Source organism: Heptranchias perlo, chromosome 35 (genome assembly GCF_035084215.1).
Source record: "Heptranchias perlo isolate sHepPer1 chromosome 35, sHepPer1.hap1, whole genome shotgun sequence".
NCBI lineage: Eukaryota > Metazoa > Chordata > Chondrichthyes > Hexanchiformes > Hexanchidae > Heptranchias > Heptranchias perlo.
This window is the reverse complement of record NC_090359.1, coordinates 9,425,676-9,569,854: the sequence shown is the minus strand read 5'-3', so window position 1 is coordinate 9,569,854 and position 144,179 is coordinate 9,425,676. Positions and strand designations below refer to the sequence as shown.

The following is a 144,179-nucleotide window of genomic DNA, read 5'->3' as shown; positions in this document are numbered from 1 at the left end:
AATAATTTAATTAAATAAGAGACAGAAGGGAAAAGTAAAAAAAATAACGTTTTTTTTTTAGTGACCAAAAACTATTAAAATAAGGACTAATGAGACTCCACATTTTTAAAAGTTAATTTTTAGTTGTTTGGCAGTCATTAAGACTTACTGCACTGTTAAAACTTAGTTTAGACCTGGTATTTTTAAGCGTACCTGTTTTGTAGCGATATTAGTTTATTTCCAGCTGGGCAGATAATCAAGATGGCGCATTTTCAATGATTTCTCTGAATGCAGCGGGCGATATACCTTTAATTCGAAGCTGTCTTATCGCCGGCGAACCAGTAGGAGTAAGTTCTGGATTTTCACGCTTCACTGTGCATCTGTGAACACTGAAACTTGCTCCTCCATTTCACCACCAACAACGGAGAGTGCGACTGAGCTCACAATAATTTTACAAGCAATTTCTGCCCCAATATATCACCAAGCTTGTTTTATAGTTTATCATATGTTCCTTGTTTATTTCACGTTAATTGTGAGTTATTTTTGACATTGTAAAGAGTTTCTCATTATTTTAAGGATATTTCGTCCAGAAGGAACTTGAGAAAGTGAACGGCAATTTTATACACCTCCAGGAAAAATACATGCAACTTTGGATGAGGTTTTGTGATCAGAATCGTGCTCCAGGTATGTATAATAATTATTCATATTTTAGGAATCTATTCATCCATCCACCTATTGACGTAACCAGCCACTCATCCATGTCCCCACCGATTCATTCCCTTATCCATACATATACACCCATTTGGTTATTAACTTGTTTTTTTGTCTGTGTGGCTGTCTATCTATTATCCATCTATGTATCTATCAATCTATGTATGTATGTATGTATATATGGTCCTGCTAAGAGAATGTCAGAAGTTGGGAACTAAATTAAAAAGCAGGACCTCAAGGATGGTTACCCCGGGATTACTACCCGAGCCATGAGTTAATTGGCATAGAGATAGACAGATCAGGAAGGTGAATGTGTGGCTGAAAGACTGGGGTGGGAAGGAGGGGTTCCATTTCATGGGACACTGGCACCAGTACTGGGACAGGAAGAAGCTGTACCGTTGGGATGGGCTCCACCTGAACCGGAATGAGACAGTGTCCGAGCGGAAAGGATAAATAGGGCTGTCAATAGGACTTTAAACTCGTAGGACGGGAGGAGGGATCTAGGGAAGAGAACATAAGTCTGAAGGAAAAAGAAATAGGAAATGAGAGAAAAGGTCAGACCAAGTTAAGGAATATGAGTAACAAACGGTCAGGGAACAAATACAGTTACAGAACATGAGTGCAAAATTACTTAGAAACAAAGGGATGGGAACAATTACTGAAAACAAATTAAATTGCCTGTACAGCAATGTGTACAGCGTTCGAAATAAAACGGGGGAATTGGAGGCAATAATTCATAGCGAGGAGCCAGATGTGATAGGGATAACTCAAACATGTTACAAAAGGAACAGGACTGGCAGTTAAATATTGCAGGGTATAATGTATTTAGAAAGGATAGAGAAGGAAGGTGGGAGGGTTTGGGGCAGCCGTACTAATTAGAGACAACATAATGGAAATAGAAAAAAGGGACATAAGTGACTTTAGGATAAAACGGGATCCTTATGGATTGAGACAAAGGATAAGAAGGGATCGATCACGTTAATAGGGGTATTCTACAGACCACCTAATAGTGGAAGGGAAGTGGAGGAAGAAATATGTACGCAAATCTATGAAATGAATAAAAAGCATCGAATAATAATGATGGGAGATTTCAACTACCCCTAAATAAACTGGCAAGAAGAGAGGTAGGGAAAGGAGAAAGGGGAATGGAGTTTTTACAGTGTGTACAGGACTCCTTTCTTATCCAGTATGTGAGAAGCCCAACAAGAGAGGAATCACTGCTGGATCTACTAATGGGAAATGAACTAGAACAGATAAGGAAAGTAAGCATTGGGGAACATCTTACAATGTTCACAACACACAAATGTTACACCCTCGTTCAAAAAAGGGTGTAAATATATACCCGGCTAAGACAGGCCAGTTATTTTAACTTCGGTGGTAGGGAACATTTAGAGACGATAATCCGGGACAAAATTGATAGTCACTTGGACAAGTGTGGATTAATTAAGGAAAGCCAACACGGATTTGCTAATAGGCAAATCTGTTTAACCAACTTGATTTGAGTTTTTGATGAGGTAACAGAGAGGGTTGATGAGGGCAATGCGATTGATGTTGTGTATATGGACTTTCAAAAGGCATTTGATAAAGTGTCAGATAATAGGCTTGTCAGCAAACTTGATGCCCATGGAATAAAAGAGGCAGTGGCAGCATGGATACGAAATTGGCTAAGTGACAGGAAATGGAGAATAATGGTGAACAGTTTTCGGACTGGAGGAAGATATACAGTGTTGTTCCCCAGGGGTCGGTTCTAGGACCACTGCTTTTGTTGATATATTAATGACCTGGACTTGGGTGTACAGGACACAATTTCAAAATTTACGCTTGGCACAAAACTTGTAAGTGTAGTAAACAGTGAGGAGGAGAGTAATAGACTTCAAGAGGACATAGACAGGCTGGTGGGATGGACGGAAACAAGACAGGTGAAATTTAATGCAGTGAAGTGCGAAGTGATACATTTTGTCAGGAAGAACAAGGAGAGGCAATATAAACTAAATGGTACAATTCTAAAGGGGGTGCATGAACAGGGATACTTGGGGGTATATGTGAACAAATCTTTGAAGGTGGCAGGACAGGTTGAGAAAGCAGTTAAAAATGCATACGGGATCCTGAGCTTATGAACAGAGGCAAAGAGTATAAAAGCAACGGAGTTAAGTTGAAACTTTATTAAATACTGGTTCGGCCACAACTGAAGTATTGTGTACAATTCTGGGCACCGCCCTTTAGGAACGATGTGAAGGCCTTAGAGAGGGTGCAGAAAAGATTTACCAGAATGGTTCCAGGGATGAGGGACTTCAGTTACGTGGATAGACTGGAGAAGCTGGGGTTGTTCTCCTGAGAACAGAGGCGGTTGAGAGGAGATTTGATAGAAGTGTTCAAAATCATGAAGTGTTTAGATAAAGTAAATAGAGAGAAACTGTTCCCATTGGCAGAAGGGTCAAGAGCCAGAGCCAGAGATTTAAGGTGATTGGCAAAAGAACCAAAGGCGACATGAGGAATTTTTTTTTTACTCAGCGAATAGTTAAGATCCGGAATGCACTGCCTGAAAGGGTAGTGGAAGCAGATTCAACTGTGGTTTTCAAAAAGGAATTGGACAAATACTTGAAGGGAAATAATTTGCAGGGCTGCGGGGAAAGAGCGGGGGAATCGGACTAACTGGATTGCTCTTACAAAGATCCAGCACTGGCTCGATGGGCCAAATGGCCTCCTTTTGTGCTGTAATGATTCTATGGTTCTATCTTGGCAATAATGATCATAACATAATAAAATTTAAAGTAATGATTGAGAAAGACATAATAAGACAAAGACCAAAGTAATTGACTGGAAAAAAGCGAATTTTGAGGGGATGGGAGTGGAACTACGGAAGGTAAACTGGAAAAAAATTAGACAGACAAAGAAATGGGACAGCAGTGGGTAATAATCAAAACGGTGATCAATAGAGTTCAGGAGAAATATATACCTCTGAAAAGCAAGAACAAACTAGCCAGTAATGAAACACCATGGATGAATAAAGAAATAAGGGTAAAATTGAAACTAAAGAAACATGCATACACAAATGACATAGACAATGAAGGAGAGGATGACAAAAGGGAATACGAAGAGGTTAGGAAAGAAGTAAAACAAAACAATTAGGAAAGCAAAGAGGAACTGCGAGATTAATTTATCAAAAAATATAAAAACAAATAGTAAAGTATTCTACAGGCACATAAATAACAAAAGGAAAAATAGAATAGTGATAGGGCCACTAAGGGATGCACAAGATCAACTCACAGGTAATGACAGCAAAATGACAGAAATATTGAGTAGTCACATTGCCTCCATATTTACCAGGGAAACTAACAAGGTGGACAGGACATTAGAAGAAGTCGAAAAAGATATTTAAACACTTCAGATAGAAAGGGGTGAGTTAATTGATAAACTAATTGAACTTAGGGAGGATAAGACCCCTGGTCTGGATGGATTGCATCGGCGAATATTAAAAGATGTTAGGGATGAGATAGCAGAGGCACTGTTACACATACATATACATACACATATATATACATACACATATATATACATACACATATATATACATACACATTATATATATATATATATATATATATATATATAAATTCACTAGAAAAGGAGTAGTGCCAGAGGACTGGGAGACAGTTAATGTTATTCCTATATTTAAAAAGGTAAATGGAATAAGTCCAGGCAACTATAGACCAGTTAGCTTAACGCTGGTGGTAGGAAAGATAATGGAATCTTTACTTGAAGACGTAATAGAAAGACATGCTTGACCAACTTTATTGAATTCTTCGAAGAAGTAACAGAAAGAGTAGACAAGGGTAATTTAGTGGATGTAATATATTTGGATTTCCAAAAGGCCTTCGATAAGGTGCCACATTGTAGACTCATAGGTAAGGTCAGAGCATGTACAGCCACGGGACAGGTAGCAGAATGAATAGCAAGTTGGTACGAAACAGAAAACAGAGCAGCAGTTAAGGGTAGCTACTCAGACTGGCAAAAGGTTGGAAGTGGTGTTCCACAGGGATTCGGGAATTGGAAGTACAATCTCAAAATTTGCGGATGTACAAAATTGGGGGGTGTAGTTAATACAAAGGAAAAATGCATCAAAATGTAAGAGAACATTCATAAACGTGCAGAATTGGCATGTAATTAGCAAATGAATTTCAATATTGGTCAGTATGAGGTGATGCATTTTGGTAGGAAGAATAAGGAGGCCACATACTGCTTGCATAATAAGAGTCTAAATGGGATAGAGGAGCAAAGGGATCACGGGGTACAGATACACAAATCATTAAAAGTAACAGCGCAGGTTAATAAGGCTATAAAAAAGGCAAATCAAGCACTAGGGTTCATTTCTATCTGCCCATCTATTTCTCTCTCTATCTATCGCTCTATATAATCCAATTGTTTCTCTATCTCCAGTGAAATATGCCAACAAAACCTGTTTTCTTACAGAGTGTGATGAGATATTTTGTCCAAAGGAATGGAAGTTTTTTAACGGAAGTTGTTACTTTTTTTCAACTGAACGACGAAATTGGACTGCAAGTGCGAAGTATTGCAGTGGGAACAAATCCCATCTTGTGGTGATCACTAGTCAAGAGGAACAGGTGAGAGTTCATCGTACCGTGAGAATATAATATCACTTTAATTAGACCAATGATTATGGGGTAGACATTTCGATCCTGTACTCGTCAGCCTGCGATGTTTGATTTCATTAAATAAATGGATGAAGAACTGTGTGCACAAGAGCAAAGAAGTGGAATTTCCCCGCTGGGTAGATTTTGTCTTCACCATCTGAGTGGTATCGGGCGGTGTCCATAACGGGTGCTCGGGACTGGCGGCAGGTCAAATATCATCCCGTAGACTCCCTCGGCATGGTGAGGAATAAATTCGGCTTAGCAGTAGTGTTTTCATTTCCATCGTCTTCAATGGCAGGGCGTGAAACGGGCGTGGCGTGAAACGGGCGGCCGACTCACCATCACTCGGTTTGTGCCACCGCGCAAGAGGAATTTATCCCCCGGTATTTTCACACTGCCAATGATTTTGCGCTCTCACTTCCTGTAGGGTCGTACAAAACAAAGTTAAGAGTTCCAGTGTTACACACGGTTGATTCTCACACTCACACTTATGCACTCTCACACACACACACTCACACTCAAGCAGTCTCACTCACACACTCAAGCACTCAGTCACACACACACGCTCATACACTCAGACAGACATTGGTACGCTCTCTCACACACGTGCTCACACACAAACTTATTTTCTAACAAACTAATAAGAGGATCCTATCAGGAGCCTATTGCCTTATAAAGAGAAGACCATTCTGTTGTGTAGTCTATCTGCCACTGTCTCTATTTCTACCTCCTTCTCTATCTCTGTCTCTCTGCGTTGTAGCCTTTCTTTTGTCTTCTATTGTGTCAATATATTTACAGTTATTCATCTCTTCTTCCTCTTACCTTGATGACCCGTACATTCTTCTTCCCTCCGCTCTATCAATCTGCACTGGGTTTAAATCAAGGGTCATCATCTCCTTGTGGTCATGCTCATTATCCGCAAGATCTAAAACCGTGGACTCCTCAGGTCTCTCCGAATTTTCGGTTCCAGCCTTAGCTCAGAGTTAGCACTATCGCCTCGAAGTTGAAAGTTCATTGGTTTAAGTCCCACTCTAGAGACGTGAACACGGAATCCAGTCTGATACTCCTGTACAGTACTGAGGGATTGCTGCACTGTCAGAGGTAACGTCTTTCAGATGAAATGTTAAACCAGAGGAGAACATTAGAGGGGCAAAGAGAGTGTATGAGAATAGATTAGCGGACAACATAAAATGGAACCCAAAAGTCTTTTATAAACATATAAATACTAAAAGGGCAGTCAAAGGAAAGGTAGGGCCGATTAGGGTACAAAAAGTTGATCATCTTTTGGAGGCAGAGGGTATGGCTGAGGTACTAAATGAGTACTTTCCGTCTGTCTTCACTAAAGAGGAGGATGCTGCCAATGTCACAGTAAAGAAGGAGATAGTAGGGAAATTGGATAGGATAAAAATAGATAAAGAGGAGATGCTAAAAAGGTTGGCAGCACTGAAAGTAGAAAAGTCACCTGGTTTGGATGGGATGCATCCTCGGATGCTGAGGGATGTAAGGGTGGAAATAGCCTAGGCTCTAGCCACAATCTTTCAATCCTCCTTGGATAGGGGAGTGGTGCTGGAGGATTGCAAATGTTACACGCCTGTTCAAAAAAGGGGAGAGGGATAAACCCGGTAACTGCAGGCCTGTCAGCCTAATGACGGTGGTGGGGAAACCTTTAGAGACAATAATCTGAGACAAAATTAATTGTCACTTGGAAAAATATGGGTTAATAAATGACAGACTGCCCGGATTTATTAAACTCCAATACTGTTTGACTAACTCGATTGAGTTCTTTGATGAAGTACCGGAGAGGGTTGATGAGGGTCGTGCGGTTGATGTGGTGTATCTGGACTTTCAAAAGGTGTTTGATAAAGTACCGCATAATAGACTTGTTAGCAAAATTGAAGTCCATGGGATTAAAGGGGCAGTGGCAGCTTGGATGCAAAATTGGCTAAGAGACAAAAGTAGAGATTATTGGTGAATGGTTGTTTTCCAGACTGGAGTGAAGTACACAGCCATGTCCCCCAGGGGTCGTTATCAGAACCACTGCTCTTTTTGATCTATATTAATGACCTGGACTCGTGTATACAGGATATAATTTCGACGTTTGCAGATGACATGAAACTCGAAAATGTAGTAAATAGTGAGGATGATAGTAAAAGGCTTCAGGAGGACAGAGAGAGACTGGTGAAATGGGTGGACACATGGCAGAGACAATTTAACGCAGAGAAGTGTGAAGTGATACATTTTGGTGGGAAGAATGAGAAGAGACCATATAAACTAAATGGTACAATTTTGGAGGGGATGCAGGAACAGAGAGACCTGGGGATCTTTTGAAGATGGCAGGACAAGTTAAGAAGGCTGTTAAAAAAGCATATGTGTTCCTGGATTTTATAAACAGAGGCATAGAATACAAAAGCATGGAAGTTCTGTTAAACCTTTATAAATCACTAGTTAGGTCCCAGCTGGCGTATTCTGTTCAATTCTGAGTACCACACTTTCGAAAGGATATCAAGGCCTTAGAGAGGGTGAAGAGGATATTTACTAGAATGGTACCAGGAATGCGGGAATTCAGTTGCATGGAGAGACTAGAAAACATCGGAACAGGTGTAGGCCATTCAACCACTGGAGCCTGTTCCGCCATTCAATGAGATCATGGCTGATCTGTATCCTAACTCCATCCACCCGCCTTGGCTCCATAATCCCTTAATACTCTTGGCTCGCAAAAATCTATCGATCTCAGATTTAAAATTATTAATTGAACTAGCATCTACTGCTTTCTGTGGGAGAGAGTTCCTCACTTCTCCAACCTTTCTGTGAAGAAGTGTTTCCTAAAGTCTCCTGAATGGCCTGGCTCTGATTTTAATGTTATGCCCCTTTGTCCTAGACTCCCCTACAAGCAAAAAAGGTTTCTCTCCATCGACCCTATCGATTCCTTTCATTTCCTAAAAACCTCAATCACATCACCCTTTAACCTTCTATACAAGCTAATACAAGCCTCGTGTCTGTAATCTCTCCTCATAATTTAACCCTTGGAGCCCTGGTAACATTCTGGTGAATCTGCGCTGCACTCCTTCCAAGGCCAATATTTCCTTTCTAAGGTGCGGTGCCCAGAACCGTACACAGTGCTCCAGATGTGGTCCAACCAGGGCTTTTATAGCTGTAACGTAACTTCCTCCCCTTTATATTCCAGCCCTCCAGCTTTCAAGGCTGACATTCCATTAGCCTTTATGATTATATTTTGTACCTGACCACTACATTTTAGTGATCTGTGTACATGGGCCCCCAAATCTATTTGAACCTCCACTGTTCCTGGATTTTCACCATTTAAAAAATACTCAGATCGATGCTTTCTTGTTCCGAAATGGATGACCTCACATTTTCCTGCATTGAAATCCATCTGCTGCAGTTATGCCCATTCACTTAATCAATCAATGTCTCTGTAATTTTAAGCTCCCGTCTACACTACTTACTATGCCACCCATCTTTGTTTCATTGGCAAACTTGGATATATGGCTCTCTAACTTGTATTCTAAGTTATTAATAAATGTAGTGAATAGTTAAGACCCCAGCAGAGATCCCTGGGATACCACTCGTCATTTTCTTCCAATTCGAGTACACATTACAAGACTCTCTGGGGGACAAATTGGACAGTGGCCGTTTTTAGGCGAGGTTAGCATGATGTGCTGTTACCCCGCGCCCAATGGTCCCTGCGCAGGCAGGACGCAAGTTTCCTGGGGCGGTGGACTCAATTGCAATCAGTGTTCCATTCCGGGCCTTGCTCATGGAATCAGTGCAATTCACACTTTCCACCACCGGGGGAGCTCAATCTCTTAAAGGCAGACTGTCTGTTCGAAAGCTCTTTCATGCAGCTGGTACCTCTTATTTGCTGAAAATAACGTCTGCACGGAGTCTGAACGGAGATCAGGCATCGCACACGTAAAGCACAGATGCAGGTCCCGTCCCTATGTTTACACACTGAGTTATGTTAACACATTGAATAAAGGATGTGCACCACTAAATCCCACATCCTCCAATCTGCATGCCAGACCTCACCAATCTGCTGATCTGAGTTTGTACCAGGCCTGCGAGATGGTGTGCACCAAGGTTCTCTGCTGATGCACCAAGGGCGTTGGTGCAAGAGCTGGACAAAAAGAGGGGCATCCTATATCTGCAGTGGGGGGAGGGAGGGGGGCAATAGTCCCTCTAAACATACACCCAAACGGCAGTGGGAGGCAGTAGGGGACGAAGTCAGTGCCAGGCGCACAGCATCATGAACATGGATGCAGTGCAGGAAGACGTTCAATGCTTTGACATGATTGGTCAAGGTGAGTGAGGTCAACTTTAAGTAGTGTCTCCTACCAACTGCACAATGTACCACACACCCATCACCCACACACCAACAAACTCTTTCCATCAGTACTCAACTCTTCCAATCAGAGGCTTCCTCTCACCACATTACCACTGTTTCAAGCCGCCCACCCACAACTCACAAGCCACAAGCTGGCAGCTATTCAACCATAACAGGCACATCACCCAGACACACGCATTCTTGCAGGAGAAGGTGGCGCATATCAAGAGGCAGCAAGTGGCAGTGGCATTTAGCCCCTCGAGCCTGTTCCACCATTCAATGAGATCATGGTGGACCTGTGATCTAACTCCATATACCCGCCTTAGCTCCATCCCTTAATACCCTTGGTTCACAGAAATCTATCAATTTCAGATTTAACTTTCACTCGTGAGCTAGCATCACCATCTGCAGAAGAATGTTCCAAACGTCTCTCATCCTTTGTGTGTAGAAGCATTTTCTAACTTCACTCCTGCACGTCCTGGCTCTAAATGTTAGGCTATGTCCCCGCGTCCTAGTATTCAAGTCAAGGAGACCTCTAAAAACAGTTAAAAATGTCTCGGCAGCCAGAAGCAAAAATCTAGCCACTAACCTGTAAATCCTGCAAGGTCTCTTTTAAATAGAGCTGATGGGGGGTCCTCCAGGAACTCTACGATACGTTTAGATGGTCGGGGTTAAGACTGTGCGTTGAGTTGAGCGTTAAGTTCCAAAATGGTGTCTATCACTTTAAATCAGCGTTGCACACTGATTTTATCCATTTTCTCCCTACTTTACATGATTTCAGTGTTCGCCATCTGCGCCTGTGCAAACTCCTATACCAAGATGACATCTGGCGCATGTCATGCTGGAAACGTGCGTGCGCATCCAAGACGCCATCTTGGATGTCGGAGAGGCCGTGTTGCGCTGAAACAATGGGCGCTACACGACCCAATTTAGCGCCCTCTCTCTTCTACCGCCGAACCAATCCCCGAACCAGGTCAATAATTCGCCTTCAATTCCATGAGCTTTACTTTTTGCTACCAGTCTCTTATGAGGAACTTCATCAAATGCCTTCTGGAAGTCCATATAACCCACATCCATAGATATTCCTCAAAAAATTTAATTAGGTTCATTAGACATGACCCATCCTTTACAAAGCCATGTTGCCTCTCTCTGATCAGCTCAAATTTCTCTCAGTGTTCACTCAATCTGTCCTTAATTATAGATTCCAATAGCCTCCCCACAACAGGTGTTAGACTGTCAGGCCTATTCTGGTTTCTCTCTCTCACTTTTCTTAAATAATAGAGTTATGTTTGCAATGTTCCAATCCAATTCCTGAATGGAGAGAACTTTAGAAGATTATGGCTTAAGCATCTGCAATTTCCTCACCTTCTTCCTTTAAAACCATGGGGATTTGTCAATCTTTCGTGCAGTGTTGTGTGGACGGGAGCTTTATTTACTGATACTATTTTCTTGCTTATGTTAACTTTAGTAAGTTCCAGACTTTGACTTATTATTAGTTTCCCTGGAATGTCAGATATATTATCCTCTTCCTCTACTGTGAAGACTGATACAAAGGGCAGGATATTAAGTGGGAAAAACGGGTGGGCTGGGGGCGGGGGGGCATTGAAAATTGTAACAATTTCAGACCCGCCTCCAACTCGCCCATTTCTGGTTTTCACGGGGCCAGGACGAGGGGCGGGACGAGGGGCGGGACACCAACCCATTCCCAGGAGGCGGGTTGGTCACTAAAACCTTCCAAGGAGGCTGCGGGCCTCCATTTTGAAAGGTTCTGCGATTTCAACCTCTGGGGCCAGGATTCCCAGGCCTTCTCCTTCAGGCCATGTGAGAGGAGGAGGAGAACACCCGAAACTGCAGGTAAGTTCCTTTATAGCACAGTTTGTGTGCACGGAGAAGCAGGAGTGCTTCCCCCAGACCCAACAAGCCTACCTACTGCGACCCCCTCCTCCCGACGATCGCGACTCCCCCACCATGCTGCCCCCCCATCCAAACAATCTAAGATTTATCTGTTCACTTACCTCTTCCTTGCTCTTCTCCCGTCCGATTGAGTCCAGCCTGTCAATCAGTCCAGTCTGAGAGACGGGAAAAGGACAAAAAAAAATGTCCTGACGTCAAAATCGTACGGACATCTTGGAAACCCGTATTTCCGGGTTTCCCGTTCGCAATTCGACCAACCCCGCGCCTCCACCGACCTTCCCGGCTCGGAGCTAAAATTATGCCTGAAGTAATTATTCAACAATTCTGCCTTTTCTATTTTTTCATTTGCAACATTACCCACATCTGTTTCGGAAGGACCCACGTTACCATTGACGACCCCTTTTCTTCCAATATAATTGTGAAAACTTTTTGTGTTAATCTTGATATCCCTTCCAAGTTTCTTTTATTATTCTTTTTTTGCAGCTCTCACTATCTTTTTTTGTCTTCCTTTGCTGTTCTTTCTCTCTCTCCCAGTCCCCTGGATCTACGATATTCTTTGCACTTTTATATGCTCCTTCCGTTAGTTTTATGTTATCTCTCACTTCTTTTGTCCACCATGGCTGTTTTATTTGGGAAGTAGAGCTCTTGCCCTTTAGGCTTTTCCACTGGTCCTGTATTAAGCGAAATTATTTTTTGATCATCTCCCACTGTTCATCAGTAGTTTTACCCGATAACAATTTTGACCAGTTTGCCGTCGTCAGTCTCTGTCTCATCCCGTTAACATTCCCAAAATCTAGAATCTAAGTAACTGTGTGACGTTTCTCCTTTTCAAATCTAACATGGAACTCGATGATATTGTGATCACTGTCAGATAAATGTTCCCTTCCTGTTGGATTATTAACTAAGTCTGGCTCTTTACTCATTACTAAATCTAGTAGGGCCTGCCCTCCTCTTCTTGTCCTGCTCAACTGGTTCTAGAACACATTGTTCCAGAAAGCTATCTTGAATGCACTCAAGAAATTCACTACCTTTCTGACTTGAGCTAGTCTGCTCTTCTCAATCTATTTGAAAATTAAAGTCTCCCATTAAAATAACTCAGTTTTTGCTACAAGCCTCTCTAATCTCTGAATTAATACATTATACCACTTCATTGTCGCATCAGGAGGTCTGTAGACAACTCCCATTTATAGTTTTAAGTCCTCTCTTATTCCTCAATTCTTTTTGAGACTGGGACTGTTCTCCTCAGAGCAGAGAAGGTTAAGGGGAGATTTATTAGAGGTGTTGAAAACCATGAAGGGTTTTACTAAATGAGTGAGAAACTGTTTCCAGTGGCAGAAGTGTTGGTAACCAGAGGACACAGATTTAAGGTAATTGGCAAAAGAGCCAGAGGGGAGATGAGGAGAAATTGTTTTAAACAGCAAGTTGTTATGATCTGGAATGCACTGCCTGAAAGGATGGTGGATGCAGATTCAATAATAACTTTCAAAAAGGAATTGGATAAATTGTTGAAGGGGAAAAATTTGCAGGGCGATGGGGAAAGGGCAGGGGAATGGGACGAATCGGATAGCTCTTTCAAAGGCACAATGGGCCGAATGGCCTCATTCTGTGTTGCATCATTCTATGATTCTATGAAGCAATGAAACCCAGGGCTCGATTTTCGCACTCGCAATCGGGTGCGTTGGTGGCGGGGAGGGGGCTGCGAAAATCGGGGATTCCCGGGGCGGGTCTGGAGCCCGGCTCCAACCCGCCCACTTCCGGGTTCCCCACTGACGCGCTCACATGCACGCACAGCCCCCGCATGTGGGACTCCCGCCAGCAATTAAAGCTGGCGGGGTGCCACTTAAAGTAATTGAACAGGTACTTCAGCTCGTTTACAGTCCTGATTGACCTGTTATTTTAGCAGGGATGGGATTTTGCAACTGACTGGGACTGTTTCCCGTACTGGGGGAAACACTCCCAGTTCAAATGGACGTGTTGCAGCCATCAGCCTGTGGCAGCTGCAAAGGTCTATTTGACAGGTCGGGGGCGGGGGGAGTCCCTCACTCATTGCAGGAGGCCACTCTGTCACTTTGGACAAAGTTTGGCCTCCACCACCACTCTCCTAACAATAAAATTCACCAACTTGCACACTTACCCCGGTGTCCAGACACATGTACCTACCTTGCGGACCCCTCAGATGTACATCTTCCGGATGGGGGCCGCCGTAGCTGCAGTCATGACTTCCTCGGAGGACGAACAGCATCACCAGCCTCGCCGTCCACCTCTGACACGTGGAGCTCCACAACACAGTGCTGTGACACAGCCACCTGCACAGCAGGAGGGATGGCAACCGCAGAGAGAGATGTGTCGCAGAGGGCACTACCCTCACCACAGGGTCCACAGACAGAGGCTCAGCTTCCTGGACCTCTCTGAGCAGCAGTGCACACGGAGGCTCAGAGTCACTGGACATGTAGTCGTGGACATCTGCAGCCTCCTTCATGCCGAGCTGCTCCTGGCTGGCCCGAGCACCATCTTCTTACCTGTCGCTGTCAAAGTCACCACTGCCCTCAACAACTTCTCCTCCGCATCCTTCCAGGGTGCCACCGGGGACATCGCCGACGACTCTCAGTCGTCTGCACAAAAGAGCCCTGCAAATACACCTACACCCACTCTGCAGTGACACGATGGATGGCATCAGTTGTGGGTCTTAGTGATCCTCAGGAAAGGGCATTATTGCACAAACCAGACAAGATTCGCAAAGACATGGCACTGGTGGTGCCAATATAATATTTGATGTGAGTTGATCAGAAATTAAATATAAGTAAAAACCATGACAAACCCTCAAACACCATTGTACATCCCCTTCATGCTCACGACACGTTTGCCTTACGCTTCCTACTGCACATATGTGATGCATGCCCTGTGGTTGCAGCACAGGTAGTGGCAGGTTGAGTGAGGCTGACTGTGAAAGAGATGCATGAGAGGGTAAGTCTGAGATAGAGCCATGAGATTGTATGAGGATTGGGTTGAGTGGTAGTGGCGGGATGAGTACTGGCGAGGTGAGTAAGTGCAGGTAAGATGAGGATGAGGTTTGAGTGGGTGTGAGGGGTGATGTGACAGAGTAGTGTTGGCAGTGCAGAAGGAGATGTGGGGTGGGGGCAGTGATGTGGCAGATGGAGTGTAGGGGAATGAGTAAGTGTACTCACTTTAGCTGACCTACTGAGGTCATTGCAACGCCTCCTGCACTGTATGCAGGTGGGCGATATGTTGGTGGTGCTGGTGACCTCCTCTGCTACCTTGAGCCAGGCCTTCTTGGTGGCAGAGGCAGGTCACTTCCTCCCGCCCGCCGGGGGGATGATCTCTGTCCTCCCCTTCCTCCTCACCCCATCTAATGATACCTGGAGTGAGGCATCATTAAACTGGGAGCAGCCTTCCCCCTGGGCTGCTCCATGCTGTAATTATTCCGATTTCTTGCAGCATCAGTCAGTGGAGGACTGCCCCTTCAAACAGAGCTCCTCCAGCTGACAGACCTTACTGCGCATGCGCAGTCCGCCGATGTGGAGAACAGGTGAGTGGATCCAATCAGGCTGCGATTGCGCGCGGAGCAGACTGATTTCACCGGGTGCGTTCCCCACGCGTCCAATCGACCCCCCGCCGCCATGGTAATATCGGGCCCCAAGTCTCCATCTGCCCTCTCAGGTGGGTGTAAAGGATCCCATGGCACTATTCGAAGAAGAGCAGGGGAGATCTTCCAGCATCCTGACGATTACTTATTCTCAACCAACATCACTAAACCAGTTGATCTGGTCGTTATCTAATTACTGTGGTGACCTGCTGTGCTCAAACTGGCTGCTGAGTTTCCCCTCATTTCAAAAGTCACTGACCTTCAAATATATTAATTGGCTGTGAAACGCTTTGGTGCGTCCTGAGGTCGTGAAAGGCGCTGTATAAATGCAAGGTCGTTCTGTGGTTTCTTTTTTTCTCTTCCTCCCACAATCAACATACTTTAAAACACGAGTTAAACGTCACACACTCACTGTTATTTAATTGCCTTGTCTCCTTCCTTACTGTCTACAACCATTGAGCAGTGTTACACAATAAGCATTGGCCCTGCTCCTAGTTTTTCAATTAAAAATAGTAATAATAATCTTACAAGCTGTGTAATATTTTCACATTCCCTGAAGGATTTTGTTAAGGGCGGAGATGATCCACACTGGATTGGATTGACGGACGAGGAAAAGGAAGGCACCTGGCAATGGGTGGATGGTGCAGGCCCGCTCTCTGAACCTGAGTGAGTACTGAGAGGTGTGAGTGAATGGAGGGGACGCAGAACAATATTCCCGGGAAACTGGGTGGAGAGACCTCGGCTCAGTGATCTTCGGAGCTTGACCTCAAATCCAATCAGATTCCCGGAATAAAATCCCGTGTGTTTGTCGGTTCCAGTGTTCACTGTGTGATTAGTCTGCACAGTCTGACTGTACAAGGAACAGTCTGGGCTTCATTTTAACTTCAGGCGATAGTGTAAAACGGGCGATATCGGATCGGCCGCCCGTTCTACACCTCCCACCATTTTCCTTTCCAATTGTCTTTGTGAAAATGTTAAAATTCGCCCCTGGGCCGGGGGTGGGGCCTGAAAAACCATTCTGGGCTGAATGTTCACTTTTACCGTCGGGATAAAACGGGCGGGAGCGAATCGGCCGGTGGTTTTACATTCTGTACGATTTTAATCTCCACTCACTTCGATGGGAACGACTATCGAGCGGAATGTCAGCCGGGCGGCCGATCTCCTGTCACCCGTTTACCGTCGGGCGGGAAGAATGAAAATGAACCGCACGGCGTGTAGTTCCCGACTGAATTACCAACTGCAGTAGGAAATGATAAAAGGATATTTAAAATAAATGATTCAATCTGGGGATGTGGGCGTTGCTGGCGAGGTGGGTATTTATTGCCCGCCCCAGTTACCCTGAGAAGGTGGTGGTCATTATACTTCGAATGGTCGCGGTTTGATACAACTGAGTAACTTGCGAGGCCACTTCAGAGTCAAGCAGGACGGTGTGGGACTGGAGTCACATATAGGCCGGACCGGGTAAGGGCGGCAGGTTTCCTTCCCTAAAGGACATTAGTGAACCAGTTGTGTTGTTACCACAATCCGACAGCTTCACGGTCACTTTCACCAATACCAGCCTTTCATTAACACACCTTTTTTCACTGAAATCAAATTCTCAAACTGCCATGGTGGGATTTGAACTCACGTTCTCTGGATTATTAGTCTGGGATTCGGGATTATTAGTCCGGGATTCGGGATTATTAGTCCAGTTACATAACCTTTACGCTACAAGCACTCCACCAACGTCACCTATAACCCCTACATAACCGTACCCCATAACCGCTACACCACAGTACCCCATAACCCCGACACTACCACCAATCCACTGCCGGCCCTCCAACACCCCCACCGCTGTCCCCTATAACCCCTACACTACTGTAACCTATATCCTAGAACTCCAACACGACCACACCCTGTAACCTGTAATCCCTGCATTACCTTAACCTATAACCCCTACACTACCGTTCCCTATAACCTATAACCCCTGCACTACCATAGTCTATTACATATAACCCCTACACTACCGTTCCCTATAACCCTTGTTACAGGGCACTACCACCTCGGAGCCTTTTTGTCCCACAAACAGTCGTCCTAGAATAAGCCGCACTTAAAGCACTTTTTATAGTTAACAGAACACTAAACAAAACTACACAGTACATTCGATTTGTAGGACCGAGAAAACTCTCCAATTCCCAGCCTCGACCAGTTCCCCTGCTTCTGTTGAACCTCGCCCTTCGATGCTCACCTGGCTGGGGGGAGGTCTCCAACCACTGCAGTAGCAATTAGCTCTTACATAGAATGTAAATCACAGAAGCAGGCCATTCGGCCCAACAGATCCATGCCTGTGTTTATGCTCCACACGAGCCTCCTCCCTACTTCATCGAACCCTATCAGCATATCCTTCTATTCCTTTATCCCTCATGTGTTTCTCTAGCTTCCCCTTAAATGCATCGATGCTATTCACCTCAACTACTCCTTGTGGCAGCAAGATCCACATTCTACAACTCTCTGGGTAAAGAAGTTTCTCCTGAATTCCCTATTGGACCTTATATTAATGGCCCCTAATTTGGTCTTCCCCACAAGGATGAGGGACCCTCCCCAGGGATGAGGGACTTAAATTACGTGGATAGACTGGAGAAGCTGGGATTGCTCTCCGTGGAACAGAGAAGGTTGAGAGGAGATTTGATAGAGGTATTCAAAATCATGAAGGGTCCAGATAGAGAGAAACTGCTCCCATTGGTGGAAGGGTCAAGAACCAGAGGGGTTAGATTTAAGGTGATTGGCAAAAGAACGAAAGGTGACATGAGGAAAAACTTTTCTACACAGCGAAAGGTTAGGATCTGGTTTGCACCCGAGGGGGTGGTGGAGGCAGATTCAATCATGGCCTTCGAAAAGGAACTGGATAAGTACTCGAAAGGAAAAAAAAAATAGGGCTACGGGGAAAGGGCGGGGGAGTGGGACTACCTAGATTGCTCATGCATAGAGCTGGCACGGCCTCGATGGGCTGAATGACCTCCTTCCGTGCTGTAATCTTTCTATGATTCTAAGTGGAAACATTTTCTCTTTGTCTAACCTATCAAATCCTTCCATTATCTTAAAGACCTCTATCGGGTCACCCCCTGCCCCCCCACCGCCAGTCTTCTCTTTTTTAGAGAAAAGAGCCCCAGTCTGCCCAGTTTTTCCTGATAGGTATAACCTCACAGTTGTGGTATTATCCTAGTAAATCTTTTTTGCACTTTCTCCAGTGCCTCTATCTTCCTAAAGGTGCGGTTCTTAAAGGGGAATACCCTTCCCCTTAAATGCGAGATATTAAAAGGGCAATACCTTTCCTCTGGTGTCAGGGCCCTCATTTGCCTGCAGCTGAAATACTGGCCCTCAATCACCTTGTTACATCCCCCTCCAGCCACCCCTCTCCCCAGCATAGACCCACCTGCTCCAGCAACCTGCACCACGAGGCCGTACATCGGGAGAGGGCAGCGGCATTCCCATGAACCACTCCTGCCCGGTGTTCCACCTCAACCAGTAGGGCTGGAGCGACAAAAACCACCGAGAAACACAGGAATTCTTCTCCTTGTTAGTCCGCATCCACCTGAGGGCCGCGTGATCGGTCACCAGGAGAATCTGGCGCCTCAGCAGGTGGTACCTTCGAGTTTCCACCGCCCATTTAATTGACAGGCACTCCTTCTCTACCGTCGCCCATCGTTGCTCCCTCGGCAACAGTTTTCTGCTCCGGTAAAGCATGGGATGTTCCTCTCCCTCAATTATTTGAGAAAGTACAACTCCGAAACCCACCTCTGAAGCATCGGTCTACAGAATGAACTTTAGGCTAAAGTCTGGGACCATGAGCACAGGATCATTACACAGGGCTTGGCTCAGGTCCCTGAAAGCTCTAGGGTTCCTCTGTACCTTTTGCTTTGGTCCGGTTGGTAAGGGGGCGACTCGGGAGCAAAGCCAGGAATAAATCGTCGGAAATAACCGCGATACCCAGAAAGGCTCCGACTTGATTCCCATTCACTGTCGGGGCCAGGCTTTTATAGCTTCAACTTTGCTCACCTGAGGCTTCACCTCACCCCTTACAGTGGAACTTAAGTACTTGGTCTCTGACAACCCAATGTGGCACTTCTCTGGGTTTGCTGTGATCCCAAATATCCTTATTCTGCCTCTACTTTACGTAAATGGGAACCCCAGTCTGTATTATAGATGATTTCTTCATCCACGTGTGTTGCCGCATACCGGGTATGAGTCCTCAATACTTGCTCCATGACTCTTTGGAACCAAACAATGGGGCTACTCCATTCACCATGTGATTCTTCAATCATACCTCGCTCCAACATCCTCTTCATCTCCGGACTAACTTCCCTCTGTTTGGCTGCTGGGACTCTGTACGGTCTTACCTTTATTGTCAACCCAGGGGCGTCACCAGTTCACGGCAGATCACCCTCGTCCTCCTGGGTTGAGAGGTGAATACATCGTGGTTCTGATCTACTCTGTGCAGAGCCTGTCTACTGAACTGTCTGAAGATCAGTATAGAGAGGTGAACTGTTCATTGTACCTTGGGGTCATAGAAACATAGAAAATAGGAGCAAGAGTCGGCCATTCGGCCCTTCGTGCCTGCTCTGCCATTCAAAATGATCATGGCTGATCGTCTAACTCAGTACCCTGCTCCCGCTTTTTCCCCATATCCCTTGATCCCTTTCGCATTAAGAAATATATCTCTCTTCTTGAATACATCTAATGACTTGGCCTCCACTGCTTTCTGTGGTAGAGAATTCCACAGGTTCACCACCCTCTGAGTGAAGAAATTTCTCCTCATCTCAGTTCTAAATGGCAATCCCAGTATCCTGAGACTGTGACCCCTGGTTCTGGACTCCCCAGCCATCGGGAACATCCTCCCTGCATCTTACCTGGCTAGTCCTGTTAGAATTTTATATGTTTCGATGAGATCACCTCTCATTCTTCTAAACTCGAGTGAATATAGGCCTAGTCGACCCAATCTCAACTCATACGTCAGTCCTGATCCAGGAATCAGTCTGGTAAACCTTTGTTGCACTCCCTCCATGGCAAGGACATCCTTCCTCAGATAAGGAGACCAAAACTGCACACAATACTCCAGATGTGGTCTCACCAAGGCCCTGTATAACTGCAGTAAGACATCCCTGCTCCTGTACTCAAATCCTCTTGCAATGAAGGCGAACATACCATTCGTCTTCCTAACTGCTTGCTGCACCTGAATGCTCGCTTTCAGCGACTGGTGTACAAGGACACCCAGGTCTCGTTGCACCTCCCCTTTTCCCAATCTCTCACCATTCAGATAATAATCTGCCTTTCTGTCTTAACAACCAAAGTGAATAACCTCACATTTATCCACATTATAATGCATCTGTCATGTTCTTGCCCACTCACCCAACTTGTCTAAATCACATTGGAGCCTCTTTGCATCCTCCTCGCAGCTCACATTCCACCCCAGCTTTGTGTCGTCTGCAAACTTGGAAATGTTACATTTCGTTCCCTCATTCGAATCATTGATATATATTGTGAATAGCTGGGGCCCAAGCACTGATCCCTGCAGTACCCCACTAGTCATTGCCTGCCACCCGGAAAAAGACCCGTTAATCCCTACTCTCTGTTTCCTGTCTGTCAACCAATTCTCAATCCATGCCAGTATATTCCCCCAATCCCATGTGCTTTAATTTTGCACACTAACTTCTTGTGTGGGACCTTATCAAAAGCCTTCTGAAAATCCAAGTACATCACATCCACTGGTTCTCCCCTATCTATTCTACTAGTTACATCCTCAAAAAACTCCAGTAGATTTGTCAAGCATGATTTCCCTTTCATAAACCCATGCTGACTTTGTCCAATCCCGTTAATGCCTTCCAAGTGTTCTATTATCCCATCTTTTATAATAGACTCTAGCATTTTCCCCACTACTGATGTTAGGCTAACTGGTCTCAAATTCCCTGTTTTTCTCTCCCTCCTTTTTTAAATAGTGGGGTTACATTTGCCACCCTCCAATCTGTAGGAACTGTTCCAGAGCCTGTAGAATTTTGGAAGATGATCACCAATGCATCCACTATTTCCAGGGCCACTTCTTTTAGTACTCTGGGATGTAAATTATCAGGCCCTGGGGATTTGTTGGCCTTTAGCCCCATTAATTTCCCTGGCACTATTTTTTTTACTAACACTGGTTTCCTTCAGTTCCTCCCTCTCACTAGACCCTTCGTTCCCTAACATTTCTGGGAGGTTATTTGTGTCCTCCTTTGTGAAGACAGAACCAAAGTGTGTGTTTAATTGTTCTGCCATTTCTTTGTTCCCCATTATAATTTCCCATTTCTGACTTTAAGGGACCTACATTTGTCTTCACTAATCTTTTTCTCTTGACATATTTATAGAAGCTTTTACAGTCAGTTTTTATCTCTTTGTCCTCCTTTGTTGAATTCTAAACTGCTCCCAATCCTCAGGCTTGCCGCTTTTTCTGGCAATTTTATATGTCTCCTCTTTGGATCTAATACTGTCCCTAATTTCTTTTGTAAGCCACGGTTGAGCCACTTTTCCCGTTTTATTTTTGTGCCAGACAGGAATGAATAATTGTTGTAATTCCTGCACATGTTCTTTAAATATTAGCCATTGCCTATCCACCATCATCCCTTTTAGTAAAGTTCCCCAATCTATCATAGCCAACTCGCACCTCATACTTTTGTAATTTCCTTTATTCAGGACCCTAGTTGCGGATTCAACGACTTCACTCTCCATTTTAATGAGGAATTCTATCATGTTATGGTCGCTCTTCCCTAAGGGACCCCGCACATCAAGATTGTTAATTAATCCTTTCTCATTGCACAATACCCAGTCTCGGATCGCCTGTTCTCTCGTTGGTTCCTCAACGTATTGGTCTAGAAAACCATCACGTACACACTCCAGGAATTCATCCCCACAGTATTATTGCTAATTTGGTTTGACCAATCTACATGTAAATTAAAGTCACCCATGATTATAGTTGTACCCTTCTTGCATGCGTCTCTAATTTCCTGTTTAATGCCTTCCCTACATCTCCACTATTGTTTGGGGGCTTACAGACAACCCCCACCAACGTTTTCTGCCCCTTGGTGTTTCTTAGCTCCACCCATACAGATTCCACATCATGAATTTCCGAGCCAATATCCTTCCGCACTATTGCATTGATTTCCTCCTTTACTAACAGCACTACCCCACCTCATTTCCCTTTTTGCCTGTCCTTCCTAAATATTGAATACCCCTTGATGTTGAGTCCCCATCCTTGGTCACCCTGCAGCCATGTCTCCGTAATCGCAACTAATATCTATCTGCACTGCTAATTCATCTACCTTGTTGCGAATGCTCCACCCATTAAGACACGATGCCTTTAGACTTGTCTTTTTAAGATTGCTAGTCATCTTAGTTTTATTTTGCACTATGACCCAATTTGTTTCTCGCCCTTGTTTTCTCTGTCTTCCACTATTGCTTCTTCCCTTTCTGTCTTTTGTTTCTATCCTTGTTTCCCCCTCCTCTGTCTCACTGCTCAGGTTCCCATCCCCCTGCCATTCTAGTTTAAACCTTCCCCAACAGCACTAGCAAACACCCCCACGCGGACATCGGTCCCGTTCCTGCTCGGGTGTAACCCGTCCCACTTGTACAGGTCCCAATGTCCCAGGAATCTAAATCCCTCCCTCCTACACCATCCCTGCAGCCACGTATTCATCTAGTCTATTCTCCTGTTCCTATACTCACTAGCACGTGGCACTGGTAGTAATCCTGAGATCACTACCTTTGAGATCCTGCTTTTTAATTTATCTCCGAACTCCTTAAGTTCACCTTGCAGGACCTCATCCCTTTTTTTACCTATGTCGTTGGTACCGATATGGACCACGACTAATGGCTGTTCACCCTCCCCTCCAGAATGCCCTGCAGCTGCTCCGTGACATCCTTGACCCTCGCACCAGGAAGGCAAAATACCATCCTGGAGTCACGTTTGCGGCCGCAGAAGCACCAAGCTGTTCCCCTTACAATTGAATCCCCTATCACTATAGCCCTGCCACTCTTATTCCTCCCCTCATGTGCAGCAGAGCCACCCGTGGTGCCACGAACTTGGCTCTTGCTGCTTTCTCCTGATAAGCCATCTCCCCCAACAGTATCCAAAGCGGCATATCTGTTTGAGAGGGGAGATGGCCCCAGGGGACTCCTGCTCTAACTGCCTAGTCCTTTTACTCTGCCTGGCAGTCACCCATTTCCTTTCTGACTGTGTAATCTTTACCTGTGGTCTGACCACCTCACTGAACGTGCTATCCACGATAATCTCAGCATCGCAGATGCTCCACAGTGAGTCCACCCGCAGCTCCAGCTCCGAAATGCGGTTAGCCGGTAGCTGCAGCTGGACACACTTCCTGCACACATGGTCGCCAGGGACACCGGTAGTGTCCATGAATTCCCACATAGTGCAGGAGGAGCATATCACAGGTGCCAGCTCTGCTGCCATGACTTGACTTAGAGTTACTCTGCGTTAACCTCTCGGACTCTCATCCCGCTCTCGGGACTTTCCTTTTACACTGCGCTCACCTCTCGGACTCCCATCCCGCCCTTGGACTCCCCTCCCGCCCTCGGACTCCCCGCGTTTCCTCCACTACCTCTTCACATGACGGACTGGATCAGTTAACTGCTGCCATTGAAAGTCTGAATTACACACATCCAGTCCCTCAAAATTTATCCCTTCCTCTGCTGGGAGGTTGGCCTGAGGGGCTTCTCTCTCCCCACTCGTACCAGGCCCTGGTTCCCCTCTGGGGCCAGAGAAGCCGAGGCGTCGGGGTCTTTGAAACATAGAAAATAGGAGCAGGAGTAGGCCATTCGCCCCTTCGAGCCTGCTCCGCCATTCAATATGATCATGGCTGATCCTCTATCTCAATACCATATTAAAGCTCTCTCCCCAGATCCCTTGATGCCTTTTGTGTCTCGAAATCTATCTAGCTGCTTCTTAAATATATTCAGTGACACAGTCTTCTGTAGTCGACAATTCCACAGGTTCACCACCCTCTGACTGAAGAAAGTTCTCCTCATCTCAGTCCTAAATGTCCTACCCCGTATCCTGAGACTGTGACCCCTTGTTCTAGACCCTCCAGCCAGGGGAGTCATCCACCCAGTCTGTCTAGCCCTGTCAGAATTTAATATGTTTCAATGAGATCCCCTCTCATTCTTCTAAACTCGAGTGAATACAGGCCTAGTCGACCCAATCTCTCCTCATACGACAGTCTTGCCGTCCCAGGAATCAATCTGGTGAACCTTCGCTGCGGTCCCTCTATGGCAAGTATATCCTTTTTTAGGTAAGGAGGCCAAAATTGCACACAATACTCCAGGTGTCGTCTCACCAAGGCCCTGTATAACTGCAGTAAGACATCCTTGCTCCTGTACTCAAATCATCTTGCAATGAAGGCCAACATACCATTTGCTTTCCGAACTGCTTGCTGCAGCTGCATGTTTGCTTTGAGTGACTGGTGTACAAGGACACCCAGGTTCCTTTGTACATTAACATTTCCCAATCTATCACCATTTAAATAATACTCTGCCTTTCTGTTTTTCCTTCCGAAGTGGATAACTTCACATTTATCCACATTATACTGCATCTGCCATGTACTTGCCCACTCTCTCAACTTGTCTCAATCGCCTTGAAGCCTCTTTGCATCCACCTCACAACTAACAATTCCACCTTGTTTTGTGTCATCGGCAAACTTGGAAATATTACATTTGGTTCCCTCATCCAAATCATTGATGTATGTTGTGAACAGCCGGGGCCCAAGCACTGATCCCTGCGGTACCCCACTTGTCACTGCCTGCCACCCTGAAAAAGACCCATTTATTCCTACTCTCCGTTTCCTGTCTGTTAACCAATTTTCAATCCACGTCTGCACATTACCCCAAATCCCATGTGCTTTAATTTTGCACACTAACCTCTTATGTGGGACTTTAACAAAGGCCATCTGAAAATCCAAATACACCACATCCACTGGTTCTCCCTTATCTATTCTACCAGTTACATCCTCAAAAAACTCCAGTAGGTTTGTCAAACACGATTTCCCTTTCATAAATTCATGTTGACTTTGTCTAATCCCGTTGATATTTTCGAAGTGTCCTGTTATCACATCCTTTATAATAGACCCTCGCATTTTCCCTACTACTGATGTTCGGCAAACCAGTCTGTAGTTCCCTGTTTTCTCTCTCCTTTTTTAAATAGCCTTGGTCCCCGACTAAAACTCTAGGATTCTCTGCCCTACTCCCCTGTGCTTCATCTCTCTTCTGTTCCCTTTTCGATTTTGTGGGTTTCTCGGATGCCTGATACAACTCCGGATCGGAGAAGGGAAGACTCGGGAGAGGCTCCCAACCTGCCCCCTTTCCTGTCGGCCGTCTATATCACCTCCCGTCCTTCGTATCAGGGTATCCTGGTTCGGGCAGCGTGTCGCTTCACGGCCCCACTCCCCCCGCCGGTATCGCGCGGCCCCGCTCCCCCCCCCCCGGTATCGCGCGGCCCCGCTCCCCCCCCCCCCCCCCCGCCTGTATCGCGCGGCCCCGCTCCCCCCAGAGTTTTATCCGCCCGTGATCCAGTCCCATTCTTTGGACTCAGGGGGTCGCCCAGGGTTTTGTGGCCTGGAGAACGTCGGGGATTTGACCAGTTCCTCTGCTGCGAATTGTCTTTCAACCAACGCGATCAAATCTTGGGCATTGGCCGGGTCCCCTTGACCCACCCACTTCCTGATCTGGGGTGAAGAGCCCGTGGGTTGTGGTCCATCATCAAACAACTCCACCATCCTGGCAGGCGAGTCGCTGTCAGGTTGAAGCCACCGTCTGACCATATGAATCAAGTGATACATGTGAGAGTGGGGGGGCCTTGCCCTCCTGGTAGGAACAGGCCTTGAACCTCTGAGTCACACAGTTAAGGTGACGCCAGCCCTCCCGAGGATCTCCGACTTCAGCTCTGGGTATTGGCCTCCACCTGCGGCTCCAGGTCAAAGTTGGCCCTCGGAGCACCACCCACTAAGAAGGGGGCCACATGCCAACCCATTGGTCTTGGGCCGACCTCTCCCACTCGGCACACCTTTCAAAGGCCAAGAGGTTCATCGTCGGGAGTCAGTTTCTGCAGCATGAGACTGGCTCTAGTAGGTTGGATGGGGAACTCCTGACCCTCCATCTGGCCCCGCTGCTGCCTCAATTCAGCGAGCTCTACCCCACTCTGGGCAGCCTGGTTCAATAATAGTTGGGTGATCTCCTGCTGGGCCTCAAGGATCTGAGTGGTCCTCTCATTTATGTCTCGGTCGGCTCTTCCAGACCTCGTGTGGCCCGCACCAGCTCTCTAAACATTTCCTCCATTATGATTTGGTCTCTTTATTTCTCTATTGGAGACACCGATCCCACTTCTGACACCACATGTTACACGGCACTATCGTCTCAGAGCTTCCTTTGTCCTACAAACAGTGGTCCAAGAACAATCCGTACTTTAAACACTTCTCATAGTTTACAGAACACAAAACTACACAGTACAATCAATTCAGCAGGACCGAGAAAACTCTCCAACTCCCAGCCTCGTCCAGTTCCCCTGCTTCTGTTGAACCTCACCCTTTGATGCTCACCTGTCTGGGGCGAGGTCTCTACTCACTCCAGGAGAAATTACCTCTTAAAGGCGAGGTTCTTAAAGGGGACAATACCCTTCCTGCTAAAGGTGAGGTTCTTAAAGGGGCAATACCCTTCCTCAGGTATCAGGGCCCTCATCATCCTGCAGCTGATATATCGGCCCTTAATCACCTTGTTACATGTTTGCATTACCGCGCCCGACGGCCCCGACCCGACCCGCGCTATGGCCCCGCGCCCGACCACGCCCGATGGCCCCGCACCCTACGGCCCCACGTCTTACCCATGCCCGATGGCCCCGAGCCCTGCGGCCCCACACCCTACCGCAGCCTACGGCCCCGCACCCTACCGCGCCCTACAAATCATATACTCCATAGCCTATAACCTTTAACCACTGAACTATCCTATAACCACTGTACTAGTGGACTCTATAACTCCAATACTCCGTAACCTATAATCCCTACACTAATGTACCAGAAAACCCTTAACTACCGAATCCCATCTCCTTTAATTACTAAACCACCATATCTTACCACCACTGAACTACTCTTTAACAATTACAGTACTGTAGAATATAATCCCGACACTACCGTACCCGATGAACACTACAGTACCGTACCCAATAACATTGCATTACCGTACTCTAAAACCCCATTATCGCACCATACAACCTTTAACCAATAAACTACCGCACCCTATAGTCCCTGAACTACCATACCGAATAACCTTCAATCACTTAACTACTGTATCTTATAAACGCTACACGACCGAACCCTATAACCCCTGCACTCCGTACCCTATAACCCCTGCACTCCGTACCCTAAACACCTACACTCGGTACCCTATAACCCCTGCACTCCGTACCCTATAACCCCTGCACTCCGTACACTATAACCCCTGCACTCCGTACACTATAACCCATACACCACCGTACCCTATAACCACTAAACTACCGAACCCTATAACTCCTAAACTGCAGGACCTTTTCACCCCACACTACTGCACCCTATTCTACCTACACTGACACACCCTCGACGTCATACACTACCGTTCACTATAATTCCGACACTCCATAACCTATAACCTATAACCCCGACACTACTGTACTCTATAACCCCTACACTACTGTACCCGATAAGCCCGATACTTCTGCCGGTAATTCCCTCCGTGGCTCTCCTGATTGGCCGCCAGCAACATCGGTAGAAGATCAGCAGAAACTCACAGATATTCGGTAATTTCTCGGACCTGCTCCCAATTCACTACCGCCCGTTTTGTGCCACTGTCGATGGTGAATTCACCTCCCAATGAGCTTTGACAGGCTCTGCCCGTAGGACCCAGCAGAGCAGATCCTTCCCTCTCCTGCACAGATGGCCCTCAGATATGTGGGGCTGAATTTCCTCCGGACTCTCCCACTCTGCTGCTGTAACTTTGCCTGATGTCCATTTGGACACGTGAATGGGGTTTCCGCCGAAATCCCACCAAAGTTACGGCAGCGCAGTCGGAGAACCTCAAACATTCACCTCATTGGTTTGCAGCCGAGGCCACTGGGCAGCGATTGGGATTGGGTCAGGGGTCTGAATCCACCCTGTGCTCAGGGATGACTGTGGATAAATCCATCACCCACCACCAACCTTTCCAATCAGCTGACTCCAGACAAGCCAGCACTGGAACCCAGGGCCTTCTGTTCCTGTGCAGCACATTAGACCCTGGAAAGGGGACTGAGCCCCTGAGACACCTATAGTGCCGAGTGATTGAGGTTATGAGGAGGTCAATTTCTATAACTGAGGAACTGGATTACAATCAGAGAAACAAAATATTCACTTCCATTTAACTAAAAGGAACATTTCCCTCATAGTTATTTGTGTGGATTTTTGATTGGTCTGTACAGATTTTGGCGCAGCCATCAACCAAATAACTACAAGAGCGCACACTGTAAGGATGAGAACTGCGCCATCACCTCTTCCACGGGCTGGAACGACGATTGCTGCGCCAAGCGTTGGAAATGGATTTGTGAACGAAAATCAACCGCTCTTGTGCAGCGTTAGTTTTGCGGACGTTGCTGTGAAGATCAGACAAATAGAAGAACAGCGGAAGTGCCCGACTCGCCTGATGATTTCTGTCCTTTTTTGCATTAAAACCCGAGAATGCCGGAAATGTACAGCAGTTCAATCAGGGAGCTGAATGTTCCGGGAGAGCCCCTTCCACAATATCCTGAGTCAGGCACTTTCTCCTGCAGGCACTGACTGATCAGCTCCACATTCCCATGACTTTCTATTAAAGATTGCACAATTTAAAAACGTTCCTTTTGATCAGTTATTTTAGTCGCTAAACACTTTTGGGTTTATTGAACCAGAATGGCCGAAAGCAGAGACCCTGACTCTCCCTCCGTTTGCAGGTCCCTCTGTTTCACTCACGATACTCAGTTATCCCCTCTCCACCTCCCTCTGGTGGTGTCTTTCTGCAACATTCACTGCATCACCGACACACATTCACGATCGGCAGCATTAATAAAACAGCTTCTGGATTAAATATTCTCTCGTAATTTCGATCGATAAAGAAGACACCAGCAGGGAGATAGAGAGAAGTGTGTCTGAGTACAGTGAGTGAAACGGAGAGACACCGCACAGGAGTTCCAAATCCACCCTCTCACCACCATAAGATCACAAGACCATAAGAGATAGGAGCAGGAGTCGGTCATTTGGCCCTTCGAGCCTGCTCCACCATTTAATGAGATCATTGCTGATCTGATTTTTACCTCAACTCCACTTTTCCGCCTTTTCCACATATCATTTGACTCCCTCGCCACTCTGCAATCACATTAACTGAACTTTGCTCTGGCCCAGTGTCACCGCGCTGAAATCACGTCTTTCTCCGGCAGATGATTTTAACATCAGGGTTGCTGGTTTACGAGTGAAAAGTGATCCCGCTTCACTCTAGGGGCATTGGACAAATGTGTAGATGCCGTGTAGTCGGTGCTGGGACCACTGCTTTTCTTGATATATATTAATGACTTGGACTTGGGGGTACAGGGTATAATTTCAAAATTTGCAGATGACACAAAACCTGGAAGGGTAGTAACCAGTGAGGAGGATAGTGATAGACTTCAAGAGGATATAGACAGGCTGGTGGCATGGGCGGACACGTGGCAGATGAAATTTAACGCAGAAAAATGCGACGTGATTCATTTCGGTAGGAAGAACGAGGAGAGGCAAAATAAACACAAGGGCACAACTCTAAAAGGGGTACAGGAACGGAGAGATCTGGGGGTATATGTGCACAAATCGTTAAAGGTGACAAGGCAGGTTGAGAAAGCCGATAAAAAAGCATACTGGATCCTAGGCTTTATAAATAGAGGCATAGAGTAAAAAATTTTGGAAGTTATGATGAACCTTTATAAAACACTGGTTTGGCCACAACTGGAGCATTGTGTCCAGTTCTGGGCACCGCACTTTAGGAAAGATCTGATGGCCTGAGAGAGGGTGCAGAAGAGATTTCCGACAATGATTCCAGGGATGAGGGACTTTAGTTACGTGGACAGACTGGAGAAGCTGGTGCTGTTCTCCTTGGAACAGAGACGGTTGCGAGGAGATTTGACGGAGTTATTCAAAATCATGAATGGTTTAAACAGAGTAGATACAGAGAAACTGTTCCCATTGGCAGAAGGGTCAAGCACCAGAAGACATAGATTTAAGGTGATTGGCAAAAGAACCAATGGTGACATGAGGAAAAACTTTCTTACACAGCGAGTGGTTAGGATCTGGAATGCACTGCCCGAGGGGGTGGTGGAGGCAGATTCAATCATGGCCTTCAAAAAGGAACTGGATAAGGACTTGAAAGGAAAAGAATTGCAGGGCTACCGGAATAGGGCGGGTGAGTGGGACCAGCTGGATTGCTGTTGCATGGAGCCGGCGCGGACTCGATGGGCCGAATGGTCTCCTTCCGTGTTGTAGCCTTTCTATGATTCTAGGATTCTAGAGGGCCAAGTAAAGGATCAGGACAGATAATACCGAGAACAAATTAAAAAGAAGCACAAGTTGATGAAACCAGCGCTGGTGAAATTGCTGGGTGGATATTTAAAGGATGGGCCGTGGGAGGGGCTGGCCCGCTATTCTGACACAGTTTTGAGGCGCTGCCTATTTTGACCTCTTCTCCAAAAATCCTTCGTCACAAAGCAGTCAGGCGTTGCCTATTGTTGCGGTTCGGGACCAGTAACTATGGCTGAGGTGTGGCGCCGTAATCGTATCGTGGTTAATGCTCTGCGTTGTAATCGCAGCAACCTCGGTTCATATCCGAATCACGGCATAACTTTCTCGCCTCTTTTATTCTCTGCCACACATACCAATAAAATGCAGCAATATATCAATCTTAAATATATATAAGAAATATTTTTTATTGGTGGCGAAAATCTATCCATTCCGTCAAATCCCAGCAATCTCACATGCCTGTACTTGATGTTCCACAGTTCAAACCCGCCTCTTCTCCCAGCATTTTCTTCCTTCCACAGTCAATAGGCCGCCTTTACTTTCCTCCTTCCATTTCACGGACACTTTCCTGCTCCATTGCCGACTCTAACATTCACTTTCACGATCTCACGCCTTTAAGTTTGTTCTGCTCCGACCGCTGTTTCTATTGGGCACATGTCCCATTCGCACCAATATTCATTTGTGCCTTGAAATCAGTCGATACATTTCGATCTGCGTGACCGCTCGACAGACAAACAGGTCTGGCCGCCCGATTGCTCACGAACTTTACTTGGGGAATCTTGTGATCCAGGGGATGGTAACTGAAGAACTGGTTTTTGTTTTGATGCTTGTTGGCTCTTTTCTCTCAGCAGTTGAGTTGCGTGAGTGACGGGCAGCGCTGCAGAGCTGCGAATGGCGGTTGAAAGAAAAAAAAGGAGCGATTACAGGCCATGAGCGGAAGGTCTTTCAAATTCTCGTGGCGCAGGACGCTGTGTGCGGAAACGGCAGATTTTAAAGCGCGTGTGCAGGAAAGTAAAGTGCGATCTTGTGTGTGAGAAGAGCACAAGAAAGTTGTGCTTGAAGCTGCGCCCTTGAGGAAAGTTGCAGGTTGTCAGGAAAACTGCGATAGTGAAAACTCAAAAATAAACCCAGAAACTGCTGGCAACACTCAGCAGGTCAGGTAGTATCTGTGGAGAGATACTCAAGTATTTATCCAATTCTCCTTTTAAAGTTACGATTGAATCGAGCTCCATCATCCTTTGAGGCAGTGCGTTCCAGATCATAAAAATTCGCTGTGTAAAATAAAATCTCCTTATTTTCCTTCTAGTTCTTTTGCCAATTATCTTAAATCTGCGTCCGTTGGTTGCCGACCCTCCCGCCAGTGGGTGAGGTTTCTCCTTATTTACTCGATCAAAACCCCTCTTAATTTTGAACACGTGGGTTACTTCTACCCTTAACCTTCATTGCTCGAAGCAGAACAATCCCAGGTTCTCGAGTCTCTCCACACAACTAAACCCCATCCCTGGTATAATTGTGGGAAATCTCCTCTCCATCCTCTCCAAGACCTTGACATCCTTAATAAATTATAGTGCCCAGAATTGGACACAATACTTCAGATGAGGCCTGAACAATGATTTATAAACGTTTAACATAACTTCCTTGTTTTTGTACTCTATTTCTCCATTATTAAGCCAAGGAACCGGATGCTGTTTTAACGGCTTCACCAACTTGTGCTGCCACATTCAAAGATGTTGATGAAAATTACCAGGAACACGTTGAGTCAGCTCACTCGGCTCAGGCCTTGGACTGAGCCTCGGCTTTTCTTGCTCCGTGTCTCAGGAGCACACCTCATGAGATCAGCTCACTCAGTACAGGCTGGAGATTGAACATGTGCCCACCCTGCTCCGTGTGGGACTCAGTACCACACCAGTTGAGATCAGCTCACTCCACACAGGCCGGGATGGCGGAGAGAGACAGAGACACGTGTTGTGATCTGTAACTTTTTATAAACACTTCAGCTTATTTCACTCCGTGTCCAACACCGTGCGATCTCCCCTGGTGTGTCAGCTTTCTGTGTTTATACAGACTGTAATGCATTGAATTGTCTCTTGGATCACACGGGGTGGTAGACGGGGTTCTGTGTGCGGAGGGTTCGGGGGGTGAGCTCTGATTCCCGCCCTCTTCTGGATTGAAGGGAGAAAAGAATGAATGAGAGAGAGAAGCGATGTGGGAGAAGGGATGACGGAAGAATTTGTCCATGAACCTGCTTAAAATGGCCCAAAAACAAGATAATATTAAGATATCATCAGCATAACATTAATACAAGCTGTAAAACAAAAGCAAAATACTGCAGATGCTGGAAATCTGAAGTGAAAACAGAAAATGCTGGAAATACTCAGCAGGTCAGGCAGCATCTGTGGAGAGAGTTCTGATGAAAGGTCATCGACCTGAAAGGATGTTTCTCTCTCCACAGATGCTGCCTGACCTGCTGAGTGTTTCCCGCATTTTCTGTTTTTATTATTAATATAACCTGAGCTCTGTCGAGCGTTTGTTGTTCGATTCACTGATAAAGCTGGGAATTGAGGGGAAGCTGGTTCATGGCGAACCCCAGCTCTGAATCCCCCCGGCAGAGAGTTCAAGGAATGTTTAATATAAATGAGATTCAACGACAGTCTCAGAAAATCTCTCCTTGATGGTCGGTCTCATTCTCCCGGTGAGGAATGAGCGGGAGGGGCAATTCCACCCGGGGTTATATTTTATTCCAAGAGGCTGAGGCAAAACTTAGGTTTCCAGTCGGGCCGAAGTCGCTTCGTTGGGAGAGCGTTCGACTGAAGATCTGAAATGGTTCCTGGTTCGATCCCGGGTCTCGGCAGTTTTTGGTTATTTTGTTTCTTCTTTGGGCCGATTCTCCGACATTTATTTGCACTGACATTTTTACCCGACACTGAACGGTTGGGGATGGAATAGAGAGACATCAAGGATGTCTGTATTTAGCTTTTATTTCTCTATTTCCTTCTGCCTTTCTCTCTGGTTTTTGTCTCTCTCGGTGCTCGATAAACATTTGGTTTGATGCATTTGTCCTAAACTGATGCCTTTTGCACATCTCAGGGCGGTCAGACACGCTCTGTCTGTCTGTTACTGATTGTGACCATTAACGGGAACAGGCCGCGAGTTAAACATTTATCAGCAAATCGCCAGAGAGATAACACAGCGGGAATAAAACACATTGCCTCACATTGTTAGACACCGAGTGACACAGATTGTAATGTGTGTCAGTGAACAGACCCGGAAAACAGAGCCCGAGAAAGGAAAGAAATAGAGAGATAGAAAAGAGTGATAAAAAGAAAGAAAACCCTTTCTCCACCCCAACAACAACAACTTGCATTTATATCGCGCCTTTAACGGAGTAAAACGTCCCAAGGCGCTTCACAGGAGCGATTATCAAACAAAATGTGACACGGAGCCACAAAAGGAGATATTGGGACAGGTGAGGTAGGTTTTAAGCGTCTGAAGGGAGGAGAGAGAGGTCGAGAGGCGGGAGGTTTCGGGAGGGAAATCCAGAGCTTTGGGCCCAGTCCGTTGAAGGCACGGCCGCCACGGTAGCGTAGTGGTTATGTTACTGGGCGAGGAATCCAGAGGCCTGGACTAAAATCCAGAGTCACGAGTTCAAATCCCACCACGGCGGCTGTCGAATTTAAATTCAATTAATTAAATAAAAATCTGGAATTAAAATCCTCGCATCAGTAATGATAGCCATGAAACTACCGGATTGTCGTAAAAACCCATCTGGTTCACTAATGTCCGTTCGGGAAGGAAACCTGCCGTCCTTACCCGGTCTGGCCGAGATGTGACTCCAGACCCAATGTGGTTGATTCTTAATTGCCCTCTGAGTGATGGGCAATAAATACCAGCCTTGCCAGCAACACCCACATCCCGTGAACAAATTAAAAAAAAATGGTGGAGCAATGAAAATTGTGGATGCGCAAGAGGCCTGAATTGGAGGAGCTCAGAGATCTCGGAGGGTTGTCGGGGTGGAGGAGGTTACAGAGATAGGGAGGGGCGAGGTCATGGAGGGAATTGAACACGAGGATGAGAATTTCAAATTTGAGATGTTGGTGGACTGGGAGCCAATGTCGGTCAGCGAGCAGAGGGGTTCTCCTCCTGAACGGTGGTTTGAATGTTTGGGGGGCGGGGCTGTGATAAATATCGAGATTTAATATAATGATCCCACTTTTCAACTACCCCGAATTATTGCAATGCTGACCTGGAACAATCTCGAACATACCGCAAAACAAGACATTCAGTTCAATGGTTACTTGTGCGAGGAGTTTAAAAGATTCTTCGACGAAGGAGAAGGCTCAAGAAACGGACTGTGACCATTTCATGATGGTCTATTTATTTGTGGCCAGAGAGAGGGATGGAGTCGGTGACTGGGGAACGGAGTTTGTGCCAATATTTAGTTGGAGGAATGTTTTTCTCATCCATTACTGGATGTTGAAAAAGCAGTGTGAGAAATCAGAGACAGTGGAGGGGTCGAGACAGGTGGTGAGGTCGAGGTGGGTGTTGTCAGCGTACATGTAGAACCTGAAATTATGCTTTCGGATGATATCGCAAGAGGCAGCATGTGGATGAGAAATAGGTGGGGGTCAAGGATAGATCCTTAGGGAACGCCAGAGGTAATGGTGCAGGAACAGGAAGAGAAGCCATTCCATTTGATTCCCTGGCTACGATTGGAGAGATAGGAATGGAACCAGACGAGCTCAGTTCCACCCAGCTGGAAGACGGAGGAGACACACTGGAGGAGGATGGTGTGGTCAACCATGTCAAAGGCTGCAGACAGGTCGAGAAGGATGAGGAGGGATAGTTCACCACGGTCACAGTCACAGAGGATGTAAATTGTGACTTTGATAAGGGCCGTTTCAGTATTGTGGCAGGGGCGGAAAACTGATTGGAGGGATTCAAACATGCAATTGCGGTTGAAATGGGCACGGGTTTGGGAGGCGACAACACGTTCAAGGACTTTGGAGAGGAAAGGGAGGTTGGAGATGGGCATTATCGACCTGGATCTGCACTTTCATGGAATATATATTTGAAACGCGAGGTCTCTCTGTTCATTCACAGGGTCTGTGCCGTTCTATTGAGTGTGCACTTCCAGTCCTGGTTTTTCCTCCTAAAATATATTATCTCATAATTTCCACATTAAATTAAATTTATCAACTGTCTGCACCTTCTATTAACTTGTCTATCGTAGAATTACATAGAATTTACAGCACAGAAACGGTCCATTCTGCCTAAATGTTCCATGACTGTGTTCATGCTCCACATTCCCACCCTTCTTCACCGCACCCTATCAACATATCCTCTATTCCTTTCTCCCTCATGTGTTTGTCTAGCTTTCCCTAAATGCATCTATGCTAGTATCATCAACTATTCCTTGTGGTACCGAGTTCCACATTTTAAGAACATAAGAAATAGGAACAGGAGGAGGCCATGCGGCCCCTCGAGCCTGCTCCACCATTCACTCAGATCATGGCTGATCTTCGATCTCAACTCCACTTTCCCGCCCGATCCACATGTCCCTTGATTCCCTTACAGTCCAAAAATCTATCGATCTCAGACTTGAATACACTCAATATCCACAGCCCTCTGGGATAGAGAATTCCAAAGATTCACAACCCTCTGAATGAAGAAAGTCGTCCTCACCTCAGTCCTAAATGGTTGACCCTTTACCCTGAGACTAAGAACCCTAGTTGTGGATTCCACAGCCGGGGGAAACAGCCTCTCATCATCTACCCTGTCGATCCGTCTCGGAATTTTTCATGTTTCAATGAGATCACCTCTCATTCTTCTGAACTCCAGCGAGTATAGGCCCATTCTACGCAATCTCCACTCATAGGACAACCCTCTCATCCCAGGAATTAATCTAGTGAACCTTCATTGCACCGCAACTAAGGCATGTATGTCCTTTCTTAGATAAGGAAACCAAAGCTGCACACAATGCCCCAGGTGTGGTCTCACCAAAGCCCTGTATAATTGCAACAAGACTTCCTTACTCTTGTACTCCAACCCCCTTGCAATAAAGGCCAACATACCATTTGCCTTCCTAATTGCTTGCTGTACCTGCATGTTAACTTCTTGTATTTCATGTACAAGACAGCAAAATGAACATCAACATGGAAACATGGATAATTTATGGCACAGATGGAGGCCATTCAGGCCATCATGTCTCTACAGGTCGTAAAAGAGCCACCCCGCCTAATCCCACTTTCCAGCAATTGGTCCGTAGCCCTTTAGGTTACGGCAATTCAAGTGCATATCCAAGTCCTTTTTAAATGTGATGATGGTTTCTGCCTCTACCACCCTTTCAGGAAGTGAGTTCCAGAACCCCACCACCCTCTGAGTGAATTTTGTTTTCCTCAGCTCATCTCTAATCCTCCGACCAATCCCCTGCTAAATGGGCCCTCTGCTAAGGGAAATAGGTCCTTCCTGTCCATTCTATCCAGGCCCCTCATAATTTTATACACCTCAATTAAACCACACCTCAGGCTCCTCTGTTCCAAAGAAAACAACCCCAGCCTGTCCAAACTTTCCCCATAGCTAAAATTCTCCAGTCCTGACAACATCCTCATAAATCTCCTTTGTACCCTCTCAAGTGCAATCACATCTTTGCTGTAATGTGGTGACCACAACTGTGCACAGCACTCAAGCTGTGGCCTAACTAGTGTTTTATACAGTTCTAGCATAACTTCCCTGCTCTAATATTGTATGCCTCGGCTAATAAAGGAAAGTATTCCGTATGACTCCTTAACCAACTTATCTACCTGTCCTGCTACCTTCAGGGATCAGTGGACACGCACTCCAAGGTCTCTCTCTCCCTCTACACCTCTCAGTATTCTCCCATTTATTGTGTATTCCCTTGCCTTGTTTGACCTCCCCAAATGCATTACCTCACACGTTTCTGGATTGAATTCCATTTGCCACTTGTCTGCCCACCTGACCAGTCCACTGATATCTTTCTGCATTCTACTGCTTTCGTCCTCACTATTAACCACACGTCCAATGTTTGTATCATCTGCCAACTTCTTAATCATGCCCGCTACATTTAAGTCTAAATCATTAATATATACCACAAAAAGCAAGGGACCTAGTACTGAGCCCCGTGAACCCCAATGGAAACAGCCTTCCAGTCACAATCCGTCAACCATGACCCTTTGCTTCCTGCCACTCAGCGAATTTTGAATCCAATTTGTCACTTTCCCCTGGATCCCATGGGCTTTTATTTTTTTGACCAGTCTGCCATGTGGGACCTTGTCAAAAGCCTTGCTAAAATCCATGTACACTACATCAAACGCATGACCCTCATCAACCCTCCTTGTCACCTCCACAAAAAATTCAATTAAGTCAGTCAGACAAAACCTTCGCTTAACAAATCCATGTTGACTGTCCTTGATTAATCCGTGCCTTTCTAAATGAAGGTTCATGCTGTCCCTCAGAATTGATTCCAATAATTTGCCCACCACCGAGGTTAGACTGACTGGCCTGTATTTACTGGGTCTGTCCTTTTCTCCATTTTTAAAGAACGGCCAACTTTAGCAGTCCTCCAATCCTCCGACACCATGCCTGTAGCCAGGGACGATTGGAAAATGATGGTCAGAACCTCCCTTATTTCCTCCCTTGCTTCTTTTAACAGCCTGGTACATTTCATCCGAGCCTGGCAATTTATCTACTTTCAAAGATGCTAAACCCCTTAATACTTCCTCTCTCATTATGTTTATCCCATCCAATATTTCACATTCCTCCTCCTTAACTACAATCTCTGCATCGTCCCCCTCTTTTGCGATGACAGACGCAAATTATTCATTGCGAACCATTCCCACGTCTTCCACCTCCACGAATAGGTTATCTTTTTGGCCTCTAATAGGCCCTACTCTTTCCTTAGTTATCCTCTTGCTCTTTATGTATTTATAAAATATTTTGGGTTTTCCTCAATTTTACTTGCCATTATTTTTAATGCCCTCTCTTTGCTTTCCTAATTTCCTTTTTAATTTCACCAACATTTAATTATTTCTCACCATTTAAAACATATTCTGTTCTTTTATTCTTCCCATCAAAGTGAATAACCTCACATTTCCACACATTATACTCCATCTGCCGCCTTCTTGCCCACTCACTTAACCTGTCTATATCCCTTTGCAGACACGTTGTGTCCTCCTCACAGTTTACTTTCCCATCTTGCTTTGTATCGTCAGCAAACTTGGACACATTGCACTCGGTCCCTCCATCTAAGTCGTTAATACAGATTGAAAATAGCTGACACCCAAAAACGGCCGGCATTGCTCTCTGTTCAGTTAAGAGGAACTTCCCTGCTTGGAAATTCGTCCCAGCCTTGTTGAGGTGCAACACGTCCATCTTGTGCAGGTCTTTAATATTAATCAATACACAATGAGGCCCTGGGAAAGCGAATATCTCTCCACAGATGTTGCCTGATCTGTTGAGTGTTGCCAGTAGTTTCTGGGCTTATTTTCGAGCTTTCACTATAGCAGTTTTCCTGACAATCTGCAACTTGCCTCAAGGGCGCAGCTTCAAGAACAACTTTCTTGGGCTCTTCTCACACACAAGATCGCACTTTACTTTCCGACACACGCGCTTTAAAATCTGCCGTTTCCACACACAGCGTCCTGCGCCACGAGAATTTGAAAGACCTTTCGCTCATGACCTGTAATCGCTCCTTTTTCCCCACAGGCGCTCTTTACATTTATCCTCTACTCGATTCAATCACAAATTTCAACAGAACTATTAAGATCAAGGCGGAACACTTCCGATCTCACTGCACCGCCCCAACTTGCCAAATGTGCACCTTTCAACCGCCATTCGCAGCTCTGCAGCGCTGCCCGTCACTCACGCAACTCAACTGCTGAGAGAAAAGAGCCAACAAGCATCAAAACAAAAACCAGTTCTTCAGTTACCATCCCCTGGATCACAAGATTCCACAAGTAAATTTCGTGAACATTCGGGCGGCTGTCTTTCCAGAGACCAGCCCTGCTTTCGTCGTGTTTGTCTGTCGAGCGGTCACGCAGATCGAAACGTATCGACTGGTTTCAAGGCACAAATGAACATTGGTGTGAATGGGACATGTGCCCAATAGAAACAGCGGACGGAGCAGAACAAACTTAAAGGCGTGAGATCGTGAAAGTGAATGTTAGAGTCGGCAATGGAGCAGGAAAGTGTCCATGAAATGGGAGGAGGAAAGTAAAGGCGGCCTATTGAGTGTGGAAGGAAGAAAAAGCTGGGAGAAGAGGCGGGTTTGAACTGTGGAACATCAAGTACAGGCATGTGAGAGTGCGGGGATTTGATGGAATATGAGATTTGCTTTCACGGATCAAAGATGACTGCATTCTATTCGCATGAGAGGCAGAAGACAAAAGAAGCAGCGCACAACACAGAGTACGAACCACTATCCGATCACGGCACCACATCCCACCTGTGCTAACGTTGTCTGTACTATTTACCTTTAACGCAGCAAAACGTCCCAAGGCGCTTCACAGGAGCGTTTTGAAACAAAATCTGACACCGAGCCACAGAAGGAGATATTAGAAGCAAAATACTGCAGATGCTGGAAATCTGAAATAAAACCAGAAAATGCTGCAAATAATCAACAAGTCAGGCAGTGTCTGTGGAGAGAGAAACAGAGTTAACGTTTCAGGTCGATGACCCTTCGTCAGAAATGGAAAAGGTTGAAGATTAAACAGTTTTTAAGCAAGTCCAGCGTCAGGAAAAGAGATGGGGGAGGAAGGGGAGGGGAGGAAAGAACAAAAGGGAAGGTCTCTGATAGGGTGGAGGGCAGGAGTGATTAAATAACAAAAGGGATGATGGTGCAAGGAGGGTGGTAATGGGACAAGTAAAGAAACAAAAGATGGGTCTCGAGGAGCTGTAAATGGCAAAATTTGAACCACAATCAGCACTTGCTGTCCGAAAAAATGTGATCAGTGTTTATGATCTGAAGTTATTGAAATCAATGTTGAGTTCAGAAGGTTGTAAAGAGCCTGATCGAAAGATGAGGTACTGTTTCTCGAGCTTATGTTGAGCTTCATTGGAACGGAGTAAGAGGCCGAGGACAGAGAGGTCAGAGTGGGAGTGGGACGGGGAATTAAAATGGCAAGCGACCGGAAGCTCAGGGTCACGCTTGTGGACTGAGCGGAGGTGTTCAGCAAAGCAATTACAAATAAATCACTGTTTCACCTGGAAGGAATGTTTGGGACCCTGGAAGGTGGGAAGGGAGGAGGTGAAAGGTCAGGTTTTGCATCTCCTGCACTCGCATGGGAAGGTACCGTGGGGAGCAGAGCGGGTGTTTGGGGTGATGGAAGAGTGGACCAGGGTGTTGTGGAGGGAGCGGTCCATTATGAAGGCTGAAAAGGGAGGGGAGGGGAAGATGTTTTTGGTGGTGGCATCGCGCTTGTACGTGGAGGAAATGGCGGAGGATCATACATTGAATGTGGAGGCTGGTGAGGTTGAAGCCAAGGACAATGGGGACCCGGTCATGGTTCTGGGAGGGAGGGAGGGGAAGGGGTAAGGGCAGAAGTGGAGTCAATATGACCGACACAGTCGAGGGCCCAGTCAACTGCAGTGGAGGGGAATCCTCGATTGAGGAAAAAGGAAGACATATCGGAAGCATTTGTGTGGATGGTGGCATCATCAGAACAGACACGACGGAGATGGAGAAACTGGGAGAACAGAATAGAGTCCTTACAGGAAGCGGGGTGGGATGAAGTGTAATCAAGGTAGCTGTTGGGGTCGGTGGCCTTATAACAGATATTGGTTGACAGACCATCCCCGGAAATGGAGATAGAGAAGTCGAGGAAGGGAATGGAAGGTTCAGAGATGGACCATGTGAAGGCGAGGGAAGGGTGGAAATTGGAAGCGAACTTGATTGGGGCGAGAGCAGGAAGTGACATCGATGTACCAGAAAAAGAGGCGAGGGGAACAGAGTAGTACTGGAACAAAGAATCTTCCACGTATCCCCCAGAAAAAGTCAGGCATAGCTCGGACCCACATGAGTTCCCATAGTGACATCTTTCATTTGGAGAAAGTGAGTGGAGTCAAAGGAGAAGTTGTCCAAAGTAAGAACAAGTTCAGCCAGACGGAGGAGAGTGGTGGAGGATGGGGATAGGTTGGGCCTTCGTTCATGGAATAGGCGGAGGGCCCGCAGGCCGTCCTGTTGTGGGGGGTGGGGGGGGGGGTGGTGGTGGAGGTGTAGACGGACTGGAAGTCCATGGTGAAAAGGAGACAGTTAGGGCCGGGGAACTGGAAATTGTTCAAGTGGCGCATGGAGTTGTAAGATTCGTGGATATAGGTCGGAATAGACTGGACGAGGGGAGAGAAAGTAGAGTCAAACTAGGAAGAAATAATTATCCGGGGGCACGAACAGGCTGAGACGATGGATCTCCTGGGTCAGTTCTGCATGTGGATCTTGGAAGGAGTTAGAAGCGGGGTTGGGGGACAATGAGGTGGAGGCCTTGTGGAGGAAGATCTCCAGAGGAGATAAGGTCATTGAAGGTCTGGGAAACTATGGCTTGATGTTCGGTGGTGGGATCACGCTCCAAGGGGAGGTAGGAGGAGGTATCGGAGAGTTGGCGTTCAGCCGCCGCTCGGTAGAGGTCTGTTCGCCTCACAACAACAAGAGCGCCGCCATTGTCAGCAGGTTTAATGACAATGTCAGGGTTGGACCTGAGAGAACGGAGTGCTGCGAGTTCAGATGGAGGGAGGTTAGAGTGAGTGAGGGGAGTAAAGAAATTGAGACGGCCGATGTCACGCCGGCAGTTCCCAATAGAAAGATCAAGAGAGGGTAAGAGGATAGAGGGAGGGGTCCAGGTTGAATGAGAAATCTGAAGATGGGAGACAGGGTCCGCTGTGCGGGGGGAAGACTCCTGGCCAAAGAAATGGGCGCGGAGGTGAAGGCGACGGAGGAAGAGCTCAGCATCGTGTCGAGCTCGAAACCCATTGAGGTGGGGGCGTAAGGGGATGAAACTGAAGCCTTTGCTGAGGACTGACTTTCGGGGTCAGAGAGGGGATGGTCAGAGGGAATGGTGAAAACACGACAAAGAGATTGGAGGGAGGGGTGGGGTCAGAGGAAAGTGAAGGGGAAGAAGGATCGGGAGGGGTGTTGGTATCTAAGAGTTGTTGAAACTTGCGGTCCTTGACACCTGAAAGGAAGGAAAAAAGTTTTTTGTTGAAGCGCCGGATGAGGCGAAGGATGAAATGGAACTGCGGACCAGGACAGCTCTGAAGGAGAGAGATTCGGTGCTGCTGAAGAGAGAGTGTTTGATCAGGTTTCTACTAAAACTCACTTTCACAGACACATCTCCTTCCTCAGCAACTGTGTCCGGCTCCGACTTATTCCACGTGGATTCCAACTTAAATTCCACCCTTCAAGTTTCGGATCCACCCATGATTCCAGATATCTCCATGATATTCAGCGTTCCTCCAACCACTGCTCCCGCCGCTTCCTGAGATCCACGCTCAACGCCACGCACCGCCACATGCTCACTCTCGACCTCTCTCTCCACGCATGGTTTTTATCCCATCCGCGCCATTATTGCATTTACCGTTTGATGTGTTGGTTCCTTCCTGATATTCATCCAGAAGTCCAGGGTCTCGGTCCAATCCGAAGCCACGGTGGATGAATTTTGCATTGCTCGCTGAACTCTGCTCAAATCAACAAAGTCCTGATTGGCGGCCGGAGGTGCTGCGAGTGTAAGATGTGAATAACGTGAAGTATCAATCAAAGTTCACAATTTCTGTTTAATCTTCAACCTTTTCCAGTTCTGATGACCGATCATCGACCTGAAACGTTAACTCTGTTTCTCTCTCCACAGATGCTGCCTGACTTGCTGATTATTTACAACATTTTCTGGGTTTTTTTTCAAATTTCCAGCATCGGCAGTATTTTGCTTCTAATATCTCCTTCAGTGTCAAATTTTGTTTGAAAACGTGACTGTGAAGCCCCTTGGGATCTTTTGCTACTTTCAAGGAGCTTTATAAATCCTACAGGTAGAGCAGTTCCAGTTGTGGTGTGGTGCCGTGATCGTATAGTGGTTAGTACTCTGCGTTGTGGCCGCAGCAACCTCGGTTCGAATCCGAGTCATGGCATAGTTTTTGTCTTCTGCCTCTCTTGCTCATCGAATGCAGTAATGCATCAATCTTTAATGCATGAAGTAAAACTAAATATTCCATCAAATCACAGCACTCTCACATGCCTGTACTTCATGTGCCGCAGTTCAAACCCGCCTGTTCTCCCAGCTTTTTCTTCCTTCCACAGTCAATAGGCCGCCTTTACTTTCCTCCTTCCATTTCATGAACATTGCCGACTCTAACATTCACTTTCACGATCTTATGCCTTTAAGTTTGTTCTGCTCCGACCGCTGTTTCTATTGGGCACATGTCCCTTTCACACCAATGTTCATTTGTGCCTTGAAATCAGTCGACACATTTCGATCTGCGTGAACGCTCGACAGACAAACACGACGAAAGCAGGGCTGGTCTCTGGAAAGACAGCCGCCCGATTGTTCACGAAATTCACTTGGGTGATCTTATGATCCAGGGGATGGTAACTGAAGAACTGGTTTTTGTTTTGATGCTTGTTGGCTCTTTTCTCTAAACAGTTGAGTTGCGTGAGCGACGGGCAGCGCGACAGAGCTGCGAATGGCGGTTGAAAGGTGCACATTTGGCAAGTTGGGGCGGTGCAGTCAGATCGGAAGTGTTCCTCCTTGATCTTAATAGTTCTGTTGAAGCGTGAGATTGAATCGAGTCGAGGATAAATGTAAAGAGCGCCTGTGGGGAAAAAGGAGCGATTACAGGCCATGAGCGAAAGGTCTTTCAAATTCTCATGGCGCAGGACGCTGTGTGCGGAAACGGCAGATTTTAAAGCGCGTGTGTCGGAAAGTAAAGTGTGATCTTGTGTGTGAAAAGAGCACAGGAAAGTTGTTCTTGAAGCTGCGTCCTTGAGGCAAATTGCAGGTTGTCAGGAAAACTGCAATAGTGAAAGCTCAAAAATAAACCCTGAAACTGCTGGCAACACTCAGCAGGTCAGACAGTATCTGTGGAGAGATACTCACTTTACCGGGGCCTCATTGTGCATTGATTAATATTAAAGACCTGCACAAGATGGACGTGTTGCACCTCAACAAGGCTGGGACCAATTTCCAGGCAGGGAAGTTCCTCTTGACTGAACAGAGAGCAATGCCGGCCGTTTTTGGGCGTCAGCTATTTTCAATCTGTATTAACGACTTAAATGAAGGGACCGAGTGCAATGTGTCCAAGTTTGCTGACGATACAAAGATAGATAGGAAAGGAAGCTGTGAGGAGGACACAAAGTGTCTGCAAAGGGATATAGACAGGTTAAGTGAGTGGGCAAGAAGGTGGCAGATGGAGTATAATGTGTGGAAATGTGAGGTTATTCACTTTGATGGGAAGAATAAAAGAACAGAATATGTTTTAAATGGTGAGAAATCATTAAACGTTGGTGAAATTAAAAAGGAAAATAGGAAAGCAAAGAGAGGGCATGAAAAAATAGGCCTCTTGCGCATCCACGATTTTCATCGCTCCACCATTGGCGGCCGTGCCTTCAACCGACTGGGCCCAAAGCTCTGGATTTCCCTCCCGAAACCTCTCCGCCTCTCGACCTCTCTCTCCTCCCTTAAGACACTTAAAACCTACCTCACCTGTCCCAATATCTCCTTATGTGGCTCCGTGTCACATTTTGTTTGATAATCGCTCCTGTGAAGCGCCTTGGGACGTTTTACTCCGTTAAAGGCGCGATATAAATGCAAGTTGTTGTTGTTGTTGGGGTGGAGAAAGGGTTTTCTTTCTTTTTATGACTCTTTTCTATCTCTCTATTTCTTTCCTTTCTCGGACTCTGTTTTCCGGGTCTGTTTACTGACACACATTACAATCTGTGTCACTCGGTGTCTAACAATGTGAGGCAATGTGTTTTATTCCCGCTGTGTTATCTCTCTGGCGGTTTGCTGATAAATGTTTAACTCGCGGCCTGTTCCCGTTAATGGTCACAAGCAGTAACAGACAGACAGAGCGTGTCTGACCGCCCTGAGATGTGGAAAAGGCATCAGTTTAGGACAAATGCATCAAATCAAATGTTCATCGGGCACCGAGAGAGACAAAAACCAGAGAGAAAGGCAGAAGGAAATAGAGAAATAAAAGCTAAATACAGATATCCTTGATGTCTCTCTATTCCATCCCCAACCGTTCAGTGTTGGGTCAAAATGTCAGTGTAAATAAATGTTCGAGAATCGACCCAAAGAAGAAGAAACAAAATAACCCGAAAACGGCCGAAACCCGGGATCGAACCAGGGACCTTTAGATCTAACGCTCTCCCAACTGAGCTATTTCGGCCCCACATCAAACTAGTTTTTGGGTCATCCTCTTGTAATAAAATATAACCCCGGGTGGAATTGCCCCTCCCGCTCATTCCTCACTTCGGGAGAATGAGACCGACCATCAAGGAGAGATTTTCTGATCCTGTCGTTGAATCTCATTTATATTAAACATTCCTTGAACTCTCTGCCGGGGGGATTCAGAGCTGGGGTTCGCCATGAACCAGCTTCCCCTCAATTCCCAGCTTTATCAGTGAATCGACCAACAAACGCTCGACAGAGCTCAGGTTATATTAATAATAAAAACAGAAAATGCGGGAAACACTCAGCAGGTCAGGCAGCATCTGTGGAGAGAGAAACATCCTTTCAGGTCGATGACCTTTCATCAGAACTCTCCCCACAGATGCTGCCTGACCTGCTGAGTATTTCCAGCATTTTCTGTTTTTACTTCAGATTCCCAGCATCTGCAGTATTTTGCTTTGCTTTTGTTTTACAGCTTGTATTAATGTTCTGCTGATGATATCTTAATATTATCTTATTTTTGGCCACATTAATCCGGTTCATGGACAAATTCTTCCATCATCCCTTCTCCCACATCGCTTCTCTCTCTCATTCATTCTTTTCTCCTTTCAATCCAGAAGAGGGCGGGAATCAGAGCTCACCCCCCAAACCCTCCGCACACAGACCCCCGTCTACCACCCCGTGTGATCCAAGAGACAATTCAATACATTACACTGTATGAACACAGAAAGCTGACACACCAGGGGAGATCGCACGGTGTTGGACACGGAGTGAAATAAACTGAAGTGTTTATAAAAAGTTACAGATCACAACACGTGTCTCTGTCTCTCTCCGCCATCCCGGCCTGTGCTGTGTTATCCGTTCTCACCCAATGTGTTACTGGTAATTTTGTGGAAGTGCATGACGGGATACTTGACCATATTAACTCTTTATTAACTCACATGATAGGATTAGCCACAAACACAAAGTAAGCACAATTGTGTAATTGCGTTTGAGCCTTGGTATGTTGATAATTAGGCCTAGCACAGCCAGGCCTTCCTTGAGATAAGGACAGAATATATTAATAATAGAGCTGATGAATGGCCATGATGCCTTGAGACTGGCTCCAGCCTTACTGATAACAAGGAACAGGAATGCAGAGAGAAAGAAAAGAGCTGACATCTGCTCAGGCCTCCGTGATGGCTCTGGATGTTCGGGGGCTGGCTCACTACTTGATTGACCAACTACCTGAGCCAATAAAGAATGTACGTGTACGCCCATATTCTGTAACAGGTGGGCGTTGCCGAATGAATTGTATAAACATGAGCTGTTTCATTCACTCGGCGAAGTTGCACCCTCAACCATTGTATGAGGTGCACATCCACTTGTATACAAGTTGGGGTTCAATAAAGTTTCTCATTCTACTTCTTGTTTGGGTGTTAATGCATTTGTATAGTGTGAAGTTTCGACAGTTTTCAGCAACATCATTGAATGTGGCAGCACAAGTTGGTGAAGCCGTTAAAACAGCATCCGGTTTCTTGGCTTAATAATAGAGAAATAGAGCACAAAAGCAAGGAAGTTATGTTAAACGTTTATAAATCATTGTTCAGGCCTCATCTGAAGTATTGTGTCCAATTCTGGGCACTATAATTTATTAAGGAGGTCAAGGTCTTGGAGAGGATGGAGAGGAGATTTCCCAGAATTATACCAGGGGTGGGGTTTAGTTGTGTGGAGAGACTCGAGAACCTGGGATTGTTCTGCTTCGAGCAATGAAGGTTAAGGGTAGAAGTAATCCACGTGTTCAAAATTAAGAGGGGTTTTGATCGAGTAAATAAGGAGAAACTTCACCCACTGGCGGGAGGGTCGGCAACCAACGGACGCAGATTTAAGATAATTGGCAAAAGAACGTGAAGGGAAATAAGGAGATTTTTTTTACACAGCGAATTGTTATGATCTGGAACGCACTGCCTTAAAGGATGGTGGAGCTCGATTCAATCGTAACTTGAAAAGGAGAATTGGATAAATACTTGAGTATCTCCCCACAGATACTACCTGACCTGCTGAGTGTTGCCAGCAGTTTCTGGGTTTATTTTTGAGCTTTCACTATAGCAGTTTTCCTGACAACCTGCAACTTGCCTCAAGGGCGCAGCTTCAAGCACAACTTTCTTGTGCTCTTCTCACACACAAGATCGCACTTTACTTTCCTGCACACGCGCTTTAAAATCTGCCGTTTCCACACACAGCGTCCTGCGCCACGAGAATTTGAAAGACCTTTCGCTCATGGCCTGTAATCGTTCCTTTTTCCCCACAGGCGCTCTTTACATTTATCCTCTACTCGATTCAATCGCATGTTTCAACAGAACTATTAAGATCAAGGCGGAACACTTCCGATCTTACTGCACCGCCCCAACTTGCCAAATGTGAACCTTTCAACCTCCATTCGCAGCTCTGCAGCGCTGCCCGTCGCTCACGCAACTCAACTGCTGAGAGAAAAGAGCCAACAAGCATCAAAACAAAAACAAGTTCTTCAGTTACCATCCCCTGGATCACAAGATTCCCCAAGTAAATTTCGTGCACATTCGGGCGGCTGTCTTTCCAGAGGCCAGCCCTGCTTTTTTTGTGTTTTTCTGTCGAGCGGTCACGCAGATTGAAATGTATCGACTGGTTTCAAGGCACAAATGAACATTGGTGTGAATGGGACATGTGCCCAATAGAAACAGCGGTCGGAGCAGAACAAACTTAAAGGCGTGAGATCGTGAAAGTGAATGTTAGAGTCGGCAATGGAGCAGGAAAGTGTCCATGAAATGGAAGGAGGAAAGGAAAGGCGGCCGATTGACTGTGGAAGGAAGAAAAAGCTGGGAGAAGAGGTGGGTTTGAACTGTGGAACATCAAGTACAGGCATGTGAGAGTGCTGGGATTTGATGGTTTTTCGCTACCAAAAAAAAATTTTTTTTTCACGTATTAAGGATTGATAGATTGTTGCATTATATTCGCAAGCGCGGGAGAGAATAAAAGGAGCAGCGCACACTACGCCGTGACTCGGATTCGAACCGAGGTTGCTGCGGCCACAACGCAGAGTACTAACCACGATACGATCACGGCGCCACATGTCAGTGGTAAGCGATCTGCCCGAACTTTTTAAATAGCGCCTTTCAGGTAGCAAAACGTCCCATGGCGCTTCACAGGAGCTTTTTGAAACAATATTTGACCCCGAGCCACAGAAGGAGATATTAGAAGCAAAATACTGCAGATGCTGGAAAGCTGAAATAAAACCAGAAAATGCTGTAAATAATCAGCAAGTCAGGCAGCGTCTGTGGAGAGAGAAACAGAGTTAACGTTTCAGGTCGATGACCCTTTGTCAGAACTGGAAAAGGTTGAAGATTAAACAGTTTTTAAGCAAGTAGAGAGCGTTTAAGGAGCATCTTAAGGGAGGAGAGAGAGGTCGAGAGGCGGGAGGTTTCGGGAGGGAAATCCAGAGCTTTGGGCCCAGTCGGTTGAAGGCACGGCCGCCAATGGTGGAGCGATGAAAATCGTGGATGCGCAAGAGGCCTGAATTGGAGGAGCTCAGAGATCTCGGAGGGTTGTCGGGGTGGAGGAGGTTTCAGAGATAGGGAGGGGCGAGGTCATGGAGGGATTTGAACACGAGGATGAGAATTTAAAATTTGAGATGTTGGTGGACTGGGAGCCAATGTAGGTCAGTGAGCAGAGGGGTTCTCCTCCTGAACGGTGGTTTGAATATTTGGAGGGGGAGGTGATAAGTCTCTCGATTTGATATAATGATCCCACTTTTCAACTAGGTTGGAGATGGAGGCGGTAGTTTGCAAGGACCGAGGGGTCAAGGGTGAGTTTTTTGAGGAGGGTGTGATGACGCCAGATTTGAAGGGGAGGGGGACAGTACCTGAGGAGAGGGAACCGTTAACAATATTGGGCTAACATGGTGGCCAGGAAGGGAAGTTGGGTGGTCAGTAGTTTGGTGTGAATAGGGTCGAAGGAGTAGGGGGTGGGTCTCATGGTCAAGATGAGCTCAGAGAGGGCAAGAGGGGAGATAGGAGAGAAACTAGAGAAAGATGCGAGTTCAGGGCTGGGGCAGGGGGAACCTGAGGGGAAGTTTAGCTTGTGGGCTGGGGGAAGGGAGAGAAACGGAAGAGGCAGCTGAACGGATGGTCCCAGTCTTAGTGACAAAGAAGTCCATGAGCTCCTCGCACTTGTTGTTGGAGGTGAGGGTGGAGGGAGGAGGGGAGAGGGGTTTAAGAAGATGGTTCATAGTGAAGAGAAGCCGGGGTTATCTTTACATTCCAGGATGATCCTGGAATAGTGAGCAGATTTGGCAGAGAGCAGGACCTGATGGTGCTTTCAGTGTTCCCGCCAGATCTGGCGATGAATGGCTGAACCAGTTGTCCGCCATAAATTTTCAAGTCTGCGACCTTGGACTTAAAGGATGGGAGATGAGGCTGCACATCACATCCCTTAAACATTGTTACCCGTTTCTGTCTGAAACTGATGAGTGTGTAAATAGTAAGTAACAGAAAAAAAAAGTATTTTAAGCATCAAACTTAATTCTGATCATTATTATCGCATAAAACCTGAACAGCCCATCCCTCAAACACTGATATAAAACCAGTCCCAGGACCCTGAGCCACTGTGAAAATGCTGTGATCCCGACCTGATTCGAACTCGCAGCTTTCTGATCGGGAATCAGACGCTGTCAGTTGCGGCACGAGGTGGATCCGGATCCAGAGGAGGGAGATCGGTACCGACCGCCGCCGGGACTCTCGGAGGGCGAGAGACGGAAGCAGCAGCAGCCAGACCGCCTCAACAACAGCTCAGGATCCCGCTCTCTAATCCAGCCGCTGCCAGCCGAGAGCTGCCGTTCCCGGCCTGAGCCGTGTCTGGGAGCCGCCTGCCGGTCTCTCTTTACTGAACGGGACCGATCCAGGTGCAGCTCACACACAGGCCCAGGAATCCCACTCCGGACAGATTCACTTCTTTAAACCTTGTTTAGATTCAGTGAATTGGGATTTAATTCAATCCTCATCTGCCCTCCGCTCTGTCAGTTCAGGACTTTATTTAAACCGATACTTGGAGCTCTGTTTTACAGGGTGTCGGCTGTTTAAGTATTTCTCAGTCCCACTACTCCCATTAATAACACTTTTTGCTGCTAACTGCTGCTTGATACAAAGTGCCCAGGAATCGGGGAATTTCTCCCGGGGACCGGGGAACTGACTCGGATTCGGCTCAACCCTCAAATCCACAAAGTTTTTGTCACTGCTGCTGTCCAGGATTAAAGGAAGGGACCGAACCAGAAGCGGTTTTAAATTATTACTGACAAATCAGGGTCAAAGGCAAAGGATACAGTCTGCTTATCTACAAGGCTGAGTCCCTGCCCGCTTCACTGTCTGTCTGTCTGTCTCCCGGTTTATCCGTCTGATTGAGTCTCTGCTTTATTCTCTGGCTCTTTGTTTGCTGTCTGCAGGCCTCCCGACCCGACTGACTGACTAACTACCGGACCGTGTGTCGGAATGAATGACTGGGACTGAGTGTCTGCCTATTTATGGACCTGAATGGCCACATTTCTCAGTTCCTGCCTTCGCTCTGTGTCACGGGCCTGTCGCTGTCTCTCAGGATGACAACACACCCACACCCTTCACACACCGCCTTTGACGACTGAACGCAGGTTTGCTCAGTCTGTCCCCGCAGCTCCTTCGGGAGTTTAATGATTTGGAAATGAAGACGTTTTCCTGTGTGACTTGTGAAGTTTTGATCAGTGAAATGTTTGTGAAAGGGAAGGATTGAGAGCTTTTAGTGTGGGACAGAAGTGATGTTGTTTAATGGAGAAGTCACGCGATGAAATGAACATGAGCAGCGGTTTCCAGAGTGTGGCGGTTATCACATTCGTTTCGCACACGAAAGATCTCTGGTTCGACCCCAGGCGGGAATGTTATTTGAGAATTTGCTCTTGTGAAAAGTGGGAGATAATTGGCTTTTCCTGTTGAATTTAACAACGGCTGCACCACATTCCTGTTTTCATAAACACTGAACATTTTAACCAGACTCTTAAAAAACAGTCTTTAAAATGAGAACGGATAAAAGTTGATCACATGCAAAACACAATAACTTCCCCACGTGTCACTGGGTAACCAGGTTAGTATTTCCGTCAGTCAGTCTGCAGAAAGTTATCGCTTCATTAATGGCGATTACAACAATTTTTCATCTTTCATGTGTTCATTTAATAAAGTTCACAATTGTTTTGTGACAATTGTTTCATTGACCGGGAATCGAACCCACACCGCGGCGGTGAGAGCCCCGAATCCAAACCACCAGATGCCGCGCAGTGGGTCGAGTCACGGATCGGCACAGTTGATACAAAGAACAAATTAAAAAGTAGAAACAGAAAATGTTGCGAACTCTCAGCAGGTCAGACAGCCTCTGTGGAGAGAGAAACAGAGGGAATGTTTCAGGTCGGTGACCTTTCATCAGAACTCGCTCCACAGATGCTGCCTGACCGGCTGAGTGTATCCAGCATTTTCTGTTTATAGTTCAGATTTCCAGAATCCGCAGCACTTTGCTTGTGAAATTAAAAAGTAGCCCAAGTTGATGAAAGTTGCACCAGTGAAAATCCTGGGTGGAGATTTAGAGGATGCGACAGTGGGAAGGGCTGGACTGCGATTCGAACAGTCCTCCAAGCAAATTTCGGGGAAGTCATCGAAATTTAAAAGAGGACTTGGAACGGGAATAGAACGACAGGCTCACGTGACAGGGCATTGGTATTCGGAATGTACAAAATGCAGTCCCCACTGCTCTGATGACCTGAATCAGACAAATAGTAATTCACAACACAGGACAAATCCATTTGATTTGAGTTTTGGAAACCCATTCACGACAGCAGCTGTCTCCCATCAGTTTACTTTTCCAAACTAAAGGGTGCGAAGCTTGCACGAGTGATGATCTGTGCTGTATTATTTCTGAGCAGCAGACTCACTTTGCCCCATCAATGCCTATTTGTTGGAAGGCGCAGTCCCCATTGGTCGAGGGGATCGGTTTCTCGAGCTGTGATTCACCATCCTCTATTTCAGGAATATTCCGGTTTGCTGAAAATGAGATGAGATGAAACGAGCAGGTCCAACGAGCCGGTCTGTAACACGACACGGCATCTACAAAGTTGTCTCTTGCACTTCCAGTGAAGCGGAGGGCAGTTTTCACCCTTAAACCAACAAGTTAGGTGGCGCAGTAAATAGTGTAGATGGGAGCAGGAAGTAGTGAAGGAACATTGATGATTAAATGAGAGGGTAAAACTGTGGCAGATGGAGTTCAATGTGGGGAAGTGAGATATAATCCACTTAGAACATTAAAAAGATAAATCAGAGTATTTTCTATATGACGCGAAACTAGGAACTATGGAGGAGCAGAGAGGTTCAGGGGTCCATCTCCAGAAATCACTAAAAACTAGTGGACAGGTACAAAAAATAATTAATGGAATGTGAGCCTTCATCTCAAGGGGCTGGAATACAAAGGGTGGAAGTTATGATACCGATGCATAAAGCTCTGGTTAGACCACATCTGGAGAACTGCGTTCAGTTCTGGGCACCGTACCCCAGGAGGGACATATTGGCTTTGACTGGGTGTGGAACAGATTCACCAGAATGATACCGGGGATAAAAGGGTTAAATTGTGAGGACAGGTCTTGCAGACGAGACTTTTATTCCCTTGAGTATAGGAGGTTAAGGGGTGATCTAATTGAGATGTTTCAGAAGATGGGGGGAGGGGAGTGTAAGAAGATGGTCTGCAGTGGTGAAGAGAAGCCGGGGGTTATCTTTACATTCCAGGATGATCCTGGAACAGTGAGCAGTTTTGTCAGAGGAGAGCAGGACCCGATAGTGCTTTATGTGGTCCAGCCAGATCTGGTGATGAATGGTTAACCAGTTGTCCACCATAAATGTTCAAGTCTGCGTCCCTTGGGCTCACAGGAGTGGAAATGAGGGCAGTACCAGGGGGATCGACCGGGTTGAGAGAAGAGTAATGGTTTTAATGGGGAGAAGGGCATCAAAGATGGAGGTGAGGGTCTGATCGAGCAGATGGGTATCTGCAGAAATGTCGTGGTGAATGGAGGGCCAAAGTCCAGACAGTTAGGAATTTGAAAGTGCTGTTGTAAGTGACCTGGGGGAGAGTTTTTTCCAGGGATGAACACAGAAGGAAGTGGGTTAGTCCCACTCCCCTGCTCTTTCCCCATATCTCTCCAAATTTTTTCATGTCAACTATTCACTCAATTCCGTTTTGAAAGTTACGATTGAACCCACTTCCACCGCCCTTTCAGGCAGTGCATTCCCGATCACAAACACTCGCTGCGTTAAAAAATCTCTCCTCATTCCCCCGCCCGTGGCTTTTTTGCCCATTGATCTTAAATCTGTGTCCTCTGGTTATTAACCCTTCCATCACTGGAAACAGTTTCTCCTTATTTACTGTATCAAAACCTGTCATAATCGTCAACCTCCATTAAACCTTCTGGGTGTAGTCTCAGTGCCCTTCCTGCTGACCATCCCTTCAGTTCTCATGTGGTCTAGCGGTTAGGATTCCTGGTTTTCACCCAGGCGGCCCGGGTTCGACTCCCGCTGTGGGCGTAACAGCTTTTCAGTCCCAGCCTCGCAATTTGCCTGCAGTCCGGGCTGTGGCTGCTGCTTCCTCCCTCGCTTCTGTGTCAGACCCACAATCACACTGAGAAATGAGGCAGACCACAGCTCTTAAAGGGACAGTGCACTAAAAGCAACAATGTCCAGACAGGTCACTCAGCACCTCATGGCCAAGTGTTTGACTACAATCCTTTTATCATTCACTGTAAAACCCGAGGCTCAGTGAAACACTCACAGAATATTCTGGAAAAACTCAGCGAATCTGTGGAGAGAACAGACCAATTAACTGAGAGTCTCAATGAGACAAGGAACGAGACACGGCTCTTCACAAATTGTCACGGGATCTTTTACACCTCGGAGCAGAAAGAAGGGACCCCCATGAAACACCTCATTCAAAGGGCAGCACCTCTCACGATGCAGCTGCCTCTCAGAACGACACAGTCAGCCTGGATCATGTGTCCCAGTCCTGGAATGGGAGCTGGAACCCACACCCTTCTAAACACCATCCTGACTCCCTGGTGTTACTCTCACCCCCGGCTCGTCATGAACCAGACTGTGCCACTCCCAGAGTAACTGATGACCACAGCCCTGGGTCCCGGTCTGCACCATAACCGCTCATAGAAAGTGGGATTCCTGTGTTCATTCTGTGATGTGCATTGGGGGAGTGGGACTACATGGATTGATCTTGCATCGAGCTGGTATGGACTCAATGAGCCGAATGGCCTCCTTCCGTGCTGTAACCTTTCTATGATTCTATGATTCCATGTGGGTGGAGAGGAATACAAGGAAGTGATCAGAGATGGCCTTATCCATGATTGACACGATCGGGAGTAGAGAGGCCACGTGATTGCAAGGTCGAGGGGGTGGCCATGAATATGGGTCGGGGAGTTTCTATGCAGGGAGAGATTAAGGGAGGATAAAGTATCACACAATAGACTTGTTAGCAAAATTGAAGCCCATGGGATTAAACGGACAATGGCAGCGTGGATACAAAACTGGCTAAGGGGCAGAAAACAGAAAGTCGTGGTGAGCGGTTGTTTTTCAGACTGGAGGCAAGTATACAGTGGTGTCCCCCAGGGCTCAGTATTAGGACCACTGCTCGTTTTGATATATACTAATGACCGGGACTTGGGTGTACAGGGTATAATTTCAAAGTTTGCAGATGACACGAAACTCAGAAATGTAATAAACAATGTTGAGGATAGTAACAGACTTCAGGAGGACAGAGACAGACTGGTGAAATGGGCAGAAACATGGCAGATGAAATTTAATACAGAGAATTGTGAAGTGATACATTTTGGTAGGAAGAATGAGGAGAGGTAATATAAACTAAATGGAACAATTTTAAATGGAGTGGAGGAATCGAGAGACCTGGGGGTGTAATTACACAAATCTTTGAAGGTGGCAGGACAAGTTGAGAAGGCTGTTAAGAAAGCAAATGGGGCCCTTGGCTTCATTAATTGAGGCATTGAATACAAAAGCAAGGAGTTGATACTGAACCTTGATAAAACACTGGTTAGACCTCAGCTAGAGTATTGTGTTCAATTCTGGACACCAAACTTTAGGAAGGATGTCAAGGCCTTTGAGAGGATGCAGAAGAGATTTACGAGAATGGTGCCAGGAATGAGGGACTTCAGTTATGTGGAGAGACTGGAGAAACTGGGGCTGTTCTCCTGAGAGCACAGAACGTAAAGGGGAGATTTGATAGAGGTGTTCAAAATTGTGAAGGGTTTTCATAGAGTCAAGAAGGAGAAACATTCCAGTTGTGGAAGGGCAGTTAGAACACGGGTTAGATAGAGAGCAAAGCTCCCTCGACACTGTCAAATCAAACACTCCCAGGAAAGGCACAACACGGGTTAGATACACAGTAATGCTTCCTCTACTGTGCAGTTTAGATCCCGCCTCAGATTTCAGATAAAAGGTTGGTTTCCTGGACACTCTGCTGGTGTCTCTCTGCATCTCTGCACCTCGTTACACAGCTCTCTACCTCCCTCTGCTGGTGTCTCTCTGTATCTCTGTGCTCAGTTACACCGCTATCGACCTCCCTCTGCTGGTGTCTCTCTGTATCTCTGTACACAGTTACACCGCTCTCTACCTCCCTCTGCTGGTGTCTCTCTGTATCTCTGTACTCAGTTACACCGCTCTCTACCTCCCTCTGCTGGTGTCTCTCTGTATCTCTGAACTCAGTTACACCGCTCACTATCTCCATCTTTTTTTCTTTCCTTTTTTTTCCTTTCTTTCGAATGAAACTTATGAAACAGGACAGTGGAAGTGATTGAATGAAAGGAGGATTCTAAAGACATTGAGTTTTTTTCTGAAACACATCCAATCGTATCACAACAGCGAATCATTGAATTGGAGTCAGGTGACTGCAGGTTTTGTATAAAAGGTGCTGGTTGGTGGGTAAAGTGATAGTTGAGTTGTTTGGTATCATGGGGGATTTAGTGGTGAGAGGTTTGTTCCCGGTGCTGGTGTTAGTTGGAGCCGTTTGTTGCTCTGATATTTGGCAACAGTTTCGAGGGCAGAGATTTCCATGGAGAAGAGTAAAACCCACCCCTGTCCCTCCCTTTGGTTCCCATTTCAGTGTGTCTGAGGGGAGAAGTCTGTCCCCACTGCAGACTGTGATGGTGCATTGTGGAGAGCAGAACCTGCTGGTGAGGGTGGACATGGATTTATTTAGAACCAGGCACCTGATTAAAGCTGCTGACCTGACCCTGGGGACAGCCGGTTGTCGGCCAACTGGGATCTACTCTCAGAACCACACTGTCCTCTTTGACTATGGGCTCCATGAATGTGGCAGCAGATTGCAGGTAATGTGATTCCTCAACTCTTGCTCCAATTTCACTGTGTAGATTACTGCCCACTCTGAACTCATTAACATCAGGTGAAACTCCAGCCACTGAGGAGATCCCTGAATGAAATCTGTGTATAAATTCTTGCCCACTGTTAAATATCACCCTGTGTGAAACTACTTTCTTTATTTTGACATGTTAATCTTAGCTTTATATTTAAAAAGAACTTCAACTTGTCACTGAGGGACTGCATCTTTCTTGAATTGATCATTACTACTCTCTAACTCTGAGGTTCAATTCTATTGACCTTGAACCTTCACCTACATTTCTCCAAACCACTCTGTTCTTTTGTGCCTCAATTGATTTATCTTTTCTGTGCCTTCCTGTGGATATTCTGGCCTGTTGCCTCAACTTGTGGTCAATGAATGTTCAGTGTGGAAGTTCCTGTTGAGACTTTTCTTTAATGATGAAACAAGTGGAATAATAATTGTATCCCAATGTATTAAAGGGGAACTCCACTTTTGGTTGTTACACCTGCCAAACCCCTTGATTCTGCAGACACATGAGGTTTAAAAGTGATGTTGTGTTTTGTGCTCCATATCAGGGGTAACTTGAAGCCCCTTAAGGTGAAAAGCTCTATTCTATATGGGAAAGAATGCTCATCAAATCTGGCAGTTCCAATCATTTCAGGGTTTGTGACTGCAGGCCTGAAGTCCCCTGTAATAGAAGGTGGACTGAGCAGAGTAACAGAGGCTGCTCCAGGCAACTTCAACCAATGGTGGAGCTGCTTCAAACATGTGTCATTGAGGAACAACTGAAACCCCTCAAACTGCTGCTTAACAGGGCAGGAAAATGAACAGAAATAGCTTTTGTCCAATGAGACCAGCTCTTCATTCCTTAAGCTGATGTCTTTCAGATGGCTGGAGATTTCCTGGTCTACACTACCCACCTGAACCACACCCCAAATGCTCGTGGATCTGTCATTGTGAGAACGAATGGAGCAATCATTCCCATTGAGTGCCACTATTTTCGTTAAGAATCTTTACTCTGTGGCAAATAAGGTCTATAGCAGGTGCAGTTCTCTAAAGTTGTCCTGAAATTACACTCCTGTCCTTCCAGGAAGGGCAATGTGAGCAGTGACCCTATCAAGCCCACCTGGATCCCATTCAGCTCGACCAAGTCTGGAGAAGGGCTTCTGTCATTCTCACTGCGTCTTATGAACGGTATGTGATGGGTGGATGGGGAATGCTTTTCTGTCGTCACCCACTTGGAGTTACACCCACTGTCTCCAACCCTTGTCCTCTTGTACTTCAGATGACTGGCTCACAGAACGCACCTCGACTGTCTACTACCTGGGTGACCTCATTCACATTGAGGCCTCTGTTTCAATGACCAACCACATGCCCTTGAAGCTCTACATTGACAGCTGTGCAGCTACATTGAGCCCAGACAAGGATTCCACCCCAAGATACAACATCATTGACTACCATGGGTAAGGAGCTCTCTGCTTTCTCCAGCTCGTTGTGTCTCAATAGGTTCACTTAATTCACTTTGTCCTTTTTTTAAATCTTTCTTCAGTTGCCTCCTGGACAGCAAAGCTGAGGGCTCCTTTTCAACCTTTGTGTTGCCAAGAGGTGAACGTGAGCTGGACAAACTCCAGTTTGATCTGGATGCGTTCCGCTTCTTTGGAGATGACCGTTCCCTGGTAAGAGGAAGCCAAACATTGGGTTCCCCATGTTGGGAGGAGGTCACTAAATAACAACTTGTATTGAATGTGTCCCTCAGATTTTCATCACTTGTCACTTGAAAGTTGCTGCAGTGGATCGGAGAGATTCCATGAACAAAGCTTGTACTTTCCAGAATATGTAAGTTCCCTCTCTCGCTCAGGGATGTGTTGATTAAAGGGTGATGGACAACATGGTTGATAAACTGATTCTCTGGTTTAGCTGGACCCCATTGGAAGAATCGACCAATGATGTGTGTGCCTGTTGTCATCTGGGCAGCTGCAGTGCCACGAGGGATTTCCGACCTGATTCCAGAGGAAGGAGGGATCTTGTATCTGGACCTGGTAGGACATTGATCCTCTCTGTGTTGGTGGTCACCCTTTACCCTCTCTAACTGGAATGTTTGATATTGCAGAGAGTGAAGCTGAATTGAAGTGGGAGGGTGAGGCCTCACTTGGACCCCTGGTCATTCTGGATCCTGATGTGACAGAGCTGGCAACTGAGTCCCTTAATGAGGTTGAGCAAAGGATGCAGGAGAGGTCTCCAGGTGGTGAGTTGGCCGACTGCGAGTTTCCATTTTCCCCTCAGTATTTCCTTCACTGACCATTGGTTTCTTGTTGCTTTTTAGGTGTGGAGTCTGAGGTGGTCCTGATCCTGGTCCTGACTGTGACCGCTGTCTCTCTGATCTCTGCTTCTTTGATCGCCTTGTTCCTGTACAGGAAACACAAGCAAACCCAGTTCAACTAGTTATCAAATGACCAATAAAGCAGTGACTGCTTGTATCTTCTCATGGCTGGTTGCTCATTTTTCATTATCTGGCTCCAATCAGCATGCAACGAGTGCTCAATTCTGTTAGTAACACTCCGCACTCCTCCACAGTTCCTCCTGTTAGTGAAATGGGTTTTAATGGGTCCATGTAAGTAGTGGCAGAATGGCTGGTAATAGTGTATCCAGGCCCTGTCCAGGGATGGCTGCAGCAATGGGTGAAGGCTTGCCAGGCCCTCATTGTGCAGGTCAATGAACTCTGAAGGGACAGTGGGACTGGCCTGAGGTACTGGTGGCAGCTGGTTGACGGCCCAATCATTCCCTTGGTGTCCCGTGGCCATTGATCACTCGAATCCCACACGGGCTCCAAACTCCAGTTAAACTTTCCCTTTTGGAGCTAATTGTCCAAACACCAATAGGGTTGAAAGTTGGTGGACTTGGAACTCTCCTCCAAGATTGAAGATCTCTGCCCCTGGTGGAACGATTCTTGTTTAGTGGGGGTGGGGCTCCAGGTAGATTTCAAATGTTCAGTGTAATGGTTAATGTACACGGGGGGCAATGATGTGCCCATTGGGTACAGGCACAGTGAGAATGTGAGGGACGGGGAACCCAGCGGTTGTGATTTAACTCTGTTGGATTTGAATTTCACCTGTCATCTTGTGAGCACAGATTGAAGTTTCTTTATCCTCAGCTTCCCCTCACGACAGGCCCTCAGGATTGTATTGTAAGTCGTTAGTCCTATTTTCAAAATACATTGTTTATCATTCACTGTATTTGAAGGGTGGTCATCGGAACAGGAGTAGGCCATTTAGCCCCTCGAGCCTGGTCCACCATTCAATGAAATTATGGTTGATCTGTGACATAACTCCATATACCTGCCTTAGTCATATCACTTACCTTTTTTTTTGCTTAACAACATTTTAAGCTGAGATAATAGATTTAACAATTGAGCTTGCATCAACTGCCATTTGTGGCAGAGTGTTCCTAACTTCTCCCACTCTTTGCGTGTAGAAGTGTCTCTTCACTTCACTCCTGAAAGTCCTGATTCTAATTTTTAGGTGATGTCCCCTGGTCGCTAAACTGGCTGTTTTTATAACTTTACAGTGAATTGGGTACAATCCATGTCTGGGACACCCTTGCCTTGTGAAATACTGAAATTTGTTCATAAAATATTCAGATTAATAAGAGAATGTTTAACTTTACTGAGCTGGGTTTTTCTTTTTGGTTAATCAGACATTCAGGGGGTCTATTAAACAGGATGGGAGCTGTTAGCAGTAAACACCCTCGCTTCAGACAACATTCTTTGGCGGGTGGAAACCACTTCTCCATTTAAATCAAATCATAGTAATATTTTACTTGAGCTATAATCACTGAAGTTTAGTGTTTAAACATAGCAGGCGATCCAGGCTCGTTCTGTTAAAGTAGAATAACAATAAGTTAGTGGGAACTTTTAACAATAGCAATTCATTTCTGCTCACTGTACACACTGAAGGTGATTTTTCTTCCAGTGGAAACTGCAGTCAGACGGCCCCTCCTCACTTTCACTCTCAGCTTCCTCACACTATTGATAAATAGTGTTTGGAAACTTTAAACCCAATAGATGACAATACATTCAAGTGCAATGTAGGTCCATCCTACCCTCTTCTGACTGTTGTCTGATTTACATGTAAACATTTCAGGGAGACTTTACAAAGTGGCCAGGTCACCAGGAGAACTACTTTGCGATATTTTTACAATGTTGCAAAAAATACCATGTAGAAATGCTTCAAGAATTCATTCTCAATGAAGCTTAGGATCTTGCAGTACAGAAACAGGTGACTTTCCTCTCCCCTCATCCAATTTAATGTTCCTCTGTTCCAAGGTCCCTATACCACTCCCATTTAAAATAATTCATGGAGTCTGTCTGAACAACACTTTCAGGCAGAGCTCTACATTGTTTCTTTCCTCTCTGTAAAGATTTTTTTGAATCATGAACAAGTATCTTTTGCCATGTCACATTTGACACTAGGAGTTATAGAATCATAGAAATTTACAGCACAGAAGGAGGCTATTCGGCCCATTGTGTCTATGCCAGCCGAAAAAGAGCTATCCAGCCTGATCGCACTCTTGGTCTTGGTCCGCAGCCTTGTCGGTGACGGCACTTCAAGTGCACATCGAAGTACTTTTTAAAAAGCGATGTGGGTTTCTGCCTCGACCACCCTTTCAGCCAGTAAGGTCCATACCCACACCACCCTCTGGGTGAAAAAAATTATCCACACATCCCCTCCAATCCTTCTACCAATTACTTGAAATATATGCCCCCTGGTTATTCGCCTCTCTGCTGAGGGAAATAGGACCTTAATATCCTTTTTTTATTTGTTCATGGGATGTGGGCGTCGCTGGCAATGGCAGAATTTATTAACCATCCCTAATTGTCCTTGGGAAGGGGGTGATGAGCTGCCTTCTTGAAGTGATGCAGTCCGTGTGGCCCCCAATAATTTTATACACTTCAATTAAATCCCCCCTCAGCCTCCTCTGTTCCAATGAAAACAACTCCAGCCGATCCAATCCTTCCTCATTGCTAAAATTCTCCAGTCCTGGACCATCCTTGTAAATCTCCTCTGGACCCTCTCTGGTCCAATCCCATCTTTCCTGTAATGTGGTGACCTGAACTGGACACGGGTTAAATTTATTAGTCCGCCTGTTCCCACAGGTCCCAGTCGAGTTTCTTCATTCCTTTCCTTGGTTCAATCCGTCATTCACCGATTGGGTTTATGACCGGTCACCACCTCCTGTGATTTCCCCAATTGGCTGCCCCTCTTCTCAGAGATTCTCTCGCTCCACAGACCACCTGCACTCTGTCGGTTCCACCAATCCGGGAAGCTTCACCTGTGATTGGATGAACTCGGTGACCCGGGCCTGTCATGGCGGCCGAATCTCCCACAATGCAGAGCGGCGGAGAAAAGGCCGCATCTGTGAGACGGGCCGCGCTGCACTCTGGGAGAATGTTCGCACATGCGCACATCACCCGCCGGATCAGTGACCGCTTCCTGTTGTGTCGCGAGACAAACTTTCCGTTTTTTCGGTTGAGAACGAGCGGTTTTTATTGTGACGGAAACTGACGTCACTTTTCCTTTGAATCGCGCGGTTTGATTTAAATAAACGGCGCACATGCGCAGTGTGGCGCGTCCCTCTTAAAGGGCCCTGGACCGGCCGAGAGTCCCCGAGCCCGGGGACAGGACCGAGAGACGGGCAATGGGATTAGAGCGGAGGGCGGCCCCGGGGAGGGGGAACTTGCATTTCTCCAGCGCCTGTCACATCCTCAGGACGACCCAAAGCCTCGCAGCCAATGGGGGGCTTTGGAAATGAGGTCACTGTTGTCATGTGGGCAGCCATTTTGTGCACAGCAAGATCCCACAAACAGCAATGTGATAAATGACCAGATAATCTGTTTATAGGTGTTGGTGGAGGATTAAATATTGGCCAGGACACCGGGGAGAACTCCCCTGCTCTTCTTCGAATAGTGTCACGGGATCTTTTACATCCACCTGAGGGGCCGGACAGGTTTAACGGCTCGTACAAAAGACGGCCCCTCCGACAGTGCAGCACTCCCTCAGTACTGCACTGGAGTGTGAGCTGAGATTTTGTGCTCAGGTCTCTGGAGGGGAGCTTTAATCCACAATCTTTATGATTGTAGAGGTGAGAGAGTGCTACAAATGAGCCAAGGCCGACACCGAGTACTTCAGAAGGGTCGTTAATTCTTCCGTCCCGTAACACGATGTGACTTTCTTGCACAGGAGAATTCGTGCCTGAACTTCCAGGAGTTTTGAGGAAAACTGCACCGGATTTGAATCAATCTGCTGGAAAATACTTGAGGCTGACTGGAAATCTCTTTCGATGTTCACACGGCCGGGAGGCACCAAGACAATTCGATGAGACTGTGAAGGATGTCAAGTGAAATCAGGGACATGGCGAGCAACGGTGTGAAGGTAACTGGGGGATCCCCAGGGTAATGTCCAGTCTGTTCAGGTGGGCTGTTTAAAAGGAAATGGAACAGTGCGGGGAGAAAGTTGTCTGGGGACCGGAAACAGAGGGTCCGGGTAATGGGAGTTGCTGAGATTGGAGAAGGGTTGGAAGTGGTTACCCCAGGGGTCAGTGCTGGGCCTACTTTTATTCGGCTCAACTGGTCTGTGCTGGTGTTTATGCTCCACACGAGCCCCTCTCACACCTCTCTTCATCTGTCCCTATCCGTATATCCTTCTGTTCCTTTCTCTCTCATGTACTTATCTAGCTTCCCCTTAAATACATCTATGCTATTTGCCTCAACTACTCCATGTGTTAGCAAGTTCCACATTCTAACCACTCCCTGGGTAAATAAGTTCCTCCTGAATTCCTTACTGGATTTATTAGTGACTATCTTCCATTCATGGTCCATAGTTCTGGTCTCCCCCACAAGTGGAAACATCTCGATGTCTCATCTATCAAACACCTTCATAATTTTAAAGATCTCCACCAGGTCACCCCTCAGCCTTCTCCTTTCCAGAGAAAAGAGCCCCAGCCTGTTCAGTCTATCCTGATAGTTATAACCTCTCAGTTCTTGTATCATCCTTGTCAATCTTTTTTGCACCTTCTCCAGTGGCTCTATATCCTTTTTGTAACATGGAGACCAGAACTGTGCACAGTACTCAGTGTGGTCTAACCAAGGTTTTTACAAGTTTAACATAACTTCCCTGCTTTTCAATTCTATTCCTCTGGAAATGAACCCCAGTGCTTTGTTTGCTTTTTTATGGCCTTATGAACCTGAGTCACGACATCTAATGATTTGTGTATCTACCCCGAGACCCCTCTTTGCTCCTCTATCCTATTTGGACTCTTATTATACAGGAAGTATGTGGCCTCCTTGTTCTTCCTACTAAATTTGTACCACCTCACACTTGTCTATATTGAAATTCATTTGCCAATTACACGCCCATTCTGCAAGGTTATTAATGTCTTCCTGTATTTTATCGCAGTCCTCTTCAGTATTAACGATATCCCTCAATTTGTCTGCAAATTTTGAAATTGTTCTTCCGATTCCCAAGTCCAAACCGTTGATGCAAATGGTGAACAACAGTGTTCCCAGCACCGATCCCTGTGGAACACCACTTCCCACCTTTTGTCAGTCTGAGTGACTCTCATTAACCCCTGCTCTCTGTTTTCTGTTTTGTTATCAGCTTGCTATCCATTCTGCTACCTGTCCCCTGACTCCACAAGCTCTGACCTTGGTCATGAGTCTGCAATGCGGTACCTTATCGAAGGCCTTTCAAGATCTTTCAAGATTTTCTTCTTCAGATATTGATTCACTTCCCTTTTAAATTCTGCTTCCCTCATTGTTTCTGGTCGGACATTCCATTGTCCTAACAACCCTCTGCATCAAAAAGAAAACCAACCTCTCTTAATTTGATGCCCTCCAGTTACCGACTCACGAACTGGGATGTGGGCGTCGCTGGCAAGGCCAGCATTTATTACCCTTCCCAGTTGCCCTTGAGAAGGTGGTGGTGTGCCACCTATCTTGAACAATTGAGTGACTTGCTGGGCCATTTCAGAGGGCGATTAAGAATCAGCCACATTGCTGTGGGTCTGGAGTCACACTTCGGCCAGACCGGGTAAGGACGGCAGGTTTCCTTCCCTAAAGGACATCAGTGAACCAGATGGGTTTTTACGACAATCCGGTAGTTTCATGGCCACCATTACTGATACTAGTTTTTTTTCTATTCCAAATTTTATTTAATTAATTGAATTTAAATTTCCCAGCTGCTATGGATTTGATCTCATGACTCCGGAATATTAGTCCAAGCCTCTAGGATTACTAGTCCAGTAACATAACCACTGTGCTCTCGTACCCGTACTAGTGGAAATAGATTGCCCTCATTTACTTTATCAAAACCCCCTCATAATTTTGATCCCCTCTCTCTGATCTTATTTAAACTTCTCTGCTGTCATGAAAAGTTATGTGAAGACTCTCATCCTTGGGATCATCTTAGTGAATCTCTTCTGCCCCTCTCCATGGCCGTGACATTCTTACTGAAGTAATGCACCAAAAACTGGACACAATATTCTGACTGTGGCCTAACCCATGATTTGTCCAGGTGTAGCATTAACTCTTTCCTTTTATACTCTATGCTCCTATTTATAAATCCTAGGATCCCATGGGGGTTTTTGTAAAACAGCTTTATCAACTTGTCCTCCCACTTTTAAAGATTTGTGTATCTGAATCCCTAAATCTCTCTGCTCCTCTACTCCTTTTATAGTTTTACAGTATAGTGTCTATTTCCTCTCCTTGTTCTCCTCACCTCACATCTCTCCCCATTAAATTCCATCTCACATCTACCTGCCCAAACTGCTCACCTGTCTGCCTCCTCCTGAAGTTGCTGACAATCATCTTCATGGTTAATCTCACTCCTTATCTTTGTGGCAGCTGCAAATTTTGACATTGTGCCTCCTACACCCAGGTCCAGATCATTTCTATCCACAGATATTGAGAAAAGCAATGGTGCCAACACTGACCCCGGGGATCACCAATGTTTAAATCCTTCCAATGCAAGAAACATCTGTTAATCACAACTCCCAGTTTTCTGTCCTTTACCCTTTCTCTCTCATTTCTCTCCAACTTCTCATTTCTATCCCTTACTTCTCATGCACAAACAGACTCTCTTCCCCTTTCCTCTCTGTCTTACACACAGACTGTTTCTCTTCCCTGTCTCCCATATTCTCTTTCCCCTTCTGACAAACCCTCTCTCCCATATTCTCTTTCCCCTTCTTACAAACCCTCTCTCCCTCTCTCTCCCTCCAACCCGACCGCTCAAACTCTCCCACGCGGGCTCTCCGAGACTCCCTCCCTCTCTCCCACGCGGGCTCTCCGAGACTCCCTCCCTCTCTCCCACGCGGGCTCTCCGAGACTCCCTCCCTCTCTCCCACGCGGGCTGTCCGAGACTCCCTCCCTCTCTCCCACGCGGGCTGTCCGAGACTCCCTCCCTCTCTCCCACGCGGGCTGTCCGAGACTCCCTCCCTCTCTCCCACGCGGGCTGTCCGAGACTCCCTCCCTCTCTCCCACGCGGGCTCTCCGAGACTCCCTCCCTCTCTCCCACGCGGGCTGTCCGAGACTCCCTCCCTCTCTCCCACGCGGGCTCTCCGAGACTCCCTCCCTCTCTCCCACGCGGGCTCTCCGAGACTCCCTCCCTCTCTCCCACGCGGGCTCTCCGAGACTCCCTCCCTCTCTCCCACGCGGGCTGTCCGAGACTCCCTCCCTCTCTCCCACGCGGGCTCTCCGAGACTCCCTCCCTCTCTCCCACGCGGGCTCTCCGAGACTCCCTCCCTCTCTCCCACGCGGGCTCTCCGAGACTCCCTCCCTCTCTCCCACGCGGGCTCTCCGAGACTCCCTCCCTCTCTCCCACGCGGGCTCTCCGAGACTCCCTCCCTCTCTCCCACGCGGGCTCTCCGAGACTCCCTCCCTCTCTCCCACGCGGGCTCTCCGAGACTCCCTCCCTCTCTCCCACGCGGGCTCTCCGAGACTCCCTCCCTCTCTCCCACGCGGGCTCTCCGAGACTCCCTCCCTCTCTCCCACGCGGGCTCTCCGAGACTCCCTCCCTCTCTCCCACGCGGGCTCTCCGAGACTCCCTCCCTCTCTCCCACGCGGGCTGTCCGAGACTCCCTCCCTCTCTCCCACGCGGGCTCTCCGAGACTCCCTCCCTCTCTCCCACGCGGGCTCTCCGAGACTCCCTCACAGTATTTTACTCACTTTTCATAGAAACTTACAGCACAGAAGGAGGCCATTCGGCCCATCGTGCCTGTGTCAGCTCTTTGAAAGAGCTATCCAATTTAGTCCCACACTCCAGCTCTTTCCCCATAACCCTGCATATTCGTCCTCTTCAAGTACATGTCTAATTGCCCTTCAAAATTCCCATGGAATCTGATTCCACCACCCTTTCAGGGAGTGCGTTTCACATCTTAACAACTCTCTGTATGAAAAAAAAACTTCTCCTCATTTCCCCTCTCGATCTTTTGCCAATTATTTTAAATCTATGACCTCTGGTTACCGACCCACTTGCCAGAGGAAACAGTTTCTCCCTACTCGCTATCAAAACCCCTCTTGATTTTAACACCTCCATTAAATCTCCCCTTAACCCCTGCTCCAAGGAGAACAATCCCAGCTTCTCCAACCTCTCCACATAACTGATGTCCCTCATCCCTTGTACCATCCTGGTAAACCTCCTCTGTACCCTCTCCATGATCTTGACATCCTTCCTGAATTGAGGTGCCCAGAATTATACACAATACTCCAGCTGAGGCCTAACCAGTGATTTGTAAAGGTTCAGCATGACTTCCTTGTTTTTATATTCAATGTCCCTATTTACAAACCCAGGTATCCCATACCCTTTCTTAACCATCTTATCAACTTGCCCTGCCACCTTCAAAGATTTGTGACTATGTCCCCCAGGTCCCTCTGCTCTTGCACTCCCCTCAAAATAGTCCCATTTAGATTATACTGCCTCTCTGTGTTGTTCCTCCCAAAGTGCATCACTTCACACTTCTCCGTCTTAAATTGCATCTGCCCTGTGTCTGCCCATTTTACCAGTCTGTCTATGTCCTCCTGAAATCTGCTACTATCCTCCTCACTATTTACTACGTTGCTAAGTCCTGCATCGGTCGCAAACTTTGAAATTGTGGTCCCGAAACCCAAATCCAGGTCATTTTGATATAACAAGAAAAATAATGGTCCTAATACCGACCCCTGGGGGACCCCACTGCATACTTCTCTCCAGTCAGAAAAACATCCGTTCACCACGACTCTCTGCCTCCTATCCCCTAGCCAATTATGTACCCAAGTTACCGCCGTCCCTTTAATCCCATGTGCTTCTGTTTTCCAAATAAGTCTATTATGTGGCACTTTATCAAATGCCTTTTGAAAGTCCATATATACAACATCTACTGCACTACCTTCATCAACCCTCTCTGTTACTTCATCAAAGAATTCAATCAGGTTAGTCAGATGTGATTTGCCTTTAAGAAATCCGTGCTGGCTGTTCCTTATTAACCCATGCCTCTCCAAGTGAGAATTAATTTTGTCCTTGACAATGGTCTCTAGTAGTTTTCCCACCACTGATATTAGACTGACTGGCCTGTAGTTACCAGTTTTATCCCTCTCTCCTTTTTTGAACAGGGTTGTAACATTTGCAATCCTCCAGTCCTCTGGCACCACTCCCATATCCAAGGAGGATTGATAGATTGTGGACAGAGCTTCTGCTATCACCACCCTTGCTTCCCTCAGCAGCCTGGGATGCATCCCACCTGGACCGGGGGACTTGTTCACTTTGAGTGATGCCAACCTATTTAGCACCTCCTTTCTATCTATTTTGATCCTATCCAATATCTCTACTCCCTCCTCCTCTACTGTGACATTAACTTCATCCTCTTCTTTTGTGAAGACAGGTGCAAAGTCCTCATTCAGTACCTCAGTCATGTCCTCTGCCTCCACAAGCAGATTTCCTATTTTGTCCCTAACCGGCCCCACCATTCCTTTTATCCTTTTACTTTTTATATTTTTATAAAAGATTTTTGGGTTCCCATTTATGTTACCCGCTAATCTTTTCTCATATTCTCTCTTTGCCCTTCTTATATCCTTTTCAATTTCCCCCTGCACACTCTCCTGGTTTTGTGCTGTATTCTGTACTTGACAGTGGTCATAAACCTTTTTCTGTTTTATTTTAAGCTCTATTTCCTTTGTCATCCAGGGAGCTCGAGCTTTGGATGCCGTATCTTTCCTCCTTATGGGAAAATCCTTGGTTTATACCCGAACTATCTCCACCTTGAAGACCTGTCATTGCTCATTTACTGTTTTTTTTTGTCCAATCTTTCTTTCCAGTCCACCTGTGCTCGATCCCTTCTCAAATCACTGAAATTGGCTCCCTTTCAGTTGGATATTTTCACCTTGGATTTTTCTTTGTCCCTTTCTGTAACTACTTCAAACCAAATTATATTATGATCACTATTACCCAGATGTTCCCCCACTGAAATACACTCCACTTGCCTTACATCATTCCCTAAAACTAGATCCAGCACTGCTTCCTCCCTCGTTGGGCTAGAAATATACTAATTAAGAAAGTTCTCCTGTACAAATTTTTCAAATTCTTCACCCTCTCTCCCTTTCAATTACTATAATCCCCTGCGTCTGTCTTTAAGGGGCCACATTACTCTGAGTCACCTTCTTTTTCTTAATATACTTGGAAAAACCTTTAGTGTTGTCCTTGATATCCCTCACAAACTGGAGTTGGCAGCTGATATTGTGAGTGAATTTAATCCATGTAAAGAGTGGAAAGAAAAGAACAATTTAATGTTAAAGTAAATCAATCAAATGCCATTAATGACAAATATATTCAAATTAAATATAATCATCGGCTCAAAAATAGTCCTATTGTATTCCAGTGACAGATTCTCGAATCTAATCAGCCGCTCGGAGTTGTCGGACAGCTGCCCAGTGAGACTCGGCCTGTGATGGTTCCTCCCTTCCTCGGGGGAAGCACCTTGGCCAATATCACCTTTAATGTAGTAAAACATCCTAAGGTGCTTCACAGGAGTGATTATCAAACAGAATTTTTCACCGAGCCACAGAAGGAGATATTAGTACGGGTGACCAAAAGCTTGGCCAAAGAGTTAGGCTGAAGGAGCGTCTTAAAGGAAGAGAGGTGGAGAGGTGAAGAAGTTTAGGGAAGGAATTCCAGAGCTTAGGATCTAGGCAGCCGAAGGCACGGCCGCCAATGGTGGAACGATTAAAATCGGGGATGCACAAGAGGCCAGAATTGGAGAGCGCAGAGTTCTCGGAGGGTTGTAGGGCTGGAGGAGGTTACAGAGATAGGCAGGGGCGAGGGCCATGGAGAGTTTTGAAATGAAGGATGAGAATTTTAAAATCGAGGTGTTGCTGGACCGGGAACGAATGTCGGTCAGCGAGCACAGGAGTGATGGGTGAACGGGACTTGCTGCGAGATAAAATACGGGAGTTTTGGACAAGCTCAAGTCTATGGAGGATGGAAGATGGGAGGCCGGCCAGGAGAGTATTGGAATAGTCAAGTCTAGAGATAACAAAGGCATGGATAAGGGTTTCAGCAGCAGATGAGCTGAGGCAGGGACGGAGACGGGTGATGTTATGGAGGAGGAAGTAGATGGACTTCGTGATAGAGCAGATATGTGGTCGGAAACTCATCCCAGGGTCAAATAGGACACCAAGGTTATGAATGGTCTGGTTCAGCCTCAGACAGTGACCGGGGAGAGGGATGGAGTCGGTGGCTCGGGAACGGTGTTTGTGGTGGGGAACGAAGACAATGGCTTCGATCTTTGCAATATTTAGTTGGAGGAAATTGCTGCTCATCCAGTACTGAATGTTGGACAAGCAATGTGAAAAATCAGAGACAGTGGAGGGGTCGAGGCAGGTAGTGGTGAGGTAGACCTGGGCATCGTCAGCGTACATGTGGAACCTGACATTGTGTTTTCGGACGATGTCGCCAAGGGGCAGCATGTAGATGAGACATAGGGGGCCAAGGATAAATCCTTGGGTGCTCCAGAATTGACGGTCTGGGAGTTGGAAAAGAAGCCATTGCAGGAGATTCTCTGGCTACGACTGGATAGATAAGATTTGAACCAGGCGAGCGCAGTCCCACCCAGCTGGACGACGGACGAGAGGAGTTGGCGTCTCAGCAACGGAAGATATAGTTGAGATACTGGATGGGCTAAAAATTGATAAAGAAGAGGTACTAGAAAGGCTAGCTGTACTTAAAATAGATAAGTCACCCGGTCCAGACGGGATGCATCCTCGGTTGCTGAGGGAAGTAAGAGTGGAAATTGTGGCGGTACTGGCCATAATCTTCCAAACATCCTTAGATACGGGGGTGATGCTGGAGAATTGCAAATTTTACTCCCTTGTTCAAGAAAGGGTGTCAGGATAAACCCAGCAACTATAGGCCAGTCAGTTTCACCTCAGTGGTGGGGTAACTTTTAGAAATGATAATCTGGGACAGAATTAGCAGACATTTGGATGAGTGTGGATTGATTTGGGAAAGCCAGCACGGATTTGTTCAAGGCAAATCGTGTTTAACTAACCTGATAGAGTTTTTTGATGACGTATGGGAGAGGGTAGTTGGGGGCAATGCAGTTGGACTTTCAGTAGGCGTTTGATAAAGTGCTGCATGGTAGGTTTATCAAGATTGCGGCCCATGGAAAAAAGGGGGCAGTAGCAACATGGATACAGAATTGGCTAAGGAACAGGAAACAGAGTAGTGGTGAACAGTTGTTTTTTGGACTGGAGGGAGGTGTACAGTGGTGTTCCCCAGGAATCAGTGCTGGGACCATTGCTTTTCTTGATATATATTAATGACTTGGACTTGGATGTACAGAGCACAATTTCCAAATTTGCAGAAGACGCAACACTTGGAAAGGAAGTAAACAGTGAGACGGATAGTGATAAACTTCAAGAGGATACAGTCAGGCTGGTAGCATGGTGAACAAGTGGCAGATGAAATTTTTCGCAGAAAAATGCGAAGTGATATATTTCGGTAGGAAGAACAAGGAGAGGCAATATAATCTGGAGGGCACAACTCTAAAAGGGGTACAGGAACTGAGAGATCTGGGGGTATATGTGCACAAATCGTTGAAGGTGACTTTACCAGTAAGGGGTTGGAATGTGTCAGAAATCTCCATGTACTGTGTTAATAAAACTCTGCTCCTGCTGTCACTGGGGACCTGCTCTCTCTTTACTGTAATAAATCTCTAGATGCTGACACACCCCGTACTGGGTTAATGAAACTCTCCATCTCGCTCCAACTGGGGCTCGCTCACTATTGTTTTCAAAATGTTTTACAAAAGTGTACACAGAATGAAACTCCACCCCAGACCCTGTAAACTACATTCCATGTACTAGAAGCAAAATTGTAGATCCTCCCAACTCAATCCCAGATCCTGTCACCCTACCGATTGAGCCAAGTGTTACTCTGCACACTGCACATGATCTGCTGCAGAAAATGGATCAACTGATTTAGCAAATGAGATCCCCTGCCATTCAATAATAAATGACCTGTCGCTCAATAAAATGAATAATCTGTGAATCAAAATAGCTGAGATAATCTTAAAGAATGGCTGACCTGCAACATGCTGTCTGTATGCCTCTCTGTCTGTATGCCGCTCTCGCTCTCTCTTGCGCTCTCTCTCTCTCTCTCTTGCGCTCTCTCTCTCTCTCTTGCGCTCTCTCTCTCTCTCTCTCTCTCTCGCTCTCTCTCGCTCTCTCTCGCTCTCTCTCGCTCGTTCTCGCTCGTTCTCGCTCGTTCTCGCTCGTTCTCGCTCGTTCTCTCTCGCTCTCTCTCGCTCTCTCTCTCTCTCATGGACTGTACCTGTCTCCGTCTCTCCCTGACTCTCTCACTATTCCTGTTTCCCCTGCTTCTTTTGCCTCCCATTACCTGCATGCTGGTTTCTCTCACTTCCTCCCTGTCCCATTTCATCTCCTATTCTCTCCCAACCGAGTTCTCATCTCTGTGTCCACCTCATTCTGTTTCCTTACCCCTCCCTCTCTCCATTTCTTTTCGTCCCTCTCGTTCCCATCAATCGCTTTTTCTCTGTGCCTGACCCTGCTCTCTCTTTTTAATTTCTCGAACACATTTTCTATGCAATCCCCACGTTTTGCCCTGTCCCTAGATCACTCTGTCTGCAGCCCATCCCTTTCTGGAGGAGGGCCTATTTCAGTGGGATGAGAACAGATCTGGCTCAGGTAAATTGGAATCATAGATTGGCAGGCAAAACTGTAATTGAACAGTGGGCAGCCTTTAAAGAGGAGATGATTCAGGTACAGACAAGGTACATTCCAATGAGGGAGAAAGGTAGGGCAACTAAAGCCAGAGCTCCCTGGATGACAAAGGAGATAGAGAATAAGATGAAGCGGAAAAAAGTGGTGTATGACAGGTGTCAGGTCGATAACACAAGTGAGAACCAGGCAGAATATAGAAAGTTCAGAGGGGAAGTGAAAAAGGAAATAAGAGGGGAAAAGAGAGAGTATGAGAATAGACTAGCAACCAATATAAAAGGGAATCCAAAAGTCTTCGACAGACATGTTAACAGTAAACAGGTAGTAAGAGGAGGGGTGGAGCCGATTAGGGACCATAAAGGCGATCTACTCCTGGAGGCAGTGGGCATGGCTGAGGTATTAAATGAGCACTTTGCATCTGTCTTTACCAAGGAAGAAGATGCTGCCAGAGTCTCGGTATAGGAAGATATAGTTAAGATACTGATGGGCTAAAAATTGATAAAGAAGAGGTACTAGAAAGGCTAGCTGTACTTAAAGTAGATAAGTCACCTGGTCTGGATGGGATACACCCGAGGATGCTGAAGGAAGTAAGGGGGGAAATTGCAGAGGTACTGGCCATAATCTTCCAGACATCCTTGGACATGGGAGTGGTGCCAGAGGATTGGAGATTTGCAAATGTTACACCCTTGTTCAAAAAAGGGTGTAAGGATAAACCCAGCAACAATAGGCCAGTCAGTTTAACCTCGGTGGTGGTGAAACTTCTGGAAACGATAATACTGGACAGAATTAACAGTCACTTGGACGAATGTGGATTGATGAGGGAAAGCCAGCATGGATTTGTTACAGGCAAATCGTGTTTAACTAACCTGATGGAGTTTTTTGATGAGGTAACAGAGAGTGTAGATGAGGGCAATGCGGTTGACTTTGTGTATACGGACGTTCCAAAGTCGTTTAATAAAGTGCCACGTGGTAGGCTTGTCATCGAGGTTGCGGCCCATGGAATAAAGGGGGCAATAACAACATGGATACAGAATTGGCGAAATGACAGGAAACAGAGAGTAGTGGTGATCGGTTGTTTTTCGGACTGGAGGGAGATGCACAGTGGTGTTCCCCAGGGGTCGGTGCTGGGACCACTGCTTTTCTTGATATATATTAAGGACTTGGACTTGGGTGTACAGGGCACAATTTCAAATTTGCAGATGACACGAGACTTGGAAGGGGAGTGTGCAGTGAGGAGGATAGTGACAGACTTCAAGAGGATATAGACAGGCTGATGGCATGGGCGGACACGTGGCAGGTGAAATTTAACCCAGATAAATGTGAAGTGATACATTTCGGTAGGAAGAAAGTGGAGAGGCAATATAAACTATCGAGGGCACAATTCTAAAAGGGGTGCAGGAACAGTGAGATCTGGGGGTATATGTGCACAAATCGTTGAAGGTGGCAGGGCAGGTTGAGAAAGCGGTTAAAAAAGTGGTCGGGATCCTGGGCTTTATAAATAGAGGCATAGAGTACAAAAGTAAGGAAATCATAATAAACCTTTATAAAACACTGGTTTGGCCACAACTGGAATATTGTGTGCAGTTCTGGGCACCGCACTTTCGGAAAGATGTGAAGGCCATAGAGAGGGTGCAGAAGAGATTTACCAGAATGATTCCAGGGATAATGGACTTTTCTTACATGGATAGACTGGAGAAGCTCGGGTTGTTCTCTTTGGAACAGAAAAGGTTGAGAGCATATTTGATAGAGGTGTTCAAAATCATGAAGGGTCTAGACAGAGTAGATGGAGAGAAACTGTTCCCATTGGCGGAAGGGTCAAGAACCAGAGGGCATCGACTTAAGGTGATTGGCAAAAGAACCGAAGGTGATATGATGTAAAACTTTTTTACACAGCGAGTGGTTATGATCTGGAATGTGCTGCCTGAGGGGGTGGTGGAGGCAGATTCAATCATGGCCTTTAAAAGGAGACTGGATAAGTACTTGAAAGTAAAAAATTTTCAGGGCGATGGGGATAGGGCGGGGGAATGGGACTAGTTGGATTGCTCTTGGATGGAGCTGGCGTGGACTCGATGGGCCGAATGGCCTCCTTCCGTGCTGTAATCTTTCTTTGATTCTACGATTCGAAGATTAAAAAGTATGACTCTGCCTAATCATATTATGATTTTCAAGGTGCCCTTTTACTACGTCCTTAATAATACATTCTAACATTTTCCCTACTATTGATGTCAAGCTAACTAGCCTACAGTTCCCTCTTTTCTCTCTCACTCCTTTCTTAAATGGCGGGGTTACATTTGCTGCCTTGCAATCCACGGGGACCATTCCAGAATCTGGGGAATTCTGTAAGATCACAACCAATGCATCCACTATCTCTGCAGTCACCTCTTTTAAAATCCGAGGATGTCGGCCATCAGGTCCAGGGGGTTTCTCGGCTTTTCGTCCCATTAATTTCTCCAGCAGTTTTTCTTTACTAATATTAATTACTTTAAGTTCCTCACTCTCATTAGGCCCTTGGTTCCCCACTGTTTCCGGTATGTTTTTTGTGTCATCTGCTGTGAAGACAGATATCAAATATTTGTTTAACATCTCTGCCATTTCCTTACTCCCCATTATAATTTCTTCTGTCTCTGCCTCTAAGGGACCCATGATTACTTTCACTCATCTCTTCCTTTTCAACAAACTTGTGGAAGCTCTTACAATCTGTTTTTATATTTCCTGTTGGTTTACTGTCAGATTCAACTTTCTCCCTCTTTCTGAATTTTTGATCATCCTTTGCTGATTTCTAAAACCCTCCCAATCCTCAGGCGAACTACGCTTTTTGACTACATTGTAAGCCTCTTCTTTTAATCTAATTTAATCCTTAAATTCTCTAATTAGCCACAATTGTACCACTTTTCCCGTGGAGTTTTATTCCTCAAGGGAATGTATATTAGTTGAGAATTATGAATTATTTCTTTAAATATTTGCCATTGTTTGTCTACCGTTATATCTTTTAATCTAATTTCCCAATCTACCTCAGCCAACTCGCCCCTCATACCTACATAATTGGCTTTATTTATATTTAAGACCCTAGTTTCGGACTTAACCACATCACTCTCAAACTGAATATGAAATTCTATCATATTATGTTCACTCTCCTCCAGAGGATCCTTTACTATAAGTTTACTAATTAACCCTGTCTCATTACACAATACGAGATCTAAAATAACCTGTTCCCTAGGTGGTTCCTCTACCAATTAAGTACTTTTGAAGTGCAGTTGCTGCTTTACTGTAGGAAACACGGCAGTACATTGCACACAGCAAGGTCCCACAAACAGCAATGTGATAATGACCAGATCATCTGTTTTAGTGATGTTGGTTGAGGGATAAAAATTATAATTGAATTTAAAAGACCGGTCCAGCAGTAAGATACAGGTTTTCACCCACCTGCCATGTTTCTAAACCCGACCTTACCACTGGGGAAGATACCAAGCAAAGGCTGGGCCAGGGAGGCAGGGACTCTCCACAGGTGGTGGGGGGAGATCAAGGGAGAATTGCCCAGGTTGCTCTTACACCCTCTTCTAGTGGCTGGATTCAGACCAGAAATGGTGGAGGTCTAAGACCCAGAGAAGGGGAGAAACGGCCTCAGATATAGAAATGACCGAGGCTCAGTGTTAATCACTGTGGAATAGTTTACAATTCAGCAAATATATTGTCCACACGGAGAAAATTGTCCACCGCAGCCAACGTATCAGGCGGGTAGAAGTGGGCTCTTCGAGGAGTCGCGTTTCCCTTAAAAACTCTCCAGCCAAATGGTAAAGTCCCTTTAAATTTACAATCCTGCCACACCAGTCATCGCCAGCTTTAATGTGTTGTGTCAGATCCTCTATCCAAGCAGTTTTCTGCTCCTGTCACTGTGACTCATTTCTATTATACACCAGAGAGAGAGAGAGAGAATGTACTGCAAGTCTATTTATAAATCTCAGCCCATCTCCCCATCACTCACTGAAACATTGTTGGTGCAGAGGGGTGATTAAGCAACACATATTTCTCTCTGTACCTTTCTGCCAGCTGAAATGTGTCCATTATAATGAGAACGGATAATGTGCCACATAAGTACAGTGCCTGGCATGTGATCCTTGGCACATTTATACACAGAGGCACCCTCAGAAAAGGTGGCAAATACCGTGGCATTATTTTGGATGGAGAGGGCCTGAGGCTTAATTGCGACAGGCCTTTCCCCACAATATATGTGTGAGTGACAGGAGACACAGACGGCGACACGGGAGAGACAGACGGGGAGAGAGAGAGAGAGAGAGAGACAGACATGGGAGAGACAGACGCAGATATTAAAACGTACCCTTGTTTTAGATGGAGTATGACTTAAAAGCAAAGTAATGCATTGTTTCATTGACTGGTAATGTGGTGAATAGTTACTAATAGACCCCGAACTCATTCATAACACCTGCAAGAATAACTTGCAGTTATAGCTTTCCCTCCAGTGACACATGTGGACGATCATGCAATGTGAAACAGGGTGATTTTAACTCTCCCTGATCACAGGAGCAGTTAAAATGGAGCAGCTCCATTTCCTGCTCCATTCCCGTCAATCAGCCGCTTTAACGCCACTCATCTTGGCTTTTAACGAGTCTCCCGCTGGACTCCTCGATCACATCATAACCCCTGAAATTTAACCCACTTCTGAGCAGGGAGGCCACCCCACAGGGGGAACCTGTCGAGAAGCCTGCAAGGCACACTGAGGTAAGTTTAAAAAATAAACTGACCTTTGAGTAAATAAGGAGAAACTGTTTCCACTAACAGGAGGGTTGATAACCAGAAAAAAACAGATTGAAGATAATTGCCATCTAATCCAAATACATTATATACAAGATGGGTAAAAAGAGTTAAGATACAGATTAGCCATGATCTAAATGAACGGCAGAACAGAATCGAGGGAATGAATGATCTACTCCTGAGGGTGTGAGAGTGCAGTTCAATGGGCCTTTACTCTCACTTGATTCAGTTCTATGGGCGCCTGCATTCACAGGGGTACAGTTCCATGGACCCTGACTCTCACTGGGCTACAGTTCTATGCACCCTGACTCTCACTGGGCTACAGTTCTATGCACCCTGACTCTCACTGGGCTACAGTTCTATGCACCCTGACTCTCACTGGGGTACAGTTCTATGCACCCTGACTCTCACTGGGCTACAGTTCTGTATACCCTGACTCTCACTGGGGAACAGTTCCACGAGGACCTACTCTCACAGTTCCATGGACATTGTCTGTCACTCGAATACTATTCCGTTGATCCTGACACACTCTGCGAACAGTTCCGTGGACACTGACACTGGGATACAGTTCCACGGACACTGTCACTCACTGGGGTACAGTTCCACGGACACTGTCACTCACTGGGGTACAGTTCCACGGACACTGTCACTCACTGGGGTACAGTTCCACGGACACTGTCACTCACTGGGGTACAGTTCCACGGACACTGTCACTCACTGGGGTACAGTTCCACGGACACTGTCACTCACTGGAGTACAGTTCCACGGACACTGTCACTCACTGGGGTACAGTTCCACGGACACTGTCACTCACTGGGGTACAGTTCCACGGACACTGTCACTCACTGGGGTACAGTTCCACGGACACTGTCACTCACTGGGGTACAGTTCCACGGACACTGTCACTCACTGGGGTACAGTTCCACGGACACTGTCACTCACTGGGGTACAGTTCCACGGACACTGTCACTCACTGGGGTACAGTTCCACGGACACTGTCACTCACTGGGGTACAGTTCCACGGACACTGTCACTCACTGGGGTACAGTTCCACGGACACTGTCACTCACTGGGGTACAGTTCCACGGACACTGTCTCTCACTGGGGTACAGTTCCACGGACACTGTCTCTCACTGGGGTACAGTTCCACGGACACTGTCTCTCACTGTGGTACAGTTCCACGGACCCTGACACTCACTGGGATACAGTTCCACGGACCCTGACACTCACTGGGATACAGTTCCACGGGCGCTGACACTCACTGGGATACAGTTCCACGGGCACTGACACTCACTGGGATACAGTTCCACGGACACTGACACTCACTGGGATACAGTTCCACGGACACTGACACTCACTGGGATACAGTTCCACGGACGCTGACACTCACTAGATACAGTTCCACGGACGCTGTCACTCACTGGGGTACAGTTCCACGGACGCTGTCACTCACTGGGATACAGTTCCACGGACGCTGACACTCACTGGGATACAGTTCCACGGACACTGACACTCACTGGGATACAGTTCCACGGACACTGACACTCACTGGGATACAGTTCCACGGACACTGACACTCACTGGGATACAGTTCCACGGACACTGACACTCACTGGGATACAATTCCACGGACACTGACACTCACTGGGATACAGTTCCACTGACACTGACACTCACTGGGATACAGTTCCACGGACACTGACACTCACTGGGATACAGTTCCACGGAAGCTGTCACTCACTGGGATACTGTTCCACGGACGCTGACACTAATAATGAAATACCATGGATGAATAAAGAGATAAGATCAGAATTGAAACTAAAGAAAAAGGCATACACTCAGCACCTGGACAATAAAGAGGATGACAAAAGGGAATACGAAGAGGTTAGGAAATAAGTTAAAAAAACCTATTCGGAAGGCAAAGAGGAATTACAAAATTAAATTATCAAAAAATACTTTTTAAAAAGTAAAGTATTCTACAGACACATAAATAACAAAAGGAAAATCATGACAGGGGTCGGGCCACTAAGGGATGCATAAGGTGAACTCACAGGTAACGGCAGAAATGTTGAATCGTTACTTTGCCTCAATATTGACACTAACAAGATGGATGAGACATTAGAAGCAGAAATCAAAAAAGTTATAAAGACATTTATGATAGAAAAGGGGAGATAATTGATAAACGAGTCAAACGTAGAAAAGATAAAACCTCTGTCCAGGTAGATTGCGTCCATGCATATTAATAGAAGTTAGGGGAGAAATAGCAGAGGCACTATTACATACATATATATCAATTCATTAGAGAAGGGAATGCTGCCAGAGGATTGGCGAACAGCTGATGTTATTCCTATGTTTAAAATAGACGATAGAACGGCGATAAAGAACTATAGACCAGTGAGCTTAAATTCGGTGGTGGGAAAGATAATGGAATCTTTCCTCACAGATGTAATAGAAATACATCTGGCAACCGAAAATATAATCAAGAATAGTCAGCACAGATTTCAAAAGGGAAGGTCATGCTTGACCAACCTTATTGAATTCTTTGAAGAAGGAACAGAAAGAGTAGATAAGGGATTTTCAAAAGGCCTTTGATAAGGTACCACATAGTAGAATTATGACTGTGGTTAGAGCAGGTCGAGTCAGGGAACAAGTAGCAGAATGGATAGCAAACTGGCTACAAAACAGAGAACAGAGAGTAGTGGTTAAAGGTGTTTACTCAGACTGACAGAAGGTGGGAAACGGTGTTCCACAGGGATCGGTGCTGGGACCACTGTTGTTTATCATTTACATAAACGATTTGGACTCGGGAATCAGAAGTACAATTTCAAAATTTGTGATTGACACTAAATTTGGGGGCTTCATTAATACTGAAGAAAACTGATAAAATTCAAGAAGACGTTAATAAACATGCAGAATAGGCGTGTAAATGGTTAATGAATTTCAATGTTGGGTCCAGTAGCATAGTGGTTGTCATTGGACTAGTAATCCAGAAGGCCTGGACTAATATTCCAGTCATGAGTTCAAATCCTGCCACGGCAGCTGGGGAATTTAAATTCAATTAATTAAATAAAATCTGGAATAAAAAAAACTAGCATCAGTAATGGTTACCATGAAACTACTGGAATGTCGTAAAAACCCATCGGGTTCATTAATGTCCTTCAGGGAAGGAAACCTGCCGTCCTTACCTGGCCTGGTCTATATGTGACTCCAGACCCACAGCAACGTGGTTGATTCTTAATCGCCCTCTGAAATGGCCTCGCAAGCCACTCAGTTGTTCACGAAGGCAGCTCACCACCACCTTCTCAAGGGCAATTAGGATGGGCAATAAATGCTTGCCAGTGATGCCCACATTCTATTAACGAATAAAATAAAAGTGTGAGGTGGTGCATTTTGGTAGGAGGAATAAGGAGGCCACATAATCCTCGGGAAATAAGAGTCGAAATGGGTGGAGGAGCAAAGGGATCGAGGCATACAGATTCACAAATCATTCAAAGTAATAACGCAGGTTAACAAGATCGTACAAATGTAAACAAAGCAGTGGGTTCATTTCTTGAGGAATAGAATTGAAAAGCCGAGCAGTTATATTAAACTTGTACAGAACCTTGGATAGAGCACACTTAGAGTACCGTGCACATTTCTGGTCGACATATTACCAGAAGGATATAGAGGCACTGGGGAAGGTGCAAACAAGATTTCCAAGAATAATATGAGAACTGAGATTTTAACTATGGGGAAAGACTGAACAGGATCGCTGTATTTTGTCTAGAAAAGAGAAGGCAGAGGGTGATCTAATAGAGATCTTTAAAATTATGAAGGGGTTTGATAGGGTAGACGTAGAGAAGATGTGACCACTTTTGAAGAGTCCAAAACTAGGTGACATAAATATAAGTTAGTCACTAATAAAATCAAAAAAGAAATCAGGAGAAACTTCTTTACCCAGAGAGTGGTTAGAATGTAGAACGTACTATTATATGCAGTAGTTGAGGCGAATAACATAGATGCATTTAAAAGGAAGCTAGATAAATACATAAGGAAGAAAAGAATAGAAGGATATGCTGATAGGGTTAGATGAAGTACCTGAACTATCTCCTCCTTGAAGGCCTCCCTTTGCTCTTTAACTGTTTTACCTGATAATCTTTGTTCCCATTCCACAAGGGCCAGATCCCTTTTCAGCTCACTGAAATTAACCCTCTTCCGGTTAAGTATCTTCAACTTTCATTGTCTTTGTACTTTTCCATAATTACTCTAAACCTAATCATATTGTGTTCACTGTTTCCAAAACACTCTCCCATTGAAACTTGCCCCACTTCATTCCCCAGAACTAGATCCAGCACTGCTTCCTTCCTCGTTGGGCTGGAAACATACTGATCAAGAACCTCAGACATTTACAAAAGCTTAAACTATCCCAGCAGCTCAATCTAATACAGCACCTCCAACTAACCCAGTAACTTAAGCTAAAACTGCACTTGCAGTAAATTGATTACCTCAAACTAAAGCTGCCGCCCTAAGTAATCCAGCACCTCAACATAATCTAATACCTCAAGCAAAAACAGCACCTCAGACCAGCCCTGAACCTCTAAATAACCTAATACTTCAAAATAATACAGCCTCCAAACTAATCCAACACCTCAAGCTAACCTAGCACCTCAAGTTAGTCCAGCACCTTAACCTAACCTCGCTCTTCAAGTAGTACAGTACCTCCAACTGGCCCAGCACCTCAAGCTAATACAGCACCTCAAGCTAATACCATGTATCTCTGAAACTGACCACAGCACCCTGAAACTGACTCTGGTACTGCAAACTGTGTTCAGGGACCATAACTGAGGCAGTGTTCAATGACTGACTATCCCATCTCCCCAAATGAGTCAGCATCCTAAAGCTGTCCACAATACGCCCCAAACCGATCACATCATCCGCAAAAAAACACAATACCCAGAAACTGACCCAGTCCCCACACACTTACCTCACCATCCACACATTGATCAAACACCCAAAGCTAACGATGGCATCACACGTTGGGCTTCTGCCTCCTGTAAAATGATAACTGCACTGTCACAGCAAACCACAGCATCTGTAAATGGACCTTAAACAGTGCACATTACCGCAATACTGAGCAGAGAAACCCCAAACCACAACACCCACAAACTGACACAGAACAACAAACATAGACAACGATCTCTGATGACTCAACACGCCCAGACTGATGCCAACACTGAGGGATTGTAGAAATCCCTGACGCTCAGCCTTCGGTGTCAGCCTCGTCATGTGGGTTCATTCTGGGTTCGAGATATGTTTCATGCATTGAATATTTTTAGGCTGATGAATCAGTGTAAGACTTTGGTTCAATCTTGGATTCTGGGCTTGTTTTCAGTTTCAACACAAATTTGGGTTCTTGGCTTTTCTTTATGTTTATAATTCATTTTACATGAGTTGGTCACTTTAGAATTGGGATTGGTTCAGGGTCCCAGTTCAGTTTTATATTCTGGGTTAGTTTGGTCAATTTGAGATTCTGTGTTGTTTTGAGTTTCTGGCTCAGTATCTGGTTGTAACATACTCCACACAAACTGACCACAAGAGCTCCAATTAACTCAGGACCCTCAAGACTAACATTCTCCACACATCCAAAAACACCCAGCACTGCAAAATATTCCACAGGACCCCGGCAAAGACTGATCCTCACAGACTGATCTCAATGACCCCTAACATTACATCATACCTAAAAACAGCAGAAGAGCCTTAAACAAACTACAGAACTAACAAGTGAACCAGTGGAGTCAGCTAGGGTTCTGGGCCAGGTCGGGTTTCCAGGTCTGCTTGGTGTTTCAGGTCTGTTTAGGATTTGCCGTATTTTAATATTCTGAGTCCGTTTAGGATAATGGATCAGTTTAGGGTTCAGATCAGCTTGTGGACGGAGCAAGCCCCGATTCCATCTCCCTGTTCCAAAAATCAAATTAATATAGGGTCCCCAGATAGGGGACGTATCAGATATTAAACTGATAAGAACAGATTTTTTTTTCAAAAAATATACTTATTCATAAAATTTGTAACAATACATACAATACAGTTGTCATCACATTTCAAACATACACAATACAGAATATACTTTTTGCAAGATACATAAAGTACAGTTCAATTATGATTCCAACAATACAGTTACACATTGTTCATAATTACAGTTCATGACACTCGAGGGTGCCTTATTGCATTACAATCAATAAGCTTATTGATTACAGATTCATTACAGGTAGTAATGAATCTGTAATGAATTATACAGCTCCTGTAATGAATCATTACAGGAGCTGTATAAAACACTGGTTCGGCCACAGCTGGAGTACTGTGTGCAGTTCTGGTCGCCACACTACAGGAAGGATGTGATCGTTTTGGAGAGGGTGCAGAGGAGATTCACCAGGATGTTACCAGGGCTGGAGCGCTTCAGCTATGAAGAGAGACTGGGAAGATTGGGTTTGTTTTCCTTGGAGCAGAGGAGGCTGAGGGGGGACATGATTGAGGTGTACAAAATTATGAGGGGCACAGATAGGATGCTTTTTCCCTTCGTTGAGGGTTCGAAAACAAGGGGACATAGATTCAAGGTAAAAGGCGGGAGGTTTAGAGGGGATTTGAGAAAGAACTTTTTCACCCAGAGGGTGGTTGGAGTCTGGAACTCACTGCCTGAAAGGGTTGTGGAGGCAGGAACCCTCACAACATTCAAGAAGCATTTGGATGAGCACTTGAAATGCCATAGCATACAAGGCTACGGACCAAATGCTGGAATATGGGATTAGAGTAGACAGGGCTGATGGCCGGCGCGGACACGATGGGCCGAAGGGCCTCTATCCGTGCTGTATGACTCTATGACTCTATGACATTACATTTCATTACATAAATTTGTATTTTACATTCTGCCCGAGGTGGGTTTTCCCTGATTGCAGCCCCTCGGTTTACAATTGTGGGAGAGCTCGAAACAATAGCCTTTCCCCACAGAGCCTTTGCGGCGGCCGCACCCAGCTTCAGTGCATCCCTGAGCACGTGGACCTGGACCTTGGAATGTGCCAGTCTGCAACACTCGGTCGAGGACAGCTCCTTGCGCTGGAAGACCAGCAAATTTCGGGCAGACCAAAAGGCATATTTCACCGAGTTGATGGTCTTCCAGTAGCAGTTGATATCTGTCTCGGAGTGCTTCCCTGGTAACAGCCCATAAAGCACAGAATCATGTGTCACAGAACTGCTCCCTTGTGGGAGAAACTAGAACCAGTTTAAAAATAAGGGGTCTCCCATTTAAGATGGAGATGAGGAGAAATTTTTCTCTCAGAGGGTCGTGAGTCTGTGGAACTCCCTTCTCCAGAGAGCAGCGGAGGCAGGGTCATTGAATATTTTTATGGCTAAGTTATATAGATTCCTGATTAACAAGGGAGTCAAAGGTTATCGTAGGTACACGGGAAAGTAGGGTTGTGGTCACAATCAGATCAGCCATCATCTTATCAAATGGCAGAGCAGGCTCGAGGGGCTGAATGGCCTACTCCTGCTCTTAATTCGTATGTATGAACCTGGACAGATACCACTGCATCTCTCTCCAGATCTTCTTTGCAAAGGGACATTCCAGGAGGAGATGGGTGACGGTCTCGTCCCCATCGCAACTTCCTTGGGGACAGCGCACGGTGGCACTGAGAGGTCGGGAGTGCATGAAGGATCTGGTGGGAAGGGCCCTTCTCACCACCAGCTAAGCTACGTCTTGGTGCTTGTTTGAAAGCTCTGGCGATGAGGTGTTCTGTCAAATGACTTTGGCAGAAAGCCTCATCGCTGCACAATGGGGGAATCCTTCCAATCGAACACGAAGGATTGTTAATGTTGTGTCCACATCACATACTTCTGTGCCCCAATAGTTTGTTGTGACACACAATCCATTTCTCTTGTTGTATTTTATACGATTACCGTGCACGTTTCTGTTCTTATGGAGGTGTCTGTGGGTTCCTGTGGGCTTGATGTTGGTAATTTCAGCCTCCAATGCCTGTGTTTGAATACAGCCCACACTGACAGGAGGTAAATCTGTTTCACCTGCTGCTTGTAAGGATCCCACATAAAATCAGTCTGGGCAGCATCAATCCATTACTTACTGGGAATGGGCCCACCGCAAATATTGTATTTAATTAATGATCTCACTCAGATAAGATCAGAGCATGTGGAGTCAGGACGAAGAGCAGAATTATTCGCAAGCTGGGTACAAAACAGAAAACAGAGAGTAAGTGTTAAAGGTAGTTACTCAGACTGGCAAAAGTTCTGAGTGGTGAATCACAGGGATTGGTGCTGGGACCACTGTCTTCACCATTTATATAAACGATTTGGACTTGGGAATTGGAAGTATAATTTCAAAATTTGCGGACAACACCAAACTGGTGGGTATAGTTAATACTGAGGAGGAGTGTGACATAATACAGGAAGATATAAATAAATTTGCACAATGGGCGTGTAACTGGCAAATGAATCTCAATATAGATAAGTGTGAGGTTTTAAATTATGATGGGAAGAATAAGTGGGCCACTGCTTCAATAATGGGGTAAAGGAGCAGAGGCGTCGAGGGGTACAGATACACAAATCACTAAAAGTAACAACACAGGTTAATAAGGCCATTAAAAAAGCAAACCAACACTGGGGTTCATTTCTAGAGGGATAGAATTGAAAAGCAGAGAAGTTATGTTAAACTTATATAGAACCTTGGTTAGACCACACTTGGAGTACTGTGAACAGTTCTGGTCTCCATATTATAAAAATAATATAGAGGCACTCTATAGAGTAGGTGAAAAAAAGATTTACGAGGATGATCCCAAAACCGAGAGGTTATCCCTAACAGGAAAGATTGAACAGGCTGGGGCTCTTTTCTTGAGAAAAGAGAAGACTGAGAGCTGACCTGATGGAGATCTTTAAGATCATGAGAGGGTTTGATAGAGGAGTCGTAGAGAAGATATTTCCACTTGCGGGGGAGACCAGAACTGGGGGCCATAAATATAAGATAGTCACTAATAAATCCAATAGGGAATTCAGGAGAAACCTATTTACCCAGAGAGTGATTCGAATGTGGAACTTGCTGCCACAAGGAGTAGTTGAGGCGAATAGCAGAGATGCATTTAAGGAGAAGCTCGATCAGCAGATGAGGGAGAGAAGAATAGAAGAATATGCTGATAGGGTTAGATGAAGCAGGGAGGGAGGGGGCTTGTGTGGAGCATAAACACCGGCATAGACCTGTTGTGGGGAATGGCCTATTTCTGTGCCATACATTCTATGTAAGATAGGCTGCAGCATGGCTGGTGTTAAAAGTGAATCAGTGTCAAACTGGTGAAAATGTCGGTGCTATTGGGGTGTTGGGGCCGCATCACCTTCCTTAGAATTAATAATAATAGTAACAAAACTTCACTCATTTAATCTTCTAATATGCAGAGCATATCTTTGCTTAGTTCGTGAATAATGAACCTAGGCCCTGTGAGTACAATTGCAACTGACTGTCCACAAAGTTTAATGGAAACTGAGCAACTTGTGTTGATGTATCACCAGCCTGAAAATATAGGGCTCGATTTTAAAAGTAAAGAACGGGTGGGTTGGGGGCGGGGGTGCATTGAAAATTGCCACCATTTCAGACCTGTCTCCAACCCGCCCATTTCCCGTTTTCACGGGGGCGGGCGACCAACCCACTCCCAGGGGGCGGGTCGGGCCTCATAACCTTTCAAGGAGGCTTCACGCATCCATTTTTTACTAATTCCCGATTTCAACCCCGGGGGGGCCGGATTCCTGGGCCTTCTGTTTTACTCCTCGTGAAAGGAGGTGAGAAGGCCCGAGAGTCACAGGTAGGTGCCTAGAAAGGCACAGCTTGTGGGCCCTGAGGAGCAGGAGTGCTTCCCCCAGGCCCAACAAGCCTACCTGCACCGACACCCCTCCCCCGATCCCAGACCCCCGACCCCGATCGTCCCCCTCCGACCCCCGACATTCCCCTCAATGATTGCTGACCCCTGCAATGACCCCCGATCCCATCCCACATGACTTGCGACCCCCGTGCCCACCTATGCCCATCCATGCCCCGTGCCCCCCATCCATGCAAACAAAGACTTACCTGAAGACGTCCTCTCCCTGGCTGGTTTCCCGTCCCACTGAGACCAGCCTGTCAATCAACCGGTCAGTCAGACGGGAAACAAAAAAAATAAAAGATGTCCTTTCGTCAAAATCTTAAGGATGTCACGGAAACCCGTACTCATGGGTTTCCTGACCTCAAATTGACCCGCCCCTTTCCCGGCTCCGTTTTAAAATCACCCTCATAATCTCTGAACATCAACCATGGAGTGGAGTGAACAAATAGGTGGCAGCTGCAGTTAAAGGCAGAGAAATGGAATATATAGAGAGAGACGGGTAGGGAGAGGGAGGGATGTGGAGAGACAGAGAAATGGAATATATGGAGAGAGGGAGGGTGGATAAAGAAAGGGAGCAACTTAAACAGAGAGGGGTGGACGGCAGACAGAGAGATCCAGGAACGGGGCAAAATGAGGGGATTGTGTAGAAAACGGGTCAGCAAAATTGCAGACAACAGGGCCAGGCACAGAGAGAAAGTGGATCGGGACAGAGTGGGAGGGACCGAAATAATAAAATTTAAATTTGACACTTATTTTGGGTTGTTTGGTTTTTCTGCACATGAACACACCCTAAACCCCGCTTCTTGTAAAAGGGGGGCCAAAAAACACAAAAAAACTCAAAAAAAATCAAGCGTCATTCTGACTGCACTTCCAGTAAACACTTCAGAACCGAGCTGAGTGGAGGTCTGAGCAGAGCAAAACGACAGCCCTTGCCTGCCTCCTGAATCCGGGAGAAGGCAGAAAAAAAAACCATCAGTGATTCCCAGACTATTGAGGACCAACGGCTGTTAAAATATCACAGACACGGAGTTACAGGAATGTTTTAAGGGGGCCCAGAAATAGTTAAAAGAGAGAATTAACCCCACAGATGCTGTAGGCGGGGCTCGATTATTAGTCCGGTCCGGTGGAAACTAATATCCAGTCGCTAATTCACAGCCCTTCCTCCGGACAATTACATTTCGGGTCAGACTCCCTGAGGATGTGTTTAAAAAATGATCTGAATACAGGAACATGTTTTGATAATGTTACTGTCTGTTGCTTTTGCTCATTTTTTGTCGGCTGCTGTAAAATTAAATTTTGATCTAACTTTTGAGAAGAAATGTGTTGAAAGGAGATATCGATGGCCCTGATGCTGAGTCCCTTTGGTAAATTGAGGTGATAATTGTGATCTGGAATTGAGTTGTGATGTTGGGAAGTCAGTTCCAGCTTCACTTCAGCCGTTTTCCTCATTTGACCAATTTACCAATTAGAGTAAACGGATATTTAATCACATTGAGCAGCTCCTCTCTGAACTTACTCTGGGTCACTGTGTAAATGGCCGTGTTCGTGCAGGAACTCAGAAGCTGAAGCAGAATTCCCGCTTGTTCGAAGGTTGCAAAAGGGTTAAACAAAGATCGGCGGTGAAAGACACCTGAAATTCGATAATATAAAAAATATACGACCGTTGTCATCCAGAGCAGGAGAAAACTGCCGGATATGGCAAAAAGTAAAACGATGGACCTTCTGCGGTTCTTCATCTCAGGGTCCTTGTCATTCTCACCATTGCTGAGGTCCCGGAGGCTCCTTCGGGCCCGACTGGCCACTAAAATGCGTCTGACGGTGAGAGCATTAAACAATAAAATCAAACAGAATGGAAGCAACGGGGTTAACAGCTGTTCAATCCAAGAAAATGCGATCCATGTGGGTAGAATATAAAACTGTGATGATACAAGGCAACCCCACGGTATATTGTTAATTGTTACATACGGATACGGAACATACACGAAGGGCCGGGGAATGTTCTTTAAACCGAACAGCGCGCTCAAAGTCACGATAATCACAAGTGAAGTTTTCTCGGTGCAATATTTTGTTTTCAGCTTCTGACAACTAATGGCTACAAAACGATCAAAGGTAAAAGCGACCGTTAACCAAACAGAACTGTCTGTGGCAGTCGGAGCCAGGAAGAGAATGAATCTGCAAACAGGAGTGTAGAGCAGGAAAGTGTCCCCCCAAAAAAGATGAGCAATCCGATATAAGATCACATTACAGACAATCACCAGGAGATCCGCCGTCGCCATGGCCACCAGGTAGCGAGTGATACATTTGGAGAGGCCGCACTTTCCACGGGACAGGATCACAATCGCCAGCAAGTTCACTGAGAGAAAGAGAGAGACAGAAACAGTGAAATCACCAACCGGGCTGATCAATGAGCTCTCAGTTTAACCGATGTACATGGGCTATGATTGTGTTTATTTATTGGTTTTGCCCCTTGGCTTCTGCCTCCTGTTCCGAAGGGGCAGCTCATTCTGGGAGGTTCCTTTCGGGTGACGGTGGCCCCGGGATCCCTCACCCGACAGCTGAGTCCTCACTTGTGACCCTTGAGATTAAGTTTATTCAGTCGATTCCGACACTGGGAGGTCCACGGGGCAGGACGTCACCAACTATGAAAGTGAAAGGCGACAAGATAATTTCCCGTAAATTAGGCAGACAGGCTGGTGGAATGGGCGGGACATGGCAGATGAAATTTAATGCAGAGAATTGCGAAGTGATACATTTTGACAGGAAGCATAAGGAGAGGAAATATAAGCTAAATGGTACAATTCTAAAGGAGGTGCAGGAACGGAGAGATCTGGGGATATATGTGCACAATTCTTTCAAAAAGGAATTGGATAAATACTTGAAAGGAAAGAAAATTGCAGGGCTGCGGGGAAATGGGACAAACTGGATTGCTCTTACAAAGAGCCGGCACCGGCTTGATGGGCTGAATGGCCTCCTCTGTGCTGTAACTACTCTATGATTCTAAGAGATGGATCCCAGAAGCCGCACTATGTAAGAACAAATCACCACCAACTCTCATTCATGTTCTCCAGCTAAACCCCTCTCGAACTAATGCCAAGTCTGGTTTCCCCCACTCTCCACAATAACATACATGGGCAGCAGCATGCAGTCATTAGTACATAAGTACATAAGAACATAAGCAATAGAAGCAGGAGTAGGCCATCCAGCCCCTCGATCCTGCTCCGACATTCAATAAGATCATGGCTGATCTTCGACCTCAACTCCACTTTCCCGCCCGGTTCATTTTCTTGGAATCTAAAAATCTATCGATCTCAGTTTTGAATATATTCAATGACTCAGCATCCACAGCCTACTGGGGTAGAGAATTCCAAAGATTCACAACCCTTGGAGTGAAGAAATTCCTCCTCATCTCAGTCTTAAATATCTGACTCCTTATCCTGAGACAATGCTCTCTAGTTCTAGACTCTTCAGCCTGGGGAAACAGCCTCTCAGCCTCGACCCTGTCAAGCCCTCTCAGAATCTTACATATTTCAATGAGATCACTTCTCAATCTCCCAAACTCCAGAGATTATAGGTCCATTCTACTCAATCGCTCCTCACAACCCTCTCATCCCAGGAATTAATCGAGCGAACCTTCTATTTATAAGCTGTAATTCAGTTGGTAGCACTCTCGCCTCTGAGTCAAATGGTGGTGGGTTCAAAGCCCCACTCCACGAAAGTTGCACCAACAATCTCGGCCGATCTTCCAGTGTCAGACTGAGGGTGTTGCTCTGTCAGTAGATACTGCCTTTCAACCAACATCACTAAAAAATCAAATCATTTGGTGATTATCACATGGCTATTTGTGGGACTGTGCTATGAGCAAATTAGCTGCTGTGTTTCCTACATTACAACAGCAACCACACTTCAAAAGTACTTTATTGGTTGTAAAGCGCTTTGGCAGGTCGGGAAAGGCGTTAGGTAAATGCAAGACTTTCTTTCTTTTCTTCATTGCATCCCCTCGAAGACAAGTATATCCTTCCTTCGGTAAGGAGACCAAAACTGTACACAGTATCCAGGTGTGGTCTCACCAAAGCCCTGCACAATTGCAGCAAGACTTCCTTACTCTTGTACTCCAACCCCTTGCAATAAAGACCAACATTCCATTTGCCTTCCCAATTGCTTGCTGTAACTGCATGTTAACTTTCTGTGTTTTGTGTACAAGGACACACAAATCCCTCCGAACATCTACATTTAATAGTTTTTTATCATTTAAAAAAAAATCTGTTTTTCTATTCTTCCTACCAAAGTGAATAACCTCACATTTCCCCACATTATACTCCATCTGCCACCTTCTTGCCCACTCACTTAACCTATCCATCTCCCTTTGCTCACTCTTTGTGTCCTCCTCACAGCTTACTTTCCCACCGAGCTTTGTATCGACAGCAAACTTGGATACATTACACTCGGTCCCTTATCTAAGTCATTCATATAGATTGAAAATAGCTGTGGCCCAAGCACTGATCCTTGTGACACCCTACAAGTTACAGCCTGCTAACCTGAGAATGATCCGTTTATTCCTACAGTCACCTTTTTTCAACTAGCCCTTACAATACTTTAAACATCAAATGCATAAAAATCCTGTAAAGTCATTGCAGGAATATAATTACGATCTGAGAGGAACATTTGATGGGAATACAAGATTGTACCTTCAACTCAGGAGGACAGTTTCTGTCACATGTTTTATTTATCTGATGCGTATTCCGTTTGTTCCCTGTCCTTCTATCCTGAAGACACTGACTCATGCCGGGATACACAGCCGCAATCTGCTCTCCGGAACCCCAGGCGATCGGTCCTCGGGAAACACGACAATCTCACCCGGTCCTTCCTCACCCGATCTCCACAACAGGCGCGCTTTCACCAGGAGGCAGTGGATTACACTCAGGACTGTGCGCCCTGCCTGTTTTACCCCTGCCTGGCCAGGGAGCACCAAGGACACATTTAGACCCCAGACTCGACAGTTCAGCACAGAGCGAGGGTGAGTTACTCGGTGCATTGACCAATGGGATAAGAATGAAAGTTTTCGCTGTATCACAAAACTTTGCAAAATAACATTCCATGTTTACCAGACTCAGCGTTGAAATAGTTCAATGTTCTGTAACTTACACCATACGTGCTGATAATGACCTACCAGGTAACCCAATTGCTGCGAGAATAGGGTAATAAACTGCTTCTGTCTCCGCAATTGCAGGCACATGCATTTCTCTGTGGAGACGATTAATTTCGATGCTGTAAAGAGGTATGCGGACTTCAATGTCAGGTAACGAAGTTAAAGCAGCGAGATACTTATAGTTTAAGTAAACCTCTCATGAGACAATTAAATCGCATATCTGCTGATATTACTTACAGACTCTTGAACAAACAGGTTTTGGTCCCATCTGACCTTTGACTATCACACTCATTAAGGTGACGGAACATTACACATCGACCAGCTGAGTAACCTTTTGGAACAGTGAATTGTACAAAGGCAGAGCCACAATTTCTAAGTTAAGTATATTAAATGAAGATTGAAACCACAAGCACACCGTGCAAAAAATATCGAAACTCAGTTCACCAATGTGAAAGTTCTCCTTGAATTTTCTGTTCTCCCATTGCCAGCCTGGTCCGACTATTCCCTCTATCGCCACTGGTAGTTTGTGAATTGTAATTCAGTTTAAATGGAAAAAAACAAAATTAACCTGGAACAAAAAGTGACTACGAAGCTGTCAGGTTATCCGAAGTGGTTCACTATTGTCGTTTAGGGCAGGAAACCTGCCGTGCTTACCGGTCTGGCCTATACGTGATGATGAACTGCCCTCTGAAATGGCCAAGCAAGACACTCAGTTGAATCAAACCGCTACAAAAAAAGGCTGAGAAGAATAAAATCGGACGGACCACTTGGCTGCCTCCCAAGCATCGAATTCGGACATGACAAAGGCACACCCAGCCCAGTCGACCATGAAAACTCTTCCAACATCTGGGGACTGGTGCCAAAGTTGGGACAGCAGTCCCACATTCTAGTCAATCTTACAGAATCAAAGCTATCAGCAAAAGTCCCATCATCATCCTTGGGTACATCCTCTCCCACCGGCAGGTCTGACCCACCAGAAGTGGATATACAGTGTGGTGCGAGTGACCCTGGAATTCTTCAACATTGAGTCTGGACCACATGAAGTCTCAAGGCCTCAGGTCAAACATGGGCAAGAAAACCTCTTGCTGACTATCACCTATCACCTCGCCTCAACTGATGAATCAGTTCTCCTCCATGTTGAACACCACTTGGAGGAAGCACAGAATATACTTTGGGTGGGGATTTCAATGTCAGTCAACAAAAGTGGCTCAGTAAAACCACCATTGACAGAGCTGGCAGAATCCTGAAGGATATAGCTACTAGACTGGGCTTGTGACAGTTAGTGACAGAAACAACATAAGGTAACAATCTACTTGACACCGTCCTCACCAATCCACCTGTCACCAATGCATCTGTTCATGACAGTATTGGTGGGAGTGACCACCGCACAGTCCTTGTGGAGACCAGGTCCCAACGAGGAAGCCCTCCATCGTGTCATGTGACATTCTCAACTTGCTAAATAGGAAAGATTAAGAACAGATCTAGCAGCTCATAACTGGGCATTCACGAGGCACTGTTTTGCCATTGGCAGCAGCAGAATTTTAATCCACCACAATCCGTAACCTCATGTCCCGGCATATCTCTCATTCCTCCATCACCATCAAGCCAACCCTGGTTCAATGAGTAGTGTAGAAGTGCATCTCTGGATCAGCATCAGGTGTAGCTGAAAATGAGATGTCAACCTGGTGAAGCTTCAACACAGGACTACATGCTAAACAGCGGAATCAGTAGGCGATAGACAGAGCTAAATGATCCCATAACCAATGTATCTGGTCCAAATTCTGCAGTCCTGCCATATCCAGTCAAAAATGGTGGCGGAGAATTAAGAAATTAACGGGACGCAGAGGCTCCCTGAACATCCCCATCCTCAAAGGTGGTGGAGCGCAGTATGTGAGTGCAAAAGACAAGGCTGAAGTGTTCGCAGCCATCTTCAGCAAGAAGCACCAAAGGGATGATCCTTCTCAGCCTCCTCCTGAGGTCCCCACCATCACAAATGCCAGTCTTCAGCCAATTCGATTCACTCAACAAGATATCAAGTCACGGATGAACGCACTGGACACAGTAAAACTATGTGCCCCAACAACATCCCAGCTGAAAACGTGTTGCAGAACCAGCCAAGCTGTTCCACTACATCGACAACACTGGCATCTACCAGTAGGAAGAATAAGGAGGCCTCACACTACTTGGATAATAAAAGTCCAAATTGGATGGAGGACCAAATGGTCTAGGGGTACAGATACACAAATGACTAAAAGTAGTGACGCAGATTAATAAGGCCATAAAAAGGCAAATCAAGCACTGGGGTTCATCTCTAGAGGGAAAGAATTCAAAAGCTGAGAAGTTATGTTAAACGCTTATAGAACACATGGAGTACTGGTCACAGTTCTGGTCTCCATATTATAGAAAGGATATAGAGGCATTGGAGAGGATGCAAAAAAGATTCACAAGTATGATACCAGAACTGAAAGAATATATGATGTGGAGATGCCGGTGATGGACTGGGGTGGACAAATGTAAGGAATCTTACAACACCAGGTTATAGTCCAACAGTTTTAATTGAAAATCACAAGCTTTCGGAGCTTTCCTCCTTCGTCAGGTGTGTGAAGGTTTCCATAAAAGCTCCGCATGTATAGTAACAGAACAATGCCTGGCGATTACAGATAATCTTTCCAACTGCCTGTTATCACACCTCTGCATGGATGGTGTTCAGACAGGGGAACATTACACCCAAGACCACTGAATACGCAAGCGGTCAGATTACAAAGACATAAGAACATAAGAACATAAGAAATAGGAGCAGGAGTAGGCCAATCGGCCCCTCGAGCCTGCTCCGCCATTCAATAAGATCATGGCTGATCTGATCCTAACCTCAAATCTGAATTCATATCCAATTTCCTGTCTGCTCCCCATAACCCCTAATTCCCTTTACTTCTAGGAAACTCTCTATTTCTGTTTTAAATTTATTTAATGATGTAGCTTCCACAGCTTCCTGGGGCAGCAAATTCCACAGACCTACTACCCTCTGAGTGAAGAAGTTTCTCCTCATCTCAGTTTTGAAAGAGCAGCCCCTGATGCTAAGATTGTGCCCCCTCGTTCTAGTTTCACCCATCCTTGGGAACATCCCTACCGCATCCACCCGATCAAGCCCCTTCACAATCTTATATGTTTCAATAAGATCGCCTCTCATTCTTCTGAGCTCCAATGAGTAGAGTCCCAATCTACTCAACCTCTCCTCATATGTCCGCCCCCTCATCCCGGGGAAAAAAAGAGACAGAGAGAGAGACAAAGAATGGCCAGTTGTATTAAAAACAGATAAGTTTTTTTTTTCTCTTCCCCCCCCCCCCCCGCCGCGGTGGGGTTACATGTAGCGCAACATGAACCCAAGATCCCGGTTGAGGCCATCCTCATGGGTGCGGAACTTGGCTATCAATTTCTTCTCGACGATTTTGCATTGTCGTGTGTCTCGAAGGCCGCCTTGGAGAACGCTTACCCGAAGATCGGAGGCTGAATGTCCTTGACTGCTGAAGTGTTCCCCGACTGGGAGGGAACCCTCCTGTCTGGCGATTGTTGTGCGGTGCCCGTTCATCCGTTGTCGCAGTGTCTGCACGGTCTCGCCAATGTACCATGCTCCGGGGCATCCTTTCCTGCAACGTATGAGGTAGACAGGCACCTTAGCCAGTGCGTGCAGTTTCTCCTTATTTACTCGATCAAAACCCCTCTTAATTTTGAACACGTGGATTACTTCTACCCTTAACCTTCATTGCTCGAAGCAGAACAATCCCAGGTTCTCGATTCTCTCCACACAACTAAACCCCATCCCTGGTATAATTCTGAAAATCTCCTCTCCATCCTCTCCAAGACCTTGACCTCCTTAATAAATTATAGTGAGATGAACTAACATATCACAGGCCGGGGATCCAACTTGCCCTGTGGGGCTCAGTACCACACGGGTGAATCCAGGTAACTCAGCTCAGGCCGAGGACTGAGCCTCGGCTTTTCTTGCTCCGGGGCTCAGTAGCACACCTCGTGAGATCAGCTAACTCAGTACAGGCTGGAGATTGAACATGTGCCCATCCTGCTCTGTGTGGGACTCAGTACCACACCAGTTGAGATCAGCTCACTCAGCACAGGCCGGGATGGTGGAGAGAGACAGAGACACGGGTTGTGATCTGTAACTTTTTATAAACACTTCAGTTTATTTCACTCCGTGTCCAACACCGTGCGATCTCCCCTGGTGTGTCAGCTTTCTGTGTTCATACAGTGTAATGTATTGAATTGTCTCTTGGATCACACGGGGTGGTAGACGGGGGTCTGTGTGCGGAGGGTTCAGGGGGTGAGCTCTGATTCCCGCCCTCTTCTGGATTGAAAGGAGAAAAGAATGAATGAGAGAGAGAAGCGATGTGGGAGAAGGGATGATGGAAGAATTTGTCCGTGAACCTGATTAAAGTGGCCCAAAAACAAGATAATATTAAGATATCATCAGCAGAACATTAATACAAGCTGTAAAACAAAAGCAAAATGCTGCAGATGCTGGAAATCTGAAGTAAAAACAGAAAATGCTGGAAATACTCAGCAGGTCAGACAGCATCTGTGGAGAGAGTTCTGATGAAAGGTCATCGACCTGAAAGGATGTTTCTCTCTCCACAGATGCTGCCTGACCTGCTGAGTGTTTCCCGCATTTTCTGTTTTTATTATTAATATAACCTGAGCTCTGTCGAGCGTTTGTTGGTCGTTTCACTGATAAAGCTGGGAATTGAGGGGAAGCTGGTTCATGGCGAACCCCAGCTCTGAATCCCCCCTGCAAAGTGTTCAAGGAATGTTTAATATAAATGAGATTCAACGACAGGATCAGAAAATCTCTCCTTGATGGTCGGTCTCATTCTCCCGAAGTGAGGAATGAGCGGGAGGGGCAATTCCACCCGGGGTTATATTTTATTCCAAGAGGCTGAACCAAAAGATCAGTTTGCGGTGGGGCCGAAATAGCTTAGTTGGGAGAGCGTTAGACTGAAGATCTAAAGGTCCCTGGTTCGATCCCGGGTTTTGGCAGTTTTGGGTTATTTTGTTTCTTCTTCTTTGGGCCGATTCTCGAACATTTGTTTGCACTGACATTTTTACCCAACAGTGAACGGTTGGGGATGGAATAGAGAGACATCAAGGATGTCTGTATTTAGCTTTTATTTCTCTATTTCCTTCTGCCTTTCTCTCTGGTTTTTGTCTCTCTCGGTGCCCGATGAACATTTGATTTGATGCATTTGTCCTAAACTGATGCCTTTTCCACATCTCAGGGCGGTCAGACACGCTCTGTCTGTCTGTTACTGCTTGTGACCATTAACGGGAACAGGCCGCGAGTTAAACATTTATCAGCAAACGGCCAGAGAGATAACACAGCGGGAATAAAACACATTGCCTCACATTGTTAGACACCGAGTGACACAGATTGTAATGTGTGTCAGTAAACAGACCCGGAAAACAGAGTCCGAGAAAGGAAAGAAATCGAGAGATAGAAAAGAGTGATAAAAAGAAAGAAAACCCTTTCTCCACCCCAACAACAACAACAACTTGCATTTATATCGCGCCTTTAACGGAGTAAAACGTCCCAAGGCGCTTCACAGGAGCGATTATCAAACAAAATGTGACACTGAGCCAAATAAGGAGATATTGGGACAGGTGAGGTCGGTTTTAAGTGTCTTAAGGGAGGAGAGAGAGGTCGAGAGGCGGGAGGTTTAGGGAGGGAAATCCAGAGCTTTGGGCCCAGTCGGTTGAAGTCACGGCCGCCAATGGTGGAGCGATGAAAATCGTGGATGCGCAAGAGGCCTATTTTTTCATGCCCTCTCTTTGCTTTCCTATTTTCCTTTTTAATTTCACCAACGTTTAATGATTTCTCACCATTTAAAACATATTCTGTTCTTCTATTCTTCCCATCAAAGTGAATAACCTCACATTTCCCCTCATTATACTCCATCTGCCACCTTCTTGCCCACTCACTTAACCTGTCTATATCCCTTTGCAGACACTTTGTGTCCTCCTCACAGCTTACTTTCCTATCTATCTTTGTATCGTCAGCAAACTTGGACACATTGCACTCGGTCCCTTCATCTAAGTCGTTAATACAGATTGAAAATAGCTGACGCCCAAAAACGGCCGGCATTGCTCTCTGTTCAGTCAAGAGGAACTTCCCTGCCTGGAAATTGGTCCCAGCCTTGTTGAGGTGCAACACGTCCATCTTGTGCAGGTCTTTAATATTAATCAATGCACAATGAGGCCCTGGGAAAGTGAGTATCTCTCCACAGATACTGTCTGACCTGCTGAGTGTTGACAGCAGTTTCAGGGTTTATTTTTGAGCTTTCACTATAGCAGTTTTCCTGACAACCTGCAATTTGCCTCAAGGACGCAGCTTCAAGAACAACTTTCTTGTGCTCTTTTCACACACAAGATCGCACTTTCCTTTCCGACACACGCGCTTTAAAATCTGCTGTTTCCACACACAGCGTCCTGCACCACGAGAATTTGAAAGACCTTCTGCTCATGGCCTGTAATCGCCCCTTTTTCCCCACAGGCGCTCTTTACATTTATCCTCGACTCGCTTCAATCTCACGCTTCAACAGAACTATTAAGATCAAGGCGGAACACTTCCGATCTTACTGCACCGCCCCAACTTGCCAAATGTGCACCTTTCAACCGCCATTCGCAGCTCTGTCGCGCTGCCCGTCGCTCACGCACCTCAACTGCTGAGAGAAAAGAGCCAACAAGCATCAAAACAAAAACCAGTTCTTCAGTTACCATCCCCTGGATCACAAGATTCCACAAGTAAATTTCGTGAACAATCGGGCGGCTGTCTTTCCAGAGACCAGCCCTGCTTTCGTCGTGTTTGTCTGTCGAGCGGTCACGCAGATCGAAATGTATCGACTGATTTCAAGGCACAAATGAACATTGGCGCGAATGGGACATGTGCCCAATAGAAACAGCGGTCGGAGCAGAACAAACTTGAAGGCATAAGATCGTGAAAGTGAATGTTAGAGTCGGCAATGTTCATGAAATGGAAGGAGGAAAGTAAAGGCGGCCTATTGACTGTGGAAGGAAGAAAAAGCTGGTTGAACAGGCGGGTTTGAACTGCGGCACATGAAGTACAGGCATGTGAGAGTGCTGGGATTTGATGGAATATTTGGTTTTATTTCATGTATTAAAGATTGATATATTACTGCATTCGATGAGCAAGAGAGGCAGAAGACAAAAACGATGCCATGACTCGGATTCGAACCGAGGTTGCTGCGGCCACAACGCAGAGTACTAACCACTATACGATCACGGCACCACACCACAACTGGAACTGCTCTACCTGTAGTATTTATAAAGCTCCTTTAAGGTAGCAAAAGATCCCAAGGGGCTTCACAGTCACGTTTTCAAACAAAATTTGACACAACCACAGAAGGAGATATCAGAAGCAAAATACTGCCGATGCTGGAAATTTGAAAAAAGAAACAGAAAATGTTGTAAATAATCAACAAGTCAGGCAGCATCTGTGGACAGAGAAACAGAGTTAACGTTTCAGGTCGATGATCCGTCGTCAGAACTGGAAAAGGTTGAAGATTAAACAGAAATTGTGCACTTTGATTGATACTCACGTTATTCACATCTTACACTCGCAACACCTCCGGCCGCCAATCAGGACTTTGCTGATTTGAGCAGAGTTCAGTGAGCAATGCAAAATTCATCCACCGTGGCTTCGGATTGGACTGAAACCCAGGACTTCTGGATGAATATCAGGAAGGAACCAACACATCAAACGGTAAATGCAATAATGGCGCGGATGGGATAAAAACCATGCGTGGAGAGAGAGGTCGAGAGTGAGCATGTGGCGGTGCGTGGCGTTGAGCGTGGATCTCAGGAAGAGGCGGGAGCAGTGGTTGGAGGAACGCTGAATATCATGGAGATATCTGGAATCATGGGTGGATCCGAAACATGAAGGGTGGAATTTAAGTTGGAATCCACGTGGAATAAGTCGGAGCCGGACACAGTTGCTGAGGAAGGAGATGTGTCTGTGAAAGTGAGTTTCAGTAGAAACCTGATCAAACACTCTCTCTTCAGCAGCACCGACTCTCTCTACTTCAGAGCTGTCCTGGTCCGCAGTTCCATTTCATCCTTCGCCTCATCCGGCGCTTCAACAAAAAACTTTTTTCCTTCCTTTCAGGTGTCAAGGACCGCAAGTTTCAACAACTCTTAGATACCAACAACCCTCCCGATCCTTCTTCCCCTTCACTTTCCTCTGACCCCACCCCTCCCTCCAATCTCTTTGTCGTGTTTTCACCATTCCCTCTGACCTTCCCCTCTCTGACCCCGAACGTCAGTCCTCAGCAAAGGCTTCAGTTTCATCCCCTTACGCCCCCACCTCAATGGGTTTCGAGCTCGACACGATGCTGAGCTCTTCTTCCGTCGCCTTCACCTCCGCGCCCATTTCTTTGTCCAGGAGTCTTCCCCCCGCACAGCGGACCCTGTCTCCCATCTTCAGATTTCTCGTTCCACCTGGACCCCTCCCTCTATCCTCTTACCCTCTCTTGATCTTTCCATTGGGAACTGCCAGCGTGACATCGGCCGGCTCAATTTCTTTACTCCCCTCACTCACTCTAACCTCCCTCCATCTGAACTCGCAGCACTCCGTTCTCTCAGGTCCAACCCTGACATTGTCATTAAACCTGCTGACAATGGCGGTGCTCTTGTTGTTGTGAGGCGAACAGACCTCTACCGAGCGGCGGCTGAACGCCAACTCTCCGATACCTCCTCCTACCTTCCCTTGGAGCGTGATCCCACCACCGAACATCAAGCCATAGTTTCCCAGGCCGTCAATGACCTCATCTCCTCTGGAGATCTTCCTCCACAAGGCCTCCACCTCATTGTCCCCCAACCCCGCTTCTAACTCCTTCCAAGATCCACATGCAGAACTGACCCAGGAGATCCATCGTCTCAGCCTGTTCGTGCCCCCGGATAATTATTTCTTCCTAGTTTGTCTCTACTTTCTCTCCCCTCGTCCAGCCTATTCCGACCTATCTCCACGAATCTTACAACTCCATGCGCCACTTGAACAATTTCCAGTTCCCCGGCACTAACCATCTCTTTTTCACCATGGACTTCCAGTCCGTCTACACCTCCACCACCACCCCCCCCCCCCCCCCACCCCCACCCCCCACAACAGGACGGCCTGCGGGCCCTCCGCCTATTCCATGAACGAAGGCCCAACCTATCCCCATCCTCCACCACTCTCCTCCGTCTGGCTGAACTTGTTCTTACTTTGGACAACTTCTCCTTTGACTCCACTCACTTTCTCCAAATGAAAGATGTCACTATGGGAACTCATGTGGGTCCGAGCTATGCCTGACTTTTTCTGGGGGATACGTGGAAGATTCTTTGTTCCAGTACTACTCTGTTCCCCTCACCTCTTTTTCTGGTACATCGATGTCACTTCCTGCTCTCGCCCCAATCAAGTTCGCTTCCAATTTCCACCCTCCCCTCGCCTTCACACGGTCCATCTCTGAACCTTCCATTCCCTTCCTCGACTTCTCTATCTCCATTTCCGGGGATGGTCTGTCAACCAATATCTGTTATAAGGCCACCGACCGCAGCAGCTACCTTGATTACACTTCATCCCACCCCGCTTCCTGTAAGGACTCTATTCTGTTCTCCCAGTTTCTCCATCTCCGTCGTGTCTGTTCTGATGATGCCACCATCCACACAAATGCTTCCGATATGTCTTCCTTTTTCCTCAATCGAGGATTCCCCTCCACTGCAGCTGACTGGGCCCTCGACTGTGTCGGTCCTATTGACTCCACTTCTGCCCTTACCCCTTCCCCTCCCTCCCTCCCAGAACCATGATAGGGTCCCCCTTGTCCTTACCTTCCACCTCACCAGCCTCCACATTCAATGTATGATCCTCCGCCATTTTCTCCACGTACAAGCGCGATGCCACCACCAAAAACATCTTCCCCTCCCCTCCCCTTTCAGCCTTCATAATGGACCGCTCCCTCCACAACACCCTGGTCCACTCTTCCATCACCCCAAACACCCGCTCTCCTCCCCACGGTACCTTCCGACTCGAGCGCAGGAGATGCAACACCTACCCTTTCACCTCCTCCCTTCCCACCTTCCAGGGCCCCAAACATTCCTTCCAGGTGAAACAGCGATTTATTTGTAATCGTTTTGCTGAACACCTCCGCTCAGTCCACAAGCGTGACCCTGAGCTTCCGGTCTCTTGCCATTTTAATTCCCCGTCCCAATCCCACTCTGACCTCTCTGTCCTCGGCCTCCGACTCCGTTCCAATGAAGCTCAACATAAGCTCGAGAAACAGCACCTCATCTTTCGATCAGGCTCTTTACAACCTTCTGAACTCAACATTGATTTCAATAACTTCAGATCATAAACACTGCTCACATTTTTTTCGGAGATCAAGTGCTGATTGTGGTTCTAATGTTGCCATTTACAGCTCCTCTTGACCCATCTTTTGTTTCTTTACTTGTCCCATTACCACCCTCCTTGCCTTGCACCATCATCCCTTTTATTATTTAATCACTCCTGCCCTCCACCCGATCAGAGACATTCCCTTTTGTTATTTCCTCCCCTCCCCTTCCTCCCCCATCCCTTTTCCTGACTCTGTACTTGCTAAAAAAACTGTTTAATCTTCAACCTTTTCCATTTCTGACGAAGGGTCATCGACCTGAAACGTTAACTCTGTTTCTCTCTCCACAGACGCTGCCTGACTTGCTGATTATTTACAGCATTTTCTGTTTTTATTTCAAATTTCCAGCATCTGCAGTATTTTGCTTCTAATATCTCCTTTTGTGGCTCGGTGTCAAATTTTGTTTGAATACGCTCCTGTGAAGCGCCTTGGGACGTTTTGCTGCGTTAAAGGTAAATAGTACAGACAACGTTTGCACAGGTGGGATGTGGTGCCGTGATCGGATAGTGGTTCGTGCTCTGTGTTGTGCGCTGCTTCTTTTGTCTTCTGCCTCTCATGCTTATAGAATGCAGTCATCTTTGATCCGTGAAAGCAAATCTAATATTCCATCAAATCCCAGCACTCTCACATGCCTGTACTTGATGTTCCACAGTTCAAACCCGCCTCTTCTCCCAGCTTTTTCTTCCTTCCACAGTCAATAGGCCGCCTTTACTTTCCTCCTTCCATTTCATGGACACTTTCCTGCTCCATTGCCGACTCTAACATTCACTTTCACGATCTCACGCCTTTCAGTTTGCTCTGCTCCGACCGCTGTTGGGCACATGTCCCATTCACACCAACGTTCATTTGTGCCTTGAAGCCAATCGATACGTTTCGATCTGCGTGACCGCTTGACAGAAAAACACGACGAAAGCAGGGCTGGTCTCTGGAAAGACAGCCACCCGGATGTTCACGAAATTTACTTGTGGAATCTTGTGATCCAGGGGATGGTAACTGAAGAACTGGTTATTGTTTTGATGCTTGTTGGCTCTTTTCTCTCAGCAGTTGATGTGCGTGAGTGACGGGCAGCGCTACAGAGCTGCGAATGGCGGTTGAAAGGTGCACATTTGGCAAGTTGGGGCGGTGCAGTAAGATCGGAAATGTTCCGCCTTGATCTTAATAGTTCTGTTGAAATTTGTGATTGAATCGAGTAGAGGATAAATGTAAAGAGCGCCTGTGGCGAAAAAGGAGCGATTACAGGCCATGAGCGAAAGGTCTTTCAAATTCTCGTGGCGCAGGACGCTGTGTGTGGAAACGGCAGATTTTAAAGCGCGTGTGTTGGAAAGTGAAGTGCGATCTTGTGTGTGAGAAGAGCCCAAGAAAGTTGTTCTTGAAGCTGCGCCCTTGAGGCAAGTTGCAGATTGTCAGGAAAACTGCTATAGTGAAAGCTCGAAAATAAACCCAGAAACTAGTGGCAACACTCAACAGATCAGGCAACATCTGTGGAGAGATATTCGCTTTCCCAGGGCCTCATTGTGTATTGATTAATATTAAAGACCTGCACAAGATGGACGTGTTGCACCTCAACAAGGCTGGGACGAATTTCCAAGCAGGGAAGTTCCTCTTGACTGAACAGAGAGCAATGCCGGCCGTTTTTGGGTGTCAGCTATTTTCAATCTGTATTAACGACTTGGATGGAGGGACCGAGTGCAATGTGTCCAAGTTTGCTGACGATACAAAGCAAGATGGGAAAGTAAACTGTGAGGAGGACACAACGTGTCTGCAAAGGGATATAGACAGGTTTAGTGAGTGGGCAAGAAGGCGGCAGATGGAATACAATGTGTGGAAATGTGAGGTTATTCACTTTGATGGGAAGAATAAAAGAACAGAATATGTTTTAAATGGTGAGAAATAATTAAATGTTGGTGAAATTAAAAAGGAAATTAGGAAAGCAAAGAGAGGGCCTGAAAAAATACTGGCAAGTAAAATTAAGGAAAATCCAAAATATTTTATAAATACATAAAGAGCAAGAGGATAACTAAGGAAAGAGTAGGGCCTATTAGAGGCCAAAAAGATAACCTATTCGTGGAGGTGGAAGACGTGGGAATGGTTCGCAATGAATAATTTGCGTCTGTCTTCACAAAAGAGGGGGACGATGCAGAGATTGTAGTTAAGGAGGAGGAATGTGAAATATTGGATGGGATAAACATAATGAGAGAGGAAGTATTAAGGGGTTTGGCATCTTTGAAAGTAGATAAATTGCCAGGCTCGGATGAAATGTATCCCAGGCTGTTAAAAGAAGCAAGGGAGGAAATAAGGGAGGTCCTGACCATCATTTTCCAATCGTCCCTGGCGACAGGCATGGTGTCGGAGGATTGGAGGACTGCTAAAGTTGGCCGTTCTTTAAAAATGGAGAAAAGGACAGACCCAGTAAATACAGGCCAGTCAGTCTAACCTCGGTGGTGGGCAAATTATTGGAATCAATTCTGAGGGACAGCATGAACCTTCATTTAGAAAGGCACGGATTAATCAAGGACAGTCAACATGGATTTGTTAAGCGAAGGTTTTGTCTGACTGACTTGATTGAATTTTTTGTGGAGGTGACAAGGAGGGTTGGTGAGGGCCATGCGTTTGATGTCGTGTACATGGATTTTAGCAAGGCTTTTGACAAGGTCCCACATGGCAGACTGGTCAAAAAAATAAAAGCCCATGGGATCCAGGGGAAAGTGGCAAATTGGATTCAAAATTCGCTGAGTGGCAGGAAGCAAAGTGTCATGGTTGACGGATTGTGACTGGAAGGCTGTTTCCATTGGGGTTCACGGGGTTCAGTACTAGGTCCCTTGCTTTTCGTGGTATATATTAATGATTTAGACTTAAATGTAGCGGGCATGATTAAGAAGTTGGCAGATGATACAAACATTGGCCGTGTGGTTAATAGTGAGGACGAAAGCAGTAGAATGCAGAAAGATATCAGTGGACTGGTCAGGTGGGCAGACAAGTGGCAAATGGAATTCAATCCAGAAACGTGTGAGGTAATGCATTTGGGGAGGTCAAACAAGGCAAGGGAATACACAATAAATGGGAGAATACTGAGAGGTGTGGAGGGAGAGAGAGACCTTGGCGTGTGTGTCCACTGATCCCTGAAGGTAGCAGGACAGGTAGATAAGTTGGTTAAGGAGTCATACGGAATACTTTCCTTTATTAGCCGAGGCATAGAATATTAGAGCAGGGAAGTTATGCTAGAACTGTATGAAACACTAGTTAGGCCACAGCTTGAGTGCTGTGCACAGTTGTGGTCACCACATTACAGCAAAGATGTGATTGCACTTGAGAGGGTACAAAGGAGATTTATGAGGATGTTGTCAGGACTGGAGAATTTTAGCTATGGGGAAAGATTGGACAGGCTGGGGTTGTTTTCTTTGGAACAGAGGAGCCTGAGGTGTGGTTTAATTGAGGTGTATAAAATTATGAGGGGCCTGGATAGAATGGACAGGAAGGACCTATTTCCCTTAGCAGAGGGCCCATTTAGCAGGGGATTGGTCGGAGGATTAGAGATGAGCTGAGGAAAACAAAATTCACTCAGAGGGTGGTGGGGTTCTGGAACTCACTTCCTGAAAGGGTGGTAGAGGCAGAAACCATCATCACATTTAAAAAGTACTTGGATATGCACTTGAATTGCCATAACCTAAAGGGCTACGGACCAAGTGCTGGAAAGTGGGATTAGGCGGGGTGGCTCTTTTACGACCTGTAGAGACATGATGGCCTGAATGGCCTCCATCTGTGCCATAAATTATCCATGTTTCCATGTTGATGTTCATTTTGCTGCCTTGTACATGAAATACAAGAAGTTAACATGTAGGTACAGCAAGCAATTAGGAAGGCAAATGGTATGTTGGCCTTTATTGCAAGGGGGTTGGAGTACAAGAGTAAGGAAGTCTTGTTGCAATTATACAGGGCTTTGGTGAGACCACACCTGGGGCATTGTGTGCAGCTTTGGTTTCCTTATCTAAGAAAGGACATACATGCCTTAGTTGCGGTGCAATGAAGGTTCACTAGATTAATTCCTGGGATGAGAGGGTTGTCCTATGAGTGGAGATTGCGTAGAATGGGCCTATACTCGCTGGAGTTCAGAAGAATGAGAGGTGATCTCATTGAAACATGAAAAATTCCGAGACGGATCGACAGGGTAGATGATGAGAGGCTGTTTCCCCCGGCTGTGGAATCCACAACAAGGGGTCTTAGTCTCAGGGTAAAGGGTCAATCATTTAGGACTGAGGTGAGGACGACTTTCTTCATTCAGAGGGTTGTGAATCTTTGGAATTCTCTATCCCAGAGGGCTGTGGATATTGAGTGTATTCAAGTCTGAGATCGATAGATTTTTGGACTGTAAGGGAATCAAGGGACATGTGGATCGGGCGGGAAAGTGGAGTTGAGATCGAAGATCAGCCATGATCTGAGTGAATGGTGGAGCAGGCTCGAGGGGCCGCATGGCCTCCTCCTGTTCCTATTTCTTATGTTCTTAGAATGTGGAACTCGGTACCACAAGGAATAGTTGAGGATACTAGCATTGATGCATTTAGGGAAAGCTCGACAAACACATGAGGGAGAAAGGAATAGAGGATATGTTGACAGGGTGCGGTGAAGAAGGGTGGGAATGTGGAGCATGAACACAGTCATGGAACATTTAGGCAGAATGGACCGTTTCTGTGCTGTAAATTCTATGTAATTCTACTATAGACAAGTTAATAGAAGGTGCAGACAGTTGATAAGTTGAATTTAATGTGGAAATTATGAGATAATATATTTTATGAGGAAAAACAAGGACTGGAAGTGCACACTCAATAGAACGGCACAGACGCTGTGAATGAACAGAGAGACCTCGCGTTTCAAATATATATTCCATGAAAGTACAGATCCAGGTCGATAATGCCCATCTCCAACCTCCCTTTCCTCTCCAAAGTCCTTGAACGTGTTGTCGCCTCCCAAACCCGTGCCCATTTCAACCGCAATTCCATGTTTGAATCCCTCCAATCAGTTTTCCGCCCCTGCCACAATACTGAAACGGCCCTAATCAAAGTCACAATTTACATCCTCTGTGACTGTGACCGTGGTGAACTATCCCTCCTCATCCTTCTCGACCTGTCTGCAGCCTTTGACACGGTTGACCACACCATCCTCCTCCAGTGTCTCTCCTCCGTCTTCCAGCTGGGTGGAACTGAGCTCGTCTGGTTCCATTCCTATCTCTCCAATCGTAGCCAGGGAATCAAACGGAATGGCTTCTCTTCCCGTTCCTGCACCATTACCTCTGGAGTTCTCTAAGGATCTATCCTTGACCCCCACCTATTTCTCATCCACATGCTGCCTCTTGCGATATCATCCGAAAACATAATGTCAGGTTCTACATGTACGCTGACAACACCCACCTCGACCTCACCACCTGTCTCGACCCCTCCACTGTCTCTGATTTCTCACACTGCTTTTTCAACATCCAGTAATGGATGAGAAAAACATTCCTCCAACTAAATATTCGCACAAACTCCGTTCCCGAGTCACCGACTCCATCCCTCTCTCTGGCCACAAATAAATAGACCATCATGAAATGTTCACAGTCCGTTTCTTGAGCCTTCTCCTTCGTAGAAGAATCTTTTAAACTTCTCGCACAAGTGACCATTGAACTTAATGTCCTGTTTTGCGGTATGTTCTAGATTGTTCCAGGTCAGCATTGTAATAATTCGGGGTAGTTGAAAAGTGGGATCATTATATTAAATCGAGATATTTATCACAGCCCCGCCCCCCAAACATTCAAACCACCGTTCAGGAGGAGAACCCCTCTGCTCGCTGACCAACATTGGCTCCAAATCCACCAACATCTCAAATTTTAAATTCTCATCTTCGTGTTCAAATCCCTCCATGACCTCGCCCCTCCCTATCTCTGTAACCTCCTCCACCCCGACAACCCTCCGAGATCTCTGAGCTCCTCCAATTCAGGCCTCTTGCGCATCCACGATTTTCATCGCTCCACCATTGGCCGCCGTGCCTTCAACCGACTGGGCCCAAAGCTCTGGATTTCCCTCCCTAAACCTCCCGCCTCTCGACCTCTCTCTCCTCCCTTAAGACACTTAAAACCGACCTCACCTGTCCCAATATCTCCTTATGTGGCTCCGTGTCACATTTTGTTTGATAATCGCTCCTGTGAAGCGCCTTGGGACGTTTTACTCCGTTAAAGGCGCGATATAAATGCAAGTTGTTGTTGTTGTTGGGGTGGAGAAAGGGTTTTCTTTCTTTTTATCACTCTTTTCTATCTCTCTATTTCTTTCCTTTCTCGGACTCTGTTTTCCGGGTCTGTTTACTGACACACATTCCAATCTGTGTCACTCGGTGTCTAACAATGTGAGGCAATGTGTTTTATTCCCGCTGTGTTATCTCTCTGGCGGTTTGCTGATAAATGTTTAACTCGCGGCCTGTTCCCGTTAATGGTCACAAGCAGTAACAGACAGACAGAGCGTGTCTGACCGCCCTGAGATGTGGAAAAGGCATCAGTTTAGGACAAATGCATCAAATCAAATGTTCATCGGGCACCGAGAGAGACAAAAACCAGAGAGAAAGGCAGAAGGAAATAGAGAAATAAAAGATAAATACAGACATCCTTGATGTCTCTCTATTCCATCCCCAACCGTTCAGTGTCGGGTAAAAATGTCAGTGCAAATAAATGTTCGAGAATCGGCCCAAAGAAGAAGAAACAAAATAACCCGAAGACGGCCGAAACCCGGGATCGAACCAGGGACCTTTAGATCTTCAGTCTAACGCTCTCCCAACTGAGCTATTTCGGCCCCACATCAAACTGATCTTTGGGTCATCCTCTTGGAATAAAATATAACCCCGAGTGGAATTGCCCCTCCCGCTCATTCCTCACTTCGGGAGAATGAGACCGACCATCAAGGAGAGATTTTCTGATCCTGTCGTTGAATCTCATTTATATTAAACATTCCTTGAACTCTCTGCCGGGGGGATTCAGAGCTGGGGTTCGCCATGAACCAGCTTCCCCTCAATTCCCAGCTTTATCAGTGAATCGAACAACAAACGCTCGACAGAGCTCAGGTTATATTAATAATAAAAACAGAAAATGCGGGAAACACTCAGCAGGTCAGGCAGCATCTGTGGAGAGAGAAACATCCTTTCAGGCCGATGACATTTCATCAGAACTCTCTCCACAGATGCTGCCTGACCTGCTGAGTATTTCCAGCATTTTCTGTTTTTACTTCAGATTTCCATCATCTGCAGTATTTTTCTTTTGTTTTACAGCTTGTATTAATGTTCTGCTGATGATATCTTAATATTATCTTATTTTTGGCCACTTTAATTAAGTTCACGGACAAATTCTTCCATCATCCCTTCTCCCACATCACTTCTCTCTCTCATTCATTCTTTTCTCCTTTCAATCCAGAAGAGGGCGGGAATCAGAGCTCACCCCCCGAACCCTCCGCACACAGACCCCCGTCTACCACTCCTTCTGATCCAAGAGACAATTCAATATATTACACTCTGTATAAACACAGAAAGCTGACACACCAGGGGAGATCGCACGGTGTTGCACACGGAGTGAAATAAACTGAAGTGTTTATAAAAAGTTACAGATCACAACACGTGTCTCTGTCTCTCTCCGCCATCCCGGCCTGTGCTGTGTTATTCGTTCTCACCCAATGTGTTACTGGTAATTTTGTGGAAGTGCATGACGGGATACTTGACCATATTAACTCTTTATTAACTCACATGATAGGATTAGCCACAAACACAAAGTAAGCACAATTGTGTAATTGCGTTTGAGCCTTGGTATGTTGATAATTAGGCCAAGCACAGCCAGGCCTTCCTTGAGAGAAGGACAGAATATCATAATAATAGAGTTGATGAATGGCCATGAAGCCTTGAGACTGGCTCCAGCCTTACTGATAACAAGGAACAGGAATGCAGAGAGAAAGAAAATAGCTGACATCTGCTCAGGCCTACGTGATGTCTATGGATGTTCGGCGGCTGGCTCACTACTTGATTGACCAACGACCTGAGCCAATAAAGAACGTACGTGTACGCCCATATTCTGTAACAGGTGGGCGTTGCCTCATGAATTGTATGAACATGAACTGATTCATTGACTCGGCGAAGTTGCACCCTCAAGCATTGTTTGAGGTGCACTTCCACTTGTATACAAGTTGGGGTTCAATAAAGTTTCTCCTTGTACTACTTGTTTGGGTGTTAATGCATTTGTATAGTGTTAAGTTTCGACAGTTTTCATCAACATCTTTGAATGTGGCAGCACAAGTTGGTGAAACCGTTAAAACAGCATCCGGTTCCTTGGCTTAATAATAGAGAAATAGAGTACAAAAGCAAGGAAGTTATGTTAAACGTTTATAAATCATTGTTCAGGCCTCATCTGAAGTAATGTGTCCAATTCTGGGCACTATAACTTATTAAGGATGTCAAGGTCTTGGAGAGGATGGAGAGGAGATTTACCAGAATTATACCAGGGATGGGGTTTAGTTGTGTGGAGAGACTCGAGAACCTGGGATTGTTCTGCTTCGAGCAATGAAGGTTAAGGGTAGAAATAGAGGGAAATAAGCAGGTTTTTTTACACAGCAAATTGTTATGATCTGGAACGCACTGCCTTAAAGGATGGTGGAGCTCGATTCAATCGTAACTTTAAAAGGAGAATTGGATAAATACTTGAGTATCTCTCCACAGATACGACCTGACCTGCTGAGTGTTGCCAGCAGTTTCTGGGTTTATTTTTGTGCTTTCACTATCGCAGTTTTCCTGACAACCTGCAACTTGCCTCAAGGGCGCAGCTTCAAGCACAACTTTCTTGTGCTCTTCTCACACACAAGATCGCACTTTACTTTCCGACACACGCGTTTTAAAATCTGCCGTTTCCGCACACAGCGTCCTGCGCCACGAGAATTTGAAAGACCTTCCGCTCATGGCCTGTAATCGCTCCTTTTTCCCCACAGGCGCTCTTTACATTTATCCTATACTCGATTCAATCGCACGTTTCAACAGAACTATTAAGATCAAGGCGGAACACTTCCGATCTTACTGCACCGCCCCAACTTGCCAAATGTGAACCTTTCAACCGCCATTCGCTGCTCTGTCGCGCTGCCCGTCACTCACGCACATCAACTGCTGAGAGAAAAGAGCCAACAAGCATCAAAACAAAAACCAGTTCTTCAGTTACCATCCCCTGGATCACAAGATTCCCCAAGTAAATTTCGTGAACAATCGGGCGGTTGTCTTTCCAGAGACCAGCCCTGCTTTCGTCGTGTTTGTCTGTCGAGCGGTCACGCAGATCGAAATGTATCGACTGGTTTCAAGGCACAAATGAACATTGGTGTGAATGGGACATGTGCCCAATAGAAACAGCGGTCGGAGCAGAACAAACTTAAAGGAGTGAGATCGTGAAAGTGAATGTTAGAGTCGGCAATGCCGCAGGAAAGTGTCCATGAAATGGAAGGAGGAAAGTGAAGGCGGCCTATTGACTGTGGAAGGAAGAAAAAGCTGGGAGAAGAGGTGGGTTTGAACTGTGGAACATCAAGTACAGGCATGTGAGAGTGCTGGGATTTGACGGAATTGAAAGGTTTCACCAAAACATTTTTCTTTCATGTTCTAAAGGTTGATTTCTTGCTGCATCCTCTCAGCACATGTGGGAAAGGAAAAATCGGTAAATGAAACTCTGTGGAGACTCGGATCCGCACCGATGTTACTGCGACCACAACGCAGAGTGTTAACCACAAAACGATCACGACGCAGCACATGAGGTGTGGCAGTTGTGCCCCAACAACATTAATGGCACGCATGACACTGCTGAGAAAAGAAAGATTTTGGTGATGAGGCTAAAATAATTAACAGCTCAGATTATGGCAGCAGTGGGATTCGAACCCACGCCCCTGCAGAGACTGGAGCCTAAATCCAGCGCCTTAGACCGCTCGGCCACGCTACCATTTCACAAGGGTGCTGTCCAGAATCTCGGAACTGGTGATTGAAAAGCGGCTTTCCGACTCTGACCTTTGAGTCCAAGATTTTTGCCTTGAAAGAATCAAATAAAAGGGCTTTCTTTGCACTGTTCTTGCGACCAGGTGGCTGAGTGGTTGAGGTGATGCACTGCTAATCCATTGAGCTTTGTCAGCATGGTTTTGTATCCCAGCCGCGCCATTACTGCCTTTTTTTAATCGTTCATGGGATGTGGGCGTCGCTGGCGAGGCCACCATTTATTGCCCATCCCTAATTGCCCTTGAGAAGGTGGTGGTGAGCCGCCTTCTTGAACTGTTGCAGTCCATGTGGTGAAGGTTCTCCCACAGTGCTGTTAGGTAGGGAGTTTCAGGATTTTGACCCAGCGACGATGAAGGAACGGTGATATATTTCCAAGTCGGGATGGTGTGTGACTTGGAGGGGAACGTGCAGGTGGTGTTATTCCCATGTGCCTGCTGCCCTTGTCCTTCTATATGTTAGAGGTCGTGGGTTTGGGAGGTGCTGTCGAAGAAGCCTTGGCGAGTTGCTGCAGTGCATCCTGTGGATGGGACACACTGCAGCCACAGTGCGCTGGTGGTGAAGGGATTGAATGTTTAGGGTGGTGGATGGGGTGCCAATCATGTGGGCTACATTGTCCTGGATGGTGTCGAGCTTCTTGAGTGTTGTTGGAGCTGCACTCATCCAGGCAAGTGGAGAGTATTCCATCACACTCCTGACTTGTGCCTTGTAGATGGTGGAAAGGCTTTGGGGAGTCCGGAGGTGGGTCACTCACCACAGAATACCCAGCTTCTGGCCTACTCGTGTAGCCACAGTATTTATATGGCTGGTCCAGTTAAGTTTCTGGTCAATGGTGACACCCAGGATGTTGATGGTGGGGGATTCGGCGATGGTAGTGCCGTTGAATGTCAAGGGGAGGTGGTCAGACTCTCTCTTGTTGGAGATTGTCATTGCCTGGCAATTGTCTGGCATGAATGTTACTTGCCACTTATGAGCCCAAGCCTGGATATTGTCCAGATCTTGCTGTATGTGGGCACGGACTGCTTCTTATCTGTGGGGTTGCAAATCTAACTGAACACTGCGCAATCATCAGCAAACATCCCCATTTCTGACCTGATGATGGGGGAAAGGTCATTGATGAAGCAGCTGAAGATGGTTGGGCCAAAGACACTGCCCTGAGGAACTCCTGCAGCAATGTCCTGGGGCTGAGATGATTGGCCTCCAACAACCACTACCATCTTCTTTTGTGCTCCGTCTGACTCCAGCCACTGGAGAGTTTTCCACTGAAGCGGCAGCTGAACGGATGGTCTCAATCTTTGTGACAAAATAGTCCAGGAGCTCCTCGCAATTTTTGTGATGAGGGTGGAGGAGGCAGGTGGTGCAAGAAGTCGGTTTGTGGTCGAGAAGAGATACCGGGGGTATCTTTGGATTCCTGGATAATCCTGGAATAGTGAGCAGTTTTCTGTCTCTCTCTGTTTAGGGCTGGTGAATTAGCCCGGGTCTGTTCACAGCGCGATTCTGCGTTTTATTTCTTCCTCGTTATTGTGGTTCTGACATCGAGGTGAGGATTTTAAAATCTGCTCGGAGATCAGTGAAATTAAATCGTAGAAAGTGAAAAAGTCCGAGTCAGTTTTTCACCGTATTTTCTTCATCCGATGTTGCTGATAAATGAAAGTGAAGCTTCTAAAGACAGACCTTCCCGTCGGGGAATTGACCCCAGTCTCCAGGGTGATAGACACTGATACTCACCATGATACTAACGAGGAACTGGTGCCGGAAGGGCATGTACGTTCACCACAGATGCTTCACGTTTCAGTAAATCTGTTTGAGATATTCTTTTGATGACAGTTTGTTTAACTTTCCACGGACCACTGTTGAAAGAAGAATTACCGACCACTTTTCCGTCTCATGTTGGATCATGATGTGGGGAGCGCGGGACAGAGTGAGACAGAGAAAGACCGACTCAAGAAAACATAGAAAACATGAGGCACATACACAGACAGATAGACACAGACACGCATACACATGGAGTGACTCAGAAATATGGAGAGACAGAACATGGATAATTTGGCTGATTTTTGTTCTATTTCTGTGGTAGATTTCGTGAAATCTCACAGATCAATGAGCATAAAACTCGAGGTGTTCAATGCTGTGGAATTTTAATTCACTTCAGAATTATTAATTCCACAAGAAACTTGTTGAATTTTGAAACGCAGAGATGAACACGTTGATAAATGACGGGATCTGAAGTCTCTCAGATTCGAACCTGTGCGAGGGAAATGAATGAAATTTTAATCTGTCACCTTAACCACGAGTCAGTTAAAATCACAATCGCTCTGCATCCAGTCCCCAAACAGTCTCTGTTCAATAATATTCTGAAAGCGACAATCAGCTGTTTATTTTTCTCTGTAGTTTTTTTTAGGAAGAAGCTCGGCGAAGACATAAAATTAAAAGTTGGCGTCTTATAAATGCTCACCACGATAAGAGAGAGAAAGAACGAAAGAAAGACAGAGTCAGTTGTTCGTTGTCTAACAAAGAGAAGGAAATGTAAAAGGTTCTCTCAACAGTGGCCCGTGGAAAATTAAACAAACTGCCATCAAATAAATCGTTGAAGAAATTCACTGACACATTTTTAACACCATCTGGGGTGAGTGTAGAATCAATGCAGTAATTCCTCGTTGGTATCGTGGTGAGTATCCTCCCCTGTCACGCCGGGGTTCAATTCCCCGACGAAGAGGTTAAATTTTCGCCGCCTGTCAAAGTTTTTATCTGCAATATTGGATGTGGAAAATGCAATGTAAAACTGACTCGGAGATTCCCACTTTCCTCAATTTAAATGAACTGATATTCCAGCGGTTTTAAAATCTGCTCTCCCCGTCACTCTTCACCTCGATCTAAGACTGGCTTCTGTGACGGTGGGGATATCGGGAGGAGGCCGAGATGGATCATCCACTCGGCACTTCTGGCTGAAGATGGTTGCTCACAGTTCAGCCTTGTCTTTTGCACTCACGTGCTGGGCTTTACCATCATTGAGGATGGGGATGTTCACAGAGCCTCCTCCCGTTAGTTGTTGAATTGACCACCACCATTCACAACTGGGTGTGGCAGGACTGCAGAAGATCCGTTGGTTGTGGGATCGCTTAGCTCTGTCTATAACATGCTGCTTCTGCTGTTTGGCAAGTAGTCCTGTGTTACTTTCAGGTTATTGGTGGGTGTGTGTTTGTGTGTACATGCGGTGTGTCTGTGTGTATGTAGCTATGAATGTGTGTGTTTGTGTATGTGTGAATATGTCTGCGTGTGTCTCACTTTTTCTACCCGTTTCTGAGTGTCTCTCTCTTTCTTTCTTTCTGTCACTTTTTCCCTGTTCCCCACATAATTTTTCTCTGGACCTTGACTAACAAAGAGAGAGAAAATAAGTCTCCTTTCAACAGTGGCATGTGGAAAGTTAAACAAACTGTCATCATAGAAGTAGTTAAAATAGATTCACTGAAACATGCATCCTTTTCATTGCTGTATGTGAGATCTTCCGAGTCTGCTTTCTCATCTGCGCCTGTTCCGAGACCTGTCTCTCTCTGTATCTCCATCTTTTTTCTTTCTGTCTGTCTGTCTCTCTCTCTCGATCGGTCTCTCGCTGGTGACTCAGACCCGGTCTGTCCACAGTGCGACTCTGCATTTTATTTTTTGTCGATCATTGTGGTTCTGACATCGAGATGAAGCGTGAGGCAGAGAGCAGATTTTAAAATCACTGTGGAATCAGGACAGATCGAGTCAGTTTTTCTTTGTCTTTCCAACATCAATGAAAGTGAAACTTCTAAAGCAGCAATAACCTCCTCGTTGGGGAATTGAACCCCGGTCTCCCGCGTGACAGGCGGGGATACTCACCACTATACTAATGAGGAACTGATGCTGGTTGTGACCGTTCATTCACCACAGATGCTTCATGTTTTACTGACTCTTTTTGAACTATTATTTGATGACAGTTTGTTTAATTTTCCACGGGCCACTGTTGAAAGACGGAGATACAGAGAGAGACAGGTCTCGGAACAGGCGCAGATGAGAAAGCAGACTCGGAAGATCTTCTCTTTGTTCGATTATGTCCAGAGTAAAATTATGTGGGGAGCGCGGGAGAGAGTGAGAGAGAAAGAAGGAGAAACAGATGCATTCAGGAAAACATAGAAAATGTGAGACACACACAGACACACGCATGCATCGACAGACAGATACACACACACAGAAAGACACACCTACACAAAGAAACAGACACATACGCATACATATGAACATACAGTGACTTAGACATACGGAGAGACAGACCATAGGTAATTTGGACGATTTTTAAAATTCTTTCATGGGATGTGGGCATTGCTGGCAAGGCCAGCAGGTATTGCTCATCCCTAATTGCCCTTGAGAAGGTGGTGGTGAGCCTCCTTCTTCAACCGCTGCAGTCTGTGTGGTGAAGGTTCACCCACAGTGCTGTTAGATGGGGAGTTCCAGGATTTTGACGCAGCGACGATGAAGAAACGGCGATGTACTTCCAAGTCAGGATGGTGTGTGAATTGAAAGGGATGTGCAGGTGGTGTTGTTCCCGTGCACCTGCTGCCCTTTTCCTTCTCGGTGGTCGATGTCGCGGGTACTTTTGTGCTCGGTATGACTCCAGAAACTGGAGAGTTTTCCACTGGAGCGGAAGCTGAACAGATGGTCTCAATCTTAGTGACAGAATAGTCCATGAGCTCCTCGCAATTTTTGTGGTGAGGGTGGAGGAGGCAGGGGGGGGGTCCAAGAAGTCGTTTTGTCTCGAGAAGAGATACCGGGGATATCTTTACATTCCAGGATGATCCTGGAATAGTGAGCAGTTTTCTGTCTCTCTCTGTTTTGGGCTGGTGAATTAGCCCGGGTCTGTTCACAGAGCGATTCTGCGTTTTATTTCTTCCTCATTATTGTGGTTCTGACATCGAGGTGAAGAGTGAGGCAGAGAACAGATTTTAAAATCTGCTGGAATATCAGTGAAATTAAATCGTGGAAAGTGGAAAAGTCCGAGTCAGTTTTTCACTGTATTTTCCTCATCCGATGTTGCAGATAAATGAAAGTGAAGCTTCTAAAGGCAGACCTTCCCGTCGGCGAATTGACCCCAGTCTCCAGGGTGATAGACACTGATACTCACCATGATACTAACGAGGAACTGGAGCCGGAAGAGGATGTACGTTCACCACAGATGCTTCATGTTTCAGTGAATCTGTTTGAACTGTTCATTTGATGACAGTTTGTTTAACTTTCCACGGACCACTGTTGAAAGAAGAATTACCGACCACTTTTGCATCACATGTTGGATCATGATGTGGGTAACGCGGGAGAGAGTGAGACAGAAAGAGACATCTTCTCAGGAAAATATAGAAAATATGAGGCACATACACAGACAGACAGACACAGACACGCAGAAACAGACACACATACACATGGAGTGACTCAGAAATACTGAGAGACAGAATATGGATAATTTGGCTGATTTTTGTTCTATTTCTGTCGTAGATTTCGTGAAATCTTGCAGATCAATTAAAATGAGCATAAAACTTGAGGTGTTCAAAGCCGTGGAATTTTAATTCACTCTGTTTGTGTGTATATGTCTGTGTGTGAGTGTTTATGTAGCTAGGAATGTGTGTGTTTGTGTATGTGTGAATATGACTATGTCTGTCTCACTTGTTATACGGGTTTCTGAGTGTCTCTCTTTCTTTCTTTCTGTCACTTTTTCCCTGCTCACCACATCATTTTCCTCTGGACCTTGACTAACAAAGAGATAGAAAGTAAGTCTTCCTTCAACAGTGGCACGCGGAAAGTTAAACAAATTGTCATCAAAGAAGTAGTTAAAATAGATTCACTGAAACATGCATCCTTTTCATTGCTGTATGTGAGATCTTTCATGTCTGCGCCTGTTCCGAGACCTGTCTCTCTCTGTTTTGGGCTGGTGACAGCGCGATTCTGCGTGTTATTTCTTGCCCATCATTGTGGTTCTGACATCGAGCTGAAGCGTGAGGCAGAGAGCAGATTTTAAAAATCGCTGTGAAATCAAATTGGAGAAGTGGGAAAGGCCGAGTCAGTTTTTTATTGTATTTTCAACATCCAATATTGCAGATAAATGAAAGTGAAGCTTCGAAAGCAGCAATAACCTCCTCGTCGGGGAATTGAACCCCGGTCTCCCGCGTGACAGGCGGGGATACTCACCACTATACTAACGAGGAAGTGGTGCAGGCTTTTAACGTACATTCACCACAGATGCTTCACATTTCAGTGAATCTGGTTCGATCAAGGGTTCGATCAAGATGAAATCTCCCTCGACACAGTCACAGAGGATGTAATTTGTGAATTTGACAAGGGTCGTTTCAGTACTGTGGCAGGAGTGGAAGCCTGATTGGAGGGATTCAAACATGGTGTTGTGGGAAAGATGGACACGGAATAAGGAGGCAAAAACACATTGAAGGACTTTGGAGAGGAAAGGGAGGTGGGAGATGGGGCGGTCTTTTGAAAGGACAGAGGGTCAAGGGTGGGTCTTTTGAGAAGGAGGGTGATGACGGCAGATTTGATGAGGAGGGGGCAGTACCTGAGGAGAGGGGACCGTTAACAATGTCAGCAAACATGGGGCCAGGAAAGGAGGTTGTGTATTCAGAAGTTTGGAGGGAATAGGGTCGAGGGAGCAGGAGGTGGGTCTCATGGTCAAGATGAGCTCAAAGAGGGCATGAGGGGAGATAGGAGAGAAACTTGGTGGACTAGGGGAAGGGGGGGGGAACGGCAGAGGCAGTTGAATGGATGGTCTCAATCTTAGTGACAAAGAAGTCAATGAGCTCCTCGCACTTGTTGTTGGAGGTGAGGGTGGAGAGGGGATGAGAGAGGGGTTTAAGAAGATGGTTTGTAGTGAAGAGAATCCGGGGGTTATCTTTACATTCCAGGATGATCCTGGAATAGTGAGCAGTTTTGGCAGAGGAGACAGGACCCGATAGTGCTTTATGTGGTCCAGCCAGATCTGGCGATGAATGGCCAAAGAATAGACAGTTGGGAATTTGAAAGTGCCGTTGTAAGTGACTTGGGGGGAGAGTTTTTTCCAGGGATGAACACAGAAGGAAGTGGGTTAGTCCCACTCCCCGGCTCTTTCCCCACAGCCCTGTGATTTTTTTCCGGTCAAGTATTTATCCAATTCCCTTTCGAAAGTTACTATTGAACCTGCTTCCACCTCCCTTTCAGGCAGTGCATTCCCGATCATAAAAACTCGCTGCGTAAAAAAATCTCTTCTCATTCCTCCCGCCCGTGGCTTTTTTTCCCATTTATTTTTAATCTGTGTCCTCTGGTTATTAACCCTCCCATCACTGGAAACAGTTTCTCCTTATTTCGTCTGTCAAAACCTTTCATAATTGTGAACACCTACATTAAATCGCGCCTTAACCTTCTGGGTGTTGTCTCAGTGCCCTTCCTGTTGATTCCTCCTTCCATTCCCATGTGGTCTGGTGGTTAGGATTCCTGGTTTTCCTGCAGGTGGCATGGGTTCAACTCCCGGTGTAGGAATAACAGCCTTTTAATCCCAGCCTCCCAATTTGCCTGCAGTCCGAGCTATGGCTGCTGCTTCCTCCCTCGCTTCTGTGTCAGTCCCACAATCACACTGAGAAATGAGGCAGACCACAGCTCTTAAAGGGACAGTGCACCAAAAACACAGTCCCACAAGCTGAAGGGAAGCAAGCAACAATCTCCCGACAGGTCACTCAGCAGCTCATGGCCAAGTATTTGTCTACAATCCTTTTGATATTTACTGTAAAGCCCGAGTCTCAGTGAAACACACACAGAACATTCTGGAAACACTGGGAGCTGGAACCCACACCCTTCTAAACGCCAGCCTGACTCCCTGGTGTTACTCTCACACCCGGCGAGTCATGAACCAGATTGTGCCACTCCCAGACTAACTGATGACCACAGCCTCAGCCCTGGATCCCAGTCTGCACCATAACCGCAGCCTGTTTTGCTAACAAGTCTATTATGTGATACTTTATCCTCCCGTAGTCTCTCCCTGCATAGAAACTCCCCGACCCATAGAAAGTGGGGTGGGATTCCTGAGTTCATTCTGTGATGTGCATTGGCGGAGTGGGACTGCATGGATTGATCTTCCATAGAGCCGGTAATCACTCGATGGGCCGAATGGCCTCCTTCCGTGCTGTAACCTTGCTATGATTCTATGATTCCATATGGGTGGAGAGGGTTACGAGGAAGTGATCGGAGATGGCCTTATCCATGATTGAGACGATGGGAGTAGAGAGGCCACGTGAGATGGCAAGGTCGAGGGGGTGGCCATGAATATGGGTCGGTGAGTTTCTATGCAGGGAGAGATTAAGGGAGGATAAAGTATCACATAATAGACTTGTCAGCAAAATTGAAGCCCATGGGATTAAAGGGACAATGGCAGCGTGGATACAAAATTGGCAAAGGAGCAGTAAACAGAGAGTAGTGGTGAACGGTTGTTTTTCAGACTGGAGGCAAGTATACAGTGGTGTCCCCCAGGGCTCGGTATTAGGACCACTGCTCTTTTTGATATATATTAATGACCGGGACTTGGGTGTACAGGGTATAATTTCAAAGTTTGCAGATGACAGGAAACTCAGAAATGTAATAAACAATGTTGAGGATCGTAACAGACTTCAGGAGGACATGGACAGACTGGTGAAATAGGTAGAAACATGGCAGATGAAATTTAATACAGAGAATTGTGAAGCGATACATTTTGGTAGGAAGAATGAGGAGATGTAATGTAAACTAAATGGAACAATTTTAAATGGAGTGGGGGAATAGAGAGACCTGGGGGTGCAGTTACACAAATCTTTGAAGGTGGCAGGACAAATTGAGAAGGCTGTTAAAAAAAGCAAGTGGGGCCCTTGCCTTTATTAATTGAGGCACAGAATAGAAAGGAAGGAATTGATACAAAATCTTGATAAAATACTGGTTAGGCCTCAGCTGGAGTATTGTGTTCAATTCTGGGCACCAAACATTCGGAAGGATGTCAAGGCCTTAGAGAGGATGCAGAGGAGATTTACTAGAATGGTGCCAGGAATGAGGGACTTCAGTTCTGTGGAGAGACTGGGGAAACTGGGGCTGTTCTCCTTAGAACAGAGAACATAAAGTGGAGATTTGATAGAGGTGTTCAAAATTGTGAAGGGTTTTTCAAAGAGTAAAGAAGGAGAAACTTTCCAGTTGCAGAAGGGCAGTTACAGGTCAGATGGGGAGCAAAGCTCCCTCCACACTGTGACATCAAACACTCCCAGGGCAGGTACAACACGGGTTAGATACACAGTAATGCTTCCTCTACACTGTGCAGTTTGGATCTCGCCTCAGATTTCAGATAAAAGGTTGGTTTCCTGGACACTCTGCTGGTGTCTCTCTGTATCTCTGTACTCAGTTACACCGCTCTCTACCTCCCTCTGCTGGTGTCTCTCTGTATCTCTGTACTCAGTTACACCGCTCTCTACCTCCCTCTGCTGGTGTCTCTCTGTATCTCTGTACTCAGTTACACCGCTCTCTACCTCCCTCTGCTGGTGTCTCTCTGTATCTCTGCACTCAGTTGCACCGCTCTCTCCCTCCGTCTTTTTTCTTTTCTTTTTTTCTTTTTTTTCTAAAGAAACTTATGAAATAGGACAATGGAAGTGATTGAATGAAAGGAGGATCAGAAAGATATTGAGTTTTTTTCTGAAAGACATCCAATCGGATCACAACAGCGACTCATTGAATTGGAGTCAGGTGACTGCAGTGTATAAAAGGTGCCGGTTGGTGGGTAAAGTGATAGTTCAATTGTTTGGTATCATGGGGGATTTTGTAGTGAGAGGTTTGTTCTCGGTGCTGGTGTTAGTTGGAGTGGTTTGTTGCTCTGATATTTGGGAACAGTTTAGAGGCCAGAGATTTCCATGGAGAAGAGTAAAACCCACCCCTGTGCCCACAGAGTCCCTCTCCCTGTGCCTCCCTTTGGTTCCCATTTCAGTGTGTCTGAGGGGAGAAGTCTGTCTCCACTGCAGACTGTGATGGTGCAGTGTGGAGAGCAGAACCTGCTGGTGAGGGTAGACATGGATTTATTTGGAACCAGGCACCTGATTAAAGCTGCTGACCTGACCCTGGGGACAGCAGGTTGTCGGCCAACTGGGATCCACTCTCAGAACCACACTGTCCTCTTTGACTATGGGCTCCATGAATGTGGCAGCAGATTGCAGGTAATGTGATTCTTCAATTCTTGCTCCAATTTCACTGTGTACTTTACTGCCCACTCTGAATTCATTAATGTCGGCTGAAACTCCAGCCACTGAGGAGATCCCTGAATGAAATCAGTGTATAAATTCTTGCCCACTGTTAAATATCACCCTGTGTGAAACTACTACTTTATATTGACCTGTTAATCTTAGCTTTATATTTAAAAAGAACTTCAACTTGTCACTGAGGGACTGCATCTTTCTTAAATGGGTCATTACTACACTCCAACTCAGATTCAATTCTATTGACCTTGAACCTGTACCGACATTCCTCCAAACCAGTCTGTTCTTTTGTGCCTCAATTGATTTATCTTTTCCGTGCCTTCTCGTGGATATTCAGGCCTGTTGCCTCAACTTGTGGTCAATGAATGTTCAATGTGGAAGTTCCTGTTGAGACTTGAAAAATGAAACAAATGGAATAATAATTGGGATACAATTTATTAAAGGGGAACTCCACTTTTGGTTATTACTCCTGCCAATCCCCTTGATTCCACGGACACAGATGAGATTTAAAAGTGATGTTGTGTTTTGTGCTCCATATCAGGGTTAACTTGAAGCCCCTGAAGGTGAAAGCTCTATTCTATATGGGAAAGAATGCTCATCAAATCTGGCAGTGCCAATCATTTCAGGGTTTCTGACTGCAGGCCTGAAGTCCCCTGTGATTGAAAGTGGACTGAGCAGAGTAACAGAGGCTGCTGCAGGCAACTTCTGCCAATGGTGGAGCTGCTTCAATCATGTGTCATTGAGGAGCAGCTGAAACCCCTTAAACTGCAGCTTAACAGGGCAGGAAAATGACCAGAAATAGCTTTTGTCCAATGAGACCAGCTCTTCATTCCTTAACCTGATGTCTTTCAGATGGCTGGAGATTTCCTGGTCTACACCACCCACCTGAACCACACCCCAAATGCTCGTGGATCTGTCATTGTGAGAACGAATGGAGCAGTCATTCCCGTTGAGTGCCACTTTTAGGTAAGAATCTTTACTCTGTGGCAAATAAGGTCTACAGCAGGTGCAGTTCTCTGAAGCTGTCCTGAAATTACTGTACTGTCCTTCCAGGAAGGGCAATGTGAGCAGTGACCCTATCAAGCCCACCTGGATCCCATTCAGCTCGACCAAGTCTGGAGAAGGGCTTCTGTCATTCTCACTGCGTCTTATGAACGGTATGTGATGGGTGGATGGGGAGTGCTTTTCTGTCGTCTCTCTCTGGGAGTTACACCCATTGTCTCCAACCCTTGTCCTCTTGTACTTCAGATGACTGGCTTACAGAGCGCACCTCGACTGTCTACTACCTGGGTGACCTCATTCACATTGAGGCCTCTGTTTCAATGACCAACCACATGCCCTTGAAGCTCTACATTGACAGCTGTGCAGCGACGTTGAGCCCAGACAAGGATTCCACCCCAAGATACAACATCATTGACTACCATGGGTAAGGAGCTCTCTGCTTTCTCCAGCTGATTATGTCTCAATCGGTTCATTTAATTCACTTTGTCCCTTATTTCATTTTTCAGTTGCCTCCTGGACAGCAAAGCTGAGGACTCCTTTTCAACCTTTGTGTTGCCAAGAGGTGAACGTGAGCTGGACAAACTCCAGTTTGACCTGGATGCGTTCCGCTTCTTTGGAGATGACCGTTCCTTGGTAAGAGGAAGCCAAACATTGGGTCCCCCATGTTGGGAGGAGGTCACTAAGTAACAACTTGTATTGAATGTGTCCCTCAGATTTTCATCACCTGTCACCTGAAAGTTGCTGCAGTGGATCAGAGAGATTCCATGAACAAAGCTTGTACTTTCCAGAATATGTAAGTTCCCTCTCTCACTCAGGGATGTGTTGTATTAAAGGGTGATGGACAACCTGGTTGATAAACGGATTCTCTGGTTCAGCTGGACCCCATTGGAAGAATCGACCAATGACGTGTGCGCCTGTTGTCATCTGGGCAACTGCAGTGTCACGAGGGAATTCCAACTTGATTCCAGAGGAAGGAGGGATCTTGTATCTGGACCTGGTAGGACATTGATCCTCTCTATGTTGGTGGTCACCCTTTACCCTCTCTAACTGGAATGTTTGATATTGCAGGGAGTGATGCTGAATTGAAGTGGGAGGGTGAGGCCTCACTTGGACCCCTGGTCATTCTGGATCCTGATGTGACAGACCTGGCAACTGAGCCCCTTAATGAGGTTGAGCAATGGATGCAGGAGAGGTCTCCAGGTGGTGAGTTGGCCGACTGCTTGTTTCCATTTTCCCCCTCAATATTTCCTTCTTTAACCATTGGTTTCTCATTGCTTTTTAGGTGTGGCGTCTGAGGTGGTCCTGATTTTGGCCCTGACTGTGACCGCTGTATCTCTGATCTCTGCTTCTTTAATTGCATTGTTCCTGTACAGGAAACACAAGCAAACCCAGTTCAACTAGTTATCAAATGACCAATAAAGCAGTGACTACTTGTATCTTCTAATGGCTGGTTGCTCATTTCTCACTGTGTTGTTGACTGGAGACAGACAATGAGTGCTCAATACTGTGTTGGTAACACTCTGCACTCCTCCATCAGTTCCTCCTGTTCGTGAAATGGCTTTTAATGGGTCCATATAACTAGAGGCAGAATGGCTGGTAATCGTGTATCCAGGCCCAGTCCAGGGATGGCTGCAGCAATGGGTGAAGGCTTGCCAGGCCCTCATTGTGCAGGTTAATGAGCTCTGAAGGGACAGTGGGACTGGCCTGAGGAACTGGTGCCGGTTGGTTGACTGCCCAATCATTCCCTCGGTGCTCTGTGGCCATTGATCACTCGAATCCCCACACGGGCTCCAAGCTCCAGTTAAACTTTCCTGTTTGGAGCTAATTGTCCAAACACGAATAGGATTGAAAGTCGGTGGACTTGGAGCTCTCTTCCAAGATTGAAGATCTCTGCCCCTGGTGTAAAGATCCTTGTTTAGTGGGGCTCCAGGTAGATTTCCAATACCCAGTGTAAAAGTTAATGTAGACAGGGGGGCAATGTTGTGCCCATCGGGTACAGGGATGGGGAGCCCAGCAGTTGTGATTTAGCTCTGTTGGATTTGAATTTCACCTGTTTACTTGTGAGCGCAGACTGAAGTTTCTTTATTCTCAGCTTCCCCTCATGACAAGCCTTGAGGTTTTTATTGTAAGTAGTTAGTCCTATTTTCAGATTACATTATTGTTTCATTCACTATATTTGAGGGGTGGTCACAGGAACAGAATTAGATCATTTAGCCCCCCCGAGCCTGGTCCACCATTCAATGAGATCATGGTTGATCTGTGACATAACTCCATATACCTGCCTTAGTCCTATCCCTGACCTTCAGGTTTACAAAAATTTTAATCTGAATAGATTTAACAATTGAGCTAGATTCAACTGCCATTTGTGGTAGAGTTCCTAACTGCTCCCACTCTTTGCGTGTAGAAGTGTCTCTTAACTTCACTCCTGAAAGTCCTGATTCTAATCTTTAGGTTATGTCCCCTGGTCGCTAAACTGGCTGGGGTGGAATGTGAGGAGGATGCAAAGAGGCTCCAATTTGATTTGACAAGTTGGGTCAGTGGGTAAGAATATAGCAGATGCAGTATAACGTGAGGTTACCCACTTTGTTTGTTAAAACAGAAAAGCAGATTATTATGTGAATGGTGCGAGATTGGGAAAAGGGGAGGTGCAACAAGACCTGGGTGTCTTTGGCCACCAGTCGCTGAAAGCAGTTAAGAAGGCGAATGGTATGTTGGCTTTCATTGCAAGAGGATTTGAGTGCAGGAGCAGGGATGGCTTACTGCAGTTGTACGGGGCCTTGGTGAGACCACATCTGGAGTATTGTGTGCAGTTTTGGTCTCCTTATCCGAGGAAGGATGTCCTTGCCATGGACGGAGTGCAACGAAGGTTTACCAAACTGATTTCTGGGATGGCAGGACTGACTTACGAGGAGAGATTGGGTCGACTAGGCCTATATTCACGAGAGTTTAGAAGAATGAGAGGTGATCTCATTGAAACATATAACATTCTAACAGGACTAGATGCAGGGAGGATGTTCCCGATGGCTGGGGAATCCAGAACCAGGGGTCACAGTCTCAGGATACAGGTTATGACAGTTGGAACTGAGATGAGGAGAAATTTCTTCACTGAGGGTGGTGAACCTGTGGAATTCTCTACCGCAGAAGGCAGTGGAGGCCAAGTCATTCGATGTATTCAAGAAGGAGATAGATATATTTCTTAATGGTAAAGAGATATGGGGGAAAAGCAGGAACAGGGTACTGAGTTAGACGATCAGCCATGATCATTATGAATGGTGCAGAAGGGCCGAATGGCCTACTCTTGCTCCTATTTTCTATGTTTCTATACTCCCGTTTAAAATAATTCATTGAGTCTGTGTCAACAACACTTTCGGGCAGAACTCTACATTGTCCCCTCCCTCCCTGTAAAGATTTTTTTTGAACCATAAACATGTATCTTTTGCCATGTCCCATTTGACCCTAGGTTATAGAATCATCGAAATTTACAGCACAGAAGGAGGCAATTCGGCCCATTGTGTCTGAAAAAGAGCTCTCCAGCCTAATCGCACTCTTGGTCTTGGTCCGCAGCCTTGCAGGTGACGGCACTTCAAGTGCACATCCAAGTACTTTTAAAAAGCGATGTTGGTTTCTGCCTCGACCACCCTTTCAGCCAGTAAGGTCCAAACCCACACCACCCTCTGGGTGAAAAAAATTATCCCCAGATCCCCTCTAATCCTTCCACCAATTACTTGAAATATATGCCCCATGGTTATTGGCCTCTCTGCTAAGGGATATAGGACCTTAATATCCTTTTTTTATTTGTTCATGGGATGTGGGTGTCGCTGGTAAGGGCAGAATTTATTGCCCATCCCCAATTTCCCTCATGAAGGTGGTGGTGAGCTGCCTTCTTGAAGTGATGCAGTCCGTCTGTCCCTCAATAATTTTATACACCTCAATTAAATCCCCCCTCAGCCTCCTCTGTTCCAATGAAAACAACTCCAGCCGATCCAATCCTTCCTCACAGCTAAAATTCTCCAGTCCTGGACCATCCTTGTAAATCTCCTCTGGACCCTCTCTGGTCCAATCCCATCTTTCCTGTAATGTGGTGACCTGAACTGGACACGGGTTAAATTTATTAGTCCGCCTGTTCCCACAGGTCCCAGTCGAGTTTCTTCATTCCTTTCCTTGGTTCAATCCGTCATTCACCGATTGGGTTTATGACCGGTCACCACCTCCTGTGATTTCCCCAATTGGCTGCCCCTCTTCTCAGAGATTCTCTCGCTCCACAGACCACCTGCACTCTGTCGGTTCCACCAATCCGGGAAGCTTCACCTGTGATTGGATGAACTCGGTGACCCGGGCCCGTCATGGCGGCCGAATCTCCCACAATGCAGAGCGGCGGAGAAAAGGCCCCATTTGTGTTACAGGCCGCGCTGCACTCTGGGAGAATGTTCGCACATGCGCACATCACCCGCCGGATCAGCGACCGCTTCCTGTTGTGTCGCGAGACAAACTTTCCGTTTTTTCGGTTGAGAACGAGCGGTTTTTATTGTGACGGAAACTGACGTCACTTTTCCTTTGAATCGCGCGGTTTGATTTAAATAAACGGCGCACATGCGCAGTGTGGCGCGTCCCTCTTAAAGGGCCCTGGACCGGCCGAGAGTCCCCGAGCCCGGGGACAGGACCGAGAGACGGGCAATGGGATTAGAGCGGAGGGCGGCCCCGGGGAGGGGGAACTTGCATTTCTCCAGCGCCTGTCACATCCTCAGGACCACCCAAAGCCTCGCAGCCAATGGGGGGCTTTGGAAATGAGGTCACTGTTGTAATGTGGGCAGCCATTTTGTGCACAGCAAGATCCCACAAACAGCAATGTGATAAATGACCAGATAATCTGTTTATAGGTGTTGGTTGAGGATTAAATATTGGCCAGGACACCGGAGAGAACTCCCCTGCTCTTCTTCGAATAGTGTCGTGGGATCTTTTACATCCACCTGAGGGGCCGGACTGGTTTAACGGCTCGTGCAAAAGACGGCCCCTCCGACAGTGCAGCACTCCCTCAGTACTGCACTGGAGTGTGAGCCGAGATTTTGTGCTCAGGTCTCTGGAGGGGAGCTTTAATCCACAATCTTTATGATTCTAGGGGTGAGAGAGCGCTACAAATGAGCCAAGGCCGACACCGAGTACTTCAGAAGGGTCGTTGATTCTTCCTTCCCTTAACACGATGTGACTTTTTTCCACAGGAGAATTCATGCCTGAACTTCCAGGAGTTTTGAGGAAAACTGCACCGGATTTGAAACAAACTGCTGGAAAATACTTGAGGCTGACTGGAAATCTCTTTGGATGTTCACACGGCCGGGAGGCACCAAGACAATTCGATGAGACTGTGAAGGATGTCAAGTGAAATCAGGGACATGGCGAGCAACGGTGTGAAGGTAACTGGAGGATCCCCGGGGTAATGCCCAGTCTGTTCAGGTGGGCCGTTTAAAAGGAAATGGAACAGTGCGGGGAGAAAGTTGTCTGGGGACCGGAAACAGAGGGTCCGGGTTAATGGGAGTTGCTGAGATTGGAGAAGGGTTGGAAGTGGTTACCCCAGGGGTCAGTGCTGGGCCCACTTTTATTCTCCGTATTTATGGACCATTTAGAATTACATAGAATTTACAGCACAGAAACAGGCCGTTCGGCTCAACTGGTCTGAGCTGGTGTTTATGCTCCACACGAGCCCCTCTCGCACCTCTTCATCTGTCCCTTTCTGTGTATCCTTCTGTTCCTTTCTCCCTCATGTACTTATCTAGCTTCCCCTTAAAAGCATCTATGCTATTTGCCTCAATTACTCCATGTGTTAGCAAGTTCCACATTCCAACCACTCTCTGGGTAAATAAGTTCCTCCTGAATTCCTTACTGGATTTATTACATAAGAACATAAGAACATAAGAAATTGGAGCAGGAGTAGGCCAATCGGCCCCTCGAGCCTGCTCCGCCATTCAATAAGATCATGGCTGATCTGATCCCAACCACAAATCTAAAGAACACAAGAAGTAGGAGCAGGACCCGGCCACACAGCCCCTGGGCCCTCTCCGCCACCCACAGGGCATTGACCGATCCGAACTCAGCTTCATGTCCAATTTCCTGCCCGCTCCCCATAACCCCTAATTCCCTTTACTTCTAGAAAACTGTCTATTTCTGTTTTAAATTTATCTAATGATGTAGCTTCCACAGCTTCCTGGGGCAGCAAATTCCACAGACCTACCACCCTCTGAGTGAAGAAGTTTCTCCTCATCTCAGTTTTGAATGAGCAGCCCCTTATTCTAAGATTATGCCCCCTAGTTCAAGTTTCACCCATCTTTGGGAACATCCTTACTGCATCCACCCGATCAAGCCCCTTCACAATCTTATATGTTTCAATAAGATCGCCTCTCATTCTTCTGAACTCCAATGAGTAGAGTCCCAATCTACTCAACCTCTCCTCATATGTCCGCCCCCTCATCCCCGGGATTAACCGAGTGAACCTTCTTTGTACTGCCTCGAGAGCAAGTATGTCTTTTCTTAAGTAGTGACTATCTTCCATTCATGGCCCATAGTTCTGGTCTCCCCAACAAGTGGAAACATCTCGATGTCTACCCTATCAAACTCCCTCATAATTTTGAAGATCTCTATTAGGTCACCCCTCAGCCTTCTCTTTTCTAGAGAAAAGGGCCCCAGCTTGTTCAGTCTATCCTGATAGTTATAATCTCTCAGTTCTGGTATCATCCTTGTCAATTTTTTTTGCACCTTCTCCAGTGGCTCTACATCCTTTTTGTAACATGGAGACCAGAACTGTGCACAGTACTCAGTGTGGTCTAACCAAGGTGCTGGACAAGTTGAACATAACTTCCCTGCTTTTCAATTCTATTCCTCTGGAAATGAATCCCAGTGCTTTGTTTGCTTTTTTATGGCCTTATGACCCTGAGTCACTACATTTAATGATTTGTGTATCTACCCCTAGACCCCACTTTGCTCCTCTATCCCATTTAGACTCTTATTATCCAGGAAGTATGTGGCCTCCTTATTCTTCCTACTAAATTTGTACCACCTCACACTTGTCTATATTGAAATTCATTTGCCAATTACACGCCCATTCTGCAAGTTTATTAATGTCTTCCTGTATTTTATCGCAGTCCTCTTCACTATTAACTATATCCCTCAATTTGGTGTTTGCAAATTTTGAAATTGTTCTTCCGATTCCCAAGTCCAAACCGTTGATGCAAATGGTGAACAACAGTGTTCCCAGCACCGATTCCTGTGGAACACCACTTCCCACCTTTTGTCAGTCTGAGTGACTCTCATTAACCCCTGCTCTCTTTTCTGTTTTGTTATCAGCTTGCTATCCATTCTGCTACCTGTCCCCTGACTCCACAAGCTCTGACCTTGGTCATGAACCTACAATGCGGTACCTCATCGAAGGCCTTTCAAGATCTTTCATCTTGTCTTCTTCAGATATTGATTCACTTCCCTTTTAAATTCTGCTTCCCTCAGTGTTTCTGGTCAGACATTCCATTGTCCTAACAACCCTCTGCATCAAAAAGAAAGAAAACCAACCTCTCTTAATTTGATGCCCTCCAGTTACCGACTCACGAACTGGGATGTGGGCGTCGCTGGCAAGTCCAGCATCTATTGCCCTTCCCAGTTGCCCTTGAGAAGGTGGTGGTGTGCCACCTATCTTGAACAATTGAGTGGCTTGCTGGGCCATTTCAGAGGGTGATTAAGAATCCGCCACATTGCTGTGGGTCTGGAGTCACATATAGGCCAGACCGGGTAAGGACGGCAGGTTTCCTTCCCGAAAGGATATCAGTGAACCAGATGGGTTTTTACGACAATCCGGTAGTTTCATGGCCACCATTACTGATACTAGTTTTTTTTAAATTCCAGATTTTATTTAATTAATTGAATTTAAATTTCCCAGCTGCCGTGGATTTGATCTCATGACTCCGGAATATTAGTCCGAGCCTCTCGGATTACTAGTCCAGTAACATAACCACTGTGCTCCCGTACCCGTACTAGTGGAAATAGTTTTCCCTCATTTACTTTATCAAAACCCCCTCATAATTTTGATCCCCACTCTCTGATCTTATTTAAACTTCTCTGCTCTCATGAAAAGTTATGTGAAGACTCTCATCCTTGGGATCATCTTAGTGAATCTCTTCTGCCCCTCTCCATGGCCGCGACATTCTTACTAAAGTAATGCACCAAAAACTGGACACAATATTCTGACTGTGGCCTGACCCATGATTTGTCCAGGTGTAGCATTAACTCTTTCCTTTTATACTCTATGCCCCTATTTATAAATCCTAGGATCCCATGGGGGTTTTTGTAAAACAGCTTTATCAACTTGTCCTCCCACTTTTTTAAAGATTTGTGCATCTGAATCCCTAAATCTCTCTGCTCCTCTACTCCTTTTACAGTTTTACAGTATAGTGTCTATTTCCTCTCCTTATTCTTCTCACCTCACATCTCTCCCCATTAAATCCCATCTGACATCCACCTGCCCAATCTGCTCACCTGTCTGCCTCCTCCTGAAGTTGTCGATAATCCTCTTCATGGTTAATCTCACTCCTTATCTTTGTGGCAGCTGCAAATTTTGATATTGTGCCCCCTACACCCAGGTCCAGATCATTTCTATCCACAGATATTGAGAAAAGCAATGGTGCCAACACTGACCCCGGGGATCACCACTGTTTAAATCCTTCCAGTGCAAGAAACATCTGTTAACCACAACTCTCAATTTTCTGTCCTTTTATCCATGCAATCTCTCATTTCTCTCCAACTTCTCACATTTCTATCCCTTAGTTCTCATGCACAAACAGGCTCTCTTCCCCTTTCCTCTCTCTCTTACACACAGACTGTTTCTCTTTCCTGTCTCCAATATTCTCTCTTGCCCGTTCTCACAAACCCTTTCTCCCTCTCTATCTCCCTCCCACCCTACCTCTCAGACTCTCCTTCATCCAGATGCAGACTCTCCGAGACACACTCTCAGACTCTCCGAGACTCATTCCCTCTCTCACACAGATTCTCCGAGACTCACTCCCTCTCTCACACAGATTCTCCGAGACTCATTCCCTCTCTCACACTATTTTACCCACTTTTCAGAGAAACTTACAGAACAGAAGGAGGCCATTCATCGTGCCTTTGAAAGAGCTGTCCAATTTAGTCCCACACTCCAACTCTTTTCCCATAACCCTGCATATTAGTCCTCTTCAAGTATATGTCTAATTGCCCTTTCAAAATTCCCATGGAATCTGATTCCACCACCCTTTCAGGGAGTGCGTTTCAGATCTTAACAACTCTCTGTATCAAGAAAAACTTCTCCTCATTTCCTCTCTCGTTCTTTTGCCAATTATTTTAAATCTACGACCTCTGGTTACCGACCCGCTTGCCAGAGGAAACAGAGCAAGTAGGGAGAAACTATCAAAACCCCTCTTGATTTTGAACACCTCTATTAAATCTCCCCTTATCCCCGGCTCTAAGGAGGACAATCCCGGCTTCTCCAACCTCTCCACATAACTGATGTCCCTCATCCCTGGTACCATACTGGTAAACCTCCTCTGTACCCTCTCCATGACCTTGACATCCTTCCTAAAGTGTGGTGCCCAGAATTGTCCACAATACTCCAGCTGAGGCCTAACCAGTGATTTGTAAAGGTTCAGCATGACTTCCTCGTTTTTGTATTCAATGCCCCGATTTACAAAGCCAAGTTTCCCATACCCTTTCTTAACCATCTTATCAACTTGCCCTGCCACCTTCAAAGATTTGTGACTATGTACCCCAGGTCCCTCTGTTCTTGCACTCCCCTCAAAATAGTCCCATTTAGATTATACTGCCTGTCCGCTTTGTTCCTCCCAAAGTGCATCACTTCACACTTGTCCGTCTTAAATTGCATCTGCCCTGTGTCTGCCCATTTTACCAGTCTGTCTATGTCCTCCTGAAATCTGCTACTATCCTCCTCACTATTTACTATGTTGCTAAGTCCTGTATCAGTCGCAAACTTTGAAACTGTGCTCCCGAAACCCAAATCCAGGTCATTTTGATATAACAAGAAAAGTAATGGTCCTAATACTGACCCCTGGGGGACCCCACTGCGTACTTCTGTCCAGTCAGAAAAGCATCCGTTCACCACGACTCTCTGCTTCCTTTCCCCTAGCCAATTACGTACCCAAGTTACCACCATTTTTTTCCTTTAATCCCATGGGCTTCTGTTTTCCAAATAAGTCTGTTATGTGATTCTTTATCAAATGCCTTTTGAAAGTCCATATATACAACAGCTACTGCACTACCTCCATCGACCCTCTCTGTTACTTCATCGAAGAATTCAATCAGGTTAGTCAGACATGGTTTGCCTTTAAGAAATCCATGCTGGCTGTTCCTTCTTAACCCATGCCTCTCCAAGTGAGAATTAATTTTGTCCTTGACAATGGTCTCTGGTAGTTTTCCCACCACTGATATTAGACTGACTGGCCCGTAGTTACCAGTTTTATCCCTCTCTCCTTTTTTGAACAGGGGAGTAACATTTGCAATCCTCCAGTCCTCTGGCACCACTCCTGACGATCCGGATTCTTTCCCCTCAGTCTGGTTCAGTAATAACTGAAGTCGAATACATTTTAAAGTTCAACACATCTTTAATAGCAGGGTTCTTAGTCTGCAGCATTGATTTGGACTCCTGATAGAGTCCCTCTATGCTGGCAGAGCAAGAACAAAAACATACAGAAATCCACACGTTTTTATACAGATGAATAGGGTTGGAACATACTTAACGAGGGTCAACACCAATCATAAGCCGGGCATAGGTTGCCATGCGAGGTTTCATTATTTCCGGCCAATCATAAATAATCATGTGCTGACCATGTTGCTGTTAGACATCAAAGGGGATACTTCCAACTTGGAATGTTCTTCCCTGTTCCTTCTGTTCCTTATCTCCCAACCTGGAATGTCTTTCAACTTTGGCTAAGCTCGTTACCTATATTGATCTGCCATAAACATGGAGACATTCAGACCAGTCCTTGACTCACATCAAAGACCTATCATTGCTAAGACAATGCAGGCCTGCTGACTACGCAAACATATGGCCCAGCAGGAGGCCAGGCCATCTGTACCAATCTCAGTTACTAACTTATTAACCCTTTCTAACCATTTTGCATTCTGCTTCTTTGCCACGTAGGCATTTTAATATTTTACCGAAAACTGACCACGTAGGGATTCTCATTCCCCCCTTTTATCATTCAATGATAACCAATTATTACGGTGCTCACTGGTTCTGCAGGTTCTGCAGTGCAGCAACATTTAAGTAAGCAATAAACTATAAGAATTATAACAATGAATATGACTAGCCCTTGAACTAGAGAAGTCCCAATAGAACACAGACATGTTTCATCAATACGCCTTTGTATCTTATCTGTTCTCAGGAACAGACTCCTTCTAAACATCTCTCAAGTAAGCTGCGAATGTCCTTGGTCAGCTAAACCTATTCATGTTAATTTGAAAAGGCTAACATAGTCAAATATCCTATGGTGCTTTATATTTTGTTTCCAGCCTAACTAGACTGAATGGTACCTTTCAGACCATTTTACACCTGTGAATTGGTGCCCTCCCCATCATATCCCTTAATCCAAATTCTCCCTACAATATCCCGTTAGATGCTGTACCTCATCTTAACCAGGTTCCCTTCGTGTTGGCCACCAGTCCGGGTGGAAGAGAGGCAGAGCATCTGATAATCCTATCAAACTATAATTGTCTTCCCTTTTACATGCACCTTACCCCAGCGGGTGCTACTCCCAGTACCATTAAGATGTGTTCTTAGTTGAAACCACAGAGACAATGGGGACATTCTCACCCAGGCTCTGTTTTACTATCTTTGCCAAACCCTTCATCCTCTGCTTACATTTATTACATGCAATGAAAATCAAGAAGCACATTACAACAAACTGCACTACGACTAATACATATGAAATTAATCTAATCCAAGGATGGATCTGTATATTCAGTCCCAAATTCCAGAGGTCATTTCACCAGGTGGTGACTTTAATTTGGTCAATGTCATGCTTAATGTTGTTATTGTCCTGTTGTCGGTTATAATAAACCTTCTAGGAGAGGCGTATCTCCATTCGCAATGCTTCCAAGTATTTAGGCAACAGGGGTGTCAGATACCCAAATGTGTCCTGATATTCTTTTAAGTCCTTTTTGACATTCTCAGAAACTTGTGAGGTGGTGAGGTTATGCCGGTGTATCTCTACCAGTTCCTCGGGTCCAATCCGAACCAGGACTTCAGAAATGGAGTAGCATTCTGGACTTAAAATATCACAAGTTAGATTGGCATATTTAAACGTTTTCAAATTAGTTGTAACACAGTATTCGCCCTCTCCGGCATATACCACTTAAGTGGGTTTTAGATCCGCCTCTAGGGCCTCCATGGTACAGTTAAGATCCCGATTGGTACCGGTATTATTAAACCCACACTGTGCTTCTAGGCTGTGTCCAACACTATGTGGACACACAGTGACAGCATGTCTAGTAACACATCCCTTTAATTTTGTTCCAGCCAATCAGCTTAAATCTACGTCCTCTAGTTCTTGAACCCTCTGCTAGGGGAAACAGGTACTTCCTGTCTACTTTATCTGGGCCCCTCATAATCTTGTAATTTTGTATCCATCGTGCGGATATCTTCTAAATATTGTTTCTCCCAATTTTATTGTTAACTGATGGGAACCTAACCCTGAATTTTGGAAATCCAAATTACTGTGTCCCTCTTTACTTTAATTTCAGTCCTTTTGATTGATACCAGTGTTTCCTGACTGTTTCATTAATTAGTTGGTTTCTCTATGGACCATGTGTCAATGCCTTGTTTAAAAGGATTTCTCACTCGCCTGGACCACATTAACCATTTTCCTGTTGTGCTGTTGTCAAGTAACTGAGCCTGTCTGAGACTCATTCTTCAATGTATCTTCTTCATGTATCTCCGCATACTAGCAGCATCTCATAGGAATGAGCTTAGTGTTCTTGGATATTAACTTTCTGCTGGCCAGTCTCTTCTTCCTCATGGTATTTCCGAACATTTTCCATGGCACACATCATATGTCCTGTAGGATTCAGTCCTGTAAAAGCAACTGGTTTGTTTAAAGAGTGGTTGCAATAGCTCACCAGGCCATAGGCCTTTGTAATCATGTTCTTCATCCTGATCTCCGTTTCAGATGATGGCAACATACATTTGTATCTTTTATGTCCACTGTAGCCATTCTTAGGTTTTCAGGTTATCTTATCAAAAAGATCAGGGGTGTCTAGAGTGCTTATCTCCCCCTGCATGGTCCCGATGTCAGGGTAGTGGCCAGGCTATTGAGTGTAGTTTTCTCATTATTCATTATAGGCAAGGACACAAATATCTCCACGAGAAAGCTATCAATTTACTATTCTCAACTACACTTTCCTGACTTCCACTAGATTGTATATTTATGCCAGATTGATTTTTTTATCATGCCCAATTCAATGACTTTAGAGAAATTCCCATCTCTCCCCACCTCGAGCATTCTGTCTCGGAAGACAACAAATAGGTTAAAACAAAACAGATCAAAATGTTTTCAAAAGAAGAGAATCAGGTTGATATCACCATGCTGTGACATTTGGTATCCGCTGATGTCTGCAGCTAAAGTCTTAAATCTTTAACACCACTGGATCGTTTCCTGCACCAAATTTCTCCAGCAAAGGTTGCACCGTAACTTTGTAACTACTCTTGGTAATCCTGCACCATCAACACTCACGTGGTCCCCAAAAAAAAACCAGGGTCACCTGTTTTAAAAGAAACACAGAAAATCCATTGCGGCTCTTCTTGAGAGCCCAAGTCATTAATTTGTCAAATCTTCATTTATTATTTATTTATCCAAAGGAATAATCCCTATACCCGAAACAAATTTAGAAAACAAAACAGGAGAGAGAAAGTGCCTAGTTCCACTCTCTCTGAAGCACGCAGCCTGTCTGAAAGAAACACTGTCTCTCCCACATACAGATGTACGCAGGGCTGCAGACTGGAATTTCTAACTCCAAGTCCTAATCTCTGTGTTTTCAAGATGGAACCACATTAAGCAGATATCATTAGCAGCCGCCTGCTAAGATACGTTATATTCCTCTTTTATTAATTTATTAATGGTTTGGGCATGTGTTTCTAGCACTGTAGCTATCCTTTGCAAATATATGGTCAGCATTTGATCCTCAGACAATTCCTTATCTGTATTTTCATTTGTCTTTTAATATATCTTTAATGAGAGACCCTAAATCTCTGACCTTTTGATCGAATGTTGTCAAATCAATGGTGTTAACAACAGAGGCAAAGGCAGTTGCTATATTACTTATCACAGATCTTTACGTCTCCATATTTGCCTATCTCTTTTTACGATTGCAAACAATTTTACAACACCAAGTTATAGTCCAGCAATTTTCAGCATCTTTTTACGATGTCCACCTTCATTCCATGTCGCTCTTTGTTTTAACACTTGAGTTAGGACGTGTTGATCTAATTGTTGAGTTTTCTTAGCAGTCTCAATGCGAGTTATATAATTTGTCAGGGAAGGTCTCCCCTCTTTGGTCAGATCTTGTATTCTACTATTAATTTCAAATAAAATTGAATAGCCCCAGAACTTGTCAAAACTTCCTTATCATACTGTGGCAGGGTAAAACTGATAGGCGTTTAGTACCCTGTGTCAGTACATAGCTCAAGTAATGGACTTCCAATTGTCTAACCTATGCTTCCTTTTCATATGATTTGTTTTACATTCCTTTCTTATCAATTTTTCACAGTAGCGTGAAAACTTATATCTCAGTCAATTGTAGCCTTTGGCATTTCCGAGTGATTGGGACAATTTTACTAATATAACCTATACCAATTGTTACCTCATGTTCACCTGTGTTCTGGGCAAGCCTCAGACAGTTCTCAACCGACTGGGTCATTTCTATCTGTTTGAACTGGTCTTGGCATGACAGTCTGACTTCTTGGGATGGAAGGGGTTAATATTAACTTGCTCTTGTGGTAGGAGTAACTTGATCCTTCTCCCTTTGAGATTAAGTTCCCACCTTCAAAAGTTCACTTCACACAGGTTTGACTGATTTTTTTTACTTCTCACATTTGTGGATTGCTTTATACTATATTTTTGCACACTATTTTTTCACATACTTTTAGTGGATGTGATTATAATCAACGCTCCGAGCTGTTCCAGCTTTCCGACTTTTCCTATCACAATGATACCAGATAGTTTTTTAATGTATCCTGTTAATTTTTAACCTCTTTTTAAACCACAGCCAATCACAAAATAAACATTCAAAATGCCAATTTTTTGAAGATCCCATGTCTGGAATTTAACATGCCCACACTTTATAAGAACCAGAATTTAATAGGTCACTTAACCTCAATAACTCCAATTTTAATTCAGCAGTATCAGAATTAAACACACGACAAGACAGATACATTACACAAAGGAAGAAAACACACAAGACACAGTAAGTAGGGGGCGTGGCCCACAACACCGACAAAAAAAACACTTGTAAACAATTTTACAACACCAAGTTATAGTCCAGCAATTTTATTTTAAATTCACAAGCTTTCGGAGACTTCCTCCTTCCTCAGGTAAATGTTTACCTGAGGAAGGAGGAAGTCTCCGAAAGCTTGTGAATTTAAAATAAAATTGCTGGAATATAACTTGGTGTTGTAAAATTGTTTACAATTGTCAACCCCAGTCCATCACCGGCATCTCCACATCAAAAAAAACACTGATCAAGACAGGCTTTTTAAAGGGACAGTACACTTAAACAACAAAACCTTTCTTTTTCGAGTCTCTGTCTTTTAAACATTTGTCTAGTCACTTAATTCTATCCATTTTTTTTTTAAAGTACTGTCTCCATAAAGCAATTAGTTCTTTGGCTGTGGTACCTCTGTTATTTTTCCAAATTAATTCCTGAGCCTTTTTGGCGGCATCTAAGTTTTATCAATAGTTCCTGTTTATATCCAATCACCAGGAACTTAAACCCTGACTACCCTCAGTGATGTTAACCACTGACCTACCGCTTACACGTTATTCCCTCCGTGGTATTCGACCACTGACCTCTTCCTGCTATTTCTGTGTATTCGCCAGACTGACCTGAATCTTGTAAGGACGCCACACGAGTGTTAGCGATTGGACGATTCGTCGTCAGACTGACGGATTGGAGGAAAACCGACGTAGTAAATTAAGACTACTTACATCGGGGCGCCATTTCCTTCCTCCATGTCTGAGATAATCCGCCTCTTACTCCGCGAACACTCGGTGAACGACCGTTAAGATCCCACCGCTGCCACCAAATGACGATCCGGATTCTTTCCCCTCAGTCTGGTTCAGTAATAACTGAAGTCGAATACATTTTAAAGTTCAACACATCTTTAATAGCAGGGTTCTTAGTCTGCAGCATTGATTTGGACTCCTGATAGAGTCCCTCTATGCTGGCAGAGCAAGAACAAAAACATACAGAAATCCACACGTTTTTATACAGATGAATAGGGTTGGAACATACTTAACGAGGGTCAACACCAATCATAAGCCGGGCATAGGTTGCCATGCGAGGTTTCATTATTTCCGGCCAATCATAAATAATCATGTGCTGACCATGTTGCTGTTAGACATCAAAGGGGATACTTCCTCACTTCCAACTTGGAATGTTCTTCCCTGTTCCTTCTGTTCCTTATCTCCCAACCTGGAATGTCTTTCAACTTTGGCTAAGCTCGTTACCTATATTGATCTGCCATAAACATGGAGACATTCAGACCAGTCCTTGACTCACATCAAAGACCTATCATTGCTAAGACAATGCAGGCCTGCTGACTACGCAAACATATGGCCCAGCAGGAGGCCAGGCCATCTGCACCAATCTCAGTTACTAACTAATTAACCCTTTCTAACCATTTTGCATTCTGCTTCTTTGCCACGTAGGCATTTTAATATTTTACCGAAAACTGACCACGTAGGGATTCTCACTCCCATATCTAAGGAGGATTGAAAGATTGTGGTCAGAGCTTCTGCTATCACCACTCTTGCTTCCCTCAGCAGCCTGGGATGCATCCCACCTGGACCGGGGGACTTGTTCACTTTGAGTGATGCCAACCTATTTAGCACCTCCTTTCTATCTATTTTGATCCGATCCAATATCTCTGCTCCCTCCTCCTCTACTGCGACATTAACTTCATCCTCTTCTTTTGTGAATTGTAAACAATTTTACAACACCAAGTTATAGTCCAGCAATTTTATTTTAAATTCACAAGCTTTCGGAGATTTTCTCCTTCCTCAGGCAAATGTTTCAAGAGCTCCTTGAAGCCTACGCATTTATACATATTGAACAATACATGGTGTTTACAGACTGCCCCTGCAACTGCCCGTTGCCAAGGCAATCACCGTGTTCAGACAGAGAGGTGTCACCTGCAGAACCCCCGAATACACATTCAACAAAAAAACAAACAGGGAAAAAAAACAGAGAAAAAAAAACACAGAGAGAGGCAGAAACATCCGGAAGGCAGAGAGAGCCAGCAAATGACCCATTATATTAAAAACAGATAACATTTGTTCGCTGGTGGGGTAACGTGTAGCGTGACATGAACCCAAGATCCCGGTTGAGGCTGTCCTCATGGGTGCGGAACTTGGCTATCAATTTCTGCTCGACGATTTTGCGTTGTCGTGTGTCTCGAAGGCCGCCTTGGAGTACGCTTACCCGAAGGTCGGTGGATGAATGTCCATGACTGCTGAAGTGTTCCCCGACTGGGAGGGAACCCTCCTGTTTGGCGATTGTTGCGCGGTGTCCGTTCATCCGTTGTCGCAGCGTCTGCATGGTCTCGCCAATGTACCATGCTCTGGGGCATCCTTTCCTGCAACGTATGAGGTAGACAACGTTGGCCGAGTCACAGGAGTATGAACCATGCACCTGGTGGGTGGTGTCATCTCGTGTGATGGTGGTATCTGTGTCGATGATCTGGCATGTCTTGCAGAGGTTACCGTGGCAGGGTTGTGTGGCGTCGTGGACGCTGTTCTCTTGAAAGCTAGGTAGTTTGCTGCGAACGATGGTCTGTTTGAGGTTGGGTGGCTGTTTAAAGGCGAGTAGTGGAGGTGTGGGGATGGCCATAGCGAGGTGTTTGTCCTCATTGATGACATGTTGAAGGCTGCGGAGAACATGGCGTAGTTTCTCCGCTCCGGGGAAGTACTGGACGACAAAGGGTACTCTGTTGGTTGCGTCCCGTGTTAGTCTCCTGAGGAGGTCTATGCGATTTTTTGCTGTGGCCCGTCGGAACTGTCGATCGATGAGTCGAGCGTCATATCCCGTTCTTACTAGGGCGTCTTTCAGCGTCTGTAGGTGTCCATCGCGTTCCTCCTCGTCTGAGCAGACCCTGTGTATTCGCAGGGCCTGTCCATAGGGGATGGCCTCTTTGACGTGGTTAGGGTGGAAGCTGGAAAAGTGGAGCATCGTGAGGTTGTCCGTGGGCTTGCGGTAGAGTGAGGTGCTGAGGTGCCCGTCTTTGATGGAGATTCGTGTGTCCAAGAAAGAAACTGATTCTGAGGAGTAGTCCATGGTGAGCTTGATGGTGGGATGGAACTTGTTGATGTTATCGTGTAGTCTCTTTAGTGATTCCTTGCCGTGGGTCCATAGAAAGAAAATGTCGTCGATGTATCTGGTGTATAGTGTTGGTTGGAGGTCTTGTGCAGTGAAGAAGTCCTGCTCGAACTTGTGCATGAAAATGTTGGCGTATTGGGGTGCGAATTTGGTCCCCATGGCTGTTCCGTGTGTTTGGGTAAAGAACTGGTTATCGAAG

The 144,179-nt window shown here is 45.8% G+C and overlaps 3 protein-coding genes, 6 non-coding genes and 1 pseudogene across 9 annotated transcripts in view; 4 read left to right on the top strand and 6 right to left on the bottom strand.

Moving 5' to 3' along the window:
- Window positions 1–29,106, top strand: part of LOC137302013 (CD209 antigen-like protein E) — a 43,222-nt gene extending 14,116 nt beyond the window's left edge. Inside the window, exons 3-6 of the mRNA XM_067971721.1 lie at window positions 556–663; window positions 5,161–5,312; window positions 15,762–15,868; window positions 28,698–29,106. Coding sequence (XP_067827822.1) covers window positions 556–663; window positions 5,161–5,312; window positions 15,762–15,868; window positions 28,698–28,854 — 524 coding nt within the window. The 3' untranslated portion in view covers window positions 28,855–29,106. The remainder of the gene's footprint in view (window positions 1–555; window positions 664–5,160; window positions 5,313–15,761; window positions 15,869–28,697) is intronic.
- A 14,739-nt stretch (window positions 29,107–43,845) lies between these two features.
- On the top strand, window positions 43,846–43,917 carry trnah-gug (transfer RNA histidin (anticodon GUG)). Its single transcript has one exon. It is a non-coding gene; the product is annotated as a tRNA-His (tRNA).
- Window positions 43,918–84,478: 40,561 nt separating this feature from the next.
- LOC137302606 (U2 spliceosomal RNA) lies at window positions 84,479–84,656 on the bottom strand (annotated as a pseudogene).
- Window positions 84,657–89,965: 5,309 nt separating this feature from the next.
- LOC137302221 (probable G-protein coupled receptor 139) lies at window positions 89,966–103,636 on the bottom strand. Its single transcript, XM_067971877.1, has 3 exons — window positions 103,552–103,636; window positions 93,663–93,785; window positions 89,966–90,873 (listed from the first exon to the last, which is right to left on the bottom strand). The coding sequence occupies exons 1-3, from the start codon at window positions 103,634–103,636 to the stop codon at window positions 89,966–89,968; spliced, it is 1,116 nt and encodes a 371-aa protein (XP_067827978.1).
- trnaf-gaa (transfer RNA phenylalanine (anticodon GAA)) lies at window positions 98,640–98,712 on the top strand. Its single transcript has one exon. It is a non-coding gene; the product is annotated as a tRNA-Phe (tRNA).
- On the bottom strand, window positions 100,904–100,975 carry trnah-gug (transfer RNA histidin (anticodon GUG)). The gene has a single exon. It is a non-coding gene; the product is annotated as a tRNA-His (tRNA).
- Window positions 103,637–110,847: 7,211 nt separating the features above from the next.
- On the bottom strand, window positions 110,848–110,920 carry trnaf-gaa (transfer RNA phenylalanine (anticodon GAA)). Its single transcript has one exon. It is a non-coding gene; the product is annotated as a tRNA-Phe (tRNA).
- A 3,073-nt stretch (window positions 110,921–113,993) lies between these two features.
- trnal-uag (transfer RNA leucine (anticodon UAG)) lies at window positions 113,994–114,075 on the bottom strand. Its single transcript has one exon. It is a non-coding gene; the product is annotated as a tRNA-Leu (tRNA).
- A 6,187-nt stretch (window positions 114,076–120,262) lies between these two features.
- On the bottom strand, window positions 120,263–120,334 carry trnad-guc (transfer RNA aspartic acid (anticodon GUC)). The gene has a single exon. It is a non-coding gene; the product is annotated as a tRNA-Asp (tRNA).
- Window positions 120,335–125,460: 5,126 nt separating this feature from the next.
- On the top strand, window positions 125,461–126,804 carry LOC137302011 (zona pellucida sperm-binding protein 3-like). The gene is made up of 7 exons (XM_067971720.1): window positions 125,461–125,523; window positions 125,615–125,792; window positions 125,875–126,001; window positions 126,082–126,161; window positions 126,244–126,365; window positions 126,437–126,571; window positions 126,651–126,804. The coding sequence occupies exons 1-7, from the start codon at window positions 125,517–125,519 to the stop codon at window positions 126,767–126,769; spliced, it is 768 nt and encodes a 255-aa protein (XP_067827821.1). The 5' UTR covers window positions 125,461–125,516; the 3' UTR covers window positions 126,770–126,804.
- Window positions 126,805–144,179: the final 17,375 nt, after the last annotated feature.

Coding starts and splice junctions, on each gene's coding strand:
- LOC137302221 (XM_067971877.1), bottom strand. CDS start 103,636: ATGTTTTTGGTGGTGGCATCGCGCTTGTACGTGGAGAAAATGGCGGAG. Junction 93,786..103,551: donor GGAGGCTGGTGAGGTGGAAG/GTAAGGACAAGG, acceptor ACCTCTTTACAG/CATCGAAATTAATCGTCTCC. Junction 90,874..93,662: donor TCATTATCAGCACGTATGGT/GTAAGTTACAGA, acceptor TCTTTCTCTCAG/TGAACTTGCTGGCGATTGTG.
- LOC137302011 (XM_067971720.1), top strand. Junction 125,793..125,874: donor AACATCATTGACTACCATGG/GTAAGGAGCTCT, acceptor TTCATTTTTCAG/TTGCCTCCTGGACAGCAAAG. Junction 126,366..126,436: donor GGATCTTGTATCTGGACCTG/GTAGGACATTGA, acceptor TTGATATTGCAG/GGAGTGATGCTGAATTGAAG.